Source organism: Equus asinus, chromosome 9 (assembly GCF_041296235.1).
Source record: "Equus asinus isolate D_3611 breed Donkey chromosome 9, EquAss-T2T_v2, whole genome shotgun sequence".
NCBI lineage: Eukaryota > Metazoa > Chordata > Mammalia > Perissodactyla > Equidae > Equus > Equus asinus.
This window is the reverse complement of record NC_091798.1, coordinates 11,397,617-11,519,512: the sequence shown is the minus strand read 5'-3', so window position 1 is coordinate 11,519,512 and position 121,896 is coordinate 11,397,617. Positions and strand designations below refer to the sequence as shown.

General features: G+C 51.7%; 1 protein-coding gene across 2 annotated transcripts; it reads right to left on the bottom strand.

Annotated features, from left to right (window-relative positions):
• Positions 1 to 17,767: 17,767 nt before the first annotated feature.
• Positions 17,768 to 112,953, bottom strand: SH3PXD2B (SH3 and PX domains 2B). 2 transcript variants are annotated; one of them, XM_044777669.2, is made up of 13 exons: positions 112,768 to 112,953; positions 83,929 to 84,009; positions 72,098 to 72,173; positions 65,977 to 66,053; positions 55,385 to 55,476; positions 47,553 to 47,578; positions 42,585 to 42,719; positions 38,950 to 39,054; positions 34,853 to 34,970; positions 31,774 to 32,000; positions 29,639 to 29,688; positions 28,600 to 28,725; positions 17,768 to 21,149 (listed from the first exon to the last, which is right to left on the bottom strand). In XM_044777669.2, exons 1-13 carry the CDS (start codon positions 112,840 to 112,842, stop codon positions 19,608 to 19,610), a joined length of 2,730 nt encoding a protein of 909 aa, XP_044633604.2. In that variant the 5' UTR covers positions 112,843 to 112,953; the 3' UTR covers positions 17,768 to 19,607. The 2 variants fall into 2 exon arrangements, with proteins under 2 accessions (XP_044633604.2, XP_070373188.1); XM_070517087.1 differs by lacking the exon at positions 17,768 to 21,149 and adding an exon at positions 27,812 to 27,981.
• Positions 112,954 to 121,896: the final 8,943 nt, after the last annotated feature.

The following is a 121,896-nucleotide window of genomic DNA, read 5'->3' as shown; positions in this document are numbered from 1 at the left end:
TCAAGGCCCACCCAGCTCAAATTACTCACCTTCCGACAGGAGGATGGAGCCGGAACTGAGTGCTAAGCTCCCTCTCTAGGTATGAGAGGGCTAGGGCTTCTCCCACCCACCCCCACCCCCGTGTTCCTGGACTGCTCCTGGAAGGAGACTTCTGGGCGTCCATGAGGCAGGCGGGCACACATTTAGAGCAGGCGGTAAAGCACACGTCATTCCACATGGTAACATCAGGCACGCATTAAAGGAATACCCTAGCTGTGGGTGATTAAACTCTAATTGAAACAGGCTTCCTGTGAAGGGCTCCAGAATCCAGGCAAGAGAAGAAAGTTAAATGCCTGCAAATTCTTTTACAGCAAAGCACCCACACTTCTTTCACTCCCAGACAATCCTGTGGCAGAACTGGTCTTCCCCTCTCTCCTGTTCTTCTGTTACACTCGTAGGCTCTCTATTACAACATGGATTACAGGATGACTATGAAATAGAGTCTGTATTCCTCCTAGAGGTGACTTTTTTTTTCTTTTTGAGGAAGATTAGCCCTGAGCTAACATCTGCCACTAGCCCTCCTCTTTAGGTTGAGGAAGACTGGCCCTGAGCTAACATCCGTGCCCATCTTCCTCTACCTTATTTATGAGACGCCTGCCACAGCATGGCTTGACAAGCAGTGCATATGTCTGCAACCCGGATCTGAACTGGGGAACCCCATGCCACCGAAGTGGAGCGTGCGAACTTAACCACTGTGCCCCCGGGCTGGCCCCTAGATGTGACTTTTGAGGTCAGGGACAGTCTCATTTATGTGCATGTTCCCTGTTCTCCCCACACACCCCATGGTGCTCTTAATGCCTATGTGTTGGATTCAATTGGTGAGACTCAATCTCTAAGTCAGCCTGATCCAAAAAATGATTAAAGACACGCATCCCCTCTGACTGGACCATTCTGTGACCCGGATGGAAGCGCAGTTCAAACTGACTTAAGCAAAAAACCAAAAATACACACAAAACATCAATCGTTGCTTCCCCTTCACGCACAGCTAGATCCAGAGTTTTAAACAGTGTCACACAGCCTCTCTGTCTCTACATCTTTTGGCTCTCTGCTTTCCTTTGCTTTGGGCTTTGTTCTTGGGCAAGCTCTGCACCTGAGATGGTGGTCACAGCCTCTATCGGCTAAATTCTGCCAGTTTAGCAAGCCCAGTAGAAAAGACTTCCTCTTTATCAAAATCTCTGGCGAAGGTCCGGAGATCAAGTCTCACTGGCTTGGCACGGGTCATGTGCCCACGACTGAGCCAACTGGGGCCTGGACTAATTGACCAGCTCTGGGTCACGTGCCCATTCTTGGCACCAATGAGTGAAGCCTGCCCCAAGTCACATGGATTGAGAGTATGGGAAAAGTGCTTCCCTAAAGGAAAACAGGGCCATACTACATAAGGAAAAAAATTATGGGCAGCTAAAACTCACAATGTCCACTACATACAAAGATTTGATAAGTCGTGCGTGTGTGTAATTGTAGCAACAACAACAACAACAAGGATAGCCACCATCCACTGAGTGTTCACTATGTGTTTGCTAGCACTGTTCTAATCGCTTTGCAGCTATTAACTCATTTAATCCTTACACCAACTCTATGAGGCAGGCGCTGTTATTATCCTCACTTTGCAGGTGAGAATTCAGGGCTGTCTAACCTCAAATTAATTACCATGTTGCATTGTCCCACGTTAAGAAAACATAAGTCAGAAGCATAGTACAGTATTTGTTTGATTTTTTCTTCTTCTCCCAGCATCCTACTGGGTGGGCGCATTCACACAGCAAACACGGAGCACAATAATGTCCGAGTCTTCTACCAGACACACGGGAGACAGAGAAAAGTAACAGGAGATCCCTGCCCGGGGGCGTCCCAGTCTGGTCCGGGAGACAGACCCATAAACACAGGATTACAGTGCGATGTGGTAAGTGTTACAGCAACATTCTCTATAAAGAATTCTTCCTTTTGTTTCCTTCCCCACAAAGGGTTTTAAAAATCTTATTATAATTCAGTAGTGTTATGAAAAGAGATCAAAGAATTTCAATTAAAATCAAAATGATTTCTACTGTGGACCTCACTGAGCATTATTAGATCCAGAAAAGGGCAAGCCAATGGGGTGGCCCTGTTCGAATTTCACTTTGCAATTATGAAAACGTACTGACTGCTCCCCAGCTGCCCTTTTCCCGAGGGCGGCGTCTACTCTTCCGCTTCCCCCCACCAAGTTTAGTCTATGTTCTGCTTACACCGTCCCACGCCCCCAGACCTAACAAAAGCATTAATGTTAATCCAGTATTTTCAAAGCGTGGGAGGGGCAATTTGGGTGGTATTTTCTTTGCGCAAAATGACATCGAATAACAGTGTGCCAGTTACGACCTTTTTCAGGACTCTTGCAGTTCTTTTGTTTTACTGAAGTTTAAAAATCTCAGTCTGGTGTTAGCTTGTCTTCAGCATCTCCTTCACACATGCTAATCTCCTTCTTTTAACAGAGACGGAGAGAATCAGGCCTCAGGGTCAGAACTTCTAATAGCTAACTAACTGACTGGTCCTAGCTAGAACTCAATGATACTTTCGCTTTCTTTGCGTTTACTTTTACAGTTACCTTCTATTTATAGAAAACTGTATAGGTTTTCAAGTTATTGTCTTGATACAAAGTTTCCCTTCAAAGAGACTTATTTAACCTTTGAGTTAGTTTCAAGTACAATAGTGAGTAAATGCTGGTACAGGGGATGTGGACACGGCAGCATCCGTGCGGGTGCTAGCACACAGCTCAGGTTTTGGAAACATTGCCCTCACCTAGCAGGTCCCCTGTTTTTGGCCTTTTAGGCAGTTTTTCATAATTCTATGCCCAGGCAGGGTTCCCTTCCTACTCTGGGCCCTGAATTTTGCATAGACGCTCTCTCGTCACCCTCCCCAGGGTTGCTGTGGTTGTTTGTGGGTCAGCCTTTCTGGCCGGACTACCCTTCCCTTACACAAGTCTCTGTCCTCAGCTCCCAGCACCAAGCCTGGCCCGGAGCAGCCCCAGGACTGGGTTGCGTGCTCTGGTGCACGAAGATGGAGGTTTCAGGACTGTCCCTGTAGGCTTGAGGCTCCGTTAGCTCAGGCCAAGGCAGTTCTGCCCCTTGGAAGTCTGTCTGTCATGCATCTACTAGAGTCAACGTGGACGTCCATGAAGGAGCTCAGCAAGGGCCCATCGGATTCCTAAGTGACGTGAGAGGCAAGGGGACCACGCAGCTGGGGTGCGTGCTTGGCTGATGTTACTGACCCACTGTTGGAGGTGAGGGGCGGACTTTGGCTCAGAAGGGGAGGTATTGTCCCACAGGCTGAAAGAAAGCAGTCTGCAAGGGGATGCTAGCTCTCCCTTCTTGTCACCAAAGCCACTTGCTAACCCACCACTGGGCAGCTGTCTTTTCAGCCCACGTAGAAGGGAAACTTTAGCTGATTTGGAACGTGTGGCTTTCGATGATGAGCGATAAGCATGCAGGGGGGAGCCCTCATCTTGTTCACTGAGCTTGGGTATGTGTGTGGGTCGGGAAGGGCTGGGGTGGGCAGGTAGCACTGAACGTCCAACCTTGGTCTTGTGTGAGTCGCTAGTCCTGATTCTGAATATTTGAGTTGCACCTTTGGGAATTCAGGAGTCCCCTTTCCGCCCCATCCCCCACCCTAAACTTGTACCTCTCAGCTGAAAAATTACCAAGGTTTTTTTTAAAAAGGTAATTAAATATAAGCAGAACTTAATAGAGATGCTCCCCATCACGTGACCAGAAGAACTAAGAGTTTGGAAAAGCAGGAGGTTCTGGGAAGTATTCTCTTTTATGAACACTCCTTCCGCCTACACTTAGAGCACCAGCACGGAGTGTATTTCTGAGAATCTTGACGGCGCGTCCCCCGTGGGGCATCTGGTTTGGCTTGATAATCAGCCCAATGAGTGAAGCACACCTGGAAGGAGAAAGTCTCCTAATTGGCTTTGCCCTACTTCCCAGCTGCAGGAGTGACTAATCTCCTAGTTTCTCAAATTTTACTTACTCCAGTTCCCGCAAGGGGCCTGGGGCCCGGCCCGAAGCAGCCCACTGAAGCCAGCGTTGCTTTGATGTCTGCAGTTTTATCTTAAAAATCCAGGCGAGCTTTATATTCTACTGTATGACATATCCCTGTTTGTTTCAATATGAAAACGTGTAAATTCAAAGGTTCAATTCCTTAAATCGATACTCCCAACTTTTTTTTCCTATCACCCATTTTTGACTAAAAATGAACTTCCAGATGCAGCTTTGTGTATCTTAACACTGCTGCCCTGTGCTCCCGGGAGCCGGCCCGTGTGAAAGTGAGTTGCTGGGTGATCCCAGCGCGCTCCGAGTGCTTTCCAGAACACACATGGAGCTTCCATACAACCTCCTCTGACGGGAAGTAGAGAGGCTGGTGGCAAAAAGACTTTCCAATTGGACAGTGTCTGTCTGCTCATCCCCAGGACTTGGCACAGTTAAGGGGAGGGTTAGAATTAAATCGGAAGACAGTGTTTCTTGGATATAAAACTTCTCTATGAGAATGTTTAAATTTTGTGTTTCCATTTTGATGATTTTTTTAAAAAGATGGATAGGCATATTCTAGATAATCTGAATGTTGACCTGAATGTTGAGTCAATAAGAATTTTTGTCATCTTTAAAAAGAGTGGGTACAAACTTGAATTTTTTTTTTTTTTTGAGGAAGATTAGCCCTGAGCTAACTACTGCCAATCCTCCTCTTTTTGCCGAGGAAGACTGGCCTTGAGTTAACATCTATGCCCATCTTCCTCCACTTTATACGTGGGACACCTACCACAGCATGGCTTGCCAAGCGGTGCCACATCTGCACTTGTGATCTGAACCGGCGAACTCCGGGCCGCTGGGAAGCAAACACGTGTACTTAACCACTGCGTCACCGGGCCGGCCCACAAACTCAAATTTTAAAAATCATTTTTAAACGTAAGGAGCTCCACCTCAAAAATGTGGTCCAGGACCACTCTCACAACTTTTACTTGACATCGTATTGGAAGTCCTATCCAGAGCAATTAGGCAAGAAAAAGAAATAAAAGGCATACGCATAGGACAGGAAGAAGTGAAACTGTCACTATTTGCAGATGGCGTGATATTATATACAGGAAATCCTAAAGACGCCACCAAAAAGCTGTTAGAACTAATAAACAAATTTAGTAAAGTTGCAGGATACAAAATCCATGTACAAAAATCTTTTGCTTTTCTGTACACTAGTAACGAATTGTCAGAGAGAGAAATTAAGAAAACAATCCCATTTATAATTGCATCAAAAGCATGAAATACCTACAAATAAGTTTAACCAAGGTGGTGAAAGACCTGTTCACTGAAAACCATACGACGTTGATGAAGGAAATTGAAGAAGACACAAAGAAATGGAAAGCTATTCCATGCTCATGGATTGGAAGAATGAAGATTTTAAAAATGTCCTTACTACCCAAAGCAATCTACAGAATCAATGCAATCCCTATAAAAGGTCCAATGGCATTTTTTATAGAAATAGAACAAACAATCCCAAAATTTGTATGGACCCAAAAGAGATGCCAAATAGCCGAAGCAATCTTAAGAAAAAAGAACAAAGCTGGAGCCATCACACTCCCTGATTTCAAACTATTTTACAAAGCTATAGTAATCAAAACAGTATGGTATTGGCATAAAAACAGACACATAGATCAAAGGAACAGAATAGAGAGCCCAGAAATAAACCCACACATCTATGGTCAATTAATTCATGACAAAGAAGCCAAGAAGATAAAAAGGGGAAAGGACAGTTTCTTCAATAAATGATGCTGGGAAAACTGGACAGCCACATGCAAAAGAATGAAACAGGACCCCTATCTTACACCGTACACAAAAATTAACTCAAAATAGATTAAACACTTGAATGTAAGACTTGAAACCATAAAACTCCTACTAGAAGACACAGGGGGTAAACTCTATGACTTCAGTCTTGGTGATGATTTTTTGGATTTGACACCAAAAGCAAAGGCAACAAAAGCAAAGAGACAAATGGGACTACATCAAACTAAAAAGCTTCTGCACAGCAAAGGAAGCCACCAACAAAACGAAAAGGCGACCTACTGAATGGGGGAAGATATTGGCAAATCATGTTATCTGATAAGGGGTTAATATCCCAAATCTATAAAGAAGTTATACAACTCAATGCCAGGAAAAAAAAAAGTCTGACTAAAAGATTGGCAGATCTAAACAGACATTTTTCCAAAGAAGACATACAGATGGGTGACAAGTACATGAAAAGATGCTCAACGTCACTAATCATCAGGGAAATGCAAATCAAAACCACAGTGAGATATCAACTCACACCTGTTAGAATGGCTATTATCAAAAAGCCAAGAGATCAGTGTTGGTGAGGGTGTAGAGAAAAGGGGAACCTTGGGCACTGTTGGGTGAGAACATAAATTGGTGCAATGACTATGGAAAACAGTATGGAGGCTCCTCAAGAAGTCAAAAATAGAACTACCATATGAGCCAGCTATTCCATTTCTGGGTATTTATTCAAAGGAAACGAAAACACTAACTCTAAAAAATATGTGCACCCTCATGCTCTTTGGAGAATTATTTCTAACAGCCAAGACGTGGAAGCAACCTGAGTGTCCCTCACTGGATGAACGGATAAAGAAACTGTGGTGTATATACATATCTACACAGTGGAATAGTATTCGGCCATAAAAAAGAAGGAAATCCTGCCACTTGAGACAACACGGATGAAGCTTGAGGGCATTACGCTAAGTGAAATAAGTCAGAGAAAGACAAACCCTGTATGCTCTCACTTAGATGTGGAATCTAGAAAAACCAAACAAGCTCACAGATAAAGAGAACAGATGGCTGTGGCCAGAGGCAGGGAGTAGGGGGTGGGCAAAATTGGTGAAGGGGCCAAAGGTACAAACTTCCAGTTATAAAATGAGTAAGTCATGGGGATGTAATGTACAGCCTGGCGACTACAGTTAATGATACTGTACTGTATATTTGAAAGTTGCTAAAGAGTAGATCTTTAAACTTTTTTTTTTAACATTTGGTTTTATTTTTTGTGTGTGTGCTTTTTCTTCCCCAAACCCTCCCAGTACATAGCTGTATATTTTAGTCATGGGTCCTTCTAGTTGTGGCATGTGGGATGCCACCTGAATGTGGCCTGATGAGCAGTGCCATGTCCGTGGCCAGGATTCGAACCAGCGAAACCCTGGGCTGCCACAGCAGAGTGTGTGAACTTAACCAGTCGGCCACAGAGCCAGCCCCTAAAGAGTAGATCTTAGAAGTTCTCATCACAAGAAAAAAAATTTGGGGGGCTGGTCCCATGGCCTAGTGGTTAAGTTCAGTGTGCTCTGCTTTGGTGGCCTGGGTTTGGTTCCCGGGTGCAGACCTACACCACTCGTTGGCAGCCATGCTGAGGTGGTGTCCCACATACAAAGTAGAGGAGGATTGGCACAGATGTTAGCTCAGGGTAAATCTTCCTCAAGCAAAAAGAGGAAGAGTGGCACCAGATGCTAGTTCAGGGCAAATCTTCCTGACTAAAAAAAAAAAATTTTTTGTAACTATGTGTGGTAATGGATGTTAAGTAGACTTGTGGAGATCCTTTTGCAGTATATACAAACATCGAACACTATGTTGTACACCTGAAACTAGCATAATGTTGTGTGTCAAAAAAATCTGTGGTCAAGGTGCTGGCCCGGTCGCACAGTGGTTAAGTGCGCACGTTCTGCTTCGGCGGCCCGGGGTTCGCCGGTTCAGATCCCGGGTGCGGACATGGTACCACTTGGCAAGCCATGCTGTGGTAGGAGTCCCACATATAAAGTAAAGGAAGATGGGCATGGATGTTAGCTCAGGGCCAGTCTTCCTCAGCAAAAAGAGGAGGATTGGCAGCAGATGTTAGCTCAGGGCTAATCTTCCTCAAAAAAAAAAAAAATGTGGTCCAGAAATTAACAACAAACATACAGTGAAGGTACAGCCAGTATGGAAAACAGTATGCCAGTTCCTAAAGAAATTAAACATAGAATTACATGATCCAGCAATTCCATTTCTGGGGTATACGCCACAAAGAATTGAAGGCAAGGACTCGAACAGATATTTGTACACTCATGTACACAGCAGCATTATTCAAAATAGCTGAAGGATGGAAGCAACCTAAGTGTCCGTGGATGGATGAATGAACAAATGAAATGCAGTATAAACAGATGATGGAATACTACGCAGCCTTAAAAAGGAAGGACATTCTGACACATGCTACAAGGTGGATGAACCTTCAGGACACCATGTTAAGTGAGACAAGCCAGCCACAAAAGGACAAATACTGTATGATTTCATTTATATGAGGTACATAGAGGAGTCACATTTATAGACAGAAAGTAGAATGGTGGTTACCAGGGGCGAGGGAGGGGGAGGATGGGGAGTTGTTTAATGAGCAGTTTCAGGTGGAGAGGATGAAAAAGTTCTGGACGTGGAGGGTGGTGACGGCTGCACAACACTGTGAACAGCCTTAATGTCGCTGAACTGTACACTTAAAAACGGTTGAAATGGTAAATTTTCTCTTCCTTGTATTTTACCGCAATCCAAAAATGCAGTGACCGTGGTTCAGTAGATGCAGGTTCACAGCAGCTGGGCCATGGCGGGGTTCTCAGGTCCCCAAGGACACACAGTGGCTGCCGTGTGCTTCCCCAGGGGCGCAGGTGCTTTCCCAGGCGCCTTCATCCTTCTAAGAGGGACTCCCTAGGAGCTCTCCAAGGACACATTGTTATGGTCCCAGGACAAGGGCAGGGAGAAAAGTCAGCACATCTGCAGTTCTCTCCAGCCAGGTGGGCCTCGTTTCTCTGCTGAAGATAGTAACGAACACACCGTCCGAGGCAGCTTCTTCAGATGTCCGGGTGACAGGGCACAAACTCAGCTCCATGCAGTGACATTCCGAAGAACAGTGAAATTCTAGGATCTACAGCAGCATTTTCCCAAGTGTGCTCTGTGGGACGTTCTTAAATGTCACATGGAAAAGAAGGTTGTTATCAAATACATGTTGGAAACACTGGATTAATCCAGGGCAAACAGCTTCTTGACGGCAGGATTTCCAGCGCTTGTCACGTGCTGGTGTGTGATGCAGATCCCCCAGGAGCCAGGCTTGGAGGACACTCACGCAACTGTTTGCCAAATGGATCTGACCGCGCAACACTTCTTCATGATCGAGTGAGGGACTGATGCTCCGTAAACACGCTTCGGAAAACCTTCATTTAGAGAAGACTAATAAAACAGAAGACACGCATACATCACACCTGGGGCCGGCAAAGCACAGCCCTCGGGCCTCGTCCATCCAGCTGCCTATTTTTTCAGAGCTGAGAATGGTTTTTACACGTTCAAACGGTTACATTTTTAAATAGTTATGTAAGTACTTGCATAACATTCTGGTTTTGCCTCTGGCTCCCAAAGCCCAAAATATTTACCATCTGACTCTTAGAAAAAAATTTTTTTAACTTTTTATTATTTATTTATTGAAGTAGAATTGACATGCAATATCATCTTCATTTCAGGTGGCTGACTCTTTAAGGAAAGTTTGCCAGCTCCTGTACTTGGCAATGAAAATACCTGAAGGCTTTTCTTTTTGCTCTTCATAGAAACAACAATAATTATGATGCGCCATTAGAAGTGCCTACTATGTGCTAGGCATACGTTATTTCCATTAATCTTCACAACTCTGTGAGAAAGGCATTATTGTCCTCATTTTACAGCTGAGGACACTGTGTATCAGAGAGGTGAAGTGCATGCCAGAGCCAGAACTCAAGCCCCGGGTGGTCTCCCCAGCAAAGTCCATAACCGTTCCTTTGTCAGCAGTTTACACAGTGGGATCCACACATCCCGGTGGGGATAAGACGAGTCATTGCAATGTGGCCGTGCTAGAAAAGCTCCAGTTTTCCACCTGTGTCTCTTGTGTCTCCCTGTGAGACTCCTTTATTACTCACAGACACTTCACTTCTGACACTTCTGTCACCAAATGTGTCAGGTTTGTCCCATGCCAAGCGATTCTCTGCAACATCAGCTTGTGTCCTGCAATTTAATTCAATTCTAACACTATCTGCCTGGAGATAGTATTGGACTCCCCAGGTTAAGAGTTCAGTCCCTCAAGACTGCCCCCACCTCAGATGCCAATCGCAAGTAGGAGGTCCCCGGATTACCCACAACTGCTGTCTGATTTGGATACAAATCAGAGGTTCCCACGACCTCCTTCTCAGATTCAATTAATTTGCTAGAGTAGCTCACAGAACTCAGGGAAACACTTACACTTACCAATTTAGTAAAGGAAATGATAAAGGATACAGAGGAGCAGCCAGATGAAGAGATATATAGGGTGAGGTCTGGGAGGGTCCCAAGCCAGGAGCTTCTGTCCCCATGGTGTCACCCTCGCAGTGTGAATGTGCTCTCCAACCTGGAAGCAGTCTGAGCCCCACACTATTGGGATGTTTAGGAAGGCTTCCTCAGGTAGGCACGATGGACCACTAACTCCATTTTCAGCCCCTCTTCCTTCTCAAGAGGAGGGGGGCGGGGCTCAAAAGTCCAAGCTTCTAATCATGGCTTGGTCTTCCTGGTGACCAGCCCCCTTCAGGAGCCATCGAGGAACCCACCCAGAGTTATCTCATTCTAGAACAAAAGACAATCCTATCGCCCAGGAATTTACAAGGGTTTTAGGAGCCCTGTGTCAGAAACCGGTGTCGAAGACCAAATACTAAAACAAAAGAAGCTCCAGTGCCCTCCTCACTTAGGAAATTACAAGGGTCTCAGGAGCTCTGCGCCAGGGGCCGGGGGCAGAGACCCAGAAAGACTTTCTATTATCTCACAGTAATGAAAAATTAGACCTCTTAATTATATATATTTTAGCTTATCCTTCAGATACTTTTAATGTCGTATATAGATTCTGTTATAATATACAATACTATTGTAAAAAATTAGCTAAAATTCTCCTAATCAGTAGCCAAGAGACAGTTTTTAAGGAGTCTAATAAATCGCTCCCCTTTCTCCTCACCGAAGTTCAGGACGAACTGAGAGAGAGAGTGGGATCAAGGAATCAGAGGACAAATGTCAGCTTTATTTTCATTTACTTATTTATTTTTTTTTTGAGGAAGATTAGCCCTGAGCTAACTGCTGTCAATCCTCCTTTTTGCTGAGGAAGACGCCCTGAGCTAACATCCGTGCCCATCTTCCTCTACTTTATACATGGGATGTCTACCACAGATGGCTTTTTGCCAAGCGGTGCCAAGTCCGCACCCAGGATCCGAACCGGTGAACCACGGGCCGCCGAAGTGGAATGTGCAAACTTAACCGCTGCGCCACCAGGCCGGCCCCTCAGCTTTATTCTTGAGAGAGCATGAGGGAACCTGGCTGAAGTGAGGTGTGCGCCAGTCAAGGGTTTCCTAAACCTGCACCCCAGAACCAGACACACTCATTGACCCAGCCACAGGCGCGCCTCAAAAGCAGAGGATTTCTTTTGTGGGGGCCCACTAATCCTCCCAGTGTCAGGGGCCAAGTGGAAAGACTGCTCCCCGAGGACATCTGACCCCAAACAGTAGAGGAAGGGGCTGAGCTATGCAAGTCTGGCTCCTGCCCCCCTAAATATCCATCACCTAGATACTTCTCTTCTCCCCTCGGGAGAGAGAGGGCTGGAACATCACCCTAGTGTAGCTCTCTTCACGTGGAAGGGAACACCAAGCATGGAGTGTAAGAATTTCCCACCTAAGAATCTTGTACATGATATGTTTATTTAGCAAGACATCTATTTTATTTACTTATATACTGCATATATGCTGAAAATTTTATTGGCAGTACACAATGAAAACTATTTGAAGACTACTATTCTAAACTATACTGTACCAGTGTGTGGCCAAGTTCCACGCAGTTTAAAAGAATTAGAGAATGTAATTATTGCAGGATCTGGGCCTCCTGGGCCTTGAGATGAAGCTGGGCTTTATTAACTTGAATTTGACTGCTCTGAACACTGCCGTTAATCTATACGTCTCTAAAGGAAAACCTGTTTATGAAGTAGAAAACCAATTCCATTCCTGGGGCCACTTTCTGAACAGTTTCCTTCCCGCGGCGATCTCACTACGCGGAAATCCATTCGGATGGCTCTGAGTTAGACCACTAGCAACTAGGAAACCTTGCAGTTCATGAGCACTTCTCCATTTGAAGAAGGATGTTGTCCTCATGATGCTGTGAATGTCAGCGTTGAAGATTGGGCTGCAGTGAGGGGTGGAATCAGGGTGAAGGACCAGCTAAGAGCTGTAGTTCAGATAACATTCCAGGCAGAGCTGAAATGTAAAATTTGACATTTTCCAGAGTTCACTGCATAAAACATGGCTCCTGCTAGATGCTCTGTGAATGGTTTCATGGTCAAGTATGTTTGAGGAACCCAATATAAACAAACTCCCTCTCAGACACTCACACTGCATGTTATTATATAAGAGGCTTGGAGAAGTCCTGGAATACAGAAACTTCAACTTTACTTAACACCACATTTCTCAAACTAACGTGTCCACAGAATACTTATTTCAGAATATCCATTGACGTTGGTTTTGGAAAACACACTTTGGAAAATGCTGAATGTAAAGATTATAGATCTGGGAGCCACCAGGTCTATTAAGGTAAGCGGCTTTGGCGTTGAAGATCCAAGTTCATCCTCATATTAGCTGTGACCAGGGGTAAATTTAACCTCTCAGACTCTTAATTTCCATCCACAAAGTGGGTATAATAATTCCTATTTAGAAGAACTATAGCAAACACTAAAGAGAGAATATCTATAAGGTACCCAGCCAACAGCAGGTACTCAACAAAAGTCAGAGCTTTCCCCTTAATTATGGAGTTAGCTGTTTGCCAGAGGAAGTATTTCTTGAGTAAGATTTTGAATCCAGGAAATAATATCAGGACAAGATATGTACTTTGACCAGCATTTGGGAGGGGCTGTAGGGTGAGTTAAAGAGCTATACGGGACCAGATGCGCCACGTATGAGCGATGCAAGACCGTGATCCTGTGCCTCTACCTTTCTGAAACCCAGAGCCTTCATATGTAAAGTGCAGACAGCTACTTCATGAAATACAAGTGTGTGGACAGGGCTGGCCTGGTGGCGCAGTGGTTAAGTTCACAAGTTCCACTTTGGCAGCCTGGGGTTCACCGGTTCAGATCCCAGGTGTGGACCTATGCACGGCTTATCAAGCCATGCCGTGGCAGGCGTCCCACATATAAAGTAGAGGAACATGGGCACGGATGTTGGGTCATGGCCAATCTTCCTCAGCAAAAAGAGGAGGATTGGTGGCAGCTGTTAGCTCAGGGCTAATCTTCCTCAAAAAATAAAAATAAATAAAAGTATGTGGAGAGTGCCCCACAGGCCTGGAACACAGTAAATGCTCAGAAAAATAACAATGACATCAATAATTAATAGTATGAAGCATCACTTCTGAACACTTATACTATGCCAGGCCAGGTGCTAGTCTGGCCGTTTCTCAAAAGTGGAGCATGCAGGCTACTTCCTCACAAGGGACTTCGTAAGGATGCAGATTCCTGCTGGGTCCGACTTGCAGGGCGAGCAGCCCAGGCATGTGCACTTTGACAAGTGCCCGGCTAATTCCTACAGTCACTAAAACTTGAGAACCATTGACTGGGAGACACGGGTTGCGAGATGGTAGGACGTCACACCTGGACCAAATGGACGCTGCATTAGAGACGGGATGACCATGAAACCTCACAGCACCTAGCACCCACAAATTCACCACGGCCCCTCAGAGCAGGGAGAGTGATCGTGGGTGGTTGGCGTGGCATTCCTGGCAGACAACAAAGGGAATGATGAAGGTGCCGGCTCCGAGTGAGACCCGAAGGCAGGCAGTGGGGTAAGCGCCCCTGACAGAGGAAGTCAGGTTTGGTGCCTGACCACAGTCCATTCCCATCCCATCCCATGAGGCTCAAGTGCTCTTGCACACCTGTCTGAGAAGCCCGTGCCACTGACATTGCCAGTTGTATTCTTAAGACTAAGCGCTCTTGGTTTGGAAGATTTGGGAGAAAATGCTCCCAAGGGGAGCCGGAAACACCTCATGATTTTTCCTTCGAGATGAATATATCAGTGACCATTGCTCCTAAGCAAGGTCTGCCAGGTCATTGCACTCTTTGGAATATTTCCTCCAAGGAGGATGAATGTCATGTACATCCTCCCCACTGAAGTTCAAGGACTCTCCTGGTCCTATTCTTCTCTCCTTAGGGAGGTGGGGTGCCGGTGTCACTTTGTTTAAAGATTCACCTGGGAACAAGACGGTTCAACACTGGGGGTGGGTTGTGCCTTGCCTCTGCCCCTGGGAAAATACTAAGGCATCAGGCAGGGCAGTCCCTGCAGCCCAACCATGGCTGCACCCTGCCCTCCTCCACACACTCTCGCCATCAGTAGGCAAGGCCAGCGAGAGGTTCGAGACGCCCTGGACTCGTGAAGTCTTCCATCTTTAGGAACAGAGCTGAGAATAGGTGGCAGGTACCCGGGGAATACAAGGAAGCTTTCCTTAATTTCTGGACGTTGCAGTTCAAAGAATCAGAGTGCACTAGGGCCCAGAGAGGAGTCACTCCTATTTCTGGGCAGTGCCCAAACACAGCACACAGGCTTCTGTTCTCTGATCCCCAAACTCCAGGCCAAGATGCCAGGGCACAAAGCTAGGCAACCTTTCTTCAGCCAAATAAAATCCATAGACACTGCATCTTCCCAATGAAGCTTGAAACCAGTCAAGCACTTTATTAAAAAAAAAAGAAGAAGAAAAAGTCTAATGGTAAAGTGTATAGTTCATACATGCTACAGCTAATTGTTCACCACCCCTCCCCCCTCATATTATATATTCTCACGTATTTTTTTGTGTTAAAAGGAAACGAAAAACACCACCGGAATCTGTCAGTTTGCCGAGGGTTTGAGGAATTTGCTGAGATATCCAGCGAGCTCCAGCGTTATCCTACCAGCAGACACACAGTGGTGGGGCCATGCTGTGAGAGCTCACTGGTCCTAGAGGGATGCAAGAAATGGCTAGTGGCTCCCTGAAGCAGGAAATGTGAGATGTAGCTAAGGTAACCATAGTTTATCATCACCCTCGTAAGAGTGGAAGGGGTGTTACTAAGAATTACATGGGCATGAAGGCATGGACAGGTGTGCACTGGGGTGAAACACGGACACCTTTGTCGTGTTAGAATTGCTTATTGCTGTAACGAGCCTGGCAGGGGCTCCTCCTTTGGATGTTTACAGAAGCCCCAAAAGTGAAGGCTACTGGCTGTGGCACTGGGTTTGGCCTCTTCAAGAACCAAAGAGGGTGAGCCCCTTATCCCTGACTGGAGCTAAAAGGCCTACTGGACAGAAAGGGAAAGATGGAATGTTGAAGCACGATGAGGGGCTCAGTAACTCGGCAGGGGAGCACCAGAAACCAGACACCCCCTGCCGAGCCGGACAGTCAAGTCCGTGGGAAGGGTCCTCAGCAGCAGGTCCACGGCTTCAACTCTGCAGCTCTGCAACTCTGTCTGCAACCGTCACGGGCTGCGGTCCCTCGAGATGTCAGGACCTTAGCCAAGTTAGGAGCAATTCCTCGGGCTGAGGGAGGGCACCCTGCACCCTCAGGCCTCAGCGTGAGTCAATTTCCCACTCATCCAGGCCACACAGTTTGACATTAGGTAATCTTTGGTCTATGGTATGGTATGGCTGTTTCAGCAAAAGCCCTGAAGGATGGGCCTGGACAACCAAGAGGGGAACAGGACTGCCATGCATGGCTGAGGCTAAGTGCCCACCGTCACAGTCCCAAGACCTGGGCAAGACCTCCCAGGGAGCAGTCTGACCCAACACTTCGAGACTCGGGCACAATGGAAGGACGGGAGCAAAGCCTCAAATGTTCTTGTTCTTGATGATGTTGAGCTGCCAGCTATTTGAGGGCGGAGCAATTTCTTTTATCCCACTCAGTGCTGCATACTTGATACAGGCTGAATAAATACTAGATTGTCCATCCCTTCGCCTAAGGTCCTTCCAAACCTTGGGAGACTTGGCACCTGCCCTTTAATGTGTCAAGCTTGTTTTCCTACATTCCACCTGGTAATAAGATCCCCAGTGGGCTCAGAAACGTTCTGAGGCCAAGAACTTTGCCTAAGAAATCGATTACCTGGAGAGGCCTTGTGGTGGAGGCTTCAAATGACCACTGGGAGCCGGATACGGGCTCTAGCAATTCCTCAGTAGGGCAGGGCGTTGAAAGTGCTTCGAGCAGAGCCCAGCTCTCCCCACGTCTCACCCCGGGATGATGACATAAACCCACACAATGGGAAAGAGATTTGGAGCGAAAAATCTGAACAAAGGCCTGTTTTATCAAGTGGGCCTCCTAAAACTCAGATTTTCCAAAGATTTGATGGCACCACAAGCTGTAGTTTTGCCCTAGAATGCAAGACAAAATAGTCACCACAAGAAAGTAAGCAGGGGTGAGTTAAGGGAAAAACCCACCTTCGCCCGCCTTTTGGGTGGGCATTTGGCCTGTGATTTGGCCTACTGACACGTGTGATGATGGGGTGCAGGGAGGAGAAACCTAAATTAAGAGGGAGGGTCACCTGCTTCCCTGGAAGCAAGCACCATGCACAGTTCACTGCTGACGGCAGAGGAGAAGTCACGGGCATCAGGGAGAAAACGGCCAGCTTGGTCAGCATGTAGATGAAGCTGGGCATGGGACTAGACCCTCGGAACCTAAACTTTCTCACCACAGGTCGGGCTAATCCTACACACCTCACGGGGTTGTCGTGAGGATTAAGTTAAAGGAGGGAGCATGTTTAAGCACCGGTGACCTGCCCGGAGCTTGGCATGGGAGTTGTAACTATAGCCCTGGACATTTCCACAGCTGTAACTCCAGGGGAGTTTTGCCTATGCTCCATCAATTGCTCACAGAATAGTGGCCATGGTCTTGGATGGCATAAACCCAACTCCCCAGGCAAGGACAGCTAGCGAGTGCCACCGGCCATCAAGACGCCCCACTTCCAGTTGCCTGGGGAAGTGCCTACCACTGTGGCAAAAAGGAGCTGGAGAGAGGAGTCCTCAGGCCATAGACGTGTCCTGAGGAAGGTGAACAGAGAGGAATGAGGCTTCAGTACCTGCAGTTCACATCAGAATAACAACAACAACAATAATAATAATAAAAACTGAAATTCCTTGCAGGAGAACTTTCTGTCCAGAGAAAGGTGGAGCCAGTTCATTGCCACCCAGCTGACAAACGGGAGGAGGGAACGAGGCCAAAGACAACTGCTTCAGTGGAGTCAGCAAACACAAAACACAGCTGGCACAGCCAGGCGCGGAGCTGCACGCAGCTTGGTCCACCCAGCGCCCAGCACGCAGCAGGCGCTCACGGAACACTTGGAAAGGGCAATGAAAGCAGAAAGCGAATCAGAAGAAAAAAATTTAGTTTGTCTTTTGAAATGTAGTCAAATCCCGCACAACAGCTTCACAAAAGCTGTTTAAGCCAAAGTGGATCAAAAACTCAGGAAAACGTGCTATGAGGTCTCCTCTCAAGCGAGGGGACCTTGAAGAGGTGGGTGGCCCTTTCCCAGCCTCCCTTCTCCCCCTAAGGCTTCTGGGCGTCAGGCAAGGGGCCTGCAGGCGCTGCGAGGAGCACCTCGGGACTCTGCCCCAGATCCCCGGGGAGATGCAATTTACAGACTGACGGAAGAACATAAAGATACTCCTGTGGGTCAGAGGAAGCTCTTTCTCCTGCTGAAGCATCCAGAGCCCATGGGGGGGGTGGGGGCAGGAAGGGGGCTGTTCGCACATAAATCTTTGGCACTGCAGGTGGACAGCAACTGTCCCCAGGAGAGCTGGCCTTGTGGTTCCAAAAGCACCGCAGTGGATGAACACTCTCAACTGGACATCTCTGGGGCAGGACAGGGCCACTTCCTCTTCTCCTGCAGGGTGGGGGAGGGTGGGGAGGGGTTCTGCCCTTTCACCCCCCAGGTCGCCTGGTCCACAGCAAGAGCTCCAGGCAGGAGCCAGAAGCCCCGGGTCCAGATTCTAGTTCTGCAGTGCAGCTGTGCCTCTGCGTGCCTCAGTGAACCACATCTGTCAAAATGGGTCAAATGGCTGCCCTGGGTTCCTCCCAGTGAGATAAGAGAGAGGGAAAGTACAGGAGAAAAAGAGAAAACCCCTCTCCCCATGCCAGAGAGAAGCAGGAAGCTCGAGCACAGAGGGAAAGGAGGCGTCTGCCTGGCCCTTGGGTCCCTGTCCCTTTTTGGGGTACTGCTTGCTAGGCTCAGTTTGGTGGAGGTCCCTGAGCCACCAGACCCCTCGAGGCTGGCATGTGAGACTGCTTCAGCTCCCTTGCTCATGAGCTCTATCCCGCTGAAGGGGCACCAGCACAGGCGCAGGAAACAGGGCTCTGTGGCAGCCACCAGGGCTCTGAGCATCCCCAAGCACGGAGCAGCTGCCGAGGGACCAGGGCCGCCTTCAGGGTATGCTGCAGTGGGCTGGAGGGGTGGTGGGTGTGAGAGCAGCCACAAATGTCCCCTCACCCACACAAGGAAGCGACTTGGCTCCTGGCACCCGGCCAGCTTCTCCCTGTCGCCTGTCTGGTTTGCCTCTTATGGGGGGAAGGGCACAGGCACAGAAGTCAGGCAGGCCTGCATTCAAATCCTCTTTTCTCCCCTTCCTAGCTAGAATGCCTTGGGCACACTGAGCCCGAGTTTCCTCATCTATAAAATGGGTATAATGTTGTGAGAGAAGGTGTTTGTGAGGGTTGAAACATGAAGGTAAAGTGTCAAGTTCAGAGTCTGGCACCTACTGCTATTCAGCAAAGGGAATGGCCCCCTTATTCAAACAAACTTTGAGATTCTTGCTCTAAGTAGACAAAAGTGGAACGCCCCAAGGCGAGTGGGGATTCTTATTCGAAAGCCCTAGGATGGATGAGCGTGCAGCAGGAGGGTGAGGCACGCTCGGAGCTGGAACTACCCTTCAGGACTATCAGGGTCCCAAGACAGAAGAAGATGGAAGGCAGGATGGCCGATCAGACCTCCAGGCCCACTTCTGGGGCAGCTGCATCTGGTTGAACCTGAGAGGCCTTGGTCCCGTGGCCTCAGGGAAGAGGACACCTCCCTGGGATTGGCAATGGAGCCCACTTCTAAGGGATGAAGTTCTTTCTGGTACCAGGCATCTTGGAAACTGAGTGAATAAAGTCAGTGGGCTTTGAGAGACTTGGAGAAATCAGAGCAAGCTGTCACGGACTGGGTAGGGGCCAGAAAGGCTGCTCCTTACAACGCCTGGTCCAAGCCACGAGAAACATTTTCTGCAGATGGTGGGTTCTGGTCCCTCTGCTGGGTGGGCAATGCCACTGGCCTTAAGGCAGAGATGCTGAGTGAAGAGAAAGCAAGGGTGTGTCTCTGAGCCTCCAGGGGATGCTGTGATGGGAGGGATCACTCTCCACCCACAGGGGGAAGAAATCAGGTACTCCAGACTCTGCCTTCCTTTGGAGCTGGTGGAGGAGGATAAATTAAGAGGCATATTAAATACGTGGGTAAAGCCAGCGGGGATGCTTAGGACGTCCAGGCACGGAGGGAGGCGGCTACGGCTTCTTTCTGAGATAGTTGGAAGGGATCCACCCTTCCCAGGGCGGGGCCCCACTCAGGACCTGGCAGAACCACCAGCCGCTGCTGTTCTTTTCCCGGACCTCGAACACCGTCCCCTCCTGGAAGCTGCTGGTATCTTCGTCTCCTTCAAAGTTCGCCACGGCCACATACAAGTCCTTCAGGCCGTCGGCGTTGGGAACCGGGGCTGCAGCCATTTTCTCCCTGTTTTCTCCGATCTTGCCCGTCACCCGTGGCCCCGGCCCGCCTTTGCCTCGCATGTCCTCCTGGCTCCCTAAGGAGTTGGACAGAAAAGGTTTGGCTTTTGGAGGAACGAGGAGGGCCCGGCCTGGGGCAGGAGCTCCCTTGCCTTCGCTGGCCTCACGCGGCGGCCCTCTGACCTCTGGGAGGGGCCTGGACGCTGAGGAGGTTTTCTTGGGTGGGGGTGGTCTCCGGGGCGGGACCACAGGTCTTTGCTGGGGAGCCTCTTGGAGAGGGACGGGCACATTCTTCGGCCCAGGATCCGCGGTCTTGGCCGGCCTCGGTGGGGCTCTGCATGACATCTCCTTTGGGTTGAGCCCATCCTGTTTGCCCGTCCTGTCCGTGGCGCGGCCGGGCCCCTCCCCGGGGAGGAAGCTGCGGCTGAAGGCCCCGTCTTGCCCCCCGACAGCCTGGTGGCTGCTCTCCCCGTCCGCTGAGGGTTTCTCCTGCGACTTGGCGGGCCTGAGCTTGCTCCTGAGGCTGCAGATGTCCACTGGGTCTTCGCCCTGAGGGGGCTCTGTCCTGGGGGAGGGAGCTGGCTTGGGCCTCACCTGAGGTTTGGACTTCAAGAAGGGATGCTGGGGTGCGGCTTCTGGCCTCTCCTCCGGGGGGTCGGCTTTGGGTTTGGAGACGGGTCGGAGGTTGGGCTTCTTCACCTCCTTGGCCAATACTTTGTGGCCACACTCCAGCCCCATCTCATTTTTCAGCTGGAACAACTTGCTTTTGTCAGGTTTGGGCTCCGGCTTCCTGCCCTCCCGGGCTGGGGGGGTGAGTTTGGCTGGAATCATCGGCAGAATCACGCCAGGGGGCTTGGGTGAGGAGCCGCGGAGCTGCTCCGCCCTCTGCCGCTCCCGCTCCTGCACCTCCTCTTCCGACTTCATGATGGATTCTTTCCGGGGAGGGAGGCTGGGCTTCTCCTCCAGGTCGGGGTCCGAGATCTCCTCGTAGCCTGCGCACGAGGACATGTCTGAAGACGCCTTCCTCAGGGCCTCCTTACCACCCTTCCAGTCTTTGGACCACGCCATCCCGGGGTCCACAGCACCGGGGGGTGCCTCGGGCAGGGGCCGGGAGGGGCCCACGGCTTCACTGCCGGTGTTGTTCTCCATCGGGGCTGCATCTCCCAGCCGGAGCTGGGTCACCTCGTTGGGCAAGGGAGCCAGAAAGTTGGGTCTTGAGGCATTACTGGTCTTCTTATACTTATCAATGAAGGTTGCTGGGGCCCATCCTTCCTTATCTTCAATCTGAATGTACCACCAGCCACTCAAGTTTTTCTCAATCACCTGAAAGGGAGGACAGAAGAAAGCTCTTAGTAGGGATGGTCTCAGGGCCAGCGTACCAGCGTGGGCCGGGAGAACCCACATGCAGCTGGGCTTCTAGAAGCAGGAGTTCCGCACTCGGCAGGTGCCCAGACAACATCTCTGGTGGACCATCTCTGGAGACTTTACTGTGTATCAGGAACATCTTACATGGGACTGGGTGCCCTCACAAGCAGTCCCTGAGACGTGGACCTGGGTGCAGGCAGTGGATTTGAGAGGCGATCTCAGGAAGCACAAGTGAGGGATGGGGAAGGAGAGAGCCAGTTTTTGCTCTGGCCTCTGGGGCTTAATCTGCCAGCGACCCTCTGAAAGATGATGCAGAACCAGACGCAGTCCACCGGGGTGGGGACTTCTACCTCCTGATTCCTGGTCCCTCTCCCCAGGGCATTAACTCGCCCTCTTTCTGGGTAGTGCCCTGAGGCAGGTGTAGGAGGTGGGACGCTGTCAGCTGCAGGGACCTGAGTGCAGCTGCAGGTCAACTTGGGGTCAGGACGCAGGGCAGGCCACCAGCAGCGTCTGCTACAATTCTAAAGAAGGACAAGGCAAAACCCACACATACCCAAAACGAGCCTTGACGGCTGCTCCTTTGGTTGAGCACCACACGAGGTGGCTGGCTGGTGTTTACAGGCCACACTGTATGAAGTGTATCCTTAAACACGGGCCACACTCAGCTCGTGTGCAGACGCAGGGGAACCGCTGCTGCTGGACGTGAAACAGACTTTCATCTCACCCCCTTCTCGCTCTGGGCCACACACCCACGGAATGAAACGGCGGGTGGAACTGCTCACATTATTTAAGATCTTCCGTTTCCTGCCTCCTTTTTGTTCAGTATCGTGTGGCTGAATTGATGTGGGTGAAAGGTTTGCATGCTGCATGTTATAGGCTGAACGGCGTCCCCTCCAAATCCATATGTTGAAGCCTTACTCCCCTGTACCTTACAATGGGACTGTATTTGGAGATGGGAGCTTTTTAAAATTTTTTTAATTTTTAAATTTTTTTTTTAAGGAAGATTAGCCCTGAGCTAACTGCTGCCAATCTTCCTCTTTTTGCTGAGGAAGACTGGCCCTAAGCTAACATCTGTGCCCATCTTCCTCTACTTTATATGTGGGACGCCTATCACAGCATGGCTTTGCCAAGCGGTGCCATGTCCGCACCCGGGATCCGAACTGGCGAACCCCGGGCCGCCGAAGCAGAGCGTGTGCACTTCACGGCTGCACCACCAGGCCGGCCCCAAGAGATGGGGCCTTTTAAGAGGCAAATAAGATAAATGGGGTCATTAGGGTGGGCCCTAATCCAATATAGCTGGTGTCCTTATAAGAAGAGAAGAGGATGCAGAGGACACACAGAATTAGGGAGGACCACATGTGAACGAAGTGAGAAGGCAGCCCTCTGCAGGCCAAGGAGAGAGGCCTCAGGAGAAACCAACCCTGCTGACACTTTGAACCTGACTTCCAGCCTCGAGAACTGTGAGAAAATAAATCTCTGTTGTTCAAACCACCCAGTCCGTGGTGTTCTGTGATGGCAGCCTGTGCAGACCAATATGCTGCAATTCCCTGGGAGGCTCTGTGCAGAGGAGATCTGATTAATGCTTACAACTGCCCTATGAAACGGCGATATTCACCCCATTTTACAGATGCAGAACCAAGCCTCAGGAGAGCTGGGAGCTCGCAGAGGGTCACGCAGAAAGTCAACGGTGGAGGTGGGAGTCAAAGCAGGCGGGTGGGCTCCAGGGCATGTGCTTTCACCACGGCTCGCTGGACTATGTCCTGGAAAGGGGACCCTGCGTGGGGAGGAGCCGAGCCCGGGGTGAGAAAGTGCTGGGGGCCAGTCGGGCCGAGGGCGTGGTTCTGCGCTGCACTCTGCCGCCCAGCTCAGGAGAGAGAACGGCAGCCGCAGGGGAGGTAGAGGCTGGGCTCTGGGGCCCGCCGTCCAGGCTCTGGTTCTGGCTCCACCTTTTCCTGCCTGAATGGCCTGCACGAGCCACATGCCTGAGATTCCACCTCACAAAACAGGGATGACAGTAAGAACAACACCCACTTGCAAGATTTTCACGATGATCATAGAAGCTGATGCGTGCAACAGCACCAGGTGAACACTGGAAGGCAAACATTACCAGCTATTAAATGATCCTGGAGACCACTGAGGAAGCAGGATGCTTCACAAGCCCCACTGGAGCCTCTCCAGGGAAGGGTCCTCATGAACGCAAGCCCTTCAGGGGAGGGGACCAGCATCTTATCAACACTTGGTAGCTCTGCTCACGACGGAAGGCGATTCTGGGCATACAAGTGATCGTCGGCACATGCGCGAATTCACCAACTCTAACACTTAAGTATGTGAGCAAGTGAAAACAGGACAATAGTCAAAATGAAATATATCAATGAGGATTTGCTAAGCTTACACTCTGCAGAGTACCATGGCAGAAGCTCTAAACATTTGTGTTCTGAATCATGACTTATGGGAGCTGTCGTTTATTAGAGAGAAGCCAAGAGTGATGATGAATAAAAGCAAATGCAAATTCACAAGAACAAGGGGGAAAGAAAAGAGCCCTGGATTCGAAGCCCAGCTCCACCACTTACTAGCTACGTCACCTCGGGCAATTGACCTGTCCTCTCTGGGTCTCAGGTACATCTGTAAAATGGGCTGAAGATACTGACCTCTTGGGACTTCTGTGAAGACAAGCTATCAAGTGTGTAAGGTACCTGCACAGAGAGGTGTCTATATCATCAAACCATCACTACCACCAGCACCGTCACCACCACCACCAGCACCATAAAACACAGACCAGGCAAGAAACTAAGGTGTTTCTGGTGGCACCACTGCGGGAACACTGTGGTTCCATGAATGAATTCTCAAGGCTAAGATGATGTTGAAATGAACTAGGAAGCAAACCTGGAGAAGAAAAACAGAAGATACAGAATTTATCACCAGAAAAGAACACCCAGGTAAGCCAAAAACTTCAGCAGCTACTATTTCCCACGTGAGTCCCTCCAGTTCCCACTGGCAGAACCTAGGCTGACATCACGGAACAATAAGCAGGGAAGTTTCGAGGATGGTTTATATCTGTGCTTTCTGGAAAAGAATGTTGGGTATGTGAGCTTTTTATTGGATCAGCTTCAGCAAAAGCAGACAGGCTAAAAGCCAGAAACAAGAAACGGGAACGGTTCTGACTGAAGTGGGCGGAGCCAGGAGGGAGACTCCCCAACATCGCCAGAAAGCCCCACGATGTCCCACCGCTCGCAGTCAGCCCTCAGCTGCAGTCATCGTCCGTGACAGCCTGAGCTGCCCTTGGCGGATTTCGGGACATTCGGAGCCAGGGAGTGGTGGTGCTTATTGGCGAATGTTCCATTTGCCAGCATGCTCAAACAACGGTGTGTGTTTGCACAAAATGCTGGAAACTCATCGTCTTAAAGCAGAAGAAGCTTTTATAATGTTTCTCAGCTCTCTGGGGAAAAAAACCCATTGATAATATGCAAGTCAGACTTCCGGTTTCAAGACGGGAGATGGAGTGAACAGCAGCTTCCCCTTTAAGCAACAAATCCAGGGACACAAATAAAGGAATACAAAGTGAAGCTCTGAAGGAGGAAGGGGAGAAGTCAGTGCACCGGAAATTGTGAGGAATGACTGACGGACGGAAGCTGCAGAGGGAGGCTGTGGGCCAGGAGGTCCTACTGCAAAAGGTGGGAGCAGTGCTGAGGCCCACCTGACTTTAAGGTGGGAGAGCCTGGGAACAAGGAGGCCCAGGAGCAAGGGACAGGGGTTATCCGGGATGCCATGGCAGAAGCAGCCAGGCTGGCTTACCCCACGATGCCCTGTATCCCATTCTTGTGGGGCAGGAGGAGTAAAGAAAGTGATTGCTCACAAGTGGAAGCAGTGAATCTGGGAGCTGGGTAAGAGAGACACGACACTGCTCAGTGGCTGGCTCTGAAGTCCCCATTCTGGAACTGAAACCAGAGGAAGCTGACCACCTCCTTGTGCACACTCCCTAACTGGGCTGTTCAACTGTGCCCTGCCACTTCTTGCACAGCCCAAGACAAGGACTAACACCATGAAAAGAACTGAAATCAATACCAACACCACTGCAAAAGATTTACAACCGAGGAAACAGATAATAAACAATATCAATTGCAGCTTAAATTAAACATACTTAATATCCTTAGATATAGAAGGGCATCAAATTCATGAAAAAACAGGCTATTGTGAAACAAGAACAGGTGACTATGAAAAAGAATCAATAAGAGCTCTTGGAAATGAAAATTATAATTGCTGAAACAAAATAAGCAACAGACTGAAATGCTGAAGAGCAAATTAATGAGCCAAAAGATGAAGCAGAATGCTCTCAGAATGCAGCACAAAGGGATGAAGATGGAAAATCTGAAAGAAAAGTAAAGAGACATGGAGCATGGGGCAGAAGTTTCCTTATCTGTTCAATAGCAGTTCCAGAAGGAAAGAATAAAAAGGGTGAAGGGAGTCAATATTTAAAGAAGTAAAAGTGAGGAATTTTCTGGGAAGACCTCCTGAGTTCTTAGACTGAAATGGCCCACCACATGCTGAGCAGGATAAAAATAAAGAAACTCACACGTGGACACACTTCAGTGAAATTTCAGCATTTTAAAGGGAATGAGGAACTCCTCAAAGAATGAGAGAAATGACAGATAACGAACATGAGAACATGAACCACGTAGACAGTAGTGCTTACTAGCAAGGCTAGAAGTAAGAAGAGAATGGAACGATCGATTCAAAGTACCGAGGGAGGGGGCCGGCCCCACGGCAGAGTGGTTAAGCCCAGGGTTTCGCTGATTAGGATCCTGGGTGCGGACAGGGTACCACTCATCAAGCCATGCTGAGGCGGCGTCCCACGTGCCACAACTAGAATATACAACTATGTACTGGGGGGATTTGGGGAGAAAAAGCAGAAAATAAAAAAGAAGATTGGCAACAGTTGTTAGCTCAGGTGCCAATCTTAAAAAAAAACCCAAAAAACCAAAGTACCGAGGGAGGATGACTTTCAACCTGCAATTCAAAACTCAGTCCCTGAAGAATGAGGCGAAACTAACATTTAATTCTCATAATGTCAAGAAAGCATCATGTACAGAAGCGATGGACTGCCCTTAGCTAAGAACTGAAACACATGGCCCCAGAGCAGCTAACATAGGGTAGGGCAGGGAAACCGGTGCGAATCAGGGGAGGCTCCCCAGAGGAAGCAAAGATGTGAAGAATGAGTTGGGTTTTGATATGCCAAATTCAGTTCAAAAAATGGCCCTGAGTGCCATCTAGGAGAAGGCAGGTAGAAGGTTAGGAGCTGGGTTAAAGGAAGGTCATTCCTGGAAGAGAGAGTAAGGTGGGGGGAAGGGTCAGCTGGACCAGTGGGGCTCAGAGGAAAGCAGTGGCAATAGGCTGAACAGCAACGGTAGAAGGAACAGCTCTTGATGCGGAAAGACGTTAAGAAAGAGGCAACATATGCCATGTCAGAACAGGACGTGTATGTTTTCCAACAGCACGGTGGCAGAATCGGGCACAGAACTAGCGTGTAGCACCAGCAAGATGCCTTGTGAGTTCTGTCTGTGGATTTGAAGTTGGAAAGGCCAGAATGGCGGCAAAAAAAAAGGAGCAGATAAAGAATAAAAAGGAGCAGATAAAAAGCTTTTTTGAGCCTTGGAGGTACTTCTGCTTTCCCATCGGTTTCTCTGTGCGGATTAGGGTTTGCATTTTATAAAATTTAGTTTGAGAGGCTTTGGCTCAGGTTCTTCAAAAACCCCGGCAGACAGCCCTCCTTCAATGTGCTGAAGGACACCTGGCTTGAGGAGAAGTTTCTGGAGAGGCTTGAGCAGAATCAAGGGTGGTGAGGCCCAGGATGCACCTTCAGGAAGTCGCCTTCTGCCAAGATCCCTGGGCAGCTGCCCCGGGATGCAGCGGGAGGAGAGGGAGAGGCAGGAAGCGTCAGAGCTGGAGGGAAACAGCGGGGGCGTTGGAAGCCTCTCAGAGGGCAAGTAAAGACCCTCCAAAACTGTGTGACACTGGCGCACGGACTCAATCATCACTCATTCACTCCTTACTTCCTTGATCCAGCTGAACCTGCATTCATAAAGGAAGGGTTTACTGAGCACCTGCTGTGGAGCAAGGCCAGAATGCAGAAAACACACATAGGCCTTCTGCGTGTTAAGTGGGAGGCTGTGGGGAGACAGGTTTTCACTGATTCAACATTTATTGCAAAGCTCCCACGTGCCAGGCACCGTGCTGCCTGTGGGGAAGCAGGAGTGAAGAACAGCCCTGGTCTCTGCCCTCCTGAAGTTCCCAGATGTCGGCAGATAAATGACAACAGGCTGTCCACACCCCTGGGCCGAATCTGGAGACTGACGTGGGTTCAAATCCTGGCTCTGCCACCTGTTAGCTGTGTGACTTAGACAGCACCTTTTTTCCAAGCCAGAGCTTCCTCATCTGAGAAACGGGGGCTGTCAGGGTCCTGCCTCACAAGAGTGAGCGATTACATGACGAAGTGAGGCACTGTCCGTCCAGCACTTGTGTAGTGCCCGGCACTCACGGCCGTCCCGTTACTCACAGGCTTTCCTGGGAACAAACGCCTTTGAGCTCGAACCCAGGGAGAAAAGAGAAATGAAGAGGAGAAAGGATTTATGTTGGCCTTTATTCAGGGAACAAAGTGGACATGTGAAGGAGTGGGAACACAAGGAGACAGGAGAGGCAAGAAGCAGTAGGAGGTGATAAAAACACAACACAGCCAGTCACAGAAGACCTCAGAGTATATGTGTCCACTTGTGTGAAATGTCCAAAACAGGCAAATCTATAGAGACAGAAAGTAGATGAGCGGTTGCCTAGGGCTGGAGCCCTATGACCAAGAAGGACTGAGCAGAAAGGGGAGTGACTGCTAATGGGTACAGGGTTTCTTTTTCCTTTCTTCTTTTTTTTTTAGGTGAGGAAGATTGGCCCTGAGCAAACACCTACTGCCAATTTCTTTTTGCTTGAGGAAGACTGCCGCTGAGCTAACATCTGTGCCCATCTTCCTCTCTTTTATGTGGGAGGCCACCACAGCACGGCTTGACAAGCGATGCTAGGTCTGCGCCTGGGATCGGAATCTGTGAACCCCGGGACACTGAAGCGGACCATGCGAACTTAACTACTACGCCACCAGCCAGCCCCAGGGTTCCTTTGTTTGAGTGATGAAAGTGTTCTAACACTGATTCTGGTGATGGCTACACAACTCTGTAAATATATTAAAAACCATTGGATTTTACACTTTAAATCCATGAATTGTATGGTATGTGAATTATATCTCAACAAAGCTGTTACAAAGAAAAAAAAAGAACCTAAAAGTAGGAGGTGAGAGAAGCAGGAGGTGAGAGAAGTAGGGCGGTGCTCAGACTCCAGAGTCACAGGTGGGCGGAAACACCAGGGCACTCACCTCGACCTTCAGGCCCGCCTGGAAGCTGATGCCGTCGGGAATGGTGGTCTGGAAGTCGGCGATGGTATAATACTCTTCCTCCACCTGGGGTGGGATGGGAGGCTTGGGCAGGTGGAGACCTCGAGGCTGGGGTGATTAAACACAGCACAAGCTCAAGGTAAGTGCGCCACCGTGGCGCTGGAGCAGGGCAGGGGCGGCGCTAAGGGAGTGGGTACAGCCACCCTCGGGGGGCACTGGGGGGCCCATTTGGAATCTAAGGGGCAAAACAAAGAGGACCACCATGTCCTAGATGGGTCACTGGCCCTTCAGCTTTAGAGTGACAAGAAGAAACAGGAGACTTATGCCTATAATCGTGAAACTTGGGGGCAAGACAACATTCTCTGAATTTCAGAGGCAGCAAGAGCTGTGGAAAGAACACAGGGTTGCATGTCAGACCCATCTGGGTTAGAAATACTGATTATGTGAGTGGCTCTGGGCAAATACTTCCCCACCTGGAGCCTCAGTTTCATCTCCTGTAGAATGGGGACAATCATAGGCTCTGCCTGGTGCGGCTGCTGTAAGCATTCAATAAGTTAACGTGGGGAAGCACCCAGCACAGTGCATGGCTCCCGACAGATGCACAATGAATGGCAGACACTGAAAAAGGAAGGCCTGTTTCTCAAAGTATGGGCTAGAAAGGTACCTAAAGAATCAAAGATGGAGAATGAAAGGAGAATATCAGAACGGCACCACAAACGATATTCGTGCCTCATCTCAGTTTTGGTTGCAGGTTACTTTACTCGAGAAGACTGCTCTAAGAAAGTGAAGCAGGCTCAGGAAGCAGCGAGCACATCCTGAGGGCTAATGCTCGCAGAGCCATGGGCGGACTGTCCCCCCCTGGACCTCAGCCTTCCCAGCTGTTAATGACACCAGCCCTTGTACGGCCTGCTTCATGAGGCTGCTGTGTGGACAGGAAAGAGCATCTCTGGAAAGGGTGAGGGGAACATGAGGGCCAGCCTCAGGTCAGGGGCTGGCTCCCCTGTAGCAAGGGCCCACTTACTATGGTCATATCCCGGCGAGGAGGGGGTCTCTGTCTCATCTTGGGTGATCCTACAAAGAGAGGAGATCTCACTTCACACGCTGCACAATGCTACAGGTTGCAGTCCTCAGTGGACACCAGGAAAGACCTAGTCTGGCCTGCAGAAGCTCAGGTGTGATGCCCCGCCCAGGCGATGGTGAGTTGCTGTGACCCCTCCTGTGGGAAGGGCCCGATTCGGAAGGGGCTGCTGAGACTCGGCCCAGGACCACTGGCAGGGCTGTGTGCTGGAGCAACCGACAGCTTTTCCGGAAGGGCAAAAGCGCAGGCTTCGGAGCACTGTAGAGGTGGGCTGCAACATGTGATCTGACTCTGAGCCCCAAGGCGCTCATCTGCAGGAGGGGTGACGCCACCTCCCAGGGGCAGTGGTGGAGAGGAAAGTAGACAGCAGGTGCGAGGCTCTCTGCTGGTGGCAGGCACACAGCACACATTACTGCCTCGGCTCTGTGCTCTACAGCAAACCAGCTCAAACACCACACAAACAGAACCGAATAAACTTGGGCTGATGACTTGAGGGGCTTTCACTCTGGACTTGGGCTGCCCTCACTCTGGGTCTCAAGGAGAGGAGGAGGGTCACTCTGCCATGGTCCAAGGCTCCTGGCTAAAGGCAGAACATTGAGGCAGTCACCCCATCCGCTGCCAGAGCTGACTCAGCACTGGTCTACACAGTCGGGTGGTCCAGCAGTTAGGGTGTGGAGGAGACTGCTCATCTCTTAAATACCCATTTCCCCTGTCTTGTATCAGAATAAATAGCAACAGTTTTAGCCAGACACCTAGCCGCCTACATAAAGACTACATTTCCCAGACTCCTTTGCAGCTAGATAGTACCACGTGATTAAGTTCTGGCCAATGGGATGTGAGAGAGGGGAAATCCAGCGGCTTCTGACTTGAGTCCTCCACTTCTCCCTGCCTCCCTCACCGGCTGGACTAGTGGTGAGCCATCCTGGACCAGGTGGATGAGGGCACCTCGTAGATGCAGTGTAACAAGACTCTTGACTGTACAGAGTTGCTATAGCAGCCCTGGACACATACGTGGACTGCTTTGTGTGAAAGAAATAAAGATCTAAATTACATGAGCCACTGTTACTGGGGGCGTGTGTTGTGTGTATGTGTGATCTTTGCTTGAGCATTCCAACCTATATCCTAAAAGAAGACGTCGGGTTCCAGATTTTCATTTGCTTCTCTAGTATTAAGGGGAATCCTCCTGTGCTCTTGACCATGATAGATTAGAATCACAGGAACTAGGGCCTCGCCATGGCATGTCAGTGTTTGCTCAGAGCAGCCAAGCAGACAATTGACTCAGGAAGTTCCTTAACCATAAGGCCACTATAAGCGGCTGGAGAAGCCCAGCCGGGGGCAAATAACTTCATCCCTGTGGCTGGTGGGAAGCTCTTTCTCAACAGACAGATTCCCTCTGCCCTGCACGGCCAGGACAGGGTCACATGCTTGAGGCTGGAGTCCTGGGTATGCAGCAGATGACAATAAAGAACCCAACTCGCAGGTGTGCTGGGAACGTTACAAGATAAAATACAAATGGGCAGGCTTTGAAAAGCAGGATGTGTAAAGAACTGGTGTTGGAGGAAATCCAACACAGGGTCAACTTTTTCTTCCTCTGGCTCAGAAATGAGGCCATTTAGAGAGCACTGGCGCTGGAGCCAGAGGGCTGGGGTCAAGCCCCGGCCCCACTGTTTACAGGCTGGGGGTCTTAGACAAACCACCCCATCCGTGTTTCCTAATCTGTAAAACACAGCAGTAAGTCCCTCAGAGGCTGTCGTGAGGAGTCAGTGAGAAGAATCATAAGACCCCTGGCCCACAGCAGGAACTTGAGAGACAGCAGCTGTCGTGATCATCACGATATTGCGGAAAGAATGTGGTGTGGAGCAGGAAAGCAACGGTTCTCGACTCAGGTTCTGCAACTTGCCGGCTACACGATCTGGAACCAGTTCCCTGGGGTTTCTGAGCCTCTGTTTTCTTATCTACAGGATGGTGGGCAGCAGGGCTGCTGTGAGGATGAGGGACAGCATGTGAGGAGCTCGGGGCACAGAGGCTGGCACACAGTAGGCCCTCAGCTGCTGGGAGCTCGGGTGGGCATCACTCACGCTGCTTGCCGTCGCCCTCGGGTGCCGGGCGGCCTTCAAACCGGCCGTCCCTCTGGTTGTGGAGCGGCTCCCTCTCCCTGCCCGCCGCATTCTGCTGCCGGGAGACTCCGTCCAGGTCGAGGACGCCTGCGTGGGCGGGGGAGCCGGGGCCCAGCTTTGGAGGTAAGGGCTCCCCACTGCTCTTCTTTAGGTAGGAGGCTGGGGCCCAGCCCTCTTTGCCCTGGTACCTGGGAGGAGGAAGGATGCTGGTCAGGCTGCTCTGCCAGGCCCACAGGAGGAGGTGCATTCCTACTGTGAATCACACTTCGGGTCCCAGACAGCAGGGACGATGGGTGACAGCTGTCCAGGACCAGAGGCTGGCACACTGCTGGCTGCCTCTTGAGGAAGCCTAAGCCCTCAGCATGGCATTCAAGGCCTTCCCAACCTGGCCTCTCACTGCCTCTCCAGCCTCATCTCTCACAGCAACCCCCGTGTCCCACCCACCCCACGTGGCCTGCAGTCTCGCAAACGCACTGGCATCTCTCACCCCACCACCCCCCCCGCCGACTCTTGCTCTTGGAAGTCCCTTCCCATTCTCCTTCCTGCTCCTCCTTCCCAGCTCTGCCTAAGACCTCTGCCTCTCTCCAGCCCGTCCTGAGCCCCCCAGAGGACGCAGCCCTCCCTCCACGGTGCCCCCACTGTCTCCTGCACACGCTGCAATCCTGGTACCTATAACACACAACGACGCTTGGCTGGGGCGGTCCTGTCTCCCCAGTTAGAACGCAAACTCTGCGGGGACCGTGGTTCCTCCATCTCTGTGTGTCAGGGGCCTCGGTGTCAGTGAATTGAATGAAGAAATAAAAGGACAAGTGGACAAACTGCCAACAGGCCTGGCAAGGGTGAGCAGCCATAAAGCTATGGTCATTGCTGCGATGACAACAATAATTAATGACAATGATAAGTGGCACTCAGGGGCACCCACTCTGTGTCAGTCCTGTTCTACACACTTGACAGCGACTGATGGATTGCAGCCCCCGACGCCGGGAGGGGGCAGGAACGGATGCACACCCGGCAGCTGCACCAGTCTGTGCTCCTAAACCCCGTGCTCCGCTGCCTCTTGCCCGCAGCCCCAGCGCCTGGCACAAAGCCTGGCGTGGACAGGTGGGCTCCATCACACTGGTTAACATGTAGATTAAATGTGCGTTCAGATGGGAATGAAGCGGGTCGGGGGAAAGTTCCAGAGCCTGCCAACGGTCAGCTGGCTGTCACTGAACTGCAGAGTGACCGAGACCCTGACAGACCAGCTCAGTGATTCTAAAAGGAATTCAATGAGTGTAACTGTCACTGAATTCTCCACATGACAGAACTCAGTTACTAGCAGGACCAGAGGGGTCCACCTGGCCCACAGGTGTGCTGGAGCCGGCTCCCACCAGCTTCGGACAGCCGACTGTGCACACCTTTTCCGAACTCCACGTTTAGTGACATCACACTGGTGGCTTGAAATCGGCCACAGTGGGAGTATTTATATCAGGGAGCTTGGCAAACACCACAACTCCAGAGCATTTTTCCCTTGGAGAGCTGGTTGTTATGCATTTACCAGCACTCCTCTGGTCTGGCCCACAAAACAGGCGCCCGCCCCACTGGGGGAGTTGAATAGACATAATTGACTGGAGACGATACATGGCAGGACCAAATCTTTTGTCAAGAATCACTTTAACAACTAAATAGTGTTGTTTTTCAATGATCAAAAGGTCCTTTATAACTGGAAGCAAATTTATAAGGACATAGAAATCTGTAGTTTGGTGTCTGTCAACCTTACAACACCCTCTGAAGGGGAACAAGGCTTGTGCTAAGTGAAAAATGTCAGGCTACATACAACCCACGCCCTCGCCATGAGCCCGGTCATCGTGGAGGCGGCATGTACAGTGGTGAGTGGGCTTCAGGACGAGAAAGGCACGGGTTCAACCGCTGGCTCTGCCACTCGCTCGCTTCAGCCAAACCTTCTGATGGCTGCAGCCCTCGCTGACATCCAACCGCAACCTCAGGAGGGACCCGGGGCCCAGTTAAGCCACTCCCCATTCCGGAGCCACTAAGTTTTGGGATTTTCGTTATGGAACAAGACAACATACACACTCAATGTATGTTAAGTGCCACTGTCACTGCTCCTGCTTCAAACCTGGGTTCCGAAGCCCCCTCCCTCAGGAAGCCTTCCTGACCTGACCCCGGGCTGAGCCCCTCTTCTGTGCACCACAGGCGCCCAAGCACCCCTCCGTCACTCCCTGTACCTGTCGGAGTCAGTCTGCTGTGCCCGTTGCTGTGAACTGCTGTGTCTTTCTCACTGTTGACTCCCCAACACCCTGGACAGGGCTTGGCCCAGAGGACATTCTTGGTGTGAGTGTGTTGAATGAATGAATGACATGCCACATGCTCAGCCCCGTGGGAGTGGCCCTAACGGCCTGCCTCACCTCACGGTGTAGACACCGGGCTGCAGGATCTCACGCTTCCTCCTTGCCCCACTTTCCTGTGGTCACAGCCTGCTCATTAAGGTGACCAAGGAGGGCGTTCCCAGGACATCCATGACTAAACCTAGGAAAGTCCCAGGCAGAGCAGGACGAGCTAGCCACCCCACCTGAGGTTCTGATTCCATCCCATAGGGGAAAGAGCTGTGACAAGGTGTCTGAAATGCCAGCCTCCTGCTTTTACGATTGGACTCTGAGATCGGGACACATGATCAGCTCTAGGATGAGTTACAGTCCATGTGGTGTTATGCGCCGTTCTGATCTCAGAGCAGGGCTGGAGTGGCCACTCACTCACACAGGGCAGCTTCAGCCTCCAGTTACTCGTTAGGAGAAACATCTGGAGGTGGAGACCAGTCTTGCTCAACAGGGTTACTGCTATCTGTGGTCAGTGTGTTGAGAGAAGGTTTTGCTTATTATGGGTTTTTAGAGAGGGATATGGGTAGGGAGGGAAGCCAAATAGCACAGAGGAGAAGCATCCTTTTATGACTCACGCTGAAACCTCCCCCCATCTGCAATCGCTTACAGCCCTCTCTGCAGCTGGAGCCCACATGACCTGAATCCCACCCAGCTGTAGCGGGTACCTGATCTTCCACCAGCCTTCTAGGTTTTTCTGGATGACCTCCACCATGGCCCCTCTCTCCAGGTTCATTTCATCCTGGTCACGAGCTGTGTACGGGTAGATGACTGTGTACTTCTCCTCTGTGGGGACAAGGGAATACAGGGGTAAGTCAAGGTCACTGAGAGTCCCAGGATGCTGATGGCCAAGGCTGTGATCTGTGAGATGCCCTTGTCCATCGGAGGGAAGAATTTCCTCCAGAGATTTCTGTGTACCCCCAGGCCCTCACTTAGCCCTGGATGATCCTGTGCAAACAGTAACAGGACACAGGACAAAGGGCAGGTCCTGATCCCTCTGAAGTCCCTCAGCATCACACATTCATCCTCACCTTCCTCAAATCTGCGCTTCAAGGTCACCGGCCTTGACCTTGCCTTATGCAATATTCAGGTTTATGTTTTCCTCCAGATCAGGAATGACATTCTAGCACACCACAGAATTTACTCATTTCTTGTGCTTCGTGTCTGTTTCCTCTGCTGGATCACCAACACCATGGCGGCAGGGCCCTAGGTCTGTCTCGTTCATTCCTCTGTCTCCAGCACTGGGCTTCATACCAGGGAGACTTAGTAACTATTTAGTAAGTTACTCAATGTTTAGTAAATGAACAAGTCCCGAAGGCCTGGCGGGAGCCAAGGTGCTCATGCTGAAGGGGTTACACCCTCCTTGGCCCGCAGTTCTCGCTGGTTGGGGGCCCAGGGATGAGCTTGATTTGGCAGCACGTGGTTTCAGGCTGAAATCACCACCAAGGCGGAGACGGAGAGCACTTTTCATACCTAGGTGGTAACTGAGCTTTGTTTTTCATTTATTATTTTCAAGCTCCTGGATCCAACCAAGGCTGAAGCTTCAATTTTCACTAATGTGACTGGGGTACCTTCCATCTCACTCTCTGCTCCCCCCCTACCAAAGCCAAGAGACCATCTTTGCGACCCCATCCTCCTCCCAGAGAGCGGCCTCCAGCTGTGTCCCTCCCACAGCAGCCCCCTTGATGGCCCAGGCTTGCTGGGAGGGTTGCTCATTCTCACTCAGGCAGGGCCCTTCAGAGAGCAAGAGAACGGCTCCTATCCCTAACACCGTCTGCTCTGGCTGCTGAGACGGAGGAAAACAGAGACGTGTCCCAGGGGAGGCCAGTGAGAGAGGAGGGGGCTTTCCTGTGTTGCTCACATTCCAGCCCCCAGGGAGCCACCGAGCCAGCTGTGGGCTGGGGTGATGGCTGGTGTGTTGGGGTTGACGCTCTCTCTTTGGGAAAACACCACAGGCTGTCTGTGGCCTGCCTGGCTGGTGCAGAGGGAGGCGGAAAAACACACAGGGCGTGTATTTATTTATTGATCTAGCCTCCTGACCTGCTCGGTGGGGGCTGAGCTGACTCAAGTTGCGCATATCCTGTGCACTGTACCCTTCCCTCCCGGACGCTGCAGGTGGGGTGGGTGCTGGGAGGGGTGCAGGGTGTAATTCTATCCCCCGGACGCACAGAAGCTCGGTTTGGCCGGGTGGGAAGGGGCGCTGCCTGGGTCCTAGAGTAAGTGCAGTCAGTCCCGCAGGCCCTGGATGCCGGGGCCCACGCCCTTCGACTGAATTGCACAGGCGGAGTCTGGAACTCAGAAGCCCTGTGAGCTCTGTGGGACGCTCTGTGGTCCCCAACGAAGCTCCGGGTGGGAGATTGTGTACACTGCACGGCAGGGACCTGCTGATACTGCCTGCTTAGTTAGCATCCATGTGCCCCTTCTCTGGTGGCACTACCAGCCTCTGTCCACATGGTTTGGGTGAGGCTGACCTCACCACCTCCTGGAGGGAGGGGCAGGATGTGTGACCCTGGTCGGGCCAAAGTGCTACATCCCCCCCGGCCACCATGATTGGTTCAGGGATGGCTTATGATCCAACTTCGTCGGTCAGAACCAATCCCAGGACGTGTGTTGGAGAAGCAGCACTTTCTTTGGTGGACGTCCCTGAAGAGTGCCTGGAACTGCTGTCACCATGAAAGAACAGTGCCAGCAAGGTAGAAAACAGAGCAGAGAGGTGGGGAGAGCGAGTCCTAGGTCCTAATGTCATTTTCCAGCCCCTGGATCCAGCCATGCTTGAAGCCAACCCTACCATGCACCTTTCAGCAATATGAGCCAATACACTTCCCCTTTTGCTTAAGCTGGTTTGATGTGGGTTTCTTTCTCGTGCAACCTGCCTGATGAAAGGAACAGGTCATGGGCTCAGCATTACAGAGGCCCCGAGGACCATTTCTTTACTTGGGAAATTTTAGAGCTCCAGGCTGAGAAATACCCCAGGCTCCCTCCTCCCAGACCCGCATGCCAGCACACACGGTACAGACGAGGTCACTGCTTCTCACATGCAACAGGCACAGGCGGTCCCAGAGCTGGGGGCACATGCAGACGCAGGGACCCAGTTCCCAACACCGAATGGGGAGGAAACGCCGAGGCAGGCACCTTGACGCCAGCTGACGGCATACAAATCCCCCAGTGTCCGGCGGCGGCCCACGGGCCGGGGCAAAGACCAGTACCTCCAGGAGACTGGACAGGCGGCATGTGGAGGCGAAGGGCAGAGGGCAGAGGTGAGAGGAAAGCACTTCCAGCGGCTTGAGGCAAAGGGGGCCCCAAGTGCGTATTCCCATTTAGGAGCAATTATTTCTGAGTCTATGCCAAGCCCCAGGTGTCTTGGGAAAGCCAAGTTCCTGAGTATTAACCTTAAACTCAAGTGAAGAGACATTCAGTCGACACAATTCTATTCCTAGCGTATTTAGGGGCACTGAGAGAAGCCCTCATAGCAGAGGGAAGAAAAATGTACAAGCCCTCAGGAAAATGTGGTTCCTCTCCTACCTTCTAGCTGTGTAACCCTGGGCAAGTGTCTTCACCTTTCTGAACCTTGTTTCCTCATCTGTAACATGGGGATAATAATCGGTCCCCTAAAGAGGCATGCCTGTGGTGGTCATCATAACTGTCTCAGGGAGTTAGGGTTCCACACAGTACCCCACCACCCCTGACTCGAGTTGATTCTTGAAGTATCCCGTTTCAGCCCAGCCCCTCGTGCTGGTGGGCCCCACAAACAGAGCAAAGCAACAGATGATTCACTCTGAGGGGTGCTGGCCAAAACAAACTAAATACCAAACCACATACACATTTTTTGCTGACCTTTTGAGCACAGAAAGATCCCCCTTCTTCTCACCCTCTTTTCCGATAAACATATACTTAAAAGTGGCTTTGTTCTTTCTCAAAACATTTGACTAAAAGCCCCAAGTATTCAACCCCACGTAAGGCACAGCCAAATGACAGTAACTGCTCCTACTTATTTATTGTTTGGGGTCTTTGCCAAGTGCTCTGTATATGGGATCTCCTTAAAAAAAAACACAATCCCATGATGTAGAGATCAACGTCTCCATTATTAGAGGAAGCGGCTGAGGCACAGAGAGGTTAAGCTGCTGGCCCAAGATGACTCAGCCAGTAAGTGGTACAGCTGAGATGCAAATTCACATCTGTCTGGCTCTGAAACCCTTCTGTTTATTGGCTAACATGAACCCTTACTCTGGTTTTAGGAATGTTTCTGGGGGGAAAAGGGAGTCATTTGGGCCTTAGTATTTCTGGGACGGCAGGAATCCCCGCTTGGGGCCCATGGAGGGAAAGTTCTCCAGGACATGGAAGCGTGTGTGGGTGAAGGGTGGGGGTCAGCCCCAATCCTGACGCCCAGTCAGGCCACTCAACCAACAGAGAGAGCAGAGATCTTACAGATGGCTTCAGATGTCTTGAAAATGAGCCAGAAGCAGCCCCAGCATCTTGGCCATCAGAATAATTCAAGGGAGGAATAGTGGGGTCCCATGGAGGTGCCAGGGCCCCACCTCCAGCCAGGATTGCCTTGCGTGGCTCCCAAAGGCCCCTAAGAGAGGGCAGACTTGCCCTTAGCCCCACCCCACGGCCTGGCTTCGGGTCCATGGGCTCCAGAGCCTGAGCCAGCGAGCTACTGAGACCCGGAGGCAGAGGCTGAGGGGAGGGGCCGGGTGAGGAGGCCGCTCCGGGCGATGGCCGGCACAGGTCTCCCAGCACAGTGGAGGCTCGAGCTCCAGCCTACCTTCCTCAGGCTGCAGGGAAAACTCATCTTGCACACCGTCCTGCCCTTCGAGGCAGGTGGCGGGGACCCAGCCTTGCTCCTCAGCGGTGCTGACGAACCACCAACCTGGGAAAACGAGAGAGCAGACGGATGTCAGCCGGGCCAGGGTGAGGCCTGAGCGATATCTTCATGCGGCCACTACGCGAGTCAATGCTCAGGGCAGAGCTGAAAAGACACCATTCAGTTGGTGGAACACAGCCACCCACGTCAGCTGACTGCTAACGGGCAAAGGCAGGCTAATGAGAAACCCTCTCTGAGTCTGGACAGGGAGAGAAGGGCCGTCCAGAATGACGAGAGGACAGGACGTAGCTCCCTTCACCAAGGCGTGAGGCCCTCCTCACTTCACTCGCATTATCTCGTATGATCTTCACGTGTCATGCCCACCCCACGGATGAGGAAACTGAAGCTCCAAGAGGTGAGCAGACTGTTCAAGTTCTCACGGCTGTGGCCAAGCTGCGATGTGCACCCATGGCTGTCTGGCACTGAAGCCACTCCCCTAATAACTTACGGGGGACACTGATTTTGCATGTGTTCATGTCGAGGTAAGTCCGGCTGCAGATGCAACTGCTTGAGAGAACTCTCACCCAGACTCAGGCCCTTCCTCCTTAGAGAAACGGCTTGAAGGGGCCTGTAGCGGCAGTATAATGACCCCCAAAGACGTCCACGTCCTAATCTGGAACCCGTGAATGTGTTAAGTTATGTGGCAAAGAGGAATGAAGGCTGCAGACAGGATTAAGACTGCAAACCAGCTGAACTTCAAATAGGGGATTATCCCGGATTATCTGGGTGGGCCCAATGTAACCACAAGGCCCTGAGATGTGGAAAACAGAGGCAGAAGAAGAGTGGCGAGACGTGGTCCTGGAAGAAAGGCACAGTAAGGTGCTACACTGCAGGCCTTGAAGCCGGAGGAAGGGGCCACGAGCCAAGGGATGTGGGCAGCCTCGAGAAGCTGGAAAAGGCAAACAGATCCTTTCCAGAACCTGCAGGAGGGAACGCAGCCCTGCCAATGCCTGGATTTTAGCCCGTTGGGACCCATTTGGACTCTGACTGATAGAACTGTAAGCTAGTAAATCTGTGTTACTTTAAGCCACTAAATTTGAGGTAATTGATTACAGCAGCAAGAGGAAATTAACACAGAGCCCAATGGCTCTGTACAACATAGAGGAACAAACAGGATCTGCTCCCCAAAATCACACCTCCAAGCCCTGGAGACCCCAAAGGAGAGGAGAAGGAAGGGGCAGGCTCTCGAGCAAGCTTCCCGGTCCTACAGCAAGGGCTTCGCTTCTGACCTCCCTGAAACAGAAGCCACCTCTGCTTTACTTGACCAGATGCTCCTTGTCAAAGACACATTGTGGTGACCGGCAACTTGGGTGTGTGAGAATGAACGGGGTTGATAAATCCGTGGGAAATCAGGAATCAGAAAATATGTTGTATGCCTTCCTAAGGACTCGTATTTGCAGGTGTTTGTGTGGGGGAGAAGAAAATTGTCATGACAGCAATGACAGCAACGACATGCCAGACTGTCCCACTGCTTCATCCCCACTACTGACCGGATCCTCACAACAGCTTTCTGAGCTGCGTGCTATCACTGCCCCATTTTACAGACGAGGAGGCCGAGGCTCAGAGAGGGTGGCAACCTGCCCAAGGTGACGAAGAGAGAAAGTGGTGGAGCCAGGATCTGAACACAGGCTGGCGTCACAGCCTCAGCTCTTAGCCATGTGTACCACTGCCACGGGCATTGCCGGAGGGAGAGCCAAGCGGCATGGCCACAGTTTGGAAGCAGGTAATTTGGCAGTACCTTAACATTTAAAATAGGAGTATCTTATGGTCTAGTAGTTCCACTTCTTGGTATCTAATCTAAAGAAACGCTCACCAGTGTGCACACAGAGTAACTGTTCAAACTAGAGAAAAATATGGCTTATTCAGGTCAAACAGTATACAGATGTTAAAAGAATAAGAGCTAAATGTTGATTAAAACAAAAGCACGTTGCAGATCAAAATGTTTAGAATGATACCACCAGGATTAAAAACCCTACAAAATTATATATACACACATGAAATATGTGTGTGTGCATATCTACAGGTATGTATGTTTTTATATGTGTGTGTGTATATATGCATATGTATACGCACACACACACGGTGTGTGTATATAATTAACAAGAAGGATTCATATCAAACCGACAGAAGAGCTATCTGGGGTTTGGAAAGGAGGCTAGAGTTGAAGCTAGTAAAAGAAACAGATGCTAATTTTATCATTAGGTTTTAAGAAGAATGTATCCATGCATTACTTGGGTAAGTAAAATATAATTAAAAATAAATGTTGCCAGTTTGTTGGCCATTTGAACATTTGACCTTGTGACACTTTTTTTCGCTGCTGCCCTCTGGACATACCAGGCCTGTCCCCAGCAACCCATGCTGACTCCTCTTGGCAGGACATTCGTCCTGACTTCACTCAAGCAAGCGGCCCAGGGGAGTGGGCACTCCCTTCTTTAGTCCCCACGGTGCATCCTAGCCACCCCACATAATCTGCATGTACTCAATCCCAGGAATTAGGCAGTCACATGCCTTAGGGCCAGCTGGAATTGGTTTGGAATTCCACGTTGGCAACCTGTTGCAAGATCTTGAGTGAGCGATCAAGTCACTTAGAGTCCTGGTCTCTCCAGCTGAGAAGCAGGGTGAGAGTTCCTACATTGTGTAATTAAGGACTTTTGGTTGGCTAATACCGATCTCATGACTAATGGCAACATGATCCAAATGTTGCTGGAAACATAGTCTTTCTTCTATTTGTTGGACCTTAATTAGCCACTGGGGTATCACAGAGATTGGCCCGCTGATGATATTATTAGCCAATGTCACACGTGAGCCATAACAAAGCCAGTGGGTTTATACCACTTTTTCCTTTCCACTCATCCCCTGCTTCCTGCTCTTCGCCTTCAATGGTGCAACGGCTGCTTTGTGGCTAAGGGAGGCAAAAGGGAAAGAAACCCACATTTTTGAGCACCTACTGTGTGCCAAACACAGGTTTAGGTGCTGTCTACGTATTATCTCAATTAATCTTTGAAGCATCAACCTTGACGAAGCAACTTGGATGGCTGTGAAATGGGGAATTCAGATGGAAAGCTGGGCAAATTGTCCAGATCATACTGCATTCTGTGCTGGCCTGTGTACAGGACCAGTGGTCCCTGTGATGGCAGTTGGGCTGAGGCAGTGTGTCTGTCCTACCAGAACTCACAGCTGATGGAGCCTTCACCAAGATTCTCATGGTAGTCAAGGCAAATCAGCAGCCAATTTCCAGTGGAATGCTGGACTCCGTGTCTCCAAGTGCTTTGAAGGCAGAAGGAATGTTCATGAAATGTGAACCTCAGAATAGATCAGTAATACCTGACCCAACAGGATGCCAGCGAGTTGTGACCAAGTGGGATATTCGAGCACCGTGATCAAACTAGGGTAGCTTTCTAGAAGGTCATCAGCCAGATCTGTGGAAACTGGCCAGCCTGGACTGGCTATTGCAATTTCTGCATTTCCAAGTGTTTCCTGTCCCAGGGGCTTGGTGACAGTGGAGGGCAGGGAGGGAGTCGGTCTAGGTCCCCTACCTGACTCATTCTTCTCGATGATGTCCACCACCTGCCCCACGCTGAGGCTGATCTCCGAGCTCTCCTGCTTCTGGTAGTCTGCCACTACCACATACTGCTCCAGGACCATGGGGTCCACCGAGGTGAGGTCACCCCCTGTGGATACAAAACCCTATCAGATGTCACATCTGGCCACCACCTATGTGTGAAGGAGAGAAGCTGGGGGAGTAGGGTGGGTCAGGAGGACATTCCAAATAGAGAAAGATGTCGTCACAGGACTTGTCTCAGAGTCCCCCCATCCATCCATTCTTTCATTCATTTCCTCACTCAACCATCAACATTTACTAAGTTCCTGTTCTGTGCAGGTGTTGTGCTAGGCACTGGGGGTTAAGGGATGATTAAGATATGGGACCTGCCCTGCAGAAGCTGACAGCCTAGTGGGAGAGTTCATTAATTCACACTGATCCATCCATTCATTCATTCACCCATCATCCATCCAACCAAACATCCATCCATCCATCCATTCAAACATCTATCCATCCATCATCCATTCAACCAAACATCCATCTGTCATCCATCCATCCAACCAAACACCCATCTATCATCCATCCAACTAAATATCCATTCATCTAACCAAACATCCATCCATCATCTATCCATCCATCCATCCACCCAAAATCACCCATCTATTAATTCATGAAGTCAACAATGATGTTCCAGACACTCTATGAGGTGCTTGGGGTATTACAATGAATGAAACAGATATGATTCTCAGCCTCAAGTAACTTAATCTAGTTGGGGAGACAGACACATACACTAGTATATATCATCACTAAGTGTATACGGTAAGATAAGTATTAATTTTTAACAGATACATTATGGGAAACAACCAGGATGCCAGACAAAGAATAAACAAGAAAAAGTGCTGCTATGTTTAATGGGGTGGTCAGCAAGACCACCTAAGGAGATGACATAAACAGAGACCTGAGACACAAGGAGTCATGAGGAGAATGGGAAAAGAACAGTGCTGGCAGATGCTGAGATGAGAAAGGGCTTGGAGTCTTCCAGGAACTGGAAGGAGGCCAGGGTGGCTGAAGCCCAGTGACTGAGGACAGAGTGGTCCTGCGTGAGGTCACACAGGGGGCATGGGCCAGAGCAGGCAGGGCCTGCTGGGCAAGGCAAGAAGTTTGGATTTTTTTTTTAACCTGAAGTAGAAAGCCACTAAAGGGCTCTAAGAAGGGAAAGGCAAGTGAAGATTTACATCTTTAAAAAAATAATCCTGGCTGCCACAAGGAGAATGGATTAGAGACTGGCAAGAAAGCAAGCAGGAGATGAGATGGAGGCCACAGAGTTGTCAGGCAAGAGAGGACGGCAGCTCTGGACCAGGGCATGGGCAGCAGGGACAGGCACTCCAGGAGAGGCCGCGTCCACAGGACGCAGTGTGGATGGCGCTCCCTGGAGTTGTGAGGTCCTGGTTTGGCACCAGGACATAGCTGATACATAAATGAAAGATAGTGCAGAATCCGGGTAATGTAGAGGGGCCACCTGAGTTCAGCACTCAAAGAGCAGGGGACAGCACTTTGAGAGCAGCAGGCTGGAAGCGGTGGAAGGGCAGCCTGACATTTGTGGCCACAAGGGCCTGGTTTTCTGAAAGTCCTGATTCAAAATATTCCCTCCTATTATTTCCACAAACAACTGTAAGATCCAGGAAACCCCACATTTCTGCGTCCGGATACGCCCAGCAGTGGAGTGGTATGCACGAGTCGCTCACGCTGAGCCGATTCTGTGCATCTCTTCCCAACTCTGTTGGGTGGCGTCTTACTGGTAGCTTGAAACTGGCCACTGTGGGAGCATTTATACCACGGAAATGGGCAAATGCTACAAAGCAGGGCTTTCCATCAGAGAGCTGGGTGGGAAGCAGTTATACCAGCACACCACTGCACCCCAGCCTCTGGCATTCAGAAGCAGCACAAATGCCCTTTGTCAGAACCAGGAGCTCTCAGTGTGTGACGTGGAGAACCAGACAGGGCATTGTAGCTGGGTGGGGGGGGGGGGGTCACCACTTCTCGGCTCTGTGACCATGTTCTGGCCCTTCACCCTTCCCGGCTGAGGGTAACGGAGGGAAATGGGAGGGCGCCTGAGCTGGGGAGGGCCCCTGGACAACCCTGCACCCTGCATGGGTGGGGAAAGCACGAGCAGAACAGAGAAGGAGAAGGGAGGAAAGAGACAGAAGATGTCGGACGAGGTTCGGAAGGCGGGCAGGGAAGCAGCCCCACGTGAAAGCCTGCGACAGGCTGCACGACACACAGACCACCTCAACACAGTGCCCTGGAAGGTGGTACTGCCACCCTCACTTTATAGACAACAACAGAGGCGCAGAGATATCAAGTGACTTGTCCTGGATCCCACAGCTGGTTGGTGACAAAGCCAGACTTGAATCAGGTCCACCTGGCTCAAAGACTCCTGTGCAGTGGCGCGTGGCAGCGGGTGTGAAAGGAAAGAAGAGATGACGGAGAAGGTGGTCTGAGGCCAGTGTGCTTCCCTTCCCCATGGGTCCCCATGACTACGCCCCCCTCCCCCGGTGGGATGGGATTGGCGCTCTTATAAGGAGAGACCCCAGAGAGCCTGTTCTCGCTGTCTCTCCGCCATGGGAGCGCACAGCGAGAAGCCGGCTTCTGCACGCCAGGAAGAGGGTTCTCGCCAGAGCCCGACCGTGCTGGCGCCCTGACCTTGGACGGCCAGCCTCCAAACTGGGAGAAAATCACTTCTGCTGTTTAAGCCACCCAGTCTATACTATTTTGCCACGGCACCCCGAGCTGAATAATACAAGGAATAATGGTAAAGTAGGATTTTCTTTCTAGCAATTCACCAGACGGCCAGTTTTGCTGAAAGAGTCCGTAAATGAGAGAATACTTCAGTAAGCATAGAAAAGTCAGGAAGAAAGATGCTCCTTAAATAATCTCATGACCTGTTAAATTTTGGTGGGAGGATTTCTTTCCTGCAGGATGAGCAGAATTTGAGACCACATTAGCCAAAGTCTGCAGGAGCCAGCCAGCCAGCCAGTCAGCCAGCCAGCCAGCCAGCCACGACTGGGAAATTCTGCAGACAGATAAGCCCTCTCCAACTCAGAGTTCTGGCACAGAATTCCAGGGCTCGGGCTGTCAACCTTAATCCCCTTTAAATTCAATCAAGAAGCCTGGTTCTAACATAAAGGAAGTGTTCAAAGGTCAGATTAAAAATAAGGCTAACCCCAGCATGGGCTCTTAGTCTGAATGAAGAGAGATGCTATTTTCCGAGCAGCAGAACTATAAATGAATCCGTCTCGCTCACTGCAGGTGAATGAGGTAACAGTGGTCACCACAAATTAGAGCTTCTGCTCTCCTTTCCACACCAGTCCCCTCATCAAGCCCAAGGGCCGCTCCTCTCCTCTCTGCTCTTTTCTAAGAAACATGTCATTACCCCCAGGGCTCAAGGACTATTTGCAGCTTTAGCAGGATGCCATGGCTCCGGCCAGCACCTATCAAAACAGCAGGTGGAGCTGTAAATAGCCCGGTTGGGAAAGGCCGGAACTCGTTTCAGATGCCACGCCTTGAGGCAGAGACCCAGTTTCTCTCCACTCTTCCTTGCAAGACCGGCCCTTGGGCCCGTAAAGCTGACCACAGGCCTCGTACCCAGTGGTCAGCAAAGGGACCAGAGCTGCTGAATTTGGAATTGCTACTGACGCTGGTCAGGGACACCTATGTCCTTTGAATTAACAGTAGTCTAAAAACTGCAGCAAACATATCTCCCTCACGACATTCGGGGCCCTGTTTTAAGGGCTTTATACATATTATTATTACAAATCCTATAATAATCCTACAGGGTGGATTACTGTTGTTATTCCCATTTTACAGATGAGGGAACTGAGGCCCATGAAAAGAGGCCCTTTTTCACTTCTGGAATCTCTGCTCGGCTACCCTCTCCCCACATTCTCATCAACCCCCTCAAACTTCCTGGAGACCCAGATAAATAAAAGAACTTAGAATTCCGGAAGCTCTGAAGACCACGCTGGCTCCAGGTGTGGTAGGGCTAGGCAGGCTGCAGATGTGGGGACAACCTTGGGTCTCGGGAAGAAAAAGTCAGGTGGTTGTGAATCTCCATGTATCGACCGCAGGCCTGTGAGAAGGCAATCGTCCCTCTGTGCACACCCAGTTCCCACCTTCTCTTTTTCCATAACGGCTCTTGATGAAGGGTTGTGATGTCCCGGAAATGGGAAGAGTGTCAGGAAGGAAGAGAGCTGACTTCGGGGAGAGTGGAAGTGAGTATGGGAGGTGCCCGAAACAGCAGTTGTCACTGCCCAGAACCGTGGCCGATTGAAGGCAGTGTGGAGGTGGGCCTGGCGCTGAGGACGGCCAATTGGTCGGCGTGACTTACTGTGTATTCACACCTCCCAGCCTGCGTGCTGCGCCCTCAGCCCTGAATGCTCCTCCCTGTCTATGAGGCTCCTGCGCGCACTTCAAGACCCAGGGTCCCTGCTTTGTGACCCCTTCTCGCCACCTGAGAAGAATGCTGTTAGCTCTGAGCTCCCACATTCCTTTGTCTAAAGCAGAACAAAGCCATTTAACACCCTACAGCATGGTTAGGAAGATGTCTGTCCCCCTATACCACTGGGGCATTCTCAGGGATGGACACCAGCTCTCACGCACTGGGTAATATTTAGGTACAAGATGAAACAACCTCCAATGCTTTCTTCGGGAAACAGAGTGGGGTATCAACCAATCAAGCATCCACCCATCCATCCATGCATCCATCCACCCACCCATGCATCCATCCATCCACCCATGTATCCATCCACTCATGCACCCATCCACCCATTCATGCATCCATCCATGCATCCATCCACCCACATAGCTGTATCCCAACATAGTGCCCAGGGCCTGGCGCATCGAAGGTGCTCCCAGGGGTATGCTGAGCACTGAGTGAACAGGAGAAAATGGAAAGTATTCTTACCGGATTTCTTCTTCCCAACATGCTCTCTGTACAGGAAAGAATGGGGGTGGGAAAGAGTGATGAGTCAGACCTGTTGTGTGTTGACAGGAGTCATTCCTTTAGGAAACTGAGATTCTCCATCCCACAACATCTCCAGTGAATGAACAAAACCCAAGCCAGCCCCAAGGAGCCAGACTTCTTAAAAAACAAACAATTCCTCTTAATTTTCTCCCTTTGTCTGATAAGTGCTCTGGCGCCCTGGGGACCAGCACCTCCCCTCAGGGCCCTGAGAGGGGTGGGGTAGGGAGAGGGGAGCACGCAGTGTGAAAATGGAGTCAGGCCCCCACACTGCCCTGAGCCTGAAGCCCACCTCGTCAGGCCCAGCGGAGGTGCTGCCCCACTTCCTGGGTCCCGTGAGCCCTCACGGCGCTCGGTGGTAAACAGTAAGCGGAGAAGTCCAGATAGCAGAGAACACAGCACACCTCGCACTGGTGACACGAGGGACACAACCAGAATCCACATGGAACAACAACTAGTGACTGCCTCGCATGTGTCAACCACTCCAGAGTTTATAAATACAACCGCACTAGGAATACAGTGTGACAAATCAGGTTTATGAAGTACTTTTAAGCAAATTATCTCATTAGTGAAAAGCTTTCCAGTGTTATAAAGAGAAAAGGGAGGTGGCAGGAGGCTGGGCTGAGGCAGGTGTGCCAACAGCAACGTTAGCTGGTAATCATTAAATGCTACTACCCCGTGCTAGTACCCTGCCAGGCACTTCTAGTTCACTCATTTACTATCATAATGACCCTAAGAAACAAGTACTCTTTTTATGTCTATTTTACAGAGGAGGAAAATGAGGCACAGAGAGGTTAAGTAACTTGTTCAAGGTCACACAGCTAGGACCTGAACTCAGGTCTAATTTTTAAAAATTGAGATATAATTCACATACCATAAAATTCGTCCTTTTCAAGTGTACAATTCACTGGCTTTTAGTCTATGCACAAGGTTGTACAACCATCACAACTATCTAATTCCAGAAATTTTCATCACTCCAAAAAGAAACCCTATACCTACTAGTAGTCACTCCCATCCCCACTCCTCTCAACCACTGATTGCTTGCTGTCATAATGATCTGTCTATTCTGGACATTTTCTATAAACGGAATCACGCAAGAGGGGGCTTTTTGTGACTGGCTTCTTTGATGTAGCATAAAGTTCTCAACGCCCCTTCACGCAGCAGGTATCAGTATTCTAGTCTTTGTTAGGGCTGAATAACGTCCCGTTGTGTGGAAAACCCACACCTTGTTTGCCCATCAGCTGATGGGCATTTGGGATGCTGCCACTTTTTGGCTATGGTGAGTAATGCTTCCATGAGCATTTGCACACAAGTTTTATGTGGACATAGATGATTATTTCTCTTGGGTATTTGTGTAGGAGGTTGCTAGGTCACATGGCAACTCGAGGTTAACATCTGAGGGATTGCCTGGCTCTCTTCCACAGAGGCTGCACTGTTTTACATACCCACCAGCAACGTAGGAAGGTTCCAATTTGTCCACATCCTCACCAACACTTGTTGCTGTCTGTCTCTCTTATTCTAGCCATCCTAGTGGGCGGGAAGTGGTATCTCACTGTGGTTTGGATTTGCATGTCCTGATGGCTAATGACGTTGAGCATCTTTTCGTTTCTTGTTTTTTTTTTTTTCCCTGAGGAAGATTTGCCCTGAGCTAACATCTGTGCCAATCTTCTATATTTTTTTATGTGGGTCACTGTCACAGCATGGCCGCTGAGAGTGTAGGTCTGCGCCTGGGAACCAAACTCAGGCCGCAGAAGTGGAGCACGCCGAACTTAACCACTAGGTCACAGGGCTGACCCCTGAGCATCTTTTCATATGCTTACTGGCCACGTGTGTATCTTCTTTGGAGAAATGTCTACTCAGTGTCTGATTTAAAGTCTGGGTTATTAACCACCATATAATAATGCTTTCAGTGTAGCCTTGGGAGAGGGTGGGGGAGCTGAGCCAACCCCTGGAGTCCGGGGCTGCACTCCTGTGCGTCTGGGGAGGAGCAGCGGGGCCTGGCCCAGGGCTGGGCTGGGTCCTTTGGTCGTGATGCCTTACCCAGTGAGGTTAAACGTCCTGGCCCCTGTGTGGGGGAAGGTAACAGTGGACTACCCTCGCTCCCCTTTACCGGCGCTCACTTTGTCCAGGGGCCCATCAGAGTGCTGTACCTGGCGTGACGCACTGAGTCCTCACAACAGCCCTCGAGGGCCACTCCATGTTACAGATGGAGACACTGAGGCCCAGAGAGGTGAAGAACCGCGCCCAGGATCGGGACCCAGGAAGCCTGCCTGGAGCCCACGCCCCTGACCACACCCTGCACTGTCTTGTGGGTGAAGTTCCCCTCTCAGCTGCTGGCTCCAAGACACACGGACAAAGGTCCCTGGAAGTTGCTTCAACACGAAGCGCCACTTCCCCAGCTGCCATCCAGGCCTGCAGCCGAGACACTCCGGGCCACCCACAGTCCCGGCTCCTGCCCTGCCACACGCCCTGCAGGGTCCCGCTGTCCCAGCTGGAGGGGGCTTAGGGGTGGCAGGGGGCTCTTGGGTTCAAGTGGCAGCAGCCGTGTGGGCTCAAGCACACACAGCATCTTCTCTGTGTGACAGGCTTCAGGTGGTCCCAAGTTTTCTGCGCACGGCAGCGAAGACCTTCCCCGAACAGCACCATTTAGAAGCCATCACTTCTCTCCCTAGAGATTGCTGGGCAAGACCTCAACTTCCATCTCAAGCCCTCACTGGGGCACGAGCTTCAGGACCAAGGAACCAACCCCACCGAGCAGCCAACCTCGATGTCCATTCCTCTAAGCCAACAACCCAGGACCCACTGAGCCTGCCTGCTGTGGCCCCAGAGCCGCCCCTCGGCCCTCGGCAGCGTTCTCACCTTCCCTGCTTCCTCCCCTTCACAGCCTGGCTTCAAGCCAGGAAGGCATCGCTGGGGAAGCAGCTGCCGTGTGCCAGGCACGATCCCAGGTGAGAGGACGGTGCTCAATCCTCGCAACTAAGACGCGAGCAAGGTCAGCTGTGCCCCCTTTACTGATGAGGAAACAGAAGCTCAGGGAAGTCAAGTCACTTGTTCAAGGCCACACAGTGGGGAAAGGACAGAGAGACTAGAACCTTCCGCTTGCTTCCAGGAAGCCTCTTGGAACCAGATGCTCCACTCCAGCAGGATGCTGGTCAGCTTACGTCAGCTCTTTCTGCTTTCTTTGGTACAGTCTAGGCTGTGTTTTTTATTTTTAGCGGATGTTCTACTTGTGTGTATGTGCGTGTGCCTGCACGCACACACGTATCCATGTGTTCACGCAGCCTTTCTCACCAGTGTAGAGGCCTCCTGAGCGCAGGAGCTAGTTTTCTCTGGATTCTTCCCGAGGAAGAATGGCCAGTGATCATTAAGCACTACAGGGTGTGGTGGTCTTTGTTTTTCAATGAAGCAGGGAGTAATAACATTTCTTATAGGGGCCGGCCCTGTGGCGGAGTGGTTGAGTTCACGCACTCTGCTTCAGGGGCCCAGGGGTTCATGGTTTAGATCCTGGGTGTGGACCTATACACCGCTCATCGAGCCATGCTGAGGTGGCACCCCATATGGTAGAGCCAGAAGGACCTACAATTAGAATATACAGCTATGTACTGGGGGGCTTTGGGAGGAAGAAGAAGAAGAAAAAAAAAAAGAAGACTGGCAACAGATGTTAGCTCAGGTGTCAATCTTTAAAAAAAATGTTTTCTTATAGCTAGTCAAGAGGCTCCAACTTTAGAAAAAAACTTTAGATTCTCATCACATGCCATACATCAAAATGAATTCTATTTTAATGAATTCTGATTTAATCAGTAAATATTAAAAGAAAAGAAAACTCAAACCACAAATCAACTTGAAAAAAATTAAAGTAAATATCTCGGGTCTGAATGGTGACTGCCCTTTGTCGCCTGAACGCAATGGGAGAAGTCACAACTGAAAAATGGTGACTAGATTTGGCTTTGCAAAAATGTAAAACTTACATACCTCATAAAATCTAGAAACAAAATATAAATGCAAAATAAAAGGCAAAAATACGGCAAAGGCTAATCTCCTTTATATTTAAAGAGCCTACACAAACTAATAATAAAAACAGTAAAATCAACAGAAAATAATGAGCAAAGATATATTTCCCTTCCAACTATGGTTATTGTGGAGTCAAGCCTTTTACTCTCTCACACCAACCAGCTTGACTCTTTTCTAGCTCAACAAACGCGCACAAGCCCTCAGGCCACCGGAAGGCAGGAACTGGGCAGATTTTCTCGGGCTCAGCGTGGGTGGCAGTTGCGGGAAATGCTTCGGGAATGAAGGCATTTGAATGAGCTGACCCTGCCTTTGCTGGGTTTTGCCTAAGACGTAGGGGGAGGGAGAGCCATCTGGAAGGCCTGCGAAGAAAGACTCTGGTCTTCCCTTCCTGTATGGGAACAAGCGTCTCCACGTGGTACCCACTGCTTCCAGAGACTTACAATAAATCAAACAGGCCAATTAGCTTCTCTTTTACTGTCTCACGAAAGACAGGAAAACCCGAGCGTCTTGACCCTGACAGCCAAGGAGCTGTGAAAGCTGGCTCCAAGGAGCTGTGAAAGCTGGCTGTGTACCTACTATGCGCCAGGCTCTGTGCTAAGTCTTTCCCACATTATATACACAAGCCTCACCGTGACCCTGACAAGTAGGTATTAGCATTATTCCCATCTAATAAGTGAGGAAATGGATGCTCCTTAAAAGCGTCAGAGTAAAACTCTGGGGAACTGGGGGGAAAGGTCTATCCTTTGAATTATCAAACACGATGCCCTTGACACTTGGGTGCCCAAGGGACCAAGATGTCGGCACTCCTGTCTGGGAGCAGCACCAGGGCTAGAACTCCTGGTCCTGCGCTCTTCTACGAGCCCACGTCAGCCAGCAAGCAGGGAAAGCCAGGTCGTGGCCAGCAGAGAGCATGACAAAGCCACCGCACAGCCCAGCTAACATCCCAGCTCCTCTCCAGGGCCGGTTCCCACCCTGTATCCCTGAGAATCCTTCCTTCCTTCCTGAAGATGCCCAGACTCTTCTCGCTCACAGTGGGCTGCCCCTGGCCCAGCTCTCTCCCATCTGTGTCCACAAGCCGGTCTGAGCTCAGAGGCTGGGGACCCACTTCACTCACCCTCACCGGGCAGGAGACCAGAGACCTCCTGGCATTAACATTCAGAAGGGGCGCCAGGGCACCGTTCTTAACCTTAGGTCCATGACTTGGCACAACTGAGGACCTCCTGAAACTGGGGGCATTTTTCCCAGGAGAAGGAAGAAGGCTGTTACTAGATTCTCCAAGGTCTGTGATGCCCCCAAAGTTAAGATCCTTGGGACACTGGGATGAGGTAGGAGAAAATCTAGATGTCACTGAACCCTGCGGCCCAAGGAACTCACACCAAGCTCAGGTCCCCCCTCAGGGGGCTGGGGTTCCTCCTTCCTTCTGCCCGAGGACACTAGGCTAGGTTTGTAGAGCACCTGCCAAGCGCTTCTCTGTACATCTTCCACTGACGCCCAGGCATGGCTGCGAGGGAGGTGTCAGCAGGCCCACCTCACAGAAGAGGAGACGGAGGCACGGGGCGAGAAGCACTGCCCTTGTGCGTCCAGCTTGGAAGCAGTCGGGCAATTCCCCTGCCACGCATCTGTCGAGCTGGACACCCTGATCGACTCTTGGAGTAAAAACAGCCCTGGCTGGGCGGTCAGAGAGGAAAAACACCACAGGCCACACTTCCGAGCACTTGGCAAGTCCTTGGAATCTTTACTTATGGTGGCCCTTCAATCCTTGCCGTAAGCCTAAAGTGTGATGCCATCCCCTTTTCTCATGGGGGGAAATCAAGGCCCAGAGGCGAACTGAGGGAGGTCCAGGGCTGTGCAGCCCATGAGTGGTGGAGGCAGGATTTGAACCCAGGTGTCCCCAGTCGCAAACCAGGCCCTTTCTCTCAAGCCTGGGAGGGACACGTGCAGGCTGCAAAGAACCTAGATCCAGGCTCGGGCAGACCTGGGGAAATCTCCCCCCACCTCTTCCAAACCGCGTGGCCTTGGGCGAGCCTCTTTCGCTATTCTGAGCCTCAGCTTCCTCATCTGTACGATGGGAACGACAGCTCCTGCCCGGCAGTTCTGTGAGAGAACGGAGTGGAAACTGAACACTGTCAGCATCACAGTCTGCTTGGCCTCGCCTAGAAATTAGACTTGAAGCCAGAGGCTACAAGCCTGAGGTGGCAGTTTGACCAGGAAGCCAGGAAGACTGTAGACAAAGGTGTTTTGAGAATATTTCACCATTTCTTGTTAAGTTGATAAAAGTTGGGGAATGTCTAGACACAAATGGTAAAAACAGCAAGAACAGAAACCTTAGCCAGGCCGGGCTGAAGGCTCATTGTCGGATTTATACCTATTCTGTATCTTTTTTTTTTTTTAATTCACATGTTGGGAAGACATTCCCTTGTGAGGTTCTGATTCAAAAAGTCTCCTGTTATCCCTTATGGAACGTCTTCCTTAACTCTAAAGCCGCGCTTCTGCGTGCTGGCTCTGAGAAGCTGTGTGCCCGCACTCCGTGCTTGTCACAGGAAACGGTACTTACTGGAACATGCTTATTGCAGAAAGTTAAGTTTACTCATCTTTGTGTAGCTAAACCATCAGTCCTGAGGGATCAACTATCTGTGACCTCTGAACTTGCTTCTGCACATTGCTGTGTATATATAAACGGCCTGATTTCACTTGTCAAAACTCTTTGATGCTTTCTCCTTACGGGTCTATTTAAAGATAAGCTTTGTGACTTTAACAGACTTATTTCCAACAAGCAACAGGAGCCTTTCTAGCTCAACATACGCCACGTGCTCAGCACATGGCACCTGTCTAGCAAACATAGGCCTGGGCTCCTAGCGCTGTGTGGGGACAGGCTGAGGTCAGAGCTGGGACTCACACTTCTCCCGTAACACAGCCAGGCTGGCAATTCTCAGCCCTTCCTGATGGGGCCCAAATGGACCCCAAACCCCAGCAGCTCTTGCTCCTGTGACCCCAGGACGGCCCCAGCACCAGCGAGTGAGCTGGTGTCCTCCTCCAATTATGATTTCTCCATTAGCCAGATCCCTTCTTTCTGCAGACAAATATGATTGTCTTTCCCCAAAAGGGGCTTTTATAAAGGCCCTGTGCATGTATGTCAGTGTTTCATGCTGGCAGGGCTGCTGGTGCTATCAGCTCTTGGTCTGGAAGGGCCGGCAGGCAGGGAGTGTTGAGCTTGGTGTGATGGGCACCGGGCAGCCGGGGATATGCACTGACAGGCATCTGGGAGAGCTCGCCGTCTGTGCAGGGAGAAGAAAGAGGGAGGCAGGGGCTGCGTGGACATTCTGGACAGCTTTGGAGCCCGGCTGACCAGGATCAAATCCTGGTCCCGTCACTCACTAGTGAGGGGACCTCGAGCAGGTTTTGGTCACTCATTCATTCACATCCCTAAAGTCCTGAGCACATCGCCCCTTGTGGATGAGGCCCCGAGACGAGTCACCGCACAGCCCCTGCCTCCTGGGCTCAGTCTTAGTGCCAACACGCTCGGGTGAGTGCAGTGTGCTTGGGGACTCCAGAAGTGACACTCGGCCAGCTTCTTCCCCTCTAGAACTCCGCCATCGTTACCCACTTACAGCGACTGCGAGGGCTACACGAAGCAAGGACCTGCAGGGGCTCAGTCCGCGGGATCCAGTTTAATTCTCACTTTGCTTCCCTCCAACTCCTCCTGGGCCAGCCCGGCAGAAGGGAGGCGGTGAGGGCGCTCTGGGGAGGTCCGCAAACCAACTTACTCTTTGGGGGGATTCAGGTCCTCAGGCCTCGTCTCGAAGAACTGCAGCACCTCGTCACACTGAGAGATATAGGGGGGCAGCTGGATCAGGGCCTGGGAAGACACAGGCAGAAAGGACAGGGCGTCAGGAAGGCCCTGAGCCAGGGCTTCTCAGAGTCGGGCCTGCGGCAGAACCACCCGGGGGCTGTCGAAACACGACTGCTGGGCCCCCACCCGGAGGTTCTAATTCAGCCTGAGAATGCGTGCTTCTAGCAAGTTCCCTGGTGACAACGCTGCTGCTGGTTTGAGGACCAGACACACACACACACAGTGTGTATATATACACGTATATTACAGGAATATTTGGACAAATAACATATGCATATTTAGACAAAACAATACACTATGAACTCTATGGCCTGTCATTATTCCCCCACGACATCGTCTACACTGGATATTGGGTCTCTGCTTTATTGGATATTGGATGTATTGTACTCTATTCAACTTGCTGCCTACCGGTGGACATTTAGGTTGTGACAACACGCCTGCATGTCTTACCTCACGGATCTGCAGTATTAAAGGAAGGGACTGTTCTGTGATTCAGGTAGAGTTTGGAAGGTCCCAGGGTGATGAGGGGTTCAGACACCTGGTATCTCCCACGGCTCGAGGCCAGGTTAATCTGCCATGCCAGCGCATCCGTCAAAGGAGCCTCAAGTGACTCTGCCAATGGGCTGGACGAGGAGGCGGGTGGAGGGCACACAGTGGGACGAGGCATTGGTCGTGCCGGCTTATCTACCAACAATGATTCAAGGGACATTTTCTTTGTGCCAAGAACCACACTGGTTTCTGTGCCAAATAGGAGAGAATATGAGATCCTTTCCTAATTGTGAAAGGATATGAAACTAAGACATGGCTCCATAATGAATAAACAGCTCAGTTGAACAAATGTTTCCTTAAGCGCCCCTCCCCCCAGGCCCTGAGGACGCAGACCCGAGCACAGCAGTCGTTTTACTCACACACGTTACTACAAACCTCCGTGCAGGGAAAGTGCCTGTGCATGCGCACTGATTTCAACAGCACAGGCAACGCCGCCAGCCACCTCAGCCCCAGCGCACACTGCGGAGGGAGGCGGATGCCGCGCTCTCCGCAGAGGCCTCAGTTCCCTGGCGCCCAGTGTGCCTTCCTGCCATGCTGAGTGCGAGACTGGAGTGGGACAGATGTGTCTTGTACGTTCTGGATAACAAGTCTCTAAAAGCTCACCCTCCACCAAGGGATGCTCCAGCCCTGCCACCGGGCTGTGACGGACCAGTGGCGCGACAGACGGGGTCTCCAGTGCAGCACCTTTTACAGGGCCGCAGGGTGTTTTGACCCTACGTGATTTATTCTTCCAATCTTTAGAAAGTTTTAATTGTGGTAAAATACACATAACCTACAATTTACCATCTTAACCATTTTTAGGTGTCCAGTTAGTGGCATTAAGTACATTCACACTGTTGTGCAGCCATCACTGCCACCCGTCCACAGAACTCTTCTCACCCTGCAAAACCAAAACCCTGTGCCCAGTAAACACGAACTCCCACCCTCCTCCCCAGCTCCTGGCCGACGCTGTTCTACTTTCTGTCTCTGCGAATCTGAACGCTCTTGGTATCTCATATGAATGGAATCACACAGTGTTTGTCCTGTTGTGACTGGCTGCTTTCACTTAGCCTAATGTCCTCAGTGGTTCATCCACGGTGTAGCATGTGTTGCAATTTCCTTCCTTTTCAAGGCTGAATAATATTCCATCGTATGTGCAGACCACATCTTGTTTACCCATTCATCTATTGATGGTCACTTGGGCTGCTGACCCTACTTGGCCTTTGAGTCAGGCTCTGACTTGAAGCTAAACCCAGACGCCACCACCCCAGACCCAACGGAGAAGACCACATGTGAGGGGGTGGACGTGCTTTAGTAAGGTGCCTTCCCTGGTCACTGTCCATTCTCTGTCCTTTGGGGGTGAAGGCTGCTGACCTGAAGGGCCCGGTGTTTGTGGCTTATTGATTTTTGTACGAGCCTTGCAGCAGCTCCTGCTCTGCAGGGAATCCCCAGGGTCTGGCTTTTTCCAGGCCGGAGGCAGAGAGCCCAGTGGGGAGAGAGCAGGCACTTCCCTCCCCCACTCCGGCTTCTGACCCCCTTCTCTTTCTGGCTTGGAGCCGCGAGTATTCACCCTCCTGCCCACGACAAGCTGCTGTCCTGGGGCCCCCTGTGGGCCTCTCTGTCCCCTGAAATCCTGCAGCTCTTGCAGGAGGAAGCATGTAGTGAAGGGGCTGGTGATATGCCGGACGGTGCGGTGCACTGGCTCTGGGGGCAGCTAGCCCGCAGTTTGCCCCAGACCGCAGTGACAACACGTCCTCTGTTGGCTTGGCTCTCCATGGCTCCTGAACGGGCTTGTCTGCATCACCTCGCGTCATCCTGGGAGCACTGGCCCATTCAGAGACGGGCAAGCGGAGGCTCTGGTGCAGTGACTGGACTTGAGGGCCCTGGGCTGACCGACCGCAGCTCCTCCAGCCTGAATCCAGAGGGCAGGGGCGTGCGGCTGTTCCTCCTGCCCTTTCCCTGCGTGTCCACACAGTGCTGGGGAGACGGACACTGGGGAGAAGTGTCCGCTGGGTTAATGACACAAGACAGAGGCCTGTGTGTGGCCATGTGGCCCGTCTGGGGAGAGCCGGGTGGGCCCCGAGGAGGCCACGGTCTCTATCTAGAGGGGACTCGCAGGGCACTCCCTGCAGAAAGGGGCAGAGGCCTCGAATGGACCAGCGAGGGTGGGCACAAGGTGGTCCTCAGAAACCTCCCCGCAATGCCAAGTTCTCTTCTGTTTTGTGGAATTCCTAGGAAGCGAAAGCCAGACCAAACTGCCAAACGGTAAAATAAGCCGGGTTACTAACAAAAGGCGGCTGAAGGCTTAGATCTTTGCTCCTTTCCTTCTGGAAGGACAGGCTAGCAATGAAAACGTGACCTGGGCAGAGAAATAAACTGCTTCTGAAATACTCTAGAATTGTCTTGGGTTTGGTCAGTAAAGACAAAGAACTACAGTTCCAGGAAAACTTGGTTCTGCCGCGGAAGGAATCCTGGCCCTTTGGCCAGATGTGGATGGTGGATGGAAGGATGAAAGGAGAGGGGAGGAGAGCAGGTCCTGCTTGATCAGGGGGATGACAAAAGGTCAGACAGCCCCAGCTCCCGCCGCTGGCTGTGGGTTCCTAGCTGTGCGACTCTGGCCAAGCGCCATCACAGCTAGGAGCCTCAGTGTGCTCATCTGTAAAGTGGAAATAACTAACACCACATCGGAGGGTGGTGCCACAGAATGAGTGAGAAAGTGGCTGTCGGGTCTCCACCATATACCAGCTGCTTGATAAACGGACGTTTACCCTTTGGCTGTCTCCACTGTACCAACTACAACAGTGAACTGGTTCCCAGGGGTGATGACAGAGTCAGCACGGGGATGACATCAAATGACGACGCCTTGGCTAGGGAGAAAGGTTGGGTTTCCTCAGGTTTTTTTCCAATCCAATTTAACTTAAAGAAGAACGCTCCAGAGAGTTAACACTTCTCTTTCTTTTTCAAAACTTTATTTTATTATAGTAAGAACACTTAACGTGAGATCTACCCTCAAGGAATTTTTCAGTGCGCAGTATGGTATTGTTGGCCGTTGTACACAGATCGCTAGGGCTTATTCATCTTGCTTCACTGCAACCTCATGCCCGTTGATCACTAATTCCCCACATTCTGTCCCCACAGCCCTTGGCAACCACCATCTCACTCTGAGTCTATGAATTTGGCTGTTTTAGACAGCTCATGTAAGCGGAATCACGCAGGATTCTACCTTTCTGTGATGGCCTTATTTCAGTCAGCACAGTGTCTTTATGGTCCACCCGCACTGCCACATATTGCAGACCTGCCTTCTTGTTAAAGACTGAATAGTATTCCATCATACGGAGAAACCACGTTTAGAGTGTTTCCACACCTCGGCTATTGTGAATAGTGCTCCAATGAACACGGGAGCGTTAATATCAATTCCACATCCTGATTTCAATTCCCACGAATAAATACCCAGAAGTGGGGATTGCTGGATCATATGGAAATTCTATTTTTAATTTTCTTGAGGAACCTCCATACCGTTTTCCATAGCAGCTGCATTTTGCATGCCCACCAACAGAACGCAAGGGTTCCAATTCCTCCACGTCCTCACCAATACTTCTTGTCTTGTTGATGTTGTTTTGAAAACAGCTATCCTGACAGGTGTGGGGTGATAGCTCATTGTGGTTTTGATTTGCATTTCCCTGACGATTAGTAACACTGAGCCTTTTTTCATATACTTGTTGGTCATTTGTATATCTTCTTTGGGGAAATATCTATTCAAATCCTTGGCCCATTTTTAAATTGGGTTTTAGCTTTTTTGCTATTGCGATGTATGAGTTCCTTACATATTTTAGAGATTAACCCCTCAGATATAGGACTTGCAAATATTTTCTCCCATCTTGTGGGTTGCCTTTTCACTCTGTTGATTATTTCCTTTGCTGTGCAGAAGGTTTTTAGTCTGATGTAGTCCCACTTGTTTATTTTCGTTCTTGTTGCCTGTGCTTTTGGTGTCATATCTGTGAAATCACCGCCAAGAGCCCTGAAATAAAATCCGTGCACGTGGTCAAGTGTCTTCAACAAAGGCGCCAAGAACACACGATGGGGGACGGACAGTCTCGTCAACGAACGGTGTCGGGAAAACTGGCTAGCCACACGCAGAAGAATGAAACTGGGCCCTTATCTTACACCGTCCACAAAAATCAACTCAAAATGTGGATTAAAGACTTGAAAATAAGACCTAAAACTGTAAAATTCCTGGAAGAAACACTTCTGTAACTTGTTTCCCGAGAGCAGGACCGTTTCCACAGAGCCTTGCAGGCGGCAGCAGCAGCTGGCTAGATCTCAAAACATTTTTTGTTGTTTTTGTTTCATTGTTTCTGTTTTTACTTTTATGGCATGTGATACCAGTTTTATATTACAATTGTGATATAAAATTTCCTCTAAAATATATATTTTTTAAGAAGTTAAAAAGTGAGTTAAATTAAAAAATATTAATAATAATATAGGTGGTCAGATATGATAAAAATCTTAAAGGGAGGTCTCAAGTGGCTGGAGTCTGGTAAACACTGCTATTATACTGCCTACAGTTTAAAATATCATGGCATCGGCATGCACACTCATAGGTGTGTGTGTGTGTGTGTGTGTCAGATTTAAGCTACTCACTAATGATGGTTATTAATATGCAAAGTACCATCATTGGGAATCAGTGCCTTAGAAGTGAAAGACCCCAACCATGGGGCCTCCCTGAAGAAAAGACTGCTTCATACTTTGGGGCTTCAGTTAACTTCACCTCTGACCAACCCCATAGCTGTTATTCACCAGCCTAACAGCTGTTAGAAATGATTTTCTTTACTGCCAAAAACAGGGGTGTTCCCAGACGCTCAAGCCCTTGAATAAACAGAACTTGGCGAGCCCAGCATTGCACATCCTTCAGAACGGGGTCCCGGGTCCCGGATTCCAAATCCTCTGGGTTCCACCTCTTCTTGAGGATTTGACTGTCAGACCACAGTTAGGATCAGCTGATCCTGCCACTAGGATATGTGGCATCTGTCTCGAGGAAACTTTCATGCAAAGCAGTGTCAGACAGACAGCTGGTGTTTCAATGAGCTTACAGAACAACTTGAGAGGCTGTTTAGGGAGCCGCTGGGTAATAAATGCTGAATGTGTGGCAGGATTTGGCGGAGTCTTGTTTTCATCGTGTCTTTTGATGACTAGAAATTCTTAAATTTCATATACTCAAATAAATCAATCTTTTTGTGGCTGGGCCTGTTTGTGTCTTTAGGAATCCCTTTATACCTAAAGATTATGAAGACATCCTCCTATTTTTAATCTTCTAAAACTTTTTATAGCATAGCTTCTTACATTGAGGTCCTTCATTTTCTTGGAAATGAGTACACGTGTGGTGTGAGGTGGGGGTTAGCTATCCTTCTTGTTTTTTCCCATATGGATACCCATTCACAGAGGACTCCAACCTTTCCTCAATGATCTGCAAGGCCACCTCTGTCAGCGTCAAAGTGTCCAAATACACAGGGGTCTGCTTCTGGATTCTCTGCTTTCTTCAAGTGGTCTGTCTGTCCTTGTGCGACCACCATACTATGTTAGTTACCATAACTTTATAATAGGTCTGGTAGAGCAGAAAGTTTCTTCCATTGTAATATCCACCTGGTAGCTGGGTTTCAGGATATCTACAGCCCTTATCTATCTTTATCTATTGGAGATTACCAATTTCTACTAAAATAAAGCTAATGGTGATAAATTAAATTGGCTTAAGTCAGCCCACAATGATGTCAATAACAGATACCCAAGCGTCATGTGAAAGCCTACGCGGTCTACAAAAGACTTCACAGACTTTGTGATAAAAGGGATGGTTTCCTCTCCTTCCAGGAAGACGGTTCCCTTGAAGCCAAGCCCAAGGAATCTGGCCAACCAAAACCCCAAATACCCATTCTGCTTCTTACAATGCATTAATAGCAGGGGGTGGTAACTTCCATGTGGCTCACATAACATGAGCAGTTTCTTCGCTGTGCTTAATCCAGGTGCATTCATGAACTCTGACATGCCAAACATCAGCCAGATGCAGGCAGCCGCTGCCATCTCTTATCACTTCAGGATTTTAAACTTCCCTTTTCAAATCAAATGTCCAGGGGTTCGTGAAGCCCCAGGTGTGAGGAAGTGTGACTCTGGAGAGAAGTTGGGTGGGCGGGGGAGGAAGCAGGATAGCATACTCTGGGCTGAAGGACAACAGTTTCTGGGGGAGATACAAGCAGGAACTTCCCAGCTGGGCAGGGTGACCCCAAGGGTCTTGCCAGCAGGGAATGGACAAAGGTATTTCAGGCTCTAGAAGTTTGGAAAGGGACAAAGACAAGATCTGAGGTTTGCTCTGAAAGCCGGGAGGCAGCAGTGGTGTCTCTGTGCTGGAGTGACTGTCCCTGCCCCTCACCCCACCCCTTTTTGCAGATGTCCTTAGGAGAGAAGAGCCTGAGTTTATCTGCCTCTATGAAATACATGCTTGAATATTTTGGCCTCTTGAATTTTTACTTTCTTAAGAGAGGCCATCAGCAGCACATGAGTGCCTGGGTTCAACTCTCAAATGCTCCAATACAGTCATTGGGAGGAAGTTTGGTGGCCTCCACTTCTTCATCCACACAATGGGAATAATACAACATACTTCTCAAGGTTATCGGTGAGACGAAATGAGGTCACGTCTGGCAAAGAGAAGACCCTCAATCATGAATGATTTTCCACCCTTCCCCGACGTCCCCTGCCAAGAGAGAGGTCATCTACGCCCACACTGCCCCCTTTAAATTTTTTTACAGATTTATTGAAGTATAATTTACATACCATAAAATTCACCCATTTTAAGTACACAATTCAGTGATATTTAGTAAATTACAGAGTTGTGCAACCATCACCACAATCTAGTTTTAGAACTTTTCCATCAGCTCAAAAATTTCCCCCAACCTAATTTGCAGTCGATCTCTGCTTCCACCGCCCCCAGGCCCAGGAAACCACTGATCTGCTTTCTGTCTCTATAAATTTGCCTTTTCTGCAAATTTCATATAAATGGAATCATACAGTATATAGTCTTTTTGCATCTGGCTTCTTTCACTTAGCAACGTATTTTTGAGATTCATCCATTTTATAACATTTATCAGTATTGCACTGCATTTTACTATCGAATAATATTGTATTGTATGGATATTCCACATTTTCTTTATCTATTCACCAGATGATAGACATATGGATTGCTTTCAATTTTTGGCCATTATGATTAATGCTGCTATGAACGTTTACATCCAAGTCTTTGTGTGGACATAAGTTTTCAATTCTCTTGAGTACATACCTAAGAGTGGTCATATGGTAAATTTAACTTTTTAAGAAACTGCCCAACTGTTTTCCAAAGCAGCTTTCCATCATACTCCCCACCAGAATGAGGGCTCTGGTTCCTCCACATCCTCACCCACTCTGGGTCTTGTCTGTTATGTTGATTACAGCCAGTCTAATGGCTGTGTAGGTATCTCATAATGGCTTTGTTTTGCATTGCCCTTATGATTAATGATGTTGAACACCTTTATGAGCTTATTAACCATCATACGTCTTCTGTGAAATTTCCATTCAAATCTTTTTTCTGTTTTTAAACTGGGGTGTCTTTTTATTATTGAGTTGAGTTCTTTATATGGTCTCAATACAAGTCCCTTATCAGATATAAGATTTATAAACATTTCCTCTGAATCTGTGGTATGTCTTTTCATTTTCTTCACGGTATCTTTTTTTTTTTTTTTAGGAAGATTAGCCCTGAGCTAACATCTGCTGCCAATCCTCCTCTTTTTGCTGAGGAAGACTGGCCCTGAGCTCACATCCGTGCCCATCTTCCTCCACTCTATATGTGGGACGCCTGCCACAGCATGGCTTGCCAAGCAGTGCCATGTCCGCACCTGGGATCTGAACTGGTGAACCCGGGGCCACTGAAGTGGAACGTGTGCACTTAACTGCTGTGCCACCGGGCTGGTCTCTATGTGGTATCTTTTGAAGCTCAGAAGTTTCTAAGTTTAGTAAAGTCCAATTTACCAGTTTTTCTTTTTCGGTGTCATATCTATGAACTCTATCTAAACCAAGGTCATGAAGATTTCCTCCTATGTTTTCTTCTAGAAGTCTTACAGTTTTAGCTCTTATGTTTAGGTCCATGATCCATTTTGATTTTTTTGCATGGTGTGAGGTAAGGGTCTAACAATTTTTTTGGAGGGCACATGGATAGCCTATTATCCCACAGTATTTGTGAAAAGATTATCCGTTTCCTATTGAATTTCTGGGCACCTTTGTTGAAAAGCAACTGACTATACATTTTATAGAGTTTATTTCTAGACTCTCAATTATGTTCCACTGCCCCGTCCCCTATCCTCACGGCAGTGCCACACTGTCTGGATTACTGCAGCTTTGTAGGAAGGTCTGAAAATGGGTAATGTAAGTCTTCCAATTTTGTTCTTTTTCAAAATTGTTTTGGCTATTTTGGGTCCCTTGCATTTCCCCATACACTTTAGGATCAGACTGTTAATTTCTAGGAAAAAAGCCTACTCGGATTTTGAAGAGATTATATTGACTCTGCAGATCAACTGAGGGAGAACTGCCATTTTAACCCTATTGAGTCTTCCAATCCATGAGTATGGAATGTGTCTCCATTAATTTAGAGCTTCTTTAATTTCTTTCAGGAATGTATTGTAGTTTCAGTGTACAAACCTTATATTCTTTCATTAAATTTATTTCTAAGTATTTTATTTTATTATTATTATTTTTTTTGGTGAGGAAGATTGGCCCTGATCAAACATCTGTTGCCAACCTTCCTCTTTTCGCTAGAGGAAGATTGTTGCTAAGCTAACATGTGTGGCAATCTTCCTCCATTTTTTGTATGTGGGATGCCACCACAGTACGGCTTGATGAGCAGCATGTAGGTCTGCACCTGGGATCTGAACCCGCGACCATGGGCTGCTAAAGCGGATTGCATGAACTTAACCACTATGACACCAGGTCGGCCCCAGTATTTTATTCTTTTTGATGCTACTGTGAGTGGAATTATTTTCTTGATTTCATTTTTGAGTTGTGTAGAAATACAAGTGATTTTTGTATGCTGATCTTGTATCCTATGATCTCACTAATCTCGTTATCAGTTCTAGCAGGTTCTCTGGGGATCCCTTATGATTTGCTACAACACAATCGCGTCATCCGTGAGTCAAGGCAATCTTACTTCTTCCTTTCCAACCTCTATGCCTTCTATTTCTTTTTCTTGGCAGCTTACACTGGCTGGAACCTCCAGCAAAATAGAGAACAGAAGTGGACAGAGCAAATACACTTGCTTTGTTCTTGATCTTAGTGGGAGAGAGCATTTACTGCTCCATTTTTAAGGCATTTCTTGCTGTTCCCACCCTTGTCCCATCAGACCTGCTAGTGCTTTTCAGTCAGAGCAATAAATATTAAAGATAAGGGAAGCTAAACAAAAGAAAAATACGCTTCTTTTACATCCCCAAGCCAAACGATACATAACCAGAAGGCAGGCTCCTGTGGTTTAGAACATTCAAGGGACTGGAAGCCAGCTGCACTGTCCATCAATAGGGGTTGGCTGAATAACTTTTGGAACATTCACACACAGTGAAATACTATGCAGCCATTAAAAGTAGGCTCAAGATTTTTTAATAGCATGGGGAAATTCTTCTACTACAATCTTTAAGAAAAGAGAAACAGTAACAAAAATAACACAAGGGGATGGTCTCAACAGTGTAAAGAAATGCACGCAGGGAGAGAAGATAGAAAGGAACAAGGTAGAAACCGTCACGATTGTTGCCTCTGAGTTGAGGGATCATGGGTGATTGCATTTTCTAATTTCTATACACTTCTTTCAACTGTACAGATTTCTCACAAAAAGCATCTTGTAGCCAGGAAGAGAAAAGAAAAAAAAAAACACAGGAAAGATGTGAGACACAGGGAAGTGCCAGCACTTCTCAGACGTACCTTACAGTATTCATCAATCGGTATCAGGCGTTTGACCGCCACGTCCCGGATGTGGCTGCGTCGGAAGAGAATTTTGCCTGCAGAAGGTGAGAGTGCACATGCGTTACAAAGGAGCAGCGATGAGCTGTCAGCAACCTGGGATGATGGGGATGTGGATGTCTCTGGTAGGTCTGAGTGGTACCCAAATTCCTGGCTGCCCTCAGCACCCTGTGCTGGACGTCCACAGGGCCTGGACGACCCCACGTGTGATCCTCCAAGGCCCCAGTCACAGCTCCAGTGCAAGTGCTTGAGGGAGCAGGACCCAGTGGGTGAGTTCTGGTGAGATTAGGGAGGTGGGAACCAATCCACGGAAGGGGCGTCTACCCAATGAGGAAGGAAGGTTAGACCTGATGGTCTGAGGTCCCTCGTCCAACTCTAGGATTCTCAGACGGGTGAGCAGTATCATGGACACTCAGATATGTCCTAATATAACAGTTCAGTCTACTTTCCTCCTCCTTCCTCGTACACCTCTGCTTTAGCCTCACGTTCCCCAGTCAGTCCATGTTCTTCCATGATTCTGTGCCTCTCCCTCTGTCTGGAATGCCCTCCCCATCCAACCTCATCCACCACCCCTGTTGGGAAACTCTCAACCACTTTCAAACGGGTTAAGAGCTCCTGTCTCTTTCTGATTGCACACATCACATTGTTGATTTCCACGCCTTCTTCTTTCCCACCAGTCATGGGGCTCTGCACAAATAGCACCTGACTGGGCCTTAGTCAATTTTGGCATGGCACTAACATTTGGTGAATATATGAAGGGGATTCCACCTGCCAGGATAACAAATCCCTCCAGCTTCTTCCCCAGGGAGTTGTTTGTAACAGAAGCGTTCTTGGCCTTCCTACCCCCGCCCCCCATCTAACTGAGAGAATGGTCCCGAACACTGGGATGATGTAGCACCAGGGCCTCCAGTACAACGGATGGCAGAGAATGCAGGTCACAGGCAAAGACAAACACATAAATGATGCCACCGAGGGTCTCTGGAAATACCCAAGACACTGAAATGTCATGGGTGACATTTGTTTCAAGCAAAGCGGTGGGTTTCTGAGTCTAAGAGGAGACCCCCTTGTGGAGAGATGGTGGCAAAGCGCACGAACTGAGGATCAACACAGCCTGGGTTCGCCATTCTGGATCTGTCATATGGGCGGGGGGTGGGCCAAGTCAGGAATAAGACATCAAGGAGGGCCAAAGAGGCGGGGGACGGAGATGAGCTGCTCTGCCACGCTTATGCAGGAGGTCTCTGGGGGCAGGGCGAAGAGGAAGGCACAGGGAGACCACAGCTCTCCAGACAGCGGAGCACGGAGATCTGCGAAGAGCTTCACCTGCTTCTGGCCCAGGGACGTGGGGTAAGGAGAGGAGATGGGGTCAGGAGGCTGGCAGGGCGAGGAGAGATTAACCACTGTTCCAAGGTGGCTCTTGATCCACAGATCAAGCTCGTGTGGGCAGGAACAGGAGGGTAGGAAAGGTCTGTAAGAGTTTTCACAATAGGACAGAACCGAAAGGGACGATGGGAAGGAGCCTTTGATGTAAAGATTTGCAAGGCAAGTGGTGAGGGAGATTTGCATCCACAAAGGCCACATGGTTAATGTAACACTTTAAATAATTACATAACTTATCCTTGGGCAAAAGAGCACTACTAGGAAATCAGGTAGACAGGGTTAGCCTAATACTGAGCCTTTCTTTTTTGATTCATTTCCACCAATTAAAAAAAATACAGTCAGAGGAAATATATATTCCTTAATAGCAAGGAATCTCCTGTCTTTATAATGGTGATGGTTTCAATTTCGCTATGAGTCAGTCAAATCTCTGATACACATGCTTGTCAGGAAAGAAAAATCTAGAAGAAAGTGCATCTCAGAGTTCAAAGTGCTTATTGCTGATAGGGGCAGACAGAGCCTTTTTCTTTTCTTCTTTATGCTTTCCCCCAAGTTCCTCCCATAACTATTTATTTCCTTCAGGAATCAGAAAATTTTCATGTTACTTAGAATTAAAAAGCAAATTACGCAGCAAAGTGGGAAAGGGTCTACGACCCAGCTCCCCGGAATTGCTGGTCTCATCCCTCACTCCCTCGACAGGCGCAGTCTCCGCGGGGCCCTGTGCCAGCCCTGGGGCTGCCCTCAGGGAGGGACCCGAGACACTGTGGGTGGGGCGGTCCTTCCCTGGGTGGGGAAGGGTGTCCCCCGCCCTGTAGCATGCTCAGCATCCCTGGCCCAAATCCAGAGAAGGCTGGGAGCTTTCCCATTCATTCCCCACATCCATCATCGGGATAATCAAATTACCGCCCTCACGGGTGGGACCACTCGCAGTTAGAAGCCCTCAGAGAGTCCTGAGCCTTCAGGAAAACTAAGGCGTGTGTGCAGTGCAGAGAAATCCCACACAGCAAACGCGCCCTGCCCTCTAATCTCTTTCTCAGGATGAGAGAGGAGGCCCTACAACCAACATTCTGGTCCCATCACAGTATAATCTCCCTTTCTGCAAACCAGAGGAAGGGAGGAGAATGGGGTGGACAGGCCTCTTACTGAGAACGTTGTGACCCGACTCAAAATATGCACCACAGGGACGGCGCCAGCACTGGCCCCTCCCAGAGCCACTGTCACCAAAGAGAATTCATCCAAGGCTCGGCCTGCAGGGGCTGAGAGAGGAGGATGGAGAACTCAGGGGCCTTCGACGTCTCCTGGGGGTGAGACACAACAGCCTGGCACCACTCCACTCCCCGTGCGGCCTCACAGGACAGGAGCCTCTGGACACGTCAGGCGCCCTGCCGGCAAGCAGGACAGGAAGCCCCGTGGCAGCAGTGGCACCTGCCGGGGAGGCCACAGGCTGTGTAGTCAGTGAGGCCCTGGGGCAACTGCAGGGCGGTCTCTTACTGACTGCGCTGCCTCAGGAAACGCATTGAACTCTCAGAGCCTCAGTCTCCTCTTCTGTAAAATGGGACAGCAGCCCCTACCTCATAGCAGTAATCTCCACGACGCACCCAGCACGGGGCTTGGCGCCTCCTAGGTGCTCACAAAAGGGTAATTACTTTTTTTTAAATAGGTTAGATGATACTGTCTTCAACTCTGTGATTAAGAGCACATGATCTTTCCTCAGCCCGCAGCTTGGTTTCTTGAGACCTGCCTCCACAGGGCTAACTCATCGTTTACCCACAGCAGAGCTGGAGTGACCGCTCAGGCCCCGGGCTGTGGGGCAGAACCAGGTGGCCAGTAGCTGCCTGGCCAGTACTTCCAGTGAAATGCCGATGGGGCAGCGGCCCCTCGTCTGCGCCTGATGTGACATGCTTCTGTGTGAGTCGTGGGAAGAAGGCGAGGCTGCCCCTGGCCCTCCCCGCAGGCCAGCGTGCTGGCGTGGAAAGGGTGCTGGAGGAGAGCAGGCCTTCGGTGGGAACGGGCAGGCTTTTCTTTTCCACAGTGGAGGAAAGCCAAACTGTAATTCCTATTTTTCAAGCCGCATCCTCTGCCAAGCTGGCCTCTCCAGCTTTTGCTGGGACGGAAAATTGCACAGGGCTGCTCTCCCCTCCCCCTGCCTTTGTGCTAACATGAGACTCGCTTTTGTTCTGCTGACGCGGCAATCCTGGCAGGAAACTGACCCCAAGGAGAGGGGACATTTCTCCTGGCATCCTTGCCTTTGGCCGTAGCCTCAAGGAAAAGCTAAGAGGTGGGCTGGGGAGGGACACTCTAGGGGTCCCGGGGCCCAAGGGGACCTCTCCGAGGTACAAGTGGGAACCCCGAGCAAGGAGAACGGGGCCAAGTCCCTGAGAACAGCATTTTCGTGAACTTGTGGGTGGAAAGGATTACGTAACCACGCAAGCTCTCAGGAGCGAGGGAGAAGGTCGGCTCAAGTTCTTTCCCGTCCTGGGAAGTGTTTCCAGAGCTGGTTTTGCCTTGCATCCAGAAGAGAGTTGTAACTTACTGCTTTCCTTTCCTTCCTTGAAGAAAAACCTACATTTAGAGACCAGTTCAACTTGAATATCCAGGTTGATCATTTAAGTATGACTCCAAGATACGAAATACCAAGCAAGTCCAAGGAATGTCCTGGGACCCTGTGTTTGCCTTTCCTGAGAACCTACTCAAGGCCAGGGAGAAAAGCCAGTGACACAGGGGTCACTGTCCCATTTAGCAGATGTGGAAACCGAGGCTCAGGGTGGTGGGATGTCAGCTGCCTGACGTCACGGGGCTGGGTCTGTTTGACTCCAAAGCTCGTGCTCTGGAGCACTGATATTCGGCTGTTGCAGCTGGCACACTGGGTTTTCTCCAATAGGAAAAAATTCCAGTGCAATTGCACACTTTCCCCGTGGAAGAACTAAAAACATTAGCTTTTTTAGGCAAATGATTCTCCGAGTAGATGGGGGCCTGGCAAATACATCCACCCTGTCTCTAAACCCGCTCGGTGATGACAACATCTGGCTGATGTGCTGATCGAGGATCTGTGGAGTCGGGGAGGAGACAGCGGGCTCCTGTGCGACCCAGGGAGTCTCCCCATCTCTGGGCCTGCTCCCTCGTCTGCAAAGTGGAAAAGACCTGAAAGGCCCTTCCAGCTCTAAATATCTGTGATGTAGGGTGACGGTCAATTTGCTGAATATTTCTGCATGAAAATAACAGTGAGTCCTGCACTGCTGCTAGTTATGTGCCAGGCACTCATCTAATCCTCATGACAACTCTATCATTTAAGTACCATTACTATCCGCAATTTGAAACAAAGATATGAAACGTGGTGTGCTTAAGTAGTTTACCCGAGGTAACAGGATGGATGAGCAGGGGCAGTGGGATTTGAGCGAGGGCCATCTGACTTCAGGCCCGAAGCCACACATGTGTTTGAATCCCAGATCTGCCATTTGTGCAAGCAATTACCATTTCTCTGTGCCTCAATTTCTTCATCTGTGAAATGGGTATAGTAATGTCTACCCTGCAAGGTGGTTCTGAGGACTAAACGAGGTAATAGATGAAAGGCACTCGGCCCAGCGACCGGCCCACAGTAGACATCCCACAAAAGGTAGCTATTACTACGTGAAGAAATAACACTGGTTTGGGTCACTCATTGTTTTGAGCTGAAGCCCTGATGGTATCCTTTGTTAGGAAGTTTTTTTTGCGGGGAAGGGACACAACGTCCTGCAGGCAAGGACCAGCCATCACGGCATTAACTGCTCCACAGGCCTGGAGTGGTGCCCGACATTCAGACGGGTTTGGAGCTGTGGGAGGCAGGCAGGCAGGCACAATTTCTGAAATGGCCCTCCAAAGATGTCCCGCCCTCATCCGCAGAGCCCAGAGCCCGTGCTCTGATGAGATCCCGCTCCTGGGATCACCTTATATTATACGCCACAGTTCCCTGTAAGAGAGGGAGATGCTCCGCGATTGGCCAGGTGGGCACATCGTAAGTGCATGAGCCCTTAAAAGCAAACAGCTTTCCCTGACTGAAGGCAGAAGGGAGATTCAAAGCACAAGAAAGATGCAACGCCCCACTGCAGCCTGAAGACGGATGAGGAGCGTGGGCAGCTTCTGGAAGCCGAAGCGGTCCCCGGCTGACTGTCAGCAAGGAGAGAGGTATCTCGACTCTGTAGCTGCAAGGAGCTGAATTCTGCCAACAGCCTGAAGGAGGCTGGAAGCACTTCTTCCCCAAACCCTCCGGAGAGGAGCCCAGCCCAGCCCCGATTTTGCCTTTGGCCTTGTGAGACCCCAGACAGAGAACCCTGCTGAGCCTGCCTGGACATCTGACCAACAGAACTGAGAGAAAGCAAACGGGTGCTGTCTTAAGCTGCTAACTCGGTGGTAATTTGTTACACAGCGAAAGAAAACTAATACAGCAGGCATAATCATACATGCCACTCACCACCAAACTTCGTGAGCTCTAACTATTCCCATTTTAGAGACAGGAGAAACTAAGGCTCCCAGAGGTGAAGTGTCTTGCCTAAGGTCATACAGCAAGTAAACCGTGTAGCATCTAACCCTGAAGCCCATCTTCTTAGGCACTAATTTCCACAAATGACTGAGACTGTGGTCACTGGGGCAATGCCTCGAGGAGGATGAGCTGAGAGACCTGGGAGCTGGCCTGGACCCCCGGCGGCCCCATCTGAGAGCACGTCTCACCCACCTGGCAGAAAGGGAATGATCCGCTGTTTGGGGTCCTTCTGTCCTCCTTCCATGGGAAATTTGTCCAACATCTGCATCTAAACAGGGGGAGAATAGCAAAAATGAAAGCCTTTAATATGATAAATGCGTCTCTGACATTTTAAAGGAATTATGTGAACTATGTAATTTGTATACAAAAGATCACAGTTCAGCTTTTCAGAAACCCAAACCAACAGAGAAGGCAATGTCAATGGGGCCTAGGATCTCCCTGAAAGCAATTCTTTGTGCCCACGGCTGCTGGACTGGTGAAGGCTCGGAGCTGGGAGAGACCATGCTCAGTTTCCCCGGGGGCTCCAGCCACCAGACCAACACCCCGAGAGCCACCAGAACTCCTGGACAGCCGGCCACCCTGTTCCTAAGAACTGCCAGGTTGTATGAAGGAACAAACCCTTGGACTCCATTAATCCGGTCAGGTCCACGCCCATGACATGATCACAGCCCCGCCCCACGCAGAATTCCCCAGGTTGGCTCAACAGACAGCTCCGTGCTGGCGCACGGGGTACGGCAACAAAGACTCACGGTCTCGAGAGAGCCTGAACAGTGAACTGACCATAACAGGGTGGCGTAGGCAACACCCTCAGAGGTTGCGGTGGGACAGAGGAAGAACAGGGGCTGAGTACCCAGGACAAAAAGCCTCACCAGGGCAAGAAATGCCTCTCTGATGTCTTAAGGAATTAATGGAAAATATCTGATACGATACAAGATCACAAGGATACGCTACCTGTGGTCTTGGGAAAGTGACACACCTTGGGCCTCCCCTTTTAGCTGGCCATGATGATACCAACTGGCAGCGTTTCTTTATGGATTAAGCCGGGCTGTGGAGTCATAACGCAGCTTCAGACTTTGCTAAGTTCCCCGATTAATAATATTCATATTGCTAATATTAAACAATAATTAGTAACCACTACTGACACCTGTTTGGGTTTACAGTTAACGAGCCTTCTCATACACACGGTTTTATCTGACCTTCATGATAACCTTGTGAAATAGATGTACGATCCCCAGTCACAGACGGGGAAACGGGGCAGCAGAGAGGGACAGGGAACTGCCCGAGGTGGCACAGCTGAGCAGGGTCCAGCCAGCTCAAGGATTTTCATCTCAATCCCATTCTCTCTGCCTAGGACCGCTCTCCCAGGTGGCTTCGCAGTGTCACATGAACAGGAAACGTCAGCTTGGGACAAGGTACATGACGCCTCCATGCTCAGGTGAAGAGCTTTCCTTCTTTCTAAAAGCAGGTGATTAATCAGCTTCAGCCGCACAGTCTTGAGGAGATTTATAGGCTTTGCCTAACACTATCTTCTTTTTCCTTCTCAATTTTATTTCAGACAATGCTGAAACACCATTAAAGGGAACCTTTATTTACTTTTTTTGGTGAGGAAGATTGGCCCTGAGCTAACATCTGTGCCAGTCTTCTTCCATTTTATGTGGGATGCTGTCACAGTGTGGCTTGATAAGCGGCATGTAAGTCCATGTCCGGGATGTGAACTTGAGAACCCGAGGCCAACAAAGCGGAGTGTGTGAACTCAACCACTATGCCACTGTGCTAGCCCCTAAAGGGAATCTTTTTTTTTTGAGGAAGACTGGCCCTGAGCTAACATGTGCCAATCCTCCTCTTTTTGCTAAGGAAGACTGGCCCTGAGCTAACATCCGTGCCCATCTTCCTCCACGTTATATGTGGGACACCTGCCACAGCACAGCTTACCAAGCGGTGCCATGTCTGCACTGGGGATCCACACTGGTGAACCCCAGGCCGCCGAAGCAGAACGTGTGAACTTAACCACTGCACCGCTGGGCCGGCCCCAGGGAATTTTTAAAAAAACAGGTATGCACCAGTACTCTGTGCATCCTAGCCTGCCTGTTCCCTTCTCCTGGTCCCCCTGAGCCTGTTTGGGTGGACACACTGGCTGAAGAGGCCCCACCAGAGCCGTATTTTCCATCCTCCTGGGGGTCTGCACTGCTAATGTAGAAAGTTACTCTCTCGCCTCTTGTCCTGACTTGTCTTTACCCAGATAAGTGTGGCCCAAAGAGCTCAAGTGTCTCCCCGAGTGTTATTCATTAATTTGAGGCAGCAGGCTTAGGTTTAAATGCTGCAAGGTCTAGCCACAGACGGCACCCCTGGGGTCAAATCCTGACGCTTCCTCAGGCCGGCCGTGTGTCCTCGGCCAGACCCCTCACCCGTGGAGCCTGACTCACCGCCCGCAGACGGAGGAGCACGGGCTGCTCGGCAGGGAGCCTGTGTGGACAAGCACTGAACGCGACCTTTTGGGGGGCATGCAGGCGCTCAACCAGAAACCCCCCCTCCTCGCACTCCGCCCATAATGAACACGTTATTCTCAAAGTTATTTGGGAATCATTTTTAGCAGTTTGTGAGGCTGTTGTGGTTTTTAAAATTGTGGTAAATATACATAGTATAAAATTTACCATTTTAAGCGTACAATTAAGTGGTATTGAGTACGTTCACATTGTTGTGCAAGCATCACCACCATCCGTCCCCAGAATCTCCTCATCACCCCAAACCGAAACCTATACCCATTCCCTCCCCCAGCCCCGGCAACCGCCGTCCCACTTCCCATCCGTGCCAGTCTGACGGTTCTAGGCACCACACAGAAGCAGAACCACAACTGTCCTTCTGTGGCTGGCTTATTTCGCTAAGCATGATGTCCTCAAGCTTCACCCATGTTGTAGCGTGTGTCAGAATGTCCTTCCTTTTTACAGCTGGATCACATTCCATCGTGAGGTTGTGTTCTAAGGCTGGCAAACTCCTCAGCCCACCCAAGCCCCCGCAGTGGCCGTGCTGGGCCGCCCGACGGAACTTCCTGCAGCAATGGAAACATTGTGTACCTGCCCTGTGCCTTATGGTAGCCACTGGCCCTGGGTGCCCACTGAGCACGTGAAATGTGGCTCCTGAGACTGAGGAACTGAAATTTTTATTTAACTTACATTTACGTTTAAGTAGCCTCATGTGACTAGTGGCCACCATGTGGGACAGCGCAGCGCTGGGCGTGGTACCCATCTCCTCTTTCAGCCATCTCCAGTTTTATTTCATTTTCTAACCATCCTATCAACGACGGCATCTGTAAGACTGCTATTCGAAGCACAGGCGATCAAAGGCCTGTGGGCTATTCTGCTTTTGGTCTTAGTGGGTCCAGGTTCGCAGGCCACAAGCTGCTTCTACTCAGAGAACTGTCACACTTGGCACCCACAGGCTTTGAGGCAGACATAGGCAACGTTCCAGACCCTCGGTGGGGACCCCAGACCCAGGCCTTCTGCAGCAGCAGGACCAGAGGCATGGTGGGCAAATCCAACGGCAGCCGTTATCCTTGCAAACTGGCAAGTCCACGCCCGTCCCCCAGATAATAAAGGCAGTGGTGCTCAGGGTGCGGAGAATGAGTCAGCCTGCAGGGCGGGAAGGGACAGGGAGCCACGTCAAGCTGCCACATCACAAGCCTCCAAGGGGAATGAGAGAACACTCCATCAGCAGTTCTCAAGACATCAGCTTGTGGCGGAGGGAAAGGACACAGCTGTCCAAGGCACACCGTGGAAGCAGGCCTGGAGGTCCACACGTGGTTCCTGTTAGTGGCAGACTGTGCGGGGAGGGCTCGCCTCCCTCAGCCTCACAGAAGCCCAGCCCCAGGACAGCCAAGGCAGGCCGTGCAGAAGGGCCAGGGGGACTGTCACGGGCAGCCGCAGGCTGGTGGGAAGCCACGTGGTCCTCTGAGCAGGACATGACAACATCCCTGGGCCTGCTCTCCATATGTGGTTGGCTGTCTTTGGGGACTGTCCCCTCAATGAGCTGGTACGCCTAAATGTCAGCGTGCCCTGGTGTCCTGGTGGATACACCACTTGGAGTCTGCCATCTCTCCTGTCTGTCCACTTCTCTCATCGTTACTGCCCCTCCACAGGCCAGGTCAGAGTTCTTTTTTAGCCCAACTCCCTTACTGGTCTGCCTGCCTTCTGGCCTGCCCCACCACCTCCTCACTGGTACACAGTAGGCACATGGTACAAATTTGTGCAAAGAATGAATGAATCAACGAATGAACAAACGAATGAAAAAAGTGGTTAACTGGTCTGGTCAGCCACCGCCTAGGACAGGAGAAATTATGCTCCAGGCGGTAACAGCAGGGCCTGGACTTGGGTGGAGACGCTACTGACCAGCGAAATCTTGCCTCTTTCTATTTTACAAATAGAGAATTGCCAACTGTGTGGAAAAAGGCAACTACCGTGCTTTCTCAGATACACGCCATTGATATGGCCATAGCTTATCAGACAGAAGGAAAACAATATTCCATCAAGCAGGTACAACCTGTGAGGGCACACCCCAGTCTCAGAAGTTAACATCCGAGGGACAGAGCGCGCCTGACGGTCCAGCAGAGGCGGTGTGTGGATGCGGGTGGTGGCATCCCCAGCCAGGCATGGGCTGGGATCTCACTGGGAAGCCTTTCCAGCTGCAAAGCCTGCCTGGGACATGAGAACTCCTCAGTTCTGCCCCCCATTCCTGCCCCCGAAAAGACAGGACAAACACTCTCCTCCCTTTGGCTTCTGTGGTGGAGTGTGGGGGCTTCTGAGCAGACAGCCCCCAAAGGTAAGTGCCGTGGGCTTTTGCTGTGTGACCTGGGACAGCCTCTTCTGTCTCTGGACATCAGCAACCTTCTACACCGAGAAACAAAGGTGCAGATCAAGACGCTACCTCCAGCTGGGTTTCAGCTCAGAGACGGGCCGCGTCTAGAACAGCGCTCCCCCGAAAGCCCCTGTGCCTAGCAGCAGCCTCTCTGGGCCCCCAGAGCACGGAGCATCCCTGCTTACAGGACACGTGGCTGACGCTTCTCCCGAGAGCTCCCGGCTGGGCAGTGAGGCCCAGCGGCCTGCGCCGCCTGCCCTCGCAACTTGCCAGATGCCAGCGCAGAGTCCTGCTCATTCTCGCCTCTGCACACGCGGGCTCCTCTGCGTGGATGCCCTTCCCCATCCTGTGGGCGGGTCAGCTCCTGACTCTCTGTCAAGATGCTCCTTAGAAGTCCCCTCCTCCAGGAAGCAAGCCCTGCCTGACCTCCCGGGTGGGGACAAGACCCCTCTCTGAACACCTGGGGTCTGGCTCAGCAGATGCTCAGCTGTGCTCCTGTGCGGGTCGCCCTCCCTCCAGTGACGGCCATGGGCCTCGGCCTAGGGGACACGAAGAACCAGTGGGAAGGCTCAGAGGGCAAAGGCCGCAAGGCGCAGCGGCCTGTCTGGGAAGGGCCACGCTCCGCTCCAGCAGCCTCCGCAGGACAGACTGCCCACGCCCGACGGCAGGCGCCAGAAGGACCCAAAGGGCGGCCAGACACAGAACTCAGGGCGGGAAGACCATCCTCGATGACACAGGCTCCAGGGCAGCGCTGGGGCTCAAGGCGGCAGGGGCGCAGATGTGAGCAGCCCGGGTCTCACACTGGCCACACCAGGCTCCAGTCCCAGCCACGCTGCCTTCCGGGATGTGGCCCTGCCTCTCTGAGCTTCTGAGTGACACGGACACGGCGCGACTTCACGCTTCTATGAGGACTGCACGAGACAGCATGCGAAATAGCACTGGGCGCATTTCAGTGAACGGTCACCAACGTTGTCACTACGTCACTCAGCCAAACCACGTTTCCGGAGTCACTGCCCCTTAGCTCGAGTGACATTCTTGTCATCTCCAGCGCCCGGCTCGGATGCCAGCTCCCTCCGCCACACTGACGGGCTCTTCAGTGTGAGCCCAGGCTAGGGCAGACAGGGAGTTCAGAGAGGTTGAGTGGCCTGCCCAAGGCCACACAGCTGGTAAGACAGAGGGCTGGGGCCTGATGCCAGGTCTTCCCATCCCGACCCCAGAGCTCTCTTGCCTGCACCCTCATGCGAGTGACACACGAGGCCAGATGTCCAGCAGCAGTGGCAGGCATGACTATCAGGGTCCCGCTTTACCAGGATAAGAGAGTCAGGAAATCACAGCGGACGGTGAGCTGTCATAAAGGGGGCCCTCCTGCTGGTGACCGTTGAGTCTTCCCCCCCCAGGAGCCTGAGTCATGCCCGTTCCTTCTGCCCAGGCGGCCTCTCTGCAGACGCTTCCTCTGCCCGAATGGCATGCGCCAGCAGAGGGGACGTTCACTGCTTTCTGCCACCTACAGGCTGTCTCCTCACTTTGGCAGCAGTTCTCTGGTCTCCTCTGGGGCCTCTCCTCCTCTGTCCATCCACACCCATCGGCGCGATGCTGGTTCTGCTCCAGGCCCCGGGCTGGCCCTGACTGGCCCGGCCACCAACCCAAGAGGAACCAAGGACACTCAACTTAAACTGTTCAGTGTCTGCCTCGCCCTGAAGTCACCGAGCTGAGCTGGTGGACACAGCCTGGAGCTGTGGCTGCCACCCCAGACAACACCACCCCCCACCTCCGAGGCAGAGAAAGTGTCAGCTTAAGAGCAACTCTGCCTGTTACTTTACCCTCGAAATGAGTTTATTTGGGAACAGCCAAAAGCATCGCAATTCGGATGTGCACGTTCTGGCAAACCACAGGCAAAGCCAGACAACAAAGCGGGGAGCTGCCTTTACAGAGGAAAGTGGGAGTGGGGACGGGAAATGGCAATTGAAGGAGGCAACAGCTCTTCACCAGCTGAGCTGCGGTGTCTCTCAGTGGCTGGGCTGTTGCTAGGTGGGGGAGAAATCTTCCTTCAGTAGTAAAGCAGTTTTACATATGTCCTGTTGAGATGCAAGCACGCCTCCCTTCCTATTTGGTGTGACTGACATATGTGACAGGGCCTGAGAGCTCCCCCTACAGGCTTCCTGACTCCAGTTTAGTTAAGGCTTCTTTTATTAATTTTCACAAAAGCCAAGAAGTGGAGAAAGGCAGGTCCGTGTTGACACTGTGGCCCCTAGATCCAGCCACACCTGAAGCCAAGTACCCTGGGTCTCCTCAGCTGCATTTAGCTAATCAATGTTCCTTTTGAATAATCCATCTTGACTGTGTTTCTGTCACCTGCGACTAAAACAGTTCTGACTAAACAAGATCTCACAGCCAGTAAGTGGCAGGATTTGGATGAAAGCCCAGGATCTTAACCACTCTATTAAACTGGCATCATCTCCTGCTCCAATCTTCATGCCAACTCCTAGCAGCAGCCCACGCCATCAACAACCCCAACAGCTGCCATTTGCTCTGGGCTTGACAGCCCAGAAACTGCTCTCACACACATCATCACTTTTTCAAAAAAAGAAATTGAGATATATCACATACCATAAAATTTGCCCTTTTAAAGTATACAACTCAACGGTTTTCAGTATATCCACAGGGGTGTGCAACCATGACCACTATCTAATTCCAGGACATTTTCATTACCCAACAAGATACCCAGCACCCATCAGCAGTCTCTCCTTCTTGCCCCCTCCTCAGCCCCTGGCAACCACTCATCTGCTTCCTGTCTCTACGGGTTTGCCTCTTCTTGCCACATATCATCACTTTTAACTCCATAGGAACCTTGTAAAGTAGCCACTAGAGAGACAGCAGAGTGGCTAACACTGTGGACTCTAGTGTCACCTGCCCAGCTTCAAATCCTTGTTCTGACACTCACTAGCTGTGTGACCTTGAGCAAATGACTTAACCTCTCTGAGCCTGGGTTTCTTCATCTGTATAATCCGATAAGCTTGAAATGAGGATTAAATAAGTCACTACATCTAGACGTTTCACAGCCAGTGCTCCAGGAAGGCCAACTGTTTCTATTATCATCACCCCCATGTTACTGATGAGGACAACTGGCACAGAGGGGTTAAGGGGTGTGCCCAAGGCCACCCATCACAGGTGGCAGGGCCCCAAGTCTCCTGAGTCTGCGGCTTTTTCCATTACGCCACACTGGCCTAGCTGTTCCTCCATGAGAGCTCAGCCTCCCCACACCCTGTGAGCCAAGTTCCTTGTGAAAACACCCGGGCTACCTGCCAGGCAGGAGGGAGGGAGTGGGTCATGAAATCACCTCACTTTAGGGTGTCGCAGGCGGTGGGCTGGTCTCCTTGCCTGGCCCCGGGACAGCTGGCTGGCTGGTGGGGTCTCGCCCTGCCCTCTTCCAGCCCCTCACTGGGGCACAGGGGCGGCTGCTTCCAGGAGAGTGGGACCCTGGAATCCCCGACTCCCCACGCCAGCCGCCCGCCTGCGGCTCTTTAGAGCAGCCTGGAACTCTGTTTTCAGACGACCATGTTACAGGAGGGGAGCCTCAGGAGCTATTTACGTCCTAGCAAAGCCCCAATTATTGCCAATTGTACTCAGTGGGCAAGAAAACCTCACTTTAGGCTCTGGTAGAAATAAGAAAGTGGAGTCAGAGGAGGAGAGTGGAGGAAATCAGGCCGTGGGCCAGAGAGCCCCGTGACCCAAACTTGGCTCAAGTGCCCCCCAACGATGTCAACTCGGAGAGCCCCATCTGAGCAGAGGGACAGCAGATGACAGCTAGTGTGCTGGCTGAGCGAGGCACAACTCATTTAACTGTCACGACAGACCCAGGAGGAAAGTGCTTCCGTTCTTAATAGGCAGATGGGGAAAGTGAAGCTCAGAAACACACAGAGGGGACATAGAGCCGAGACCTGAAAAGGCAAAGCTGAGATTTGAGCCCAGGTCCATCTAAGCCCAGAAGTCAAGGTCTGAAGCCTGGGCTAGGCTGGAACAGAGAGCTCGGCGACACTCACACTCCTGCCACACAGCCTGGGCCACGCACTACAAAACGGCCGCAACTAGCACCTCCATCCGCGCTTCCAGGACCCCCTCCCCACTCCCTTCCTGTAGAACCCGCCCCTCCAGATGCTGTTGTCCTCACCACCCCCGATCCCCAGTCCTCTGGCGGCAGCCGACAGCCTTGGGGTGGACTTCGACCAGGACCAACCACCAGGTTCTCTCTCCTCGAGCCTGGAATCGGTACCCAGAAATGCCAGTGCATGGACGACAGCAAAGGGCACTTCAACTTGGGGACCAAAAGTGCTGTTTGGGGATCCCGTGGGGGTGGGGGCCAATGGGCAAGTGGTGGAGGCAGGTCCAGAGAAGCTGGCAGGAAAAGGAAGCAGGCTCGATGGGAGATGCTGCGGCCACAACGATGCACGGCCTGGAGCCGCTGGGCCTCTGGGGGACCACAGTGTTGTCGGTTCTGGGCCCCGCGAGGCTGGCTGCTTATCCCACTCTGGGTTCCACAGGGCACACCTGCTGCCTCCCATCCATCCGCCCCACTCCTCTCTAAGCTCCCGAGCGGGCGTGTGCTCCATGGTGTCAATAACCCCTAGGAGGGCAATCACGCCTGCCACTGCTCCCCCCGCTTCCTTCCTGGGGGTCGTCAGGCAGGCAAGAGGCCTCTGAAGGCAACACACAGGTGGCCTCCCTGCGCAGACCCTCAGCGACGCAGTCCGGCCAGCAGCTTGTGAAACGTCCACCACATCCTTCTCGGACCTGAAGACCTGCTGTGATGGGTCTGCTCGGATCGCCCGGGCATCTGGGGAAGAGGCCCAGGGACCTCGGTCATCCTCGCACATGACTGTGCCTCCCGCCACGGCGTTTAAAGTGCTGGCCGTTACCTCTGTCACCTTCCCTTCCTTTCCCGCAGGGGTCAGCCCTTTCCCAGCCCGTGTGCCTGCTCCTGCCAAGCCCACTGCGGATGGCGTCTGAGCATCGTTAACACAGAGCCTCCTGTGTGTTCACATCCAGCACCCGTCTGCTGCGGACCAGAAGAACACCACAATCTGCACACGATGCTGTCTGAGTCTGTTGCAGAGCGAACACAAAACATCCCTGATGAGGTCCTCACATGTTAAACAGGTGACTGGTGTCTCAACCGCTTTCTCTGATGCAGACTCGGCAGGCCGTTAAGCTGGCGGCTGAAACGGGTTAGTGACTGTCTTAGTGGTATTAGGGAGTCAGGTAGCAGGGCACTGTCATCTCCCCTCCACCTTTGAAATAATGGAACACAGGCTCTGAAAATCCCCTGTTCTACATTTTCAGGAACAGACTAGGCCCGTACAAGTGAGGATGCCTGTGGTGAACATCACTCAACTCTCAGGGAGAACATGTGAGGCGAAGAGGCGGTGTGGGAGGGCAGGGCTGTCTTCTCCCATCCAGCAACATCTACTTTCATCCCATCACAGCCATTCCCTCCACCCCTGACTCCAGGGGCAGAGCGGGGACCCAGATAAGCCCACTGGCCAACACATTCCTGAACCATATTGACTGGCTTAGAGATAAGCCTAGGAAACACAACACCCTCTTTGTTGGGACTTCTGGGAAATGACCTTTCACTCTTTCCTGCTGAGTCTGAGCCCAGAGTATTTTGTAACCAAGTGGGACCTGAGGATAAAGCCAAACACCATGGAAAGAGGAACGCAGAACGAGAGGAAGGAACTGGGTGAGAGGACACTGGTGGGAAAACCCTCTGGATCAAGCTGTGCCTGAAGCCCACAAGGTTTCTTCTCCGGGATATTCAGTTACACCAGCCAAAAAAATCCCCGTTTACTTAAGCCAGTTTGAGCTGGGTTTCTATCAACTGAAGCAGCTGAAGCATCCTAACGGGTACAAGGAGGAAAGGAAGACAGCCATCTCAGGACGAAGCCCTGTGTTGGCCTGCAATGTGATGTGAGCCCCTCACCATGCGCAGGGAGGACTCACGGGTTTGGGAAGCTGGGCGAGTTCCCATCTCCTGTGACCCATGTTTTCTAAAGACCTCTGCCAGGCCACACCAGGCACTGTGGCTTCTCACGCAGACACACTTGCTTTGAGTTGCTGGCCCTTGGTCAGTCAGGAGAAAGCTACCGCCCTAGGGTTTAGACTTCTTTTACTCTAGTGGGGACGGGCTTACACGGGGCTGTCTGCATTTGGCCTGGCTCCCTGGGAGACTGGCAGTGCTCAGGGTGGTTGTCAGTTCGTTCATTCATTCATTCACCAAACCCTGACTGGACACACACTGTGCCCTTGAATAAAACATTAAGGAGAGAGAGGATGACGGAGACGTGGGTCCTTCCCAGAGAGCCTCGGTGTAGAGGGGGAGAGAGACCAGCAGACAACTTTCATATCGAGTCAGGACAGGGACACACGAGCTGTGGGGTCCCGGAGAGGAGGCCTCGCTGGATCAAAGTCAGACCCAGAAGATGAGAGTCTGAGGGGCAGCAGGAGGCACCTGTGCCAACGGGCGGGTTAGGAGGGCACATGGGCGTGTTCCAGGCAAGGAAGGGCAGGGTCAAAGTCCTCGGGGAGAGGGCGGGCCTGGTGCCCTCAGAGCAGGGCAGGCACTCCAGAGTGTGGAGGCTGCCAGGGGAGGAGGCCGAGGCGAGCGGGAGACATGGGGCCGAATGCAGGGCTGAACGGCCCGAGAATCCTCAATACGCTCGACAAACGCAGCTCCCTGCAAACACGATCGTGGTTCACGACACGAGCTCGAGATCCATCTCCAAGGCCACAGAGAAACACTTCCAGAAACCCTCCATTCCGGAGCAGTCAGCAAGCAGCCCTTCCTTCATTGGGGAAACACTGAATACCAAGGCATAGAGCGACAAAGCACATTCCTCATGCCCCAAAGTGATGGACATCTTATTTTTTCAAATATGGAAGGCTCCACAAATTTGCATGTCACCTTGCGCGGGGGGCCCTGCTAATCTTCCGCACATCATTTTAGTCTTGGTATGGGTGCTGCTGAAGCGCTCGTGGAGGTCATTTGTAAGTCTAGAGAATAAAATAGAATGCTGCACATCCACTGTGGGGGAGGGTCTGGGCTCTGACGTCAAAATGGAAAGCAAGGCCTAACAAACTCTTTCCCACCCTGCAGTTCCCTGCAGATCCCAAATCCTTACCTGGAGGTCAAAGAACTTGCTGTAGCGCCGGTAAATGGCCTCGGTGGAGCCGCTGGACCACGTGACCCGGATGATGTAGACCTGTGGAGAGGGACAGAGGAGACGGGCGTTAACACAAGGGGGCCTTTCCATTCCAGGATGTGGCAGCACAGCACCAGGTTCAGAGTCAGACAGACCTGGGTTTGAATCTCAGCTCTGCCACCAACCAGCTGTGTGACTTTGGACAGGTTACCTGCTCTCTCTGAGCCTCAGCTTCCTCCATAATAAAATTGGGTAATAACCCCCACCTCTGAGAGTTGTGCAAAGCATTAAATGAAATCAAGTACAAGGAAGTGTCAGCCCCCTGCTCATCTCAGCAGGTGCTGTTGTCTCCAGCAGTGGAAGGATTTCTTGTTCCCCACTCAATTCAGAGAGTCACCGGGCTGGCTATTTTGCTGGTCATTCTTAAAATTTTGACTTTTGCCAGAAGTCATGGGGACCTGCAGTTCTGAGCCCTCTCATATTTTCATAAGCTAAGCCATGACACCATTTCCTGTAGTCAGGCCCAGGCCAAGTCATTTTCTCCCTCTGAGTGCCAATTTCTCCATCGTAAACTGGGCAGCAGCGTCTGTTTCCTCTGCCTCCCAGGGCAGCGTGAGGATCTGACGAGAATGAGGATGGGGAAACACTTTACAAACCACAGGGCCATGTTTCCAACCTTCGTCACAAGTCACGGCACACACAGAAAATAAAACACTGATGACGAATTCGGGCAAACTGAGGCGGCAGCAGGAAGTCAGAGAACCTGGCTGGGGACTCCGGTGGCCCTGGACACCACGTGGACACTCAAAGGCTAAGTGATCAGCGCCCCATAACCACGCCCGGCTAGCACAAATGATCTGTTGTTATACGATGGTTTCACAATTAAAAGATACATATGTGAAAGCTCTTTGGGAACAGAGAAATGCTGCACAGACACGAGGGGCTCAGTGTTGTTAGAGGCCACGAGGGGACACGGGTAGAGCCCCTGCCCTCCAAGGGCCGAGGGTTGGCTGGAGAGACAACACACACACAAATGAAGACAACACGTGGGCAGTGGACATCGGTTATCTTTTGCCCAGTACTGATTACCCTTCTTTTCAACCAAAGCGCCTCGACTTTTCTCCTGGGAACCTCCTTCCCCACCTCATAAAGCCCCTTAGATACGGGGGCAGGTACCATCCATTCTCCACGCTGACTGGCTGAGGAGTGAGCAGGTGACTTGCGCCAGGCCAATCAGAGCCGGCAGGAGGCAGCCCTGGGACTTCTGCCCCACCCTTGAGAAAGAGAAGCTCTCTTTCCGTGAGGTGGCCAGCTGTCAGGACGGGGACCCGGAGCTGCGGGGCACCTCATCCTCTCTTGGGAGGGCCCGCCTGAGAAGGAGGCCCCATCAGTAGATTCCTGAGGACACAGTCTGACCCTCAGGTCCAGCTCTGCTTGACGCTCAGCCTACCCCAGATCCGGCCAGTTTCCTGCGCCAATCAGTCTTGGGTCACACCCACACTCGAAGTATTTTTGAAGCCAATTTAAGTGGGGTTTCTGACACATGTAATTTAGTCCTTACTGGCACAGGAAGGGGGCCCGGACCTTGGAGGCATCTGGTGAACGTTGAAGGACACGTAGATTTAGAGAGCAGGAGAGGAAGGGAGAGACCGTGGGTGGTGGGGGACGGAGCAAAGACCACAACACGGGGAGACGGGGGATTACAGCTGGCAGTGGTTTCCAAAGGGATTTCAGCCAGAGTCTCTAGGTCACCCTCATTCGACACAGAAACAGGCGGCCATGGCGGGCTGGAGCCAGAGCCCAGCGTGAACATCAGGGACTCACGGGGGAAGGTTCCCTACGTGAGAAGAGCTAAAAAACGGAAAGACAAATCCGGAGAAGATGGGAGGTGCCCTGGAACGCCAGGCCAAGGATTTCCCCAGGAATGACCTCTCCCAATCCAATACGGGTTTCATTTCCACGAAGCGTGGCAGGGAGGAAGGAACTTGGGCCCTGGAGTCAAGCAGCTCTAGACTCACGCAATTTCCTAACTCCTGGAGCCTCAGTTTCCTTATCTGTAAAATGGGATCATCAAGCCCATCTCGCACAGTGATGTGACGATTACAGACGGCAGCGCTCCTTGCCTGGCACAGAGGAAAGCTCAAGACGTCCCAGCAGCCCGCACTCTGCTCCCCCAGTGCTCACCCTACCCCTGTTCACAAAACACGCAATTTCCACACCAGGGATGGGGCACCGTGGCCCACCAGTCTCCCTTGTTTGTGCTCGCTGCTCCTGGGCACCTCACGGAGCCAAAGAACAGGCCAGGGCATCCTTTAGGAGGCAGAGCCCCTCGAAAAGGTGATTTCCTAGCAAAAACAGCTATGTCTCCAAAGCCACCTGAATAGTTGTTAGTTTTATTAATAAGAAGACTTCAACTCTGCTTCAAGACGCCAGCATGGGGAGTGTGAATGGCTCCCATTACTTCCTTCCTCCCTTCCCTCTGCAACATTTGTTGAGCACCTGTGTGTGCCAGGCCCTCTGCTACATTCTGGGATGCAACGAGGAGAAAGACGGACCGGGCCCCTGCCCCCGGAGAGCTGGAAGATGGGCGAGAAACCGGCAGACAAGCAAGTACAAATCCAATCCTCAGTCACAGGAAGTGCTCAGGAGGGACCCCAGGGCTGCTTTCCCCGTCGGGGGCGTCGGGTGTTCCTGAAGGGGAGGCCCATCTGAGGCAGCAACCTTCGAGCGGAGACTGAAGGATGAGGAGCCGGCCGGCCGGGAGGAGAGGTGAGGAAAGGCTGTCGCAGTGGGAAGGGAAGTGAGGATCAAGTGCGGCGTGTCTGAGGAGCTGGAGGGAGGTGGGGGGCGCGGGAGGCAGGCAGCAGCCACACTGGGAGGGGCCTGCGGGCCCCGGTGAGGAGCTGGATTTCGTTCTCTTAAAGAGTTTTAAGGGGTAGTGGAAGGTGCGGGACATCATGTAATGTATGTTTTAAAGAATATCAATATAAATCCCTTGGGCTGCTGAGTGGAAAATGGTTTGAAGAGGAGCAGGGACACCAGTAAAGAGGCCTTTCCACCACTGAAAGGGACCACGGAACTCAGCCAGTCCAATGGCCCACCTTCCAGATGGGTAAACTGAGACCCAGAAAATATAGACCAAAGGTCCAGTGGCAGTGGGGGATGTGTAAGCAAAGTCTGCAGGATGATCCGTCAAGAATAATGCTGATGTGGGTCAAAAAACAAGAGAAAAAGAAAGGAAGAGCCTCCAAGATTTTATTTTTTCTTAAAACCAACAAAAAGCATTTTTCCATAAATGGAAAAAAAATTCTGCTTACACAATTCATTCTTGATCTCTTGTTTACAGTTTTTAAAGTTCTGTACGTACAGTACAAGGACTCTGCAGCAGGACTAATTGGTTTATTGGAAGAAGCAACCTCTGAACACAATTTACTGCCTGCATTTTTAGGCACAGAGCTCACTTTTTAATGAGAATTGTCCCAAGGCGGGACCTTGGCCTGGCCCAGGGTTTGGGGGCAGGTGAGCGAGCACATGCACCGGGTTCTAACGCCAGCCCCACTGCGGGCTGAGACTCACAAGGCACCGACCTCTCTGGCCACAGTGTCCTGCTCTCTAAATCGGGGACAGTAATCTCTCTTGAGGATTCATCACAAGAACTAACATACACGGGCCTTGCCCAACACCTGGCACATGAGGTGCACAAAGTTCGTTTTTCCTTCCTAGCAGTTGTCCCATATCACTGCTTAGCTGGTCCCCCTTTCTCCCTTTGATAATATCACCTGATTTCCCTGGAGGATCACTCCTCTCCCTCCCCTGCCTGTCTCTGGTCACAACATGGTTCAGGGACGGGCACGTGACCCAAGCAGGGCCAATGAGACTCAATTCTGGGACATCAGGGACAGACCCTTTCCCCCAGGGCAATGGCTAGCTGGGAGCACTCCCCACCAAGAGTTACTATGTCACACAGAAGCCAGCAGAGCTAAGAGGGAGAGAGGGGCTGAGTCCTGTGACATCATTTGAAGCCTCGGATCCAATATCTTGGACATTTCACGGACACAAGCCAAAGCCTTCTCTTTCTCGTTTAAGCCAGTTTGAGAGTTACTTTCCGTTACTTGCAACCAAAACAATCCTAACACACCAGACCTTGGCTTTTAGATTGTATCCCAAACCCAGGTAATACTCAGTGGCCTGGCGTGAAGGAATTAAAAGCAGACTTCTTCATGGCAGCATTACTCACAGCGGCCAAAAGGTGGAAGCAATCCAAGTGACCATCGTGGATGAAATAAACAAAACGTGGCATACCCATACAATGGATTATTATCCAGTCTCAAAAAGGAAGAAAATTCTGACATATGTTACAACAGGGATGGACCTTGCGGACATTATGTTAAGTGAAATAAGCCAGCCACAAAAGGACAAATACTGTATGATTTCACTTATACGAGGTTCCTAGAGGACTCAAGTTCATAGAGACAGAAAGGAGAACGGTGGTTCCCAGGGGTTGTGGGAGGGGATGTGGGAGGTAAGGAGTTTCAGTTTGGGAAGATGAAAAAACTTCTGGAGGTGGATGGTGGTGATGGCTGCACAACAACAATGTGAATGTACTTAATGCCACTGAACTGCACGCTTAAAAATGGCTGAAACGGTAAAATTTATAATTAGGTATATTTTAACACAACCTAAAAAAATAATTTAAAGAAAACACCAGATTTTCTGCAGATATTTACATAGCCCACATCAAGTTCCCTGGACATACCACTAGAACTTTCTCCGTGGTATAGCCCTCAAAACATGCGCTGCGTATCCAAGAAAAAACTTAAATCCAGAATACAGTAATAAAAAACTCTCAAAACTCAAAAGTAAGGAAACAACGAGCCCGATTACAAGATGGCAAAAAGATCCGAACAGACATTTCCTCAAAGAGGGTAGAGGGACAGCAAATAAGCACATGAGAAGATGTCCATTAGCCATCGGAGAAGGGCAATTGAAACCAGGAGGAGACGTCACCACGCATCTGTTAGAATGGCTAAAATTAAAAGTACTGACCACAACAAGAGCTGGCAAAAATGTGGGGCCACTGGAGCTCTCATACATGGCTGGTGGGAAAGCAAGATGGCACAGCCACTCTGGACAGATCCCGGATGGACGCTGAGCCACTGGGTGAGGGGTTGTTGGGGAACAGGATAGTCCCACGGTGTGAAAGCGTCACCCCGAGAATTACCTTCCCAGCAAAGAGACAAAGGTACCACTTCAATGGGGAGATCTGGCAGTCAAAACCGTAGGCAGGTGATCAAACCCAGCATCACCAATAGAAGGAGGGACAATCAGACACTCTGTGGCCCCCAAGGTGATGCAAACTCAGAAGTATACAAACTCTTTTGTCAAGTATTGTCACCAAAACGTTCAAACTGCACCTCAATCCTCTTGACCCAAGTTCCAATCTGTAGGAAATACAGGAGGAAGAGAAACAAGCTAAATGACAGCATAAGGAAACAATGAGGCAAATCCAGAAGGTAGGATGTTCTTTAACTCTACTAACAGGCAGAGCTTGAATGCTGCTTCCTCCAGCAAGCCCTCCCTGACTGCTCCCTCCCCACCAACATTATGGTCAGTCTCCCTGCTGCTCAGCACCCACTTCCCATCACAAAGTCGATTACATTTTAATGTAACTGATGAGTGTCTGCTTTCCCACTGGGTTCTGTTTCGTGAGGGCAGAGAGTGTGCCTGTCTTAGTCACTGTATGCCCAGCACCGAGCACAATGGAAAATCTGTTTCGTAAGAAAATGAGGAAGAAACTGAGAGGCCGGGAGGTCAAGCCCTCACAGACTGGAGTCTGGAGGATCTCTCGGGTCCCCGCTTTCCCATCCTCTCTGCACCCTCCTTCACCGCAACCCCTCCCCCGGCCCCTCAGCCCAGAGCTGAGAGACTCAGGGTGCAGCTGGGACTCCCTCCCCTGGGAATGAGGAAGCACAGGGACCACACTGGCGTCTGAGGGCCTCAAGGGTTTCTTCCTTCTCCCTTTAAGGCAGGAGGCTGTAAACCGGAATTCACCACCATGGAAATCCCTTCTCATACAACTCAGCACAGGGCCTGCATGATTCACAAAGTCCAGACCCCCCAGGGCCCAGTTTCCCACCAGAGCTCCATGCTACCCGGGCCAGAAGCGCTGGGGTAGAGGGGGTCGGACGGCTAGCCTTTGTCTCCCTCAAATCCAAGAGCCTGCAGGCCAGGCTGCCTCTTTCCACGCTTCCCAGTGAGGGATGGAGGCAGAAGTGCAGTGACTTGCTGGAGGTCACCAGCTACTCTGGCCCAGGTCACCTCTAACCTGACGGCCTTGCTGCACCAGGGACTCATGCCCCCCACCAGCAGCTGGGCCACGGCTGGACCTCAGGCCAGCGGGAGATGCCCGTTCTCCTAGCTGTTCCTGGGTGCCAGCCAGAGGCTGCCGGGTTTAGGGGTTAAGACAGCCTGGATTCAGCCTCTGCTTCCACCTCAACTAGCTGCGTGGTCTTGGGAGAGTGGGTTAACCTCTCTGCGACTCAGTGTCCTCCTCTGTAAAAAACAGAGATGGTGACAGATCACACTAGTACCAACCTCAGAGTTGAAATGAGAACACGTGTGTCGAGCACTCAGCATGGTGCCTGGTACCCGGTAAATGTACCATAAAGAGAAGCCAACATCATCGTCATCATCACTATGCACTAAACGCAGGGACATAAGCTGGGGAGACCTAGACCCCACTCACTGCCTCTACAGGTGAGCCTCCCACAGCCCACCACCTGGCCCCACCCCCCACCTCCCAACAGCTCTGCCTCTTCCACTGTCTTTCCTGGGCCCCTGAGGGGCAGTGGGACTGCCCCTCCATGGCCCTGGGGACATAGGCCCAGCTCGCCTGAGCTTGGGGAACAGGATTCCTAGCTGCAGGTGTTAGGGCCCTGTCCCCATCCCAGGGGTGTCTGTAGGGAGGGGATCCACATATCTGGCCCAAATGTCAGGTGCCCATACAGCCATGAGCCTGCTTGGTGCCAGGGCTTCACCTGCCCTGGCCTTTCCTTCTCTATTAGGATTGAGGACCATCCCTGGGAGCCCCAGGCCACTCCGATCTTGCCAGGAGTGGCCATAGAGAGGACGAAGAACCCCATCGTCTTGTGGACGGCGTTAGGTGTCTTGTAGCCTGCGCCACAGCAAGCTTGCCCTCTGAGGATCAGCCTGTCCTGGGGCCTCCAGAAGCCACTTTCCTTCAACTTAGATTGCTTTTAGAAGACAGAAAAGGAAAAGAGCCCTCAGGCAGATGCCGAGAGTCCATCTATGGACCCCACGCTTGAGAAGTACCACTTGTCCTGCCTGGCCCATGGCCACAGCTGCCTGGCCCAGGGATGGTTCCTGACCCAGGCCCAGCCCATCAGGTTCTCTCTAGGGAACTGGAGTCAGATCTGAGCATGTCGGCTCCATCTGTGAGGACGGCTGCTGCCCAAGCCTCCTGCACACTTGTGACAGACATGCGGGCTGCAGAGAGGGACCCACGAGGGAGAGGCACAGAGGGGGAGGGGCAGGGAGAGCCCGTGCGGCTCTGGCCAGCACTCCATTCCCGTTTCCAGGGCCCACCCGCCCGCCCGCCCGTGACGCATGACATGAGCCTGGGCCTGCCAGTTAACTCCCTTTTTGGCATGAAGAAGGTTTTTGTGCAACTAGAAGAACTCTGTACTAAAGAGGGACAAGTTCGGTTCTGGGCCATCCCTCTGGAACATCCTTCCAGGTCACGGTGCACCTACTGGCCCAGGTGGGATGTAGGGTGGGAGGAAGCTGGGGGTGAGCAGATGGGGCCTTAGCCCCAACCTCGCTCTGGGAGTCACAGTGAGTCCTTTGCCTCTTTGAGCCTCTGTGTTCTCTGAAAGATGGGGGTAAGGATGCTTGTCCCTCCCTTATCACACACCATTGTGAAGATTGAATGAGATTTTTCTTAAAGCTCCAGAAATGGGGTCTACATTGGTCAGAATCTCTGCTCACAGCTGGGACTTGAGAATGTTCGGTGACTGCTTCCTGACCCTTGACCCTCACCTCCCTCGGCAGGTCTAACCCAGGCCAGCTGGGTGTGGACTCCCAGTGCCAGGAGCACCCCCGTAAAGCACACAGGAATTTAGGTCCCATTTCCAAGTGACGACGGCCAAGAGGTCATTTGGTCCACGAGAAAAGATTTAAACCGAAACAAAGCTTAGAGGCCTTTGAAAAACACAAGTAGCCGGGGCTGGGCAAGGCTGAGCGGTGGGCCAGAAACAGGCGGAGCGCCTTGGCGAGCCCCCAGCACCCCGGTTAACCGGCATGCCCCATCCCTGCAGGCCCATGGCCCAATCTCCCCAGGGCCGCAGCTCTGGAAAGGCCTCAGAACTCAGCGCACGTGGTCCCCAGGGCAGGGTGATAGCAAACAGCTGCCCTCCGCCTCGGGAGCACTGTGACCTCATATGCTTTATCACGTGGACTCGCAAACATGAGAGGGTGTTTCTGCCCCGTGGATAAAATCTCCGAGCAGAGGGAACATCCTCTGATCTCCCTTTGCTTTGCAGACCTATTTAGTGTGGTTTCTGGGGTTGGCAAAGAAGCCAGCTGAAAGCCCCGGCTGGAATTAATTAGAAGGGGTGTGGCTGCCGCACCGGTCACATGACAAAGCGATTACACTGTGGTCCTGCTGGCAGGGGCCAGCGGTTTGATTTTCAGGGAGGGCTTGGGGGCGGGGGCGAGGAAGGGTCTGGTCCAACGTCTTTTCAAAGTGTAGTCTTTCCTTAGATCACTGCGTCTCAAGGTATGCAGGAGCTGGGGGCTCCCGAGCTGGTTTTAGGGACTCAGCGCTTAACTGGGGGAACCCCACAGTGAGAAAGCGAGCCTCTGCCGTTGCCTTGCCTTCCTGGCTGGCTCAGAGTGGTGGCAATGAGGGCTGCTGAGCACCCCCCCCCCACCAAAGACACACTGGGCTCCTTCCTTCCAGAAGGCAACACCACCAGCAGGAAGAACTTAACACACCGATTTTCTCTTTCCTTTGTATTTCGTTTCCTTCTATTTCTAGCCAGTGTTACTGGTTTTCCATTTATGGTAGACAGCTGAAGCTTCCCTTAAAAAATAATGTAAGTAAAACAGTGAGTCAATTTGAAGAACAACACTGAATTAAGAGCACAGGGCTTTGTGGCTATGTCAGACATTGCAATGGTGCCAGAGGGAGAATGGAGTATGAGGGCAGGCTGTTCCAGTGGACTTCCTTGCCATTCGCACTCTATCTGGAGCTCTCTTGTTTACAGGCCAATGAGCTCACATTTCTCAAGTTGGAAGCTGTCTCCTGGCTCTAGAACGCCAGTGAGCGGCCTGGAATGACCTGGGAGATGGAAGAAAGCATCTGAAGAGGGGGCACCAGTGGGGCTGGGGCTGTGAGAAAGGAGCATCAGCAAGACAGAGTTCTGTGATCCATTAGCAATGTCTGCCGTGGGCCCTGGAGACTGGTAGGATGTGTGCTCCATACTTGGCTCGCCTGGATCAACCCCTCCATTTCATAAATGGGGATATGGAGGGGCCAAGAGGGGTAGCAACTTGCTAAGGGTTGCATGCGCCACTGTGGCCTCTTTCCATTTCTATGAGAGTGTCCAAATTTCCTTGCAAGATCCTCATGCTCCTCTGAGCCTCTTGCACAATGACATGCCCAGACAACTTTAAATCCGGAAAGTTCTTAGAAATGATTAGGCCAGTGGTCAAATTGGCCTGCAAGAAGCCCCGGGATCCTGGTGAGGTGGGTGGGTCTCTGGGCTCTCCACCCTGGTTTCCACCAGGCAGTGCCACTTTTAGCTCTTCTATATATGGGAGAGGGTGTGACCCAGCAGCCTGCAGGTCTTCCTGCCAGACCTCGTGGGTCCACACTGCCACACGGCAACCATCAGTGGAGCCTTCTGACAGGACCTGGGCTCCTCCAGGGCCCACCGCCCCCCTTCCCGGCTTCAGGCCAACAGCGGGGGCTTCCAAGACTTTAAAATATTTGAAAAACGTCCTCTAGACCATACCTTATTTTATAGCTGGGGATATGAGGTCAGAGCAGGGAAGGGACGTGCCAGGCCACGCAGACATCAGGGAGGAGAGCTGGAGCCAGACCCCGGGCTCCTCTGGGAGGTGCTGAGGACGTGGGAGCTCCGCTCCAGAACACTGTCCCTCACTCTGAGAAACAGCAGGGCCCCTGATAGGTGAAGGGAGGAAAAACTCTCTCATGCAGCCCACCGAGGGGCTGAGGCCTCTGCTCACGGGCCACACAGGTTCTGCAGCGAGTCCTCAGCCCAGGGTAAGGAAGGCCGTCCTGCTTGGCAGCCAAAGCAACCTAAACACGAAAGCACGTGCTGCCCTGAAATCAAGCAGGAGTGTCAGTGTCAAGATCGAGACAAATCCACTTCCTGCAGAGCGGACTCCTGGGGATACGTCCGAGGGCACCCAGGGGGCTGCAGACCCCGGTTTAAGAAACGAACTTCACAAGGTGGGTGAGACCCCCGCCCTCCTCAATAAAGTCCCCACATGGCTGAGCTTCCGGGCTGGGCTCCAGATCCACCGCTCAGGCAATAGGCTGCCCGGGCCCAAGGTGGAGGAGCACAGTCTGAGGAGTGTAGGAGGCAGGGAGGGAAAGAGAGAGAGGTGGAGGGGAGAGGGAGCCAGGAGAGAGCAGAGGCAGCCGGCCGGGTCCAGGGCTGAACTAATGGGAAACATGATTCTGCTGCCCCCCGTGGAGACCACGAGATCCCTCTGGTTCCGATCTGCCGGCTCTCCCCAGCTGTCGGCCCGACATCTGGCCCATGTAGGTCAGCACTCCCAGCCTCTTTTTGGGATTGCAACACCCTGGAGTTCGTTCGATTTCCCAACACCCCAGAGCAGCATCGCCACCGGAAGAGCTGAAGTGCGCAGATTTATCTTCGTAGAGAAAGGACATTAAATTTATTCCTGGAGAAATGCCACCAAGCGTCACAATGCCTCTGAGACCTAGGAGGCAACCGTGGGATGTCAGAGTGAGGCAGGACCAAGCTGAGTGGGGGTCCAAGATAAAATCAGTGACTGTGCCGGGGGACGAGCTGCTGCACTGGCCGCGTGCTGAGCGCTCTAGAAACAGAGCTGCGGTCCTCAGGGATGCCTGCTGGGGAAGTGGGATCCCCTCAGGTCGGAGGGGAGGAAACCCGGGCAGAGAGCAGTGACGTGCCCCCCACCAAGGACCACGCTGGGTTCAATCCTGGCCCTTCAGCCCCTGAGGTCCCATCTCCTCCTCCCAGCTCTCCAGGGCCAGGCCTTGGCTCTCCCGGCCCCAGGCCAGAGCTTTCCTGTCCCCACATTAGCGTCAGAAATCACCCAGCTCAGGCGCCAGGGCAAATGACACACCGCGGGTGGTGGCTGCCAATTTTTCTTTTTTCTTCAATTTTTTCAATTAAGTGAATGCTTGGAACAGGGCCCAAAAACAAGTGCTCATGGTGTTAGTGGCAGATAAGATGCTCTGGTTCAGGCCTGTGTTCTGATGTTTCTTGTCCACAGTGCATGCAGTGAAAGCTCTGGGGGAGCTGAGGGTTGCTATGCACCTGTGTGCAGAGGGTACGACGCCGGGAGGTGGGCAAGACGAGTGGTCTCTCTTAAGGGAAAGTTGAATCGTGTCTCTCACCTCTGCTTAGACACCAGTTCACTCATTCTTTCATTCAGCAAATACAGACGAACGCCTCCTGTGTCCCAGGCTCCCTTCCGAGGACGGGGGATATGACTGTTAACACAGAAGACAGAAGCCCCTGTGCTCCTGAAGCTTTCGGCCTTGCTGGGAAGACAGCAAGGGCACGTCGCGGGGTTTCAGGGGCCTCCTCCGGCTCCAGCCTGGCCAGCCTCTCCCTTGCCTCCCGGCCCTGCTCACGCACGACACTGCCTCTGGCGGGAACATCTTCTCTCCCTTTGCCTGCTGAGCAACTCTTCCCTTACTGTCGGGTGTCAGCTCAGAGGTCGCCTCCTTCTGGAAGCCTTGCTGGAGACTCCAAGTTGGGTCTGGCCCCCATCGTCTGGGCTCCCACATCCCCTGGGCCGCCCTCTCTCAGCACATGTTTCTCTGGGTGTGCTGGTCTGTTTGCGTGACTGTCACCCCCTCTCTCCTGAGAGCCCCCAAGGGGCAGAGGCCAGGACTGTCTGGTTCACCAAAGTCCTCCCAGGCAGGGCCTGGTGACAGTGAGCTCTCAGGAAATGTCTGGTGGGAGGCAAACAGGCAGATGGACACACAAGGCAGGCAGACAGACAAAACGCCAAGACAGGGCCACACAGTCATAAATCAAGGTGACCTCACTCAAGGCTCTCTGTGTCTGGACAGTAACAATGCTCTTGAAATGGCTGAATGAACAGCTCAACTGCCAAGGGCACCAGAAACAGAAGCGGCTTTGTTACCGAGGAGAATGCATGCACAGGGCCTGACCCTGGAATTAAAGTCCACGCTCCAGCCCGAGGCTTCTCTGAACAGGCACTGGAGAAAAAGAGAAGCCCACAGGGGCAACTTCAGCTCCAAGTGGGAGCAGCATCCCACTGCGTTTAAGAGCCGGCCAGCCCGTGGGAATTCTTTGGGGGTGACGGAATCGTTCTGTATCCTGTCTGTGCTGGTGGTTACAAGAACCTATGCGTGAGTGAAAACTCATAGAACGCCACATCAAAAATGGGAATTTTCCTGCACGCATGTAAGGTAAAAATTAAAAATAACAATCACTCCTTAATGGAAAAGACAGGCACTGGCTCTAGAGTCCCTGGGATGGAACCTCGGCTCCACAGCTCGACGGTGCTGTGTGACTCTGCAAGTCACTTCCTGGCTCCCAGCCTCCATTCTCCCATCTGTAAAGTGGAGAGAATAATAGGACCCACTTTACAGGGCTGGCTAGGGATTCAACGAGCACAACAGGTGCGTGGCACGCCGCCTGACCACAGGCAGCTCCAGCACCATCTCTGACAACCCCGTTACAGAGACGACGCATCGTAGCCTCAGACTGAGTCCGTCTCCTCTGGGCCAACTCAGCCGTTTCGAGGCAAGCTATGTTCAAAGGAAAAATCGGGAATGTCATGTGCTGAAACCTGATCAACTGCCCCCTCCTTACACGCCCGCACACAGGGCTGCCCACACCTCGGAGCCCGTCTTCCCTCACTGCTGGGTCTTATCCAGTTGGTGGGCACAGGAACCACTTCCAGGGCCGGCCGGGCCAAGCACCTCCATTTTTCTCGACTGTGACACTGGTGGAAACACTGGCTGGTTCGGGCGTGTAGCTACAGCCTGGCCTCCAGCTGCCAACACACACCCTCGCACACATCTGGCCCAAACCGGCACGGGGAACTTTCCAATGGCAAGCAGAGGTGCTGGCAGCTGGAGCCCAGGCTCGGCCGAAACCAACCTGAAGGCTGGCTTTCTAGGAAAGCCTCCAGGGCAGGCACTTAGGGCTCGCACAGATCTCCAAGGCTGCCAGGCCTCGGAGGAGCCCGGGGCAATGCCAGAAATGGAGCCGGGAGATTTCAAGTTGGGGCCTCTCCTGTGTTAACAGGGCTGCCTGGAGAGCACTGGGCAGCCAACAAGAGCACCCACTGTGTGCGAGGCATACCGGCAGTGTGGTAAAGCTGTCCAAGTAATGAAAACAGCACACTGGGCCAGATTTATTGGGCTGACTGGACACTACACTAAGGGCTCCATTTATGTTATGTCATAGGATCTGGAGACTCAGAAAGAGTAACTGGCTTACCCAAGGTCACACAGCCAGCATGTGACATGGTGGGAAAAGCCCAGGATATGTGGTCAAATGGATCCTGGCTCACACCTAAAGGGTCCCACACAGTGCCTGGCACATAGTAGGTACTCAACAGAGAAGACATTAGTAGAATTCTCTCACAGGCCACAGGCCACCGGAAGCACTTTATAGCCACTGTGGGAGTACAGAGGGGACAAGGGCTAATGCTGCTGGTGGAACTTGGAGAGGCTTTCCAGATGAAACACACCTGTTCTGGGTCTTGAGGGATGAGTAGGAGTTCTCCAACTGAGCACCAACAACTAATGAGCACTTGCTGAATCCCCAGCACTCTGTTCTCAGGAAACCCTACGGAATGAAGCTTATTAACCACCCCATTTCACAGCAGAGAAAACTGACATTCAGAGAGGTTAGGTCACTGGCCCCAAACTACCCAGCTGGTTAAGGAGGATGTCAGAATTTGAACCCAGGTTTGTTTGACTCCAGAATGCCCATTCCTAACCAAGAAGACCAGGTGACAAAGAGGTCATGTGGCCTGTAAGCAACTATGTTCATTTCCCCTGGCTCCCAAGAAGGGCAGAGCTCAGTTCGAATCTTGCCTCCACCACTCACCAGCCAGGTGACTTTGGGCAGCAAGTCTCAGTTTTGAAAAGTAAATGAGGCCACACAGGTGAAGCCGAACACAGCGCTGGTGAGCAGTCGGTGCTCTACCGTGTACAAATGAGCTCATTAGCCAGTGCGTGGCCACAACCACACCTACCCCCCACAGTGGTTCTCAAACTTGGGGGTGCTTGTTAAAAAAACAGAGTTTGACCCCAGCCAGCCCCTCACACTGCCTGTTTCTCAGGCTGTTGGACAGTGTAAATAGGATAATGTCTGTAAGACGCCCGGTATAGAGGTGGCCCTTAACCCCCTTCCAGGTAAATACAGTGGGTTCCTTAGGCCCCAATCCAACCCAGATCATTAGGTCGGGCCAAGTGAAACTGCCATTTGTATACGTCAAAAATTTCATATGGTTCATCAACCTAATAGCACCCCAGGAGGCTAGAGGATTCCACCCGTGTCCACTGGACTACACTAAGAATCACAGTGACTTTCTCTTGAGTGTTTACTGTGTATCATGTAGCGGGATGACTCTTCCTTTTACAAATGAAGAAGACACTGAGGTTCTAATAGCTTAAGTAACCCACCCAAAATAGCACAACTGGAAAGTGACAAAGCCAGGATCTGTACCCAGGTCTGGCTGCCTCCAAAGCCTGTACCCTAACCACTACGACACACTGCTCGGTCTGCTGCCAGCAGGAGGTCATCATGAGGAATCTGATTCTCTCTCAGCTGAAGGATGTCAGTGGCCATCACCCTAGAATCATGGGACCTCGGGACAGAGAGGGCCCAGCAGTTATGGCTTCATTCAAGGAACGCACCTGGCACCTGTTCTGGGTCAGACCCTGGACTATGAGGGACTCAGGACCTGGGGGGAGAGGAGACAAGTTACCAGATGACTAGACCCAGGGCATGAGTGCCATGATGGGGTTGGTCCACTGGGAGCCTCAGCATCAAAGCTGGGTGCCCTGGGTGGGTGAGAGGCAGAGAGAGGCCAATAAAACGGTCTAGGGTGCGCCCTAAAAAACTGCTTCCTCCCCCTAAGTCCAGCCTCATCTTCCTGTCTCACTGGGCTGGGGACATGAAGAAAGAGAAAAGAGCTGGGTGAGAATGCGGAGGGACTGAGCTCTCAGACCCTGGGGATAGCCAGCCATTAGGGGTGTCTCAGAGGAGCAGGGATTCTGCCACCAGATGTAGGGGGGCTGCACAAGAGGGTTCCAAACTTCGTACCACCAAGAAGCCCCTTTTCCCGCAGGAAATCATATGTGGTTCCTGATGGTTAGATTCTGTGGGTGCCCTCGGCCACCCCTGTACCCCTGCCCTGCTGGGCTCTTGTCTGGCAGAGGCAATTCCAGCCTCAACTTGAGTTCCTATGTGGACTCTCCTGCCAGCTTCTCGTGCTTCATACACAAGTCTACGGGACAGGAAACCAGGGAGCAAGGGAAGCCGGGCCCCTCCCTCTCTCCCTCCTGGAAGCTTTCCCGACTCTGCCGTCCTGAGAAACCTGCGATAGTACATACAATACCATACAATATAAAATAGAATGTAAGCGCTCGCAACAACCAGTGGTCAAGGCGTGCTTCCCGCGAGGGTGCGCTGTCCTAGTGTTTCCACTCTGTGACGGAGGGAAGTGAGGCCCAGGGAGGGCCGGTCACTTGCTCCGTCCAGCTGGTAACAAGCAGTCTGAGGGCACAGTCCCAGGTCCTACCAACTGTCCATGCTGCCACTGAGGGGGGCGATGCTTTGGGCATATTTCTCCCCAGTCCCTTTTTCTATACATTGAAGTATTTTTCAAAATTAAGGTTACATTGTATGTACGATTTGTCTTTTTCACTTGTGTTATATGGTGAGCATCTCCCCATTTCATTAAAAATTCTCTGAACAAACCACTTTTAAAGAATCCTTAATAGTCCACTGTAAGGCTATATATCATCTACTTAATCGTGCCTCCAAGGATAAACACGCAGGCTCTTTTCAACATTGTTTTAATTACCACACTGCTGAATATCCAAATATATAAATCTTCGGGGAAAACTGCTTTAAATCTTAGGGGGTGTATCCTGGGCTAGTCCATGCAGAGTGTGTTTCTCAGCATGTGGTCATTCCAGGCCACCTGCGTCATGCCACTCAGGGCTGCGTATTCAAAATGCACATCAGCAGGCAGGCAATGGCAATGATCATGACGGCAAAGATAATACTAATAACATTTACTCAGCATTCTCTGTGCCAGAGACACTGCTTTAAACCCTTTATGTGAAATAACCCACAGTAGGTACTACTCTTTCCTTCATTTTACAGATGAAGAAACTGAGGCACAGAGAAGTTAAGTCACTTACTTAAGGTCACACGCTCTGCTGGGCACTGGCACTGCCAAGTCAGACCCACACCACCTGCTTCCGAGCCCAGACTCTGAAACTTCTACCCACAAGTCTTCCAACTTTTTTCTCTGCCGTGGACAGAGAATCTGATGAAACCCACAGACTCCTTCTCCAAATGATTTATTTTTTAAAGATTGGCACCTGTGCTAACATTTGTTGCCAATCTTTTTTTTCTTCTTGTCCTTCTCCCCAAAGCCCCCCAGTACGTACTTGTATATTCCAGCTGTAGGTCCTTCCGGTTGTGCCGTGTGAGACGCCGCCTCAGCACGGCTTGATGAGTGGTGCTAGGTCCATGCCCAGGATCTGAACCTGAGAAACCCAGGGCCGCCGAAGCAGAGCGTGCAAACTTAACCACTCGGCCATGGGGCCGGCCCCGTCAGAATGATTTAAAATGAATAAAATAAAGCACACAGGATTTCAAATGACACTACTTATACTGAATTGTAATAAAAATGTTTCAAAAAATAAAATTACGCATACATGTACACTTTCATTAATGTGATAAATAACAAAATCTAGTGGTGGGTAAAATACCCCCAATATTGAGATCCAGGCAACAACTGTAGAGTGACACGAAAATATAGGTGCATTTCTACTGATGACATAGTCACAGATGTTACTGCTATCACTGAGGGTGCTGCCTTCATGCATAATGGAATGCGATGCTAAGTTACCGTTAGTAACTTAGCTTAGAGGTCAGTGAGAAATAAAGCCATGCTTTCCCCATTTCCAAGTTCAAGGACCCTGTGAAATCTACCCACATTTAGAACGCCTCTGCTAGTCAGCTTTCCCCGCCCCAGAGCACCCGTCTCCTTTCCACCCCAGCTCAGAGTGCACCACTCTGTCCCAGCAGGAAATGAGCAGCCCAGGCCTCAGACCCCTGCCCTGGCCCACAGCCCCACACCGGTCCCTGTCACAGCCCCTATGCTGTGGTGATGCGTTCCAAACAGATGGTGACCTCTTCGAGGACAAAGGCTTTCTGGTCATCTCAGCCTCTCTCCGGTCCAGGGCCAGGCCTGGCCCGGGGCAGATGATAAACCCACATCTGTGCAACTGACCGGCAGCCAAGGATGGCCCGAAGCCACAGGCTGCTGATTCACACCTTGGCTGGGGAGGAGGAAATGGTGACGCCACCCTGTGGGTTTCTGGCTTTCTTTGCCAGTGCAGTAGGCAGGGGGTCCATACAATTCTGCCTAATTAAGCAGAACAGAAAATATTATCCTTACGTGCTTTAAGGCAACGTTTCCCTTCAAGTCTGCGGGGTAAGCTGATTGTACCCTATTTACAGTAGCGATACGCAGCACAGCTGAGTGTGATCCTGGGCAAACGGCTCCACTTCCCAAGCCTCAGTTTCCACATCTGTGAAATGGGCTATTAACATAACCCACCCAGCAGAAATCTACTGTTTGCGCCTGTCCAGGGTCCCCACCCGCTTCTTCCAACTACAGCGCCCTGAATCTCCTACAACCACCACCCCTCCCACTATTGCAGTTGCAGTGGGCCTGTCTATCGCAATATCCCGCCTTTGCCTGGCCAAGGGATGACCTGCTGATCCGGCTGTGCCAATCAGATTCTCTCTTCCTGGAACCGGACTCTTGAGTGGCCAAAAGGACTGAGGGATGGAGCAGCTGCCTGCAGCTGGAGATGCTCTGACGCCCACTGGCAGTGCCTACTGCCTGGATGCGCAGTCCTTTCTGTGACTGGGCGAGGAGCTATGCCCTTGATTCTGCCAGAGCCGTCTTTCCAATACAGTCCCTATAGCTTAAGTCAGCCAGGTTCATTTCTGTCACTTGCAACCCGAGAGTTCTGACTAACACCCCTTATCTCACAGAGCTGCTGAGCGGATTCAGTGACACGAACCATGAAAAGCCTTGAGCGCATAATAAGCACTCAGATAAATGATGGCTATACTATAATAAGAATATAATGAATTGTTATGAAGCCTTGAGAATAAAACAAGTCTGGAGTTCTTTAACCCCTCCCAAATTTCAGAATTCCTCCTGGCATTCACAGTCCCCTCTAATATTTTCCACCCTCCCTCCCACTCTAACTTCACCTGCACAGTCAGCACACGGCCCTCCGTTTGGCAGGTGCTCTGCCCTCTCCATTCTCCTGTGAAAGGCCTTCCTACCCGCCATCAAGCCCGGGCGTGCCCTTGAGTACCAGCTCCTCCCAACTAGTCCAGTGACTTCCATCTTGGACCCCACGGTCCTGAGCCCAGCCCCCAGCCCGTGTGCACGGGGCCACGGCCTTCCTGAGGGCAGGGTCTCTGCCTTCTGTCCTTTATGTGCTAGGCCCAGTCAGGAGCCCTAAATCCTTCCGGCCCCCAGCTACCTGTTGAGCGTCATCTCCATCACTCAAATCTCTCCTGCTTTTTGCAGACACGCCACCCGCCAGGGTTTCCACTTCTCTGCCCTCCTCCACGTGGCAACATCCCTCCCGTAATCAGCCTCGGGTCACCGCCGCCATGCTGCCTTCTCCCATCCAGCTTCCCCGGAACCCAAGCGCGCGGGCGTCTTCTCAGCCCCCAGTCCCAGGCTGGCGCTGAAACACCATGTCCACCTGTCTGCATCCCCGGTTCGACTATCTATACACCATCCCCATGTTTCAAAGTGCCTGCCCCTGGAGGGGCTTATATTTGTTCTGTGAATTCTCAAGAAACACTGTCAATCTTACAAAGGACGAAGGTCCCTTGGTTGTTGTAATTTTTTTCTTTTTTTTCTTTCTTTTTTTTTGAGGAAAATAAGCCCTGAGCTAACTGCTGCCAATCCTCCTCTTTTTGCTGAGGAAGACTGGCCCTGAGCTAACATCCGTGCCCATCTTCCTCTACTTTATATATGGGACGTCCACCACAGTGTGGCGTGCCAAGTGGTGCCATGACCGCACCCGGGATCCAAACCCGTGAACCCCGGGCCGCCGAGAAGAGGAAAGTGCACACTTAACCGCTGCGCCACCGGGCCAGCCCCCTGCTGCTATTTTTTGAAAGTTGTAGTTCCAGCAGTATTGCCAGATAACATAAAGGATGCTCATTAGAATATGAATTTCAAATAAATGAATAATTTCTTAGTATAAGTGTGTCCCAAATACTGCACATTTATCTGAAATTCAAATTTAGCTGGGCATCCTATATTTTCATTTGGTAAATTTGGCCCCCCCAAGCCCGGGATGGCCTGAGACGGGCCTGCATAGGCAGGCGGCAGAGCTCCACCCCAGGCACGTGATGGAGGCACCTCGAGTCCCATCTCCCTTCAGCACTCAGATAAGGCCCTGGGCGTGGGCTCACCACCTCCCTGCAGGCTTGCATCTGGCCCAGCAAGCATGGGGAGAGCACCCTGCATTTGGAGAATGGGGCGGAGGACGATGGCTGTGGCAAAGCCTGGGCTGGCAGGCTCCTGGCAGAGTCTGGAGCAGTGAGCTGCACCAGCCCCTGCACACCGGCCCACTGCCTCCTGAGTCTGTCACAGCAGTCAGTTGCCATGTCATGGCAGGGGGCAGGGGTGCCAGGTCCACCCAGGGTCCAGCTGACCCCCTTGACAAAGGATCCGGGAAAGGGACCACAGGGCGCTCGTTTCTGGGCATCACCCCAGGCCGGGAAGCTCCGAGGATAACCGTCCGAGCAGCAGTGTCCTCAGGCATCCCGCACACAGCTCCGTTAACTGCCCCCGCTCCGAAGCCCCACTTCCCAGAGAAGGCTCAGGGCCGACAGCGAGTGAAGGACAGAACGAGACTAGAAGCCAGCCTCTGAGGGCAGAAGCCATGCTCGCAACCTTCCAGCCTTCTCTTAGCGAGCCTCAGCTTCTCTCCTTCGGCCAAGGGTGGGTGCTCGCGACTCACCGCTTGCACCCACCAGGCTGACAGGACACGCGGCCAGTGGCTTTCCTTCCTGCAGCTGCAGTAACCCACAGCTGGCCTTCATCTCCAAGCGGAAGAGAAAACTGAGTCATGCAAAGCAAGACCATTCCCTCTACTGCAGATCTTTCTCTGAGGACAAAAGCATGCACGATTTGTAACCAGGGTCTGAGTGTCCTCGAGAAGAAGTACCGCGAATGGTGCGGTCCCCCGGTCACTTTTTTGGCAGTATGATAACTGTGTGGCTTGCTGACTCCTGGGCACCTCTGGGTGGGGGACAAGGGATGCATGAAACACCCAGGGGAGTTGGAGGTGGGGCACACCTCTAAACTGGATGACCTTTCTGGTGCCCCTGTGACCTTGGGGTACAGACCGTAGAACTCAGCCTGCCATTCTTCCCAACCCTACTCAGCTGCAAGTGCTAACAAAGGAGGGCAGGGCCGGGACCACCGAGCACAGAGCATTTTAACTAGAAAAGCATCTGCTCAGGGCTTCTCTCGTGGTATTTTAAACTCACCTCTTCCCACTGCTGGGCTCTCAGACTGCAAAGCCACATCCAGACACCTCCTTCTGTGGCACAAGCAGGGCAGGAGTCCCCGAGGCCAGCGCTGCCCTGGGGGGCACAGGCTCTCTGAGGAGGTGGGGGCCCCACTGCTTCAGGGCAGGATGTGGGAACCCGGCTGGAGCCACCTCAGTCTGGCACTGCTTCTTGTTTAAAATGAGCATTTGCTATTTTTTTAATTTTTTACTGAAAACAGGAATATGTGTTCACTGCAGAACATTTGGAAAATAGAGAAAAGCACAGATGAGCAAAAAAAAAAAGTGACATATATTTTATCAGCTGTATTTCTGTGCTTATACAGACGCACGTTTTCATCCTTCATTTGTCATCAGGTGGGAATCAGCCCGAGCATGTTGTTTTGCAACCAGCGTTTACTATTTAACATTCCCACGACAGAAAGGGAGTGCATTTGTACCATCTTGATGGTATTCCAGCCTGTGGATATGGCACATTTTATTCATCTTGTTCTCTACTGATGGGCATTTCTGTGGATATCAACTTTACAAATTTTTTTTTTTTGAGGAAGATTAGCCCTGAGCTAACATCTGCTACCAATCCTCCACTTTTTGCTGAGGAAGACTGGCCCTGAGCTAACATCTCTGCCCATCTTCCTCTACTTTATTTGTGGGACAGCTGCTACACCATGGCTTGACAAGTAGTGCACAGGTCCACACCCGGGATCCAAACCAGCGAACCAGGGGCCGACGAAGCAGAACATGAGAACTTAACTGCTGCACCACTGGGCTGGCCCCCCAACTTTTTTTTTTTTTTGGTGAGGAAGACTGTCGCTGAGGTAACATCTGTGCGAATCGTCCTCTATTTTGCATGTGGGACACCTGCCACAGCATGGCTGATGAGTGGTGTACAGGTCCATTGCAAACCTGTGGACCCTGGGCCACCAAAGTGGAGTAAAGGAACTTAATCACTACACCACTGGGCCAGCCCCTATGGATACCAGCTTTTTACCATCATAAATGACACCATGTTTGCACACTGCTAACAGAGCTCACAGTTATGGACCCCACATATGTGCTAGGCCCATTTAATCCTCATATCAACCCTATGAAATTGGAACTATTATCATTCCCATTTTACAGATGAGGAAACCAAGATGCAGAGAGAGGGTAGGTAATTTGGGTGAGGTCACACTGTTGGCAGGTGGCAGAGCAAGGATTTGAAGCCAGGCTTTCTGTGCCTATCAGAAGCATGGAATGGCACAGACTCAAAGTCTGAACTAAAGTGGCAGTTAAGTAATCTGAAGATATGACAGCTGCCCCACCCTGCTTTGATCCTGAGACAAGTGCAGGAGCCCAGGGTATACGAGAAGCAGGCTGGGACATTGCCCACTGAGGATGACCTGCCAGGTGGGGGAGGGGTGTGGCTCCTTGCACCCATGGGCCAGAGGGAGCAGGACGGCACAGTGGGGCTGGTGAGGTCCACTGTTTTTCAATCAAGAGGAGGCAACAGCCATTTTTAAAAACCCACCCAACGGGCCTTAATGCCTCCCGAGGGCACTGCCTCAGTGTGACACAGACAGGGCAGGACAGAACCCACTGTGCAGCAGGCCGGAAGGCTCAGCCTTGCTCAGGGGCTTATCCCAGCGGTAGCTGGGTGTCCCGCTGGGGCCGGCACCCATAAATGCCTCAAGACGAAGGAGCAGGGAAAACACGTCGCAGGCCCCCAGGGCAGCGGGCAAGAAAGAGGCAGAGGTTTGCATCACGGACATTATCAATAACAGTATTTTTCAAGAATACTATTTCATTGACTGAGTGCCTTTTACACACGAGGCCTCAGGCTCAGTACTGTGCAACGTGAGTTACCTTCACAATAGCCCTAAACTCGTAGGTAAGTGTTCGGACTCCCCCCACTTTATGGGCCCTCAGGTAGCTCAGCTGCAAGGCTGCCCAGCTCAGGAGTGCTTGAAGTGGACTCGATGCCAGACCCTTCCATCACGAAGGTCGCAGTGGCACTGATGCCCCGGCAGGAAGGATGGAGCAGAGACTGAGTGCAAACACTGTCAAAGACGCACACAACAGTCTTAGAGGGAAGACACCGCGCTCACTTTACAGACGCGAAAACTAAGGCCGGGGGTCAAGGGAGTCGCCCAGGGCCATGCGAACTTGAACCCAGATACGTTAGACTCCAACACGCACGTTCTCTCCGCTCAGGTCTGTCGCCCTGCTCTGCCTGTTCCTGCAAAAGGGGGAGCGAGGGATGGCTGTGGGGAGGCACGGGGTGGCTGGGAAACAGAAGGCAGCCAATTCGGGCAGCAGATTCACGGTCTGTCCCAGACCACTGAGCTCGCCAGCCTGCGGCCTCAGATAGGCTGAGACGGGAATGCGGATAATGCCCAATAAGGGTGTGGTCCACCCAGCAAAGTTGGCTGCTCAGAACAGTGACGCCTGGGCTCTGAGCGCCTGGCAAACAGGGGACAGAGGTTTCAAGGCTGGCAGCACAGGGTCTGCCAACCCATGTCTCCAGGGGCACCATCCAACCAGGGCGTCCTGGAGCGAGAATGACTGAGGGCTGGTGGCAGCCTGCACTTCATCATCCAGGCTGAGGGACCAGTGAGATGAGGGAAGGGCCAGGATGGGGCAACTGGGCTCCAGAAGCTTAAGTGGCCCACCCAGGTCACTTGGCTCAGGGGTGGGATCCCAGGGCTGCCACCTCTCCCAGACAGGTAGGCATCTGACTCAATCCCCACACTGACATTCCCTGCTGTGTGACCTCAGGCATGTGCCTCCACCTCTCTGAGCCTCCAGTCTCAAGGGGAAAATGAGAACACTATGTAACTACCTGAAGGATTAGGGTCCTGCATATAAATAAATTGTACAAATTAATAGAAGACAAATAACCCGATATACTGAAAAAGGGGCAAAAGATAAAACAGGCAATTCACAGGGGAGAAAACTCAAACGGCCGATACAGGTGGGAAAAGATGTTCAACCTCAGTAGCAAACAGGCACTACCATGAGATAATATTTTGCACCCACCAGATTGGCAAAAACAAAAAGGTCTGACAATTCAGAGTATTAGCAGGGCACAGAGCAAAGGGACCCACAGACACTGCTCCTCGGGATGAAGATGCATGAACGCCAGGACCCAGCAATCCCACTGTGCATGTGGGCGCAAGGAAGCAGCTGCTTGGGAGTGAACTGCTAGGAGCATCCTAAAAGCCCCCAAAGGAGCTGGAGTAAACAGGAGAGTACTGATAAATGGAATACTACACAGCAGTGAAAACGGACCGCAGCTACAAGGATCAACAGAGATCTCAAACGTGTACCGTCTTTACATTCAATACAAGATCTTGGGGAGTATTAAAAAGGTAAAAACATTCGAAGGTGCAGGCGGTTGGGGTGGGAAGGGGGTTGATTGCAAACGGGTGCAAGGGATCTTTTCGGGGGGTGATGGAAATATTATAAAACTGTGCTGTCATGATGGTTACACAGCTCTAGAAATTTACTGAAAAAGCCAGTGAACTGTACACTTGTAGCAGGTGAATTTTACGGTATGTAAAACATGCCTCAATAAAGCCATTAGAGAAGAAAAATTCTGTCTGTCAGTCTATTTTAGAAACGTGCATGGGAATAACACCATAGGCAGGACCCTGATTTTTGGGGGGCAAGTGTTGGGGAGCGCCACCGGGGGCTTTATGTCTGCACTATTTTATTTCTTAAAAAATAAAAATAAAAATGATTTGAAACAAGTCTGGCAAAAGGTAAAGATCTCATAGAGCCCGATGGTGGAAAGACAGAGCTTATTTTCTTCTATGTCTCTGTATAGTTGAAACATTGTATGAATAGAATGAGCAAGTATGATGTTAAAGGGCTGTTGTGATCACTAAACAGGCAGAGAGCTTAAGCCAGCGCCCGGCCCACAAGAACAGACCAAACTCCAGCTAGTATTACGATTCTTGCTGCTCTAACCACTGCTACCATCTCATTCCCCTTAACACCTCAAGACCTCAGGACAGAGCGGGCCGGCCCCCCCCGGGGACTCTCCCCAAGCCCAAGCACATCCCTCTCTAGTGCGGGGAATGGGACGATCCAAATAAAGCCAGTCAAACCTACAGGCAGGCCGTCTTCCTGCCCTCAAGCCGGAAGAGAACCCAGCCCGGGAGCATCCCCCAGGGTGTCACACTTGAAAGCCCCCTTTCCATTCATTCAGAGGGCCCTGGGCTCTCGGGCAGGAAGGGTGCTGGCAGAGAAGGCAGCAGCGCCCCAGGTCTTCACCTCTCCGCCTCTGACAGAGGGGGCGGCTCCAGGGGAGCCCTCTCCAAACTGTATCACCGACAGCACTGTCACCAAGCATCCCCACCCACCGCTGGGATCTCAGAGGCCCTGGCAGCTTCTGCCCCTGGGCCCACTGATGACGTCTCTGCCCACAGGTGAAGGAACCTGAGGCCGGGCACAGAGAGGACGCCACTCTGATCGTGGGGAAGACACCATTTCAGGTGCACAGGTGGCCCAACCCTGAGCTCCAGGTGCAGATCTCCGATGACATCTACAGCACCTGTGACTCCTTCCCTCGCAGCCAACGGAGAGATGAGCAGGTGGTGGCCAAGGCAGCTGCAAATGGGGAGGGGGTGGCGGGAACTAGGGGCAGGGTGACTGGAACTCTCCATGAGTGATCTGTATATTCTAACGCAGTGTTTGGGGGGGAGAGGTATATGTGATTTTGCCCCCTCCACCCTCAAATGTGTGGAGACATTTTTGGTTGTCACACTTGGGGAGGAGGATGCTACTGGCATCTAGCGGGTAGAAACTAGAGATGCTGCTAAATATTCTACAAAGCACAGCACAGCCCCCCCACAAGAAAGAAAGATCTGGTCCCAAAAGTCAAGTGTTGAAGTTGAGAAATTCTGCTCTAGAGGGAAGTATCAGTGTTCATAATTTGCAGATTATAGAAGTTGAAGCTCAGGGAGGTAAATCGACCAGCCCAAGGTCACACAGCAGGAAGTGGCAGAGCTCAAGACTGTCCAACTCTTTTGCTCATGCTCCCTCTCCAGAGTGGCTGGGCCAGGTTCAGAAAGGAGGGTACCAAATGGGATGAAAGTCCAGTCCATGCCAACAGCCGCCTCCATGCCCATTCCTTCCAGGGTGGCGGCCGGGGGGGTGGGGAGTGGGGCGCATGGCTTGAGAACAGGGGCGGGGGCCGCTGGTGGTTTCTGGTGGGTTTTGGATTCCCTCCCATCATGGCAGTAAATTTTCTCTGTTCCTGTGGACAACTCAGGCTTCAGTTAAACCCACTGCCCCTCTTCATCTGAGGAGCCCAGAAGGCTGGATAGAGGGGAGGGACCCCTTTGAATTGTAAGAGTCACTAAACCCACAGGCAGAAAAACAAGTTCTTGGTGAAATCACTGCCCATATGACTTCGGTATGTTCCCAATGAGAGTGACATGGACACCATGGGGTAGGGAAACCCACACACAGAAAAACAAGTTCTTGGTGAAATCACTCCGTGTGACTTCAGCACGTTACCAATCAGAGTGACACGGACACCATGGGGCGGGGAGGCAGGCATCCGACGGTGACGGAATGCCAACCCTGCCCGTCACCTGGTCCTTCGCCCCAGGAAGGGGGCACCCTAACTCACGTCTTACATCTCAGGATACTGAAGCTCAGAGGGGCACACAGCTAGCAAGTTGTGAGGCCAAGATTTGAACCCACATCCACACTTTAACATTTAGAGACTTGTCTCAGGGGCCCCTAAGAAGTGGCTGAAAGCTTAGAAAGATGCCCCTCACAGCTGCAGAACCTTCAAAAAACTGGCAGGCAGGGACAGGACCCAGCAGAGAATGAAAATTCTCAAGGCGGTCACAGATGATGGCGGATGTCCCGGTTTTTAAGGGGACCTTGTTAGGGAAACGGAGGGGGGTGGGATCTGAGAAGAGGTGCGGTCTGGTGGAATGCCACTTTTTGGGGTCCAACAGACTTGGATTTACATCCCTGCTGGGCTTCTAACCTCAGGCGAAGGACCTCGCCTCTCTGAGCCTCAGTTTCCTCCTCTGTCAACCGGGCTTGCGCGGCTCTGCCTGACCTGCGGCGATGGCAACGGGAGAGGCAGGAGGGAGCGCATCAGGGCGCCCAGGACTTGGTGGCTCTGTCTGTTCTGGTTTCGCCAGCTCATAGGTCCCGTGGGTGGTGGCGTGGAGAGCACCAGAGTTCCTCCTGTTGCCATGCTGGTAAAAAGTGTGCTCATACCAGCGAGGCAACTCAGCTACACACCCAACAGGCTCAAACAAGAAACCAAGATTTGGCAGCATTTGAAACAGTTAACCAAACAAAAAAAAAAAAAAAAAAGGGGAGAAAAAAAGACAATTTAGCTCAGCTCTGGAATCAAGGGAAACTTCACTCTATTTAAAGATGCCACAGGTCCAGGAAATAGCTTCCCACCGCCTGGCTCGGGGTTGAATAACCGGCTGCCCAGCCAATAACAATACAGCCTCGCACAGCACGCCCGCTCCGCAGAGCGTGGAGTGGATTCCCGGCCATCTCCTCTGGCAATTGTATAGGCCGTTCACGGAGGGCATGTGGATCTGCTGTATGAGAATGAGCCCCTTAGGAAAACAGATCCAAAGACGCCTCGCAGGGAGGCCAAGGAGCTGAATTCAGGCAGCCAACGCCCTCTGCTATTCATTGTTCTACACTTCTTTGTTAGGATTTTTTTCCCTCCCTCCTGCTCTTTTCCCCTTCCTGGTTAACTTCTCTGCAGCAAGGCGAGGCCACTGCCCCCTTCTCACCACCAGAGACACCACAGCCCCCTCCCTCCTGCAGACGGGCCACCCCCAGGCCTCCCCTGGGCCCAACATCCCACAGCCCGGGTATCCTCCACCCGGCACCTCTGACGTGGTCCCAGGGCCCCTTGGACCCCCGGATTCAGCTCCCAGGCTGCTAGGTGGAAGCCATTTCCCACCCGCGGGGCACCGTCTGCCCCAGGCCCACCTTCCAGAGGCAGGGAAGCCCTGAACGCAGCTCCCGCGTCCAGAACCTGCAGCCCCTTCGAGCCTCGACCTGCACATGTGCAAAATGACGCTACTGGCCCATTTTCTCAAGTCCTCCCAGCTCGAAACAAAATTCCCATTTTAGAGGGAGACACCAGGAGAAAACTTTCATACATTTTAAAACGTTGGGATGGAAGAGGGGGCAGGGACCGTTTCCTTAACCTTCCAAGGTGCAGCCCTCAGAGGATCCATTCCCAGTGGTCTCCTCCAGAAGGACAGAGGCAGGCTTGGCGGTCCCTGGAGGGGCTACCTGTGGCCGGGCCCGGCGGGTCCGAGCGCCTCCCAGACAAGGAGGGGCAGGGCCGGCGGCCCGAGAACGGGCGCTTCTCCCTCCCTCCCTCTGTCCGTCCCTCCGTCTCCTGCACCGGCTGGGGCCAAGCTTTTCCACGGACGGGCAGCACTGGGGTCGGGGTGACAAGCGGAGAACGGACAGGCGAAGAGGAGCGGCAGAGAGGCGAGTGGGGGCGCGGCGGGAGGACGGGATGGAGGAGAGCGGGGCAGAGGGGAGGGGGAGGGGAGGGGGGAGGGGAGGAGAGGGGGATCGGGCACCGCCGCGGCGGGCAGCGCAGGGGGCGGCGCAGGGGGCGGCGGGGGCAGGGCAGGAGCAGAAGTTTGCGGGGCCGGGGGTCCCGGCCGCCCGGCGGCGGGCTCGAGGGGGCGTGGGGGCGCACTCACATAATGCTTGTTGGGCACCCGCCGCTTTTGCACGTCCAGCACCTTCACCTCCACGATGCTGCGCCGCGGCGGCATGGCCGCTCCTCCGCGGGCCGGGCCGGGGCGCCGCGATCGCAGCCGGCCGAGCACGAGCCGCCGCCGCCGCCGCCCTTCGCTCCGCGCCCTCGGCCGGCCCGCCCCCGGCCCGCCCCTCCGAGGGCCCGCCCCGTACCGCCCCGCCCCGCCCCCGGCCCGCGCGGACCCGGCTGGCCCACGTCCGGCCTCGGCCGGGCCTTTGTGCCGGCGCCGAGCCGCCGCGGCCGGGGGAGGGGCCGGCGCGTGTCCGCGGCGCGTTCCCTGATTGACTGGTCGATTGCTTCCAGCGCTCCTCGCTCCGAGAGCCGCCGTCCAGCGCGGGGTTTGAGGGCCGGGCTCTCCGGTTCGAATTGCAGCTCTGCCGCTTATGACTCTGTGACCTTGGGCGAGTTGCTTAACCTCTCTGGGCTCAGTTTCTTCACCTATAAAATGGGCCTGGTACGACTGCCTCCCAACCAGGGCTGTCCTCGCGATTAAGCGCAAGTGGAGCCGTGGGCACTGTCTGGCCACGGTATAAATGTTGGCAGTAGTAAACCCAGCTCCACCCAACCCTGGGGAATCAGGGAGGAGCACGAGGCGGTGGCTTCTTCTCTGGGGTGTACAGTCTGAGAGATGGAGAGAGAGGGAGAGAAAAACCGCTTCCAATGCAAGGCGAGTGCAATATAATTGCAACAATCGCAGCGAAACATGGAGATAGGGTGGTGAGCGTGAGTTAGGGCCGGTGGGTTCTTGTTAACAGACCACCGCTTCCCAAATGGGGAGCAGTCACTCCACGCCCGGTGCAGGGCCTCCTGCTGTTCGGAATGTTCTCCGAATGCCCAGGACTGCTCCGGGTGGGAGAGGCGGTTGACCCGCAGTACAGGGGAGGCGACGGAGAGCAGGCGCTCGCGCCCAGGCTCGGAGGAGAGCGCCCACCGCGGTCTGGCCCCGGCGTGGTTCTCAGGTTGAAGCTGAGGGCGGCGGGGGCTGCCGCGTGTTCATCCGGAGCGCCCAGCCCTCCTTGGCCCCGAGGCATTCGCAGGAGGGTTGGCTGGACGAATGTCTGAATGAACGGACACGGCCCTGCTGGGACAGGGTCTTTAGGCCCTGGCCAGGGCTCGCTGCTAGCAAGCAGGACTCTTTCCAGCAAACTACCAGCTCCCCTCCAGGCCTGAAAGAGCCCAGGGCTCCCTCCCACCCTGGGGCCGAGGTCAGCCTTTGAAAGAGGGTGGCGACCGGAGAGGACACTTCTCGGCAGCCCTGGCCGGTCCGCTGGACAGTTTGCTGCAGACTCCCTTTGGAGCGGCCCCTCCCTTTGTCCCTCTGACTTCCTTGCAGGGTTTTACCACCCTGCTCTGGCCCTGAGGGCTGGCCTGTGGTACTTCACTGATGGTTCCCTGTCCTCTGCCTTCCTGTTGGGCTTGGCTGATGGGAGGCCCTGGCAGGAGGCTGAGGGCAGAGGAGGGAGAGGTCTGGGTATTCATTCCCCTAACTCCCTTCCCGCAGGGTTGTCCGTACCCTGGATCCGCCCTTCCCCGCTAAGGGTGGTAACAGCCCTGCCCTCGTGCCTCAGGTACTGCTCCAGCCCCTTTTGGTTCCCTAAGCCCTGCCACACCTTTGTAAATGGACCCTTTAGTAAACTTTCCTGCCGACCCGGTTGGAGGGTGGCATCTGCTTGGAGCTGGACCCTCACAGATGTAATTCCTGGAAGGCACCTTCTCCTGAAGCAGGATCGCAAGTCAGGGGATGTGGAAATGTGCAGAACCTTGAGGCCTGGCTTTTCTGTGCCTTTTACTCATCCTCTGCCTGAGCCCAGCCTTCCTAATAAGGCGTTGCCACAGGAGGCAGCAGCTAGAGGAAATCTGTGAATCAGCCGCTTCCCCGGTCCTCCCAGAGAGGCCCTGAGACCTGCCCCACTCATGTCACACACGGAGCAGCACAGCCGGGCCGCAGCCGCCTGGGTGTGTCCGCTCTGCCGTGGTGGCAGGCCTGGCCCGGGAGGGCACACTTTCCTCCCCACCTGCTGTAGCCACAGATGCAATGCCTGCATCTCTCCACACCCGTCCCGTGTCTTTCTTTTACTTTCATTGTAGTAAAATATATATGACATAAAATTTACCGTTTGAACCATTTGTAAGTGTACCGTTCAGCGGCATTAAGTACATTCACACTGTTGTGCAAACTTCGCCACCATCCACCCCCAGGACTTTTCTGATCTCTCAAGCTGAAGCTCTGTACCCATTAAACACTGACTCCCCACTCCCCCTCCCCCAGCCCCTGGCACCCGCCACCCAACCACGTGTGTGACCTTGGGCAAGTCATCGACCTCTCTGGAACTCCATCTCCCCATCTGTAGGATGGGATGAGAACAGCCACTGACCTCACAGGCTTGTTCCCAGGTCTAAATGAGGTACTACATGCAAAGCACGTGTGTTTTTGTTATTTTGCCACCAGCCAATCTGACACAGCAAAGCGTCTCCCTTTAACCTGCATCGAATTTCAAACCTAATTTTAATCCCAGCTGTCGCACCAGTTGCCTCCAGTTCCCCGAATCCCCCAGATAGAAATGACTTGTCGTCTTGAGAAGAAAATACATTCTTTTCCTCCTACCTACATGCCTTGGCATAAGCTCTTCATTTTCCCACCTTGTCTGCCAGTGACCTCTTAGTTGGCCTTCAAAACCCAGCTTGGATGTCACTTCCTCCAGGCAGCCCTGTCTCTCGGATATGCAATTGCTTCCTCCCCCGGCTGCCGCTGTGCCTTGTGGCAGCCGTCACTCTGGGCTGAAATTTGCCTTCTTATAGATCTGACACCTTTGCCAACGCCAAGCTCCCAGGGAGCTGGAATAGATCTTATTTGTCTCAACTCCCTCAGCATCTGGCACAGACCAGCACAGAGGGGCCCCAAGGAAATTCTTGTGAAATGAGTGAAGGCATCTCCATCTCCTTCCTGCTAACCTTGGTCCTCACCAGCTGTAATGGAGCCACGGGGACTGGGCCTGCTTCTGTCCTCCCTGGTCCTCTTTGCGCCAGGCTTGCCTGTCCACATCGCTTCTGGACACAGGCTTTCTACCTGACTGGTGTGTGGAGAAGGCAGGCCAGAGAGGAAGGTAAAGCTGCTGCCTTAGCAGACTTTCTTCCTCTGAATTCCTGCTCCAGAAGCGTGCTTTGCGAGCTCGAGAGCTGCAGACCATAGAAAATCAATGCTGGAGCCAACAGAGCTCAGAGTCCCACATGGCGGGTTGTTTGGGGGGAGGGCCACACACTCGAGCGGCATGGAGTCCAGCGACCAGCACTAGGTTCTGGTCTCTTTGCGATTTTTGGTGTGTGGCAGGCAGCACTTCTCCCCAATCCCAGCTCTTAGGATGGACAGCCAGGCCCGGGAAGCCAGGGCTGCTCCTTTGCTGCCTTTCTCCGTAGCTGCCTCTGAGAAGTCGGGCTTGTTTCCAGAGCAAAGGCAGGGGCCGTGGAAAGAGATTCTTTCCCTCCGAGACTGCTGTCTGATTGGCTGGCACAGCAAGATGCTCACAATTAACACGGCCAGGCCTATGAGTGCTTAGTGGCCAGGCACACGCAGTCCTGTGGAACAGACCCTGGGCTGTAAGGGGGCAGGCCTTAAAGCAGCGTTCCGCTGCCCAGGCTGCAGGCCAGAGCCCCGGTCGGTGTGGAGGAGGCTGGGGGAAGTACATCTCAGGGGCTGGAGGAAGGAGATCACAACTTTCTTCCTTTCTTATTCTCTCTTTTCCTGGCTGTCACAGTTACCTTCCTCCTGAACGGAAAAGCTCTGCTCGTGGTCCTCCCCTGCCCAGAAACCCTCACTGGCTCCCACTGTCCACAGATGTTCATGGGCTTTAGGTTGGCATTCAAGGCCTTGGTGACCTGGTCCCTTCAGTAGTGCTTTCATCTCCACCTCCTGTGTGTTTATAAATTGTATGTAGATCTGCCTTTCCCCTTCTTTGTAAAGGGATGTGTGTGTGTGTTGTAATGGGAATTTGATTGAGCACCTACCCAGTGCTACGTATAGCACCAGACCTTCCATATCCATTTCTTTATCTAATTTGCCCAAAATCTGCAGTGTGAGTATTATTTTTCCTACTTTCAAGTGAGGAAACTAAAGCTTAGAGAGGTTGCCCAGGATCATAGCACAGGAAACTGGTGAAGCTGGAGCCTGAACTCAGATGTCTGGGGCTGCCTGGCCCGTGTTCTTTCCAGTGAAGCCAGAGCTCCCTTCAGGATGGGACTGGTGTCTTCTTAATGTTTGTGTCCACTCGCCCCATGAAGTAGACGCCCTTCTGCTGTAGACCGAGTATGAGTGTCCCCCAAAATTCACATTGAAATCTAATCCCCAAAGTGCTGGCATTAGGAGGTGAGGTCTCTGGGAGGTGACAAGTCATGAGCGTGGAGCCCTCGTGAATGGGGTTGGTGCCCTTATGGAAGAGACCCCAGGGAGCCCCCTCGTCCCTTCTGCCACGTGAGGACACAGCGAGAAGACAGCTGGTTATGAGCTAGCAAGTGGGCTCTCAGCAGAATCCAAATTGGCATCTTGATCTTGGAATGCCCAGCCTCCAGAACTGGGAGAATAAAGTTGCTGTTTATAAGCCAGCCAGTCTAAAATATCCTGCTACAGCAGCTGAACGGACTCAGACACCCGCTAAAGCCTTCTCTATCCGCAGCCAGATGGATCTTTAGAAAAGGCAATTAGATAATATCTATGAAGGCCAAGTCCTCACCACTTAAGGCCCAGGAGGACCTGGCCTTTCACCTCAGCCCATCTTCTCCCCTTGAAACACCCCCCTCCAGCCACTCTGGCCTTATTTCCATTCCTAGAACACTCACCTCTTTGCACATGCTGTTCCCTCATCCAGGAATGCTTTTCCTTCAACTGGCTCATGCCCGTCTGAAGGCCTTAGTTTAATCATCGTCTCTTCTGAGGCCTTCCCTAAAGTAGCCCCACGTCTCTCTCTGTGAGTATTTCCTTCATGGCACTTATCACTGTGGTCATCCTCTTGTTTATCTGCCACCTGGAACGTCTGCTCCACGAGGTCAGTCCAGTCTGTCTCGTTAGTTCCTATCCGCCAATCCGTCAGCAGTTGTTGAGTAAATGAGTGGCCGTCTGTCCCACGAGAAGGGCAGGGCCTCTGCTTGCCCACAGTGTCCGACCCTGGTGCCTGCCGGCGAGCGTTTGTGGAAGGAATGACCAGAGGAGTGAATGGATGCCTGAGTGTGTGAAAGATCGTACTGATCACAAGCAGTTTGGGTTACATTTCAGGTCAATGGGCACATACTCCACAGGACTGTGGGGGGCCATGCCTGGCGACTCCCACCTTCTTCACAGAACCTGGAGGCGCTCGCAGACAGGCGGAGTGTGTTGAACCATGGTCACAGCCACTGAGGGCTCCCCAAAGTCAGACTGGGGCATTTCCTCATTCAGCCACAAGGTGGCGGCCTGTTGTGGCCACCAACACACCTGACCCCCATCCTGTGTAATGACCCCCAAGGCTTCCCACACCCCACACCCCAGGCTCCCAGGAGACTCTACCTGCTTGGTTACCCTATAAATGTGTTCCATTGCATAGGAAGGTTATGGTTCAGCCTTCCTTAGTCAGATAAGTGTATCAGAGGGTGATCCCAAAGTGTGGGTAGCTCATGGGGCCCAGTTATGCATTCACTGGTATTTATCCATACATGTATTTATCACCCGTGTAAACAGTATTATCAAGTGCCTAATGTGTGCCAGGCACCGTAGGAGGTGCTCGGGACGTATCAGAGAACTAACAGGTGCAGGTCCTTTTTCTCGTGACGCTCATTCTAGCGGGGAGAGACAGTAAGGAATAAACGTAAGCGATAAGGAAGTGGTACAGCCCGTCAGAAGGCAAGAAGCATTATGAACAAAGTAAATGTAGCGCAGGCTGATGGGGACTGGGAGGCTGGGGGAGGGGGCACGAGAGGCAGTTCTAAATAGGGTGGAAGACGTAGGCTTCATTGGGAAGTGACTTCGAGAGAAGACTGGAAGGAGGTGAGGCCACGAGCCCTCCAGAAGGTGCAAAGGTGGGAGAGTGGCTGGCGTGTCCTAGAACAGAAAGGAGGTCAGTGTGGCTGGAGGGGAGGGGGGAGGGAAGAGAGCAGGACGGGTGGGGTCAGAGCCGTAACAGGGCACCAGGTTCCACAGGGCCTTGCAGGGACCCTAGGAGCTCTGGCTTTGACCCTGAGGGAAATAGAGAGGGCAGCGTGACGTCTACTAGGATAAGAACACATTCAGCCCTTCTGGGCACACGCGTGGATTGTAGTCTTCCACCCCCTAGAGTTCAGAGTGGGGCATGTGATTTGCTTGGCCCCTAAAATGTGGACAGAGGCAAAGAGTTTCACTTCAGGCAGAAGGGCTGCGGGGCATTTCACCTGTGCTGTGCCTGGCGGTGCTCCAGATAGTGGCTGCTCTGTGCCTAGGTCCTGGAGAGACTGCGATGATGCTCTGGTCCGAATGTGTCCCCCAAATTCAGATGTTGAAACCTACCCCCGAACGTGATGGTCTTAGGAGGGGGTGCCTTTGGGAGGTGATTGGGTCCTGAGGGCAAAGCCCTAATGAATGGGATTGTTGCCCTTGTAAGAGAGGCCCCAGGGAGCTCTCACGCCCCTTCTACCGGGTAAGGACACAGTGAGAAGTCTCCCACCCGTGCTGGCACCCTGGTCTCAGACTTCCCAGCCTCCAGACTGTGAGCAATAAATTTCTGTCCATAAACCTCCCAGTCGGTGGTATTCTGTTGTAGCGCCTTGAACAGACTAAGGCAGACGAGCAGGGCCGCTCCAGACCCGTGTTGGCTGTGAGTGTGGAGCCAGACTTTTGCTGGCTAGGCGGCTGGGCTTTCTGGCGTTATTTTGCTGCAGCATAACCAGCCTATCCTGAGTGCTGGGAGCAAGGAGAGAAGGGGAAGAGCCACCAGGGGTGACTGTACCCACCCAGCCGAGAGGGGACGGTGGCCTGGACTGGGGGTTAGCGGTGGAGATGCTGAGGATGTGGCTGGATTCTGGATATGGTGAATTTCACCTTGTGGGGTGCTGGCTATTTTTATAGTCGTATAAATGTTCTTGAACTTTGTTCTGAGATGCAGCTAAGTTATTTGAAAACAGTTCAATCCATTCGGATCTCGCCTTTATGGTTTTTAGGCAATACACCAAGCTGTATTTAATCGAGGGTTAATTTTTTCTCCCACGATTGAGGCAAGATCCTTCTTAGAAATCTAAGGGATGCCCAGAGTTATGAGATTTCCACTCCTGCTGCCGGGACTGGGCACTCCTCTGGGGCCTGTGTGAGCTCGTGCACACGTCCCTCTGATCTTCAGAGGTAGCTCTGCCCTGGCCGTGGATAGTTCCCTCATATGCCCGTGCTGCTGAGCACTCAACTGCACACTCGATGGGGACCCGCTGCACGTCTCTGGAGCGCTCTCTGGGAATCTTTTTCTCTCCGATGCTTTGTGCTGCAAACTCTAGCTGCCTTGGCTTCTGCTATACTCCCAGCTCCTTCTCTGCACCTCAGGCGGCAGCCAGGGTTTCTCTTCCCTGAGCTGTGATCAGGGCATCGTAGGGTTCCCCTCATTTGTTTCTTGCCCCTCAGGAGTCACTGTCCTTTGTTGTCTCATGTCCAATATCTTGATTGCCATCGTTTCATGCATTTAGTACCATTTTTTGAGTTGTTGCAGGTGGGAAGGTAACTCTGGTCTCTGCTATGCCATCTTGGCTGGAAGCCCTGCATGACATTTTGATACTGAAACCATGTGAAGGATTGCCCATCGTTCACCAAGAAATGCAAGTGAAGGCAGGAAAAATTGCCTAATCTCTTGACACAGATAAAATAAATTCAAAGAGATGAGAGGTTAATGTGACCTATTGGCAGCCTAATTTTTTTCTTTTAGTAGAACATAAAATAATATTGTCTCTTACAATTAATGGCATTTCGTGTTATAAAACACAGTATTTCACAGTCTGTGTCTGAGAATTCCAACATCTGGAATTCTATGGGTCTATTTATGTGGTCTGTTGTTTCTGCTGTTTCTAGTTCATTTTGTCTCATTTCCTCATACTTTTGTTTTTTTTCCTGGACATTTTACTTTAGAAAGTATTTGTAGAAATAGTTTAAGGTCTAACATGACATTTTCTTCCTTCATAAAGGATTTTGGGGTCCCTTCGCCTAAGGTCCAGGTTTGATGCTGCAAAGCCAGGCTGCAGTTAGTTCTGTGGCTGACTCCCTTCTGATTCACCCTTATTCCTAGAGGGCAGCCTGTCAGAGTCTGAACTCAAAGGGCTCGGGGGGCTTACTCAGATCCCTGCCTGTGGCAGGCCCTGCTTTAATCGTGTCCACCCAGTACTCTGAGGCTGACAAAAGGACAATTCAGCCTTCAGCTGTCAGACTGGCAAATACCTACAGTGTCAAATGGGCTGGAGACATACATATTGTTAGATCTTTGATGCTTTCTGGGAGATTTTAAAGTATTTCTAGCTTTTTTTTTTGCTTATCTTACTATATAGCCTGCCACTACTGTCACACACGTATTTTTACTTACGTGCTTATTTACACAAACATTATATTGCACTCACCCTGGGCCAGGCACATCTAAGCACTTCCCATATAACAAGTCAGTCCCTACAACAGGCCCGTGGAGTACATACTACTTTTGTTCTCATTTTGCAGACAAGAACACAGAGAGATTCAGTGACTCGTTCAAGGTCTCACAGCTGGTGAGTGGCAGAACCAGGATTTGAACTGAAGCTGTGTGCCTATGGAGTTGATGCTATTATGTCCATGGCTGCACGTGAACTTATGGCCATAGCTATGACTAGTACCTGAAGGAGTATGACGGGAACGAGTCCAGTCTGCTGGCTGCCCTGAGGGGGTCATGTGTACGTGGAGAGCTCATGGATAAGTGGGACCTGCCTAACCACTGGATTGGGTGGCAGACCAAGGAAAGCATGTGTAAAGGTCCAGAAGTGGTACCTTCAAGGAAGGGTAGAAAGCCCATTGAAGAGGAAAGTGACATGAAATATGGCAAAGGAGGTTGACAAGGGGGCCATATTAAGCATTTTG

Coding starts and splice junctions, on each gene's coding strand:
- SH3PXD2B (XM_044777669.2), bottom strand. CDS start 112,842: ATGCCGCCGCGGCGCAGCATCGTGGAGGTGAAGGTGCTGGACGTGCAA. Junction 47,579..55,384: donor GACCTGAATCCCCCCAAAGA/GTAAGTTGGTTT, acceptor TTTCCTGTACAG/AGAGCATGTTGGGAAGAAGA. Junction 32,001..34,852: donor GAAGGCTGGTGGAAGATCAG/GTACCCGCTACA, acceptor TCCTCCTCCCAG/GTACCAGGGCAAAGAGGGCT.